At 33.4% G+C, this 144,179-nt stretch overlaps 1 protein-coding gene across 1 annotated transcript; it reads right to left on the minus strand.

Annotated features, from left to right (window-relative positions):
- Window positions 1-12,841: 12,841 nt before the first annotated feature.
- On the minus strand, window positions 12,842-112,568 carry SI (sucrase-isomaltase). Its single transcript, XM_067737224.1, has 47 exons — window positions 112,451-112,568; window positions 111,463-111,599; window positions 109,727-109,844; window positions 109,324-109,433; window positions 102,416-102,567; window positions 101,054-101,225; window positions 99,524-99,623; window positions 98,470-98,582; window positions 95,343-95,468; window positions 94,324-94,455; window positions 94,117-94,236; window positions 87,921-88,034; window positions 83,024-83,108; window positions 81,979-82,096; window positions 74,458-74,629; window positions 71,138-71,254; window positions 69,074-69,228; window positions 68,138-68,222; window positions 67,308-67,364; window positions 66,061-66,185; window positions 64,035-64,123; window positions 61,556-61,605; window positions 60,423-60,593; window positions 58,534-58,689; window positions 53,481-53,687; window positions 51,997-52,151; window positions 50,442-50,610; window positions 48,706-48,802; window positions 48,504-48,616; window positions 48,292-48,417; window positions 46,668-46,796; window positions 45,449-45,559; window positions 43,708-43,767; window positions 40,111-40,227; window positions 38,745-38,832; window positions 37,700-37,838; window positions 30,992-31,125; window positions 29,469-29,503; window positions 29,265-29,381; window positions 26,653-26,801; window positions 24,758-24,842; window positions 24,618-24,674; window positions 23,890-24,014; window positions 21,148-21,236; window positions 17,253-17,302; window positions 16,851-17,015; window positions 12,842-13,463 (listed from the first exon to the last, which is right to left on the minus strand). Exons 1-47 carry the CDS (start codon window positions 112,566-112,568, stop codon window positions 13,395-13,397), a joined length of 5,478 nt encoding a protein of 1,825 aa, XP_067593325.1. The 3' UTR covers window positions 12,842-13,394.
- Between the last annotated feature and the right edge of the window lie 31,611 nt (window positions 112,569-144,179).

Consider the following 144,179-nt stretch of genomic DNA (forward strand, 5'->3'; position numbering starts at 1 on the left):
TGCTAGGAAACCTGTAGCTTTACGTTCAGCAGAGGTCAAAATCAAAGTTATAGGGAAAGTGATTTTGTTTTCTTGTCCTAGAAGTAAGAGAATAAAATCTTATCTTTTCTGACACCTTCCTAATGACAATCTGAGCAGAACATTATAAAATGACAGTTTTGAACAAAACTGTAGTGTAGTAACCCCTATACTTACAAGTCTATATATTTTTCCAAGATAGTACTAGTTATAAAATGCATAAGAACAAAAAGGAGAATACAAAAGCTACTGAAGTTGTTATGCTTTGACACTAACAATGAAAATGAGGTGTTCTATAAGAAACAGTTTTTGGTGTCTCTCTGTACATATAAATATTGAGATCTCTAGAATAGCGGTCATCAAATGTAAATAATGTCATTTCTGGATGGTGTGATTTTGGGTGATTTAAAATGTCTTCTCTTTGTATTTTTCTGCTTTGTTCTATTAAAAAAAAATTCAATACACTATATTTCCTTAAATAATAGACAATTGAAAATAACAAAAATCCTTTCTAATACCTTTAAGTATTATATAAGCATTCTAAATTATTTGCTTTATTGTGTGCTTTTATCATTCACTAAATACAATAGAAAGCCCAGGTTTCAAGTCAATTGAGTTTAATATACAACAGTTTTTGATTGTTGTGGGATTAGCGAGAAAATGCTCTTCATGAATTATCTCTTTTAACATCCCTTTTCGAGATAAAGCTGGACTTACAATGTAATCACAAGTCTTGCTTCACATTTTATATATTTGCATTCAGCTCTCATTTATTGATACACAAAACATGTCTAATAAGAAGATACTTATTTAAATTTATTATTTGTGATAGTAATTATTAATAATAACATTGACTTTAATATATCGATCTCAAATTGTGTCTGCCATGTGTTATCTCATAGATGAATGTGTCTACATTTTATAGCTAAAGAAAGAAGAGCTAGAGAATTAAGCAACTTAGCAAATGAATACAACTAGTAAGTGATGCTATAATTAAGAGTTAAATCCATGACCACCTAAGTTTTACATGTATTATTATTTTAATATTTTCTTCTGAAATTAAAATAATTGTTAAACTATATTACAATCTTTCTGTGTATCAGACTTTCCTTAAATTATTTCCAAGGATCATTTTCTTTAATCCATACAAATATACAAGGTAGATACTATTATTATCCCTTTTCACAGATGAAAATAATTACATAATGTGCCCAAAGTCATACACTTAATAGTCTCAATAATATTTGTTGATATTCAGAACCATACCTATCTTTCTAAACTCTTACCACAAGGGCATTAGGCCTGTAAACATTTCCCAGACTTTCTTGCCAAAGTGGTTCTGTTATTTATTTCCTGTCTTGTGCCCCCTTTCCATCTTCAAAGCCAAAAATGGCCGCTCACACAACCCTAACACTGATTCTTTTCTGCCTCCCTCCTCCACTTATAAGGATCCTTGTGATTACGTTGGGACTACTCAAATAATCCAGGATAGTTTTCCCATCTCAAGGTTAGTTGATTAGAAAACTTAATTTCTTCTACAACATTAATTTTCCTTTGCTGTGTGGTTTAATATATTCATGGGTTCTGAGTATAAGGACATGAACATCTTTGCATTAGGCATTGTTCTGCTTACCACAATTGGGTATAAAAATAGACCAAAGATAAGATTTCAGCTCACTAAACTTTAAGTGGATGACTATCTGGTTACTGTGATCTTGTTTGAGCAAATATACCAAGTTCCCCAGCCCCCACAAAATATATTTGCTATGATAATTGTCGTGACGATAGCTGTGGCAGTGTTTTGTGGGAATTTCATTATTATAAACATAGAATGTAGGATGCACTTTCTAAAGTTTTCATTTCATAGCATTGTTTCTAGCAAGGAAAAATTTGTTTCTTTTAAGGAAAAGTCTATTTTAAAAGTTAACAGTATCTGAAGAGATAAAACACATTTCTGAATCCTATTTTAAACCAATTTACACCTATTAGAATGTGTTGAATTGAAAAAAGAAGCATCCATATTTTCACTGTGTCAAATGCAAATGTTTTCTGTGTTTTGATGTTTCAGGGGTGAGAGTGCTCCTCGGGTCAGCTAAATTTTACCACATACGTGTCTAATTAAATGCAGAAACACATCAGTGCCAAGGTAAATAATACTGATTTCTGTTTCCTTATAAAATACATCATTTAAAATAGAAACAGGGGGGCTTCCCTGGTGGTGCAGTGGTTGAGAGTCTGCCTGCCGATGCAGGGAACACCGGTTCGTGCCCCGCTCCGGGAGGATCCCACATGCCGCAGAGCGGCTGGGACTGTGAGCCATGACTGCTGAGCCTGCGCGTCCAGAGTCTGTGCTCCGCAACAGGAGAGGCCACAGAAGTGAGAGGCCCACGTACCGCAAAAAAAAAAAAAAAAAAAGAAAGAAACAGGGGATGTCCATGTAAAGTAATAACCATTCTATTGGAGGAAACACTTTCTTTTCTGCTACTCTTTATTCATGCAAGTGCATGTGAGTGTGTCAAACTAGAATACCTTGCAGCCGAATAGGTGAGATTCTAACCCCAGCTCTACCAATTTCATGCTGCCTGACCTTAATAGTCAGCTTCCTCATTTTAAAAATAGAGATAATTATATAAATATTGTGTTGTTAGGATAGTTAAGATCAGTTAATTTCTCCAAAAATATTTATAGAGTGTCTATTCATTGGCAGGTGCTTTTCTAGGAGTTAGGCACGAGGCAATGAGCAAATAAGACAAAGTCATGCTCTCAAAGAACTCACATTCTGGGGACGGGAGACAGGGAATACACCAATAAATATTATAGCATGTTTTATGGTAATAAGTGCTAAAGATGAACCATGGAAGGGGGATAAGGAGTGCAGGGGTGTGGTCAGGGAGACCTCATTGAGCAGACAACGATTGTCAAAGACCTAAAGGAAGTGAAGGAGCCAGATGTGCTATTACTTGGAGAACAAGGAGTGTCCAAAGAGAAGAGTATGTTCAATTTCTCAAGTGGGAAGAAGCATAGTGTTTCTAGGAACACAAAGAAGGTAACTATAATTGAAGCAGGGAGAGTGAAGGATAGTGTGACACAAGGTAAGTATGGAGAACTACACCATTATCAGGAAGGCTCATGTGAAGGCTTTATTTCCACCCCAAGAGTAAAGGGAAGCCATTGGTGGGTAAGCATGAGGATAACGTAATTGTATTCTTGTTTTTATTAAATATGTTGACTTCTGTAAAGGGGATAGATAGGGAGAGGGAAAGAATTGAGGAAATTGAGGAAGATAGAGTAATTAATAGGCTATTGTGGTATTCCAGATGAGTCATAACAATGACTTGTACTATGTTGGTAGCTGGAGAGATAAAGAGCAGAAAGAAGAATTTAGGACCTAGAATCGACAGAATTTGGTGACACATTAGTTCTGGGGTGTAAAGGAGAAATCACTGTCAAAAATGATCCCCCCCAAAATTTTGGCATGAACTACTGGGTGAATGGTGGGGTCATATTCTGAGGAGAGAAGGAGTGGATGAAGAGTTAGCTTGGCAATTAAAATGGAGTTGAGAAGGTGGGCAAGATCATGAGTTCAGTTTTGAAAAGTTCACATTTGAGGTGCTTGTAGATGTCCAAGAAACTACTGAAAAGGAGGGAGTTGAATATGCAGATGTGAAACCCATGGTAGAAACCTGGCCTGGAGTTTAAGATTGCTGAAGCTTGAAGTAATAAATAGCTAGAAAAGCAGTGCTATGGGGGAATCAGACAAATTTCAGCTAAGGACAACAAAATGTGCTGAGGGAATATTTGGAGAAGTTGAAGAACTGGGCATTAACTAACTGTGAAGGCGGAATGGTTCAGAGAATGAGAAAGAGGTAGAGAAGTAAAGACCTGTGAAGGGAAAAGGATGTAGTGAGCCTTTGGGCAATGTGGAATACCTCTAAGGTTAATTTACATATTTCTGCTCTGAACCATTGCATGTTGATTTCAGAGACATCTTACTTCCAAATTCTTAAGATTTACATTACCATAACTTCTGTGTATTGATAATAACTTTCACACTTATACTACCACATCAGATGAAGTTTAAGAGTAAATGTATGATAAATGCTATTTAATCTTATTGTACTTCTAGATAATTATTTTTCCCAAATCATGTATTGTGACTTTTTTAAATATTACATCATATTCATATATTTCAAGTATGGATTTCACCTAAGTGAGCTATAATATTTTCCCAAACTTACTGCTGAGAAATGAAATACTAGTTGATAATAAGTTACAAAGTCCAAAGTGATAAAGGGACTGAAAGTAATATGTGTATTTTGTTACCAGTTAACCTATTTTATTGCAATCTCATTTTAAAGTAAAATGATGTGTGGTCACTACATACAGTTAATATTCATGTAAAAAATGAACCAACATTCATATTCATAGTAAACAGAAAGTTATATCAAAGAGTTTTAAAATATTTACTAAAATGACGTTAAGAGACATGAATAACATATATCATAGGAGAAAAAGCTTAGTCAGCTATGGCAGTAACACACATCAGGAACAAAATGTGAAAGACCTGGGTAATTAAGGAAATAATTATTTGATCAAATGGCTGATAATTTCAAGTCCTACATGATATGTCAAATTTAAAAAGGAAAAACTTATATCCAGCTATTCAGAGAATAGCTGAAATACCTAAGAATGTAATAAGGAGCTATAAAAAAAGACAAGAAGCAGAAGAAAAAGAATTATAAAAGAACGCACTTCAAATAATTTCTCCAACTTTAATTGAGCTTGGAATAGAAAATACAACAATTTCATTAAAAGAAAATATAAGGAGAAGAATATTTAAATTTTGAGAAAAGATAAAAAGATATGTTTTGGAAGATATAAAAGTTAAGAACATATTAACAAACAACTGCAAACTATAGTACTCAGTTTATGTATGTATATTATACATGCTCTCAAGAGAGATTATGAGATGATTTGTTTATTGAGTAGTTTGTCATTATGGTCAAACTCTGGAATCTAAGAGTTGTATCTTGAAAAGTAAAACATATGGGTTAATAAAATAATATTTCATTTCCCCTAATATTATGCAAATTGTATTAATTTTGAAACATGCATTCATAAAAAATTGTAATGACAAAAGATAAAAGCACCACAATCTCCTCTGCAGTCTTTCAACTGCTCAAAAGATGTTTCAACATTTTCCACCTAGTTAAACCAGAAGCTCTCCCAGGGAGAGAGTCCTCTGTGTGCAGTGTGCAGCTGCTCTCACACCTTTGATGTAAGTAAAAATATTAACTTCAGATAGACTAAGTTAAATATATTTTGTTCTTTGCAGAGAGCTTGGTACCAGTTAGCTTGTCCCTCCCTTATTCTTGGATTTCTCCTCACCTAGAATGACTTTCTCAATCCATACAAAGAAAAAAAAAGCCATTTTTTTTAACTTATTAAAAATCCTATGTACTTTTTTCTAATTTATCACCCACCAACCACTATTTCTATTTATGTCAAATACAGACTTGCCATTTGAATGATCTAATATGCAGAGGAAACTACATTAGATATGATTTAATTTCATGTTGCATATGGGGAACAAATTTAGAGGAAAACAGAAATGTGCATGATATCTACATAGTTCAGACTTAATTTCCACATCATTATCATTTTTACTTTTATTGTTTTATGTTGTTCTAATCTTTTCAATGTCAAATCATTTAAGGGAATTTTTAATATAGAGTACAGATTATTTTTTTAATAATGGAAACTTGTGTAATACATATATAATAAGACAATTTCTTTAAACATAAATCCCAGTGAAATTAACACTGGGAAGTCAATGAAGATTTTCATTACCAGCAATGAGGTAAGCAACTGAAAGGAGAAGCAGGGAGAAAAGAATATAAAACTCACAGATCTGGTAGCTTGTCTAGAAAGATGCTGCCATCAATTTGCCAGGCCACCCTCTCCTCCTCCCCTCCCCCTCCCCCTCCCCCCTCCCTCTCCCTCCTTCTCCTTCTCCTTCTCCTTCTTCTTCTTCCTTATTCAGCACATTTATTAACACCTACTACTGTGTGCAGAGTTAGGTATTGGTCATTGGAAAAAAGCCAGCAATCAATCCCTGTATTTTGTCATCAAAAGGTCATAATCTAGTTGGATGGTATAAATAGCCAATTTCCATTGCAAGGTAATGTAATACAGGAGATACTATGGAAACTTGAAGGAAGAGAGAACTAATTTTGCTTTGAGGAGTTAGAAAATCTGCCCATTAATTTGTCAGTGAAGCATAGCTATAATATGATAACAAGAGTTTGTTGAAAGAATAAGAAAGAAACAACATTCTAGGTAATGAGGTGGGGAAGAAACAAAATGAGGGTGGGAGATTAGGTTAAAATTAAACCTCTTTATCAAAAATAAGGTATATCTGTCTAAAATATTTAGTAGGACTTTACAGTTTTTTTTTCCCATTCAGTTATAGCCTTTTATTTGCTAGTAAGAGTTTGGGATTTTATTTGAGGGGAATCATTAAAGAAAATAAAATGATAAGATTTGTATCTTAGATTTTTTTTGTAGTATGTTATAACTGGGAAAGATTGTAGGAGATGAGAGTGGAAGCAATAATAAATATTTAAGAGCGTCTAAAAAGTGTTTCCAGGTTAGAAACAATGGTGACCTGAGCAAAAGTAGAGAGGAGATAATAGACTGAAGAGGGGCTTAAAATATAAAATATATGACTTTTAAAGATATGGGCTATTTTATTTTGTATTACTGCAAATTCTCCTTGATGTAGTCATCACCGAGTTACTCTTCTTAACCCTTAAATCAGATTTGTAACATTGATTTTGTGAATCACTAGGGAAGATCGTGAATACCATGTATTTTCTACATCATATATATAACTTTGTGATCTGAAATGTGGCCACTAATCACTATGTATGGATAATGAGGATAGCTAAAATTATGCAGCACATTCTACATCACACTATTAAATGTTGGAACTAGAATTCAAACTCAAATCTGTTTGATGCCCGACTTTAGCTTATTGGGTAGCCAAGTGCGTAAGTCACATATACCAGAGCTAACATGGGTAATGTGAGAATGGGCTAGGGGACTTGGCCTGCTAAATCTCTCTTTTCGTTTATTTGAAGAAACCTCTACAGAAATGTTAGGGTTCTTTAGGGGACAACACTTCTAAACCTCTAGTCTATACTATTCTCTCTTTTTTTTTTTTTTTTTTTTTTGCGGTACGCGGGCCTCTCACTGTCGTAGTCTCTCCCGCTGCGGAGCACAGGTTCTGGATGTGCAGGCTCAGCGGCCACGGCTCACGGGCCCAGCCGCTCCGCTGCATGTGGGATCTTCCCGGACCGGGGCACGAACCCGCGTCCCCTGCATCGGCAGGCAGACTGTCAACCACTGCGCCACCAAGGAAGCCCCATATTCTCTCTTTAAAAAAAAAAAAAATTATTTATTTATTTTAGAGAAACAGATGTAGAAAACAAATGTATGGACACCAAGGGGGAAAAGTGGCGGGGGTGGTGGTGGTGGTGGGATGAATTGGGAGGTTGGGATTGACATGTATACACTAATATGTATAAAATAGATAACTCATAAGAGCCTGCTGTCTAAAACGATAAATAAAATAAAATTCAAAAATTAAACAAACAAATAAAATAAAAAAAATAAAACAGAAAAAATTTTGTTTTTTAATAGATCTTTATTGGAGTATAATTGCTTCACAATACTGTGTTAGTCCCTGTCGTACAACAAAGTGAATCAGCCACATGCACACATACATCTCTACATCCCCTCCCCGCCGTGAAACTCCCTCCCACCCTCCCCATCCCACCTCTCCAGGTCATCACAAAGCACCGAGCTGATCTCCTGTGCTATGCTGCTGCTTCACGCTAGCTATTTTACATTTGGTAGTGTACAAATGTTGATGCTGCTCTCACTTCGCCCCAGCTTCCCCCTCCCACCCCGTGTACTCAAGTCTACTCTCTATGTCTATATCTTTATTCCTGCCCTGACACTAGGTTCCTCAGTACAATTTTTTTTTTTTAGATTCCATATATATGTGTTAGCATACGGTATTTGTTTCTCTCTTTCTGACTTACTTCACTCTGTATGACAGACTCTAGGTCTATCCACCTCATTACAAATAGCTCAATTTCATTTCTTTTTATGGCTGAGTAATATTTCATTGTATATATGTGCCACATCTTCTTTATCCATTCATCCGATGATGGACACTTAGGTTGTTTCCATCTCCGGGCTATTGTAAATAGAGCTGCAATGAACATTGTGGTACATGACTCTTTTTGAATTATGGTTTTCTCAGAGTATATGCCCAGTAGTGGAATTGCTGGGTCATATGATAGTTCTATTTTTAGTTTTTAAGGAACCTCCATTCTCTAGCATACTGTATCACTGGCAAGAACATAAATCTCATAAAGTTATTTTGGGTAGATAAAGAATCATAATTTAAGCATATTACATATTTAGTGTAATAGTTTTTAATTGCAGAATACTTTTTTTATGAAAGTGTAATTGTTGTGCAAAGTGATATTAGTTTCATTTTTACAACACAGTGATTCAATATTTTTATAGATTGCACTTCTTTTAGAGTTATTTAAATATTGGCTATATTCCCTGTGGTGTACAATATATCTTTGTTATCTTACCTATTTTATACATAGCCGTTTGTACCTCTTAATCCCCTAACCCTATCTTGCCCCTCCCCCTATCCCCACTCCCACTGGTAACCAGTAGTTTGTTCTGTGGTACCTATGAATCTGTTTCTGTTTTGTTATATTTATTTATTTATTTTTATTTTTTAGATTTCACATATAAGTGATAACATCCAGTATTTTTCTTTCTCTGTCTGACTTATTTCACTAAGCATAATACCCTCCAGGTCCATCCCTGTTGTTGCAAATGGCAAAATTTCATTCTTTTTTATGGCTGAGTAATATTTCATTGTAAATATATATACATCTTTTTTATTCAGTCATCTGTTGATAGACATTTGCCTAATACTCATTTTGAACTTTTTTTTTTTTTTTAGTATTGCTAATATAGGTTGGCTTTTTATGGAATGAGGGACTGATTGTCAGTTCATGCTAATCTTTTGTCTTCACCTGAAATTTGGTTCCAAATGCCAATATGATGTCTTATACATCTTTGTGTGTAGTTAATAGTAAATATTGTTAATTGATTATTATAGTGCTTGCCATGGTTTGTCAGGTACAGACATAATTGTCTTTGGTCTAGTGTTTTTAGAATCCTTGGTGGAGCCTTATTTCTGATAGTGAGTTATTTTATCTGTCTGATTGTGTTCTGTTTGGCACATGGGTAAGTTTGGGGATAGAACAGATAGAATTTAAGATGGCTTTCATAATCATCACCTCCTGCTGTTCATGCCTTTGTGTAATTTCTTCCCCTTGAGTGTGAATAGAACCTTTCAATTCCTTTAATAAATAGAATATGACAAGTTTGATGAGATGTAACTCCCATGATTATGTTATGTTATACAATACTCTATCTCGGCAGTCCCCAAATTTTTGGCACCAGGGACTGGTTTCATGGAAGGCAATTTTTCCATGCACGGGGTGGAGGGGGTGGGGTGGGGATGGTTCAGGTGGTAATGAGAGCAATGGGGAGTGGCAGGGGGGAGCAGCAGATGAAGCTTCACTGGCTCTCCCGCCGCTCACCTCCTGCTGTGCGGCCCGATTCCTACCAATCTGTGGCTCGGGTGTTGGGGACCCTTGCTCTATTTTGTTAGCAGACTCACTCCAGAGATTCTTCTTGCTGCCTTGACTAAGTGCCATGTTAAGGAAACATACATGGCAAGGAACTATGGGTGGCCTCTAGGAGGTGAGGGCAATGTCTAGAAGTTGAGTGCAACCTGTAGCTGACAACCACCAAGAAGGAGGTCCTCAGTCCTTCTAATGCAAGGAAATAAAGACTACCAACAATCTAAGAAAGTTTGGAAGTAAATTCTTCCCCAGTGTAGTCTCAAGATGATAACATAACTCAGTCAACTCTTTTTTTTTTTTTTTTTTTTTTTTGTGGTACGCGGGCCTCTCACTGTTGTGGCCTCTCCCATTGTGGAGCACAGGCTCTGGACGCGCAGGCTCAGCGGCCATGGCTCACGGGCACAGCCGCTCTGTGGCATGTGGGATCCTCCCAGACCGGGGCACGAACCCGTGTCCCCTGCATCGGCGGGCGGACTCTCAACCAATGTGCCACCAGGGAAGCCCAACCCAGTCAACTCTTGATTTCAGCCATTGAGACCCTGAGCAGAGCAGCCTGCTAAGCCATGACCCACCTCATAAATCTTGGAAACTGTGAAATAATGAATCTGAGTTGTTTTAAGCTACTAAATTTGTAATAATTTTTTAACACAGCAATAGGATACTATTTTAGGGGAAGTTGTTTTGATACCCTGAAGTTCCCTAAGGTAAGTCAGTTCTTCCTTGCCTGGAAAAGGCAAGGAAAAATTAGTGGGTCTATTAGAGATATTATAAAGAGAAATAGTGGTGGCATAGAACAAAGGCATAGACATCCTCAGGTTGTTTAGGAGACAAAGTATAGAAATGTCATTTTTATATGGATAGCTGCAAGTAACTTATCATTCCCTTTTAAAATGTATACCTAGAAGGCTTCACACTCATATATAAAGTATGACATTGAAAACAAAATAACAATTGCTTTAGTAATAATTACATTGAACCAGTTAGGTGTATATTGAAAGCTGATATGTTTTTAACTAATATTTCATTATGAGGACCAAAATTTCTTTTTGCAAAGTGACTTAGGTCTCATATAGGATATTGTCATTAGGAGAACTACCAGGATAGACACTATCTCCACTTCTTTGATACCATAGTCAAAATTGATGCCTTTGTGTTAATTATTTTTTAAATTAATTTATTTTTCTGGAGGTGGAAGGAATGGAGTAGGACTAAAGCTGCAATTGATTAAAAAAAGCAAGTCACTCATATTAACTTAGAGAAGCAGGTGTTCGTTTGGTATTTTGTGGTTTGGAGAGTCTTTCTATTGTTCTTTGTTCTCAAAATGTTTATGGAGTGGTCTTTTTATTGTCTTGTTCCATTGTGGTTACAGATGAACTTGTCTGATGTAAGTGTTCTGTGAAAAATACTTATTTTCACAGAAAAACACCACAGCATAATCTTTAGGACCAAGTTAACTCTAAACTGACAGCAGTCAATTATTTTTTTTTTCTTTTTCATCAATAAGAAGTGAGTATGCTTGTACATACGTCTTTTTGCACATCTGTGAGAATATCTCAAGGTGGAACCCTGGGTCAAAGGGAAAATACAAACAACTTTATTGAATACAAATGACATTATTGCCCTCCAAAAATGGCTGCACTCATTTATAATCTCATCTGTAATGACTGGATTCCTTCTCAGCATCTGGTTTTTTAATTTATAATTTGCTTGTCAATTCCCCTTAATTGTTATAATATTTCTTGGAAGTAAACTTCATTATTATTACTATTGTCATTATCGTTATTGTTTTTCCTGGTCTTCGTATTCTGAGTTACCATAGCAATATTCTAATTTTATTTATTTATTTATTTTTTAATCTTTTGACTCTCTTTACCCATTTCTCCCATTCCCCAGCCCTGCTTCTGGCAACTACCAATCTGTTCTCTATATCAATGAGTTTTTTGTTTGCTTTTTGTTTGTTTTTGTTTTGGATTCCACATATAAGAGATATCATATGGTATTGTCTTTCTCTTTCTGACTTATTTCCCTTAGCATAATGCTTTCAAACTCCATCCATGTTGTCAAAAATGGCAACATTTCATTATTTTTTATAGCTGAATAATATCCATTGTATATATGTATCACACCTTCTTTATCCATTCACCCATTGATGAACACTTAGGTTGTTTCCATATCTTGCCTATTGTAAATAGTGCTGCAATAAATATTGGTGACACATATATTTTTCTGAGTTAGTGTTTTCATTTTCTTCAGTCAAATCCCCAGAAATGGAATTGCTGGATCATATGGTAGTTTTATTTTTAATTTTTTGAGGAAACTCAAAACTGTTTTCTATAGTGGTGGCATCAATGTACATTGCCACCAACAGTCCTCAAGGGTTCCCTTTTATCCACAACCTCACCAACACTCGTTTCTTGTGTTTTTGATTATAGCCATCATTATCATTTTATTTTTCCCTGGTCCTTGTATTCTGAGTTATGAATTGTCTTAAATATTTCATTATAACAATATTCTAATTAGGAAAGAATTATATCAAGTTACAGATATTAGTTGATTAAGTAAATTCAAAGCAACCTAAGTGTTAAAAAAATATCAACGATTACTATTTTAGGCCATGACCTCATCCTCCAACCTTAATGAATGAGCTAAGATGATTTATTCAACTAACTAAATAGAATAGATAGTAATATTTTTTTCTCCTATCCATAAAGCAAAGTTAGAAGAAGAAATTTGGACTTTGTTATGGACTGAAGTTTGTGTCCCCCTATCCCAAATTCATATGTTGAATATCTAATCACCAGTGTGATGGTATTTGGAGATGTGCCTTTGGTACATACACAGTCATGCATGTGGAGCCCTCATTAATGGAATTAGTGTCAGAAGAAGTGACATCAGAGAGCTTGTATCCTTTCTCTTTGTTTTGTGCCATGTGAGGACACAAGGAGAATTTGGCGGTCCGTAAAGCAGAAAGAGGGACCTCACCAGCCACCAAATCTGCAGGTACCCTGATCTCAAACTTCCCAGGCTCCACAACTGTGAGAAATATATATTTATTGTTTAAGCCATTCATTCTATGGTAAATTGTTATAGCAACCCAAACCAACACAATTTTCTTTTGGAAAATTTTTTAAAATGTACACTGTATGTACTTATATATATTTTATTTCCTCTTTTCTAATTAAATGTACACACTAAGAAATAATTAAATCTGATGACAATTATTGGTACATAACTCAAATCTACTAAACACTGAAGAAAATATATAAAATTACATAAAACTTTTGCTTAATTTAAAAATCACCTATTTTAATTATATCTTAATTACACACACATATATATTTAGTAACTAGTATACAGTTTTAGCTGATACTTAGCAAGAGTAACTAGAAAAATTAAATTCTTCTAAATAGTTAAAACATTGAATCAAAGCCACATTAATATTATAAAATCAGTATTAATATTGTACACTGTGCAATAACTTTAGATAGATGTTATGAAAATCACATTTTACACAATATAAGAAATAAATGAAGAGGGTAAATAATTAGGGTGAATAAGTAAATAAGTATGGTGAAACTTAAATCCAGATGTTAATTTCTCTTTGACAGCTGGGACTGATGGTGATCTTCATGACCAGTTGATTTCTATTGGCTCATCTAGAGTAACATTATTCTGTCTTAGATCAATGTTTAATATCTAAAAAAAAATAAAATGGTAATTAATTGCTTAACCAGAACGTTTTTTTTTAACAAAAACTGATTCCATAAATAAATGCTCTATTAGTAAACAGGTATAGCTTGTTTTTCTTTTCCATTTTGATTAATTTTTTTTCCAGAGAGTTCACAACCATTTCAGTAATAGTCTCACCCAACCCACCCATTATACAGATGATGAAAATAAGTCTCAGAGGGGGAGAATGGTTGTCAAAATACAACTAAAAACTGAGACTATTAACCAATTATCTTATTTCTACTACTTTACTCTTTCTCCATGACTCCTAAATATGCAGTTATTCATAACTGCACTACATAGATCTCTATGCATTCCGCCCTCAAATATTATCCAGTCATCTAGAGACAAAACTTAGACTTTAGAAATATGTTTTCTTTTACATCAATCTTAAAGGGCTTTAACATGCTGAATTTATTGCCAATGATTTCACTGTGCATGTTACTTTCTTTCACTGGAGAGAATCTCTGTCAGACCATATAGGGACTAAGTATGGAGGTGACCAATTAAGCCACTGTACTCAAACAATCATCTGTAATCTTTTTATAATATGTCGATTTCATTAGGTTTTTCCATTGCTCCAATAGACTCACATGACTCTCAGTGCCTTAGCTCAGAAAGTTGAATTCAGTCATCAAATATGCAAGAGAAGAAGAAAACTAACATTTCTTTACTGCTAAACAAATACCAAACACTCACTGGGGAATTTATAAAATTTATTCTTCACTAAAGCACAGCGTCTTAGGATTTATTTCCCATGCTTCATAATAGAAGAGTTTGAAAGGTAAATAATTTTTTTTAGTATCTATTAGGTTTGAAACTGATCCATCTTACACCAAAACCTAACTTAGTTCCTTTATATCAAAAGTGAAAAACAAGCAGTACCTCACATAGATTTTAATACCTGTACAGATGGCAACTAGGCATAATTGCTGCTAGGAAAGTGTTTTAAAAATTGTATTGACACAGACTTACTAGAGAATGGACTTGAGGCTATGGGGAGGGGGAAGGGTAAACGGTGACAAAGCGATAAAGAGGCATGGACACATATACACTACCAAACGTAAGGTAGATAGCTAGTGGGAAGCAGCCGCATAGCACAGGGAGATCAGCTCGGTGCTTTGTGACCGCCTGGAGGGGTGGGATAGGGAGGGTGGGAGGGAGGGAGACGCAATCGGGAAGAGATATGGGAACATATGTGTATGTGTAACTGATTCATTTTGTTGTGAAGCTGAAGCTGGCATACCATTGTGAAGCAATTATACTCCAATAAAGATGTTTAAAAAAAAAATGTTCCCATTTCAGTTTTAGGAGAAAGAGAAAAAAAAAAAATTGTATTGATAGAGCAATTAAATGTCCTTTGCATATAATTTCTACACTCATGGAAAGCGCAACCAAAATAGAGAAAGAATTTGACTACTCCCTCCTTTTCCCATATATCTATAAAAACTCAGAAAACAGTAGATGCTTATAAATATTTGTTTTATTTAAATACACTTAGAAGGGACTACTCCTTTGTTAGTAAAGTTAATATCTTCTTTTGGAATCACTGAGATAATGAACCACGTAAAAATTCATTCTTAATATTTAAAATTCTTTGTGAATGTGTTTGAAAGCAGTGGAATGAACTTTTCTTTATAAGTGGTGTTTTTTATGCCAAGTATTTGGTCGAAATTATCTTGAAATAATACTTGATATGTTAAAATATCTTATTTGACCTTGTTCAGCTAACTGTATTTAGTTTACTTTTATAGTAAAAATTGTGAGCTTTATTTTTCACCATTGTTGTAGTAAATAAGAACAAGAAAAAATGTAAGGAAAACCAGTGTTCTTCAATCTCATTGAACATTGGGCTGTTCAGAAAAACTGATTTCTAATTATGATTGATAATCATTGACTATTTATTCCTGAGGAATTAATTTTCCTTTTTAAAGATTCCGTTTCTTAGTTTGCCATATAAGACCACTGGACTAAATCATTGATTCCCTTACTTTGGAATTTTATAAACAGATGAAATTTAAAAGAAGAAAAATGGGGGTGAGGTGGTGGGTTATCAACTTTTATTTTACCATGGAGGGGCATTAAATATATAAAACTCTAATTTTCCAACCTTGATAGAATTTAAAGAAATAGAAGTATTTTCATGCCAAAGTAGTAATTAAGAAATAGTTGCATATTAAAGGTGAAATTCTGATTGCCTACAGAACAGCAATAACAATAGGATAGATGCTAAATTTCAACTGGAAGAAATGGCTTCTCAGGTGCTGTTCAACTCTTACATCTTGTACAATTTATGAAAACCTAAAATTATGCCCAAGATACAGTTACTATTTTTTTAAGTTGTAGTCAGACAAACAACTAGCTATTTTGTAAGTTAAATTCATCCAAAGTGTTTAGTTGATAAAAAGCTAGTTGTTTTTATTCAACTTTAAACACAAACAGGTATGTGTACACACAGTCAAAGTTTTAGCAGTGCAGATGTAGCCCTAAACTTGGATCAAAGACTTTAAACAGTTAGCTGGCTTCTAGAATATATGTTCTTTGAAATCTACTTTCACAGAATTTAAGACTGGAAGGAGTTTAAGAGGTTGTTTACTTGCATATTCTTACTTAACTGTAAGGAAAAAGAAGTCCTGAAATTATTTATTCAACATAAAAAGCTCGTTACTAGCAGCAAAGGGATTTTAACATAAGAATCCTGACTCCTTTGTGTAAATCATATGCTCACACAGCTCTATGTCAAATTATTCATAGATGCTAATAGACAGTTCTATTAATTTTGCAAGGATTTTCAAGTATATTTTATCTAAGACATATTAAATGTTCAAATGTGAACATTTTGGTTTTGAAAGGTATTAGCTTTTTTTTTTTTTTTTGCAGTACACTGGCCTCTCACTCTTGTGGCCTCTCCCGTTGCGGAGCACAGGCTCCGGACGCGCAGGCTCAGCGGCCATGGCTCAGGGGCCCAGCCGCCCCGCAGCATGTGGGATCCTCCAGGACCGGGGCACGAACCCCTGTCCCCTGCATCAGCAGGCGGACTCTCAACCACCACGCCACCAGGGAAGCCCCAAGTATTAGGTTTTGAGGGATGAAAATGATTTAAAGATTTAATGCAAATTTAACTTTGCTTTGATTATATCAGAACAATTATAAAATAGATGCCCTTAGGTTGATTTATATGTTACCAAGGATGATAATATGGAAATAGATATGGATGTTTAATGAAAATAAATAAACAAGGAAGCAATAGTTGACCCATAATTATGTTTCTTTAGGGCTAAGAAATACAAGACATTCATGTAGACGTTTTGAATAGCTCCATTTAAAAAGGAAACGTCTTCTTACATCACTTACCTCCAGGTCTGGGTTTTCAAAGTTAACAGACTCTTTATTTCCATTATATATGAGATTAACCTCACTAACGGGAGTCTTTTCTTTCCCCCATATATGGATGTATCCAAGCCGCATTTCATTTTTGCTTATGTAACTATTTTTCAGTATAGTGCTTGTTAAGATGGTCTATAAAGACAAAGAAAAAGAAATTAAACCCTTCATCTAGCAAAAGCAATTAAATCTTTAAAAAGCATATATCTGTTAACCAAAATGTATCTCATAGTATAGCAAATTGTTTATTCATATATTTGAAAAGAGGTATGTTATATAATATATATAAAATATGTAAATATAAAATACAGCATAAAACTTCAAATATTATTTAACACAATTGCAAATAAATGATCTGTAGTGACTACATACCTTGTTTAAATTAAATTGTACAAAGAAATATAGGTCTCTTTCATAGGTGTCTATAAAGAAAAAAAAAAGAGTAATGTATTTATATTTCCAAAGAAGAGCAATAGTAAATACTAGTACTGTATATTTTGCTTTTCTTTCACAGTAAAAGGGTACCAAATACCATCAATGTATATTTAATCTTCTCTAAGTTTATATATCTTATTTGAACACAGTCCAAGGAGCACTGAAATATGAAGGATGAGTCACCAGAGAGGGTACTAGATGGATGGGTAAGTTGGTGTGTGCCTGTTTGTATGTAGGAGAGTAACACTAACGCAGTGGCACATGTAAAATCACCTTCACACAGCTCTGGGAGGGTGGAAGAAGTGTAAGAATAAAGAGAATTGGGTGTGAGAGTCGTGGACACCTACTGGCCACCTCAGTGACTGACAATAAAATAATATTATAAAGAAAAGAGAACATGATGGTAACTTATCCTAGTGTCATTTGAGAAAAATATTCAATTGTGAGAGATTATTTCAGGTCAACTGAAATCAAACTGATAAAACACAGGCTTTATACCCAGCTCTTTAAATAAGATGTAATCTTGCCAAATTTAAAATCAGTTTAAAAAATAATCTTAGAACTAAAATTTATTATTTAGTATTTGTTATTCTAAGTACTTTATCACAATGCTGTAAGAGATATGTATTATTATTACTCTCACTGTATAAAAGAGGAAAAGAAAAAAATACATGGCCAAAAGTGAAACAACTAATTATTATCAAGTCTAGACTTATGTCCAGTTTTCTCTGACTTATATGATTGTGTCATATGTAAAACCAAACAAACGTGTAAGACAAAAAGGCAAAGGTAGAGTCAAATGCATGACTAAAACAAGTATTAGGATAACACTGAAAAAGCAACAAATTTTAATTCTCTTTTCCACTTATGCATGCCAGGATTATATTCATTAATTCTCGGGAAAAAATTGCTTAATTTGAGACTAATTGTGCCTATATTAAAATTAAATGATATTCTGCCCCAAACTTTCTCTGTATATATTAATGTATACATCGCTTATTTAATATACATTTTGAGGCAAAATTTTTAGTCTTAATTTTAAATATATAATTATAGCTTAAGTTTTTAAGAGCAATTTTAAAAGTACAAATCAATGAGATAAAAGAAAACAAAAGTGAAGCTATTAAGAGGATATGAACGGTTTAGCTGTTTTGCTGTTTTCAATGAATAAGAGAAAGATACCACATATGAACTTAGTCCAGAGTAGACATATGTCTATTTCACTAAAATGAGTAGGACAAATTAATATTTTACTAAGCTACAATTTCATTAGGTAGAACAGTCAAAATTTACTTAATGTATACACATTTCAAAATAAGTTTATTTTGCTTTATTTTTTTTTGAGAAAAAAATATGTCTACAAATAATAGTGATTGGGACAGAGTAAAGGGAGCAAGTAGGTGATTAAATAGTTAATTCCAGTAGGTGATTGTAAGTAAAGGAAAAAAACCTGTAAGTTAGTGATCACTCAAGAGAGTAGGTTTGCTTAACCACAAAATCAAGCAGGCTTGCTTAGCAACAAAACCATACAGCATAAGCATGAGACATGCCCCAAAACAATAAAACAATGGTGGAATGAGACCCACATCCTGCCCAGTGAGGTCAGTAAGTTAATGATTCCTAGGACATGCTTTTCTGACCACACTAAAACAAAATTATAAAGAAAAGGTGACATTATACTGAAACCTGAGATGATTTACCATATTTTAGTATATGTTACCGCCTTTTTGCTCATTTCCATTGTGCCATGACAGTCCCGGTTTGACCATGTAGGGACCAGAAAACTTCCCAGCCCCATGAAGGAAGCTTGACATCTATTCAAGAATGAGGAAGAAGGTGGTCTTCTCCCCCTCCCCATTTTTCCTTTGATTATAAAACTGTAGCCCACTAAGTTCTCTGTGTGGCACCCTCTTGCCTGCCTGCTTGTAAACCTCACAAGCATCCTATTCTAATGAATCATTTCTTATCTATCACTTTGCCTCTCGTTTAATACTTTCTGTGCTGAGACATAAAGAACTGGAGCTCCTTGGAGCCCACCAAGACGTATTTCTAAGATTTCAATAGTATTCCGTAAATTTTAAATGTACTTAAAAGAGGAAATCATTTAGATATCATCTAGTTTATCGAGTAGATTGGCAAGCTTGCTGTGAGAGAAGACTTCTTTGGAGATTCTGATCTAATAAATCCAGAGACTCCAAGCATTTGTTATGTATTGTTTTTGCTGTTCACTCAAGGAATTTCAGGGGATTAGTTGAGATCTTTATACTTAATTATAACAAATATACTGAGATTGTGAAATAGAACCAAAAAAGTAGATGTAATGGGCCAGAACAATTTTGTATGCTTTCATGAAGAGAACAGAGAGAAATATATGAATTATGTTCAGTTACTTTCCAGTGATAAAACAAAAAATCTGCCATGAAACTTCCATAGAGTAAAGGTTATACCAAGTTCTTTCATCTGCTATCTTAGTTTGATAGAAAGAGCTGGAAAAAAAAAATTCTAAGAGAAGCTTTGTCCCCATTACTGTTAAAACGGATTAACTAATTTGTTAGAGAGTAAGATTCAAATATCCCCAGACAAGCATGCAAATTATGTATAACTCAACTTTGCATCCCTGGGAAATTGTAGGCAAATTCAAAGTGCCTTTGCCGGGCCCAGTGAGGCAGAAAGGTTGCAAACTTTTTAGAACCTCCCTTAATGTATTAATGAAGTTCAGGGCTCTGAAAACATATGATTTTAACTAATAGCAGTTGAGTTCTTCACCTTCTAAATCACAAAATACTAGGAAGAGGTAATTTTGTTTTTGAGTCTTGCTTATTATCATATGATTCTTATATAACTTTCTGATATGCTTTACTCACTAATAAATTCCTATTTATTATGTTTGCAGAATATTAACTATGATTTACCTGAAAAGATGAAAGATGTCTTTGCTATTAATGAAAAATCTCTCATCTATGGATAATTTATTTAAATTGCAGTGAACTGCCCTATAGCTCCACACAGATGTTAGTTTTTAAGACAAAGATTTGTGTCAAGAGAATGCTCAGAAGTCCCATCTAGCAGAGCTGGCACTACTAATGGCAGTCAGTAAACCTAATCCTCTAACAGTGTTTATTTAACAGCATAATAATGACCTGGGGGCATTTTACTCAAAGGCAGATTCCTGGGCCTCTCCCCAGATTAATGGAATTTAGATGGGTCCCAGAATATGCATTCTTTACAAACTATCCCAGGTAGCAGAACACGCACTGCTAAAAGTTTAGTAGTTCAGTCTGATTTTGAGGAGTAGCCATGGAGTAAACAAAGATTTAAGTTTAAATCTTTAAGCTTTTCATGTAAAAAACTGCTGAATATTAAAACAAAAACAAAACAAAAGCTATAGCCATAAAGCACAGAGAACAAGTTTGAGTTTTGTTTCTGAACTCTCATGTTTTAGAGGCATCCTTTGTGCATCAATATGTGCGCATGGGAACATGGATTTTCAGCTCAGTTGACCTCACACATACTGAGTGCCTATTATGTGAACAGCACTGGGCTAACTTCTGGGACTACAAAGATGATCAATATATCAGCCCTGCCCACACAAAACTCTTAGCCATCTAGACACTGATCACAGGGATTAAATATATTTAGGATAAGAAGAAAGTCTTTAAATATGTAGAAGTCTATTTTTTAAGTTGATTCAACTATTTATTAAACTCTTAGCTTTGAATAATATTATTGGCTTTTTATTCAGCTTCCAAAGTACAATAATAGGTAACAAAAAAGTAATGTGAGATAATATGTATGTTACCAGTTATATTTATCTCCTAAATGGAATACTCACCTATAGTCTCTCCATCATCCCAAAAGAGAGATCCTTGTGCCATCTGATTATCATCTGCAGCAACAATGAGCTTCATGTAATTTTTTCGACTATAAGAAAGAAATACAATTTTACCAAGGTTTATAGGGTAGCACATTTCTTGTTATGATATGACATCCATGTAAGTGTCCAAAGGAACACAGACTGTTTTAGGCAAAGAAAATAAAAGGATTTTCCTTTTTTAATGAGTTAATGGAAATTATATAAACCATAAAATCCTTCATATTTAATAGAAAATATCATGCATTTCTTTTTTTTTTTTTTGCGGTACGTGGGCCTCCCACTGCTGCGGCTTCTCCTGTCGCAGAGCACAGGCTCCGGACGCGCAGGCCCAGCGGCCATGGCTCATGGGCCCAGCCGCTCCGCGGCATGTGGGATCTTCCCAGACCGGGGCACGAACCCGCGTCCCCTGCATCGGCAGGCGGACCCTCAACCACTGCGCCACCAGGGAAGCCCGTATCATGCATTTCTTTGACATCAAGGATTCACCTACTGTAACAAATCAGAAGTGGCCTCATTTATAATTAAAACCATATTAAGTTTATTGATATATTTATTTATTCTTCTCTCTGATAATACTGTCATTGACCATTAAACATAAAGCTGTTTCAATAGCATGTTTTAATCTCATATGACTTATGCTTTCCTCACATTTACATATATAAATCACTTGATTATCATTGGCAATTGTTAATAAGAATGTGAAGAGTAGCCAGAATTGCAAGTCTTTTCCTTGGATTGGACAGTACTTCCGAAGCTTGTGCCTACCATAGGCCTATCTATGAACTAAATATCTGCTTCCATGCTCAGTATGCAAACTTGGTTTGACAGCCTCATATTGCTATGGAAGGATTTCTCAGACAAATTATGCTTAGCTATCTGCCTTTTCCAATCACAAGTGTTGAAGGTTATACTGCTATGGAAGTCTTCTAAAATATCCAGAATATCTAGAGTTCAAATCTCCACAGCAACTTTATATTTTCCATGTACAGATATTGGCATGTCTTAACATGCATGTATATATGCATTTCAATTCATAGTCACTGAGGTAAAAGATAAGTAGATCTTATTAGAAATATTAAAATCTGGTTTAACGCACAATTTCCTAACGTACTTAAAATAAGATTAAAAGAGTTTCACAAATTTCATTCTACCTTGTATATACAGTTGACCAATGAACAATGTGTATCCAAGTATCCACAGTTCCTCTGCATCCACAGATTCGACCGACCAAGGACTGAGTAGTACTGTACTATTTACTATTGAAAAATATCCATGTAAAAGTGGACCCATGTGATTCAAACTCATGCTGTTCAAAGGTCCACGGTATACCTAAACCCAATATCCTATTTACTTTACCCACCTACACACACACACACACACACACACAGAGAACACCCAGAATGGCCTCTCTACTTGTCTCTCATAACATAAGGATTCCTCAAGGCACAACTTATGAATGGTCTCCTCCATGAAACTCTCATTTCTCAGGTATAATCATTTTTCTCCTCTTCAACTGACATCAGGGTAAAATATTGATAGAAATGGGCCAGCTGGGGCTGTCAGCATGTAGATCACCACAAGAGTGAGTACAGCCTGAGATGAGAAGAGGAACAGAACTGAGTCCTCTAGAATCTGAATGTTTAAGCCAGGAATTTAGTCAGGGGAAATAGACTCTATGACTGGTCTCAGAAATTTGCTCTTACATCAGTCACAGGAGACAGAATGGACCCATGATCCATGGAAATAGGACATGTTGTTGACTGTGAAGGAGAGAATATCACATAAGGGGTCTTAGCAGATGATCAGTTATAGATGATAATGGATAGAAAATCTGAGTTACCTTTCATTGTTAAATGGGACAAGGTTGCTACAAATAGGTCTGGTTCTTCTGCAGACAGCAGAGGACTTAAATAGCGTGAAGGAGTAGTGATCTTGTCAATGGATATCTACATTTCATAGACTAAAGTGGGTCTGGGTATGTGTCACAGGACTGATGGAGGTAGAAAAGGGGGAGCGGAAAAGATGGAAGGAAAGAGAAGCCCTCTGAGCCATGTTTGCTTAAAGCTCACAGAAAAGTTCACTTAAAAAACATATTTTCATAAAGTAAATAATATTTCTTTCCAAATAGACTCAGAAAAAATGATGAGGTCTCACGTGAGACTGGCATTTAAAATACAAGACATCCGTTTATCAATACCTTTGCATGTTTACACAGAGGACATTAAGTTTCCACTGGTATTTTGGTTGGGGAAACATTCTATCATGTTGGAGGACAATTTTCCATGAGTTTCTCAAGTTTCTACATATTTTGCATACAGGAGCAATGACAGTTTTTCTGCCTTCAAAGCAAAGAATGGATGCTTTTGCTTACAGCCTATTATAAAAGATTGAGTTTCCAAAGTGTTGCCTTCCTTAGCTGTGACATAAGCCTCCTGAGTGGGCAGTATCCACCTAGGCCACTTGATGTCACCCATATGAGACTTGGGGGACAGGGGCAACTGGAGCAAACATGAAGCTCATATTTCTTGCTATGCCAAGAGTAAGAAAGACCTTTGTCTCAGACCCAGAATCCATGAAACTGTGGCAGGCTAACCTGTAAGCTTGGAAGTAGGATAAAATCTCAGACCTTTCCCGGTTCTTGACAATTCTAGCATGCTCTCTCTCAAAATCTAATCTGAGTTCTGTGAACACTTCACTTACCTGTAAAATGTGTTTTGAGCAGCCTCTTGACAAGGTAGAATATAACCACCACGGACATGTAGATTTATTTCATATAAAGGAGCTGCAAATGTATGAAATTTTTCTCTGACACCAATATCTTTGCCCTGGAAATGACAGCGTTGGACAAAAGAACAAAACAATAAGAAGCAGAATCACCAGCAATATTGGTACTTGAGGGGGCACATTTATAGAATCAAATAATATACTTTTTAATTTAAAAAATAATAAAACCACAAACATTTATTCAGGAGCTCATGTTGTTAAAGCATGTACTTATTCCTTAGTTTATTGATAGCTTTGAAAGTAATTTACCATCGCTTGTTTTTGTGGTGCTCACATGAAGAAAATATATGGTTCTTGATGGGTCACAAAAGTTATTTTTGATTTGTCATATACATTATTCTTTAAAGGACTGTATTACTTTTAATGATCTTTCTGCATACCTAATAAAGGGCAATGACCTTTTTGTGTATACTGTATAATTTCCACGTTTATTTGGTAAAATAAATCAATGACTACATAAGAAACTATGGCAGAATAAATTAACTCTTTCACTGTTGGTTAATTTGATTCTGATATAATTAGCAAGAAATATCTTGCACTTTTTAAGTGGAAAGGAAAACAAGTACGTTGTTAATAAAAAGGCTATAACTAAGTTGTTACCCATTTCTGTTTAGTCAATCCCCCAGAATTCCTTAACTACTTACTGTATGGTAATCAAACCACCGAGCATTAGGGACATAGCCTTCTACAGTGTCAGCGTACTAGAATTTAAAGATATAGTCATTAAAAACATATAAACCATGGAAAAATTATTTTGTGAACAAAAATATGTTGTAGGACTTACAGCTTCCAATACAGGGGTAACCATAAATGCTGGACCCCACAGGAACTGTTTGAATATATCCCAGGTTGGCTTTTCATTAAAGAACCTGGACAAAATATTTACAAAATTAAATCAAAGAAATTTATCTCTTCTGAATACCATAAAATAATTATTAAAATCACATTTTGCAGTATGGACTTTTGTGGATTGAAATGAAAATCAAAACATAAAAAATCAAAAACAATTTTATCACTTGGAATTCAGTGTGCAGTGTACAATACTTCATAAGTAAATCTAGACCATGACTAAACCTTCCAACAAAGCACAGAGTTGCCATGGATGTGTAAGACCGAGTGAGAAATCTCCTTTGAAGAGAACTCACATAAATTCAAATATTAACTTTGTCTAGTAGAAGATCAACAAACCAGGAAGCAAGAATTATAAACACTCTGGAAGAAAAGTGTGAGACAAATGTGTTTTAAGAATCTTAATTTGGTAACTTTAAAAAGAGTTTGCACATCCTATGTAAATTAAGCTAACTGAATAGTGAATTTATAAATCCTTAAATGTTCTTCCATTTGTTAATATTTTTCTGAGTTTGAGATATAAATGGCTGAAAAAACAAAATCTGCTTTTTATAGTTTGAGAATTGCAACTATTAAATGTCCACATTTTTTCTTTAATTGAAATGGAAGTATACATTTTTAATTTTTGTTCTTTTGTTTGTGTTTTGTTTTACTCTAAACTGAGATTAATGCTAAATTGGACTGCTGGGTTCTTCCTCTATGTACTTCCTATGGGAACAAAAACCCAGAAGTTCTCAGCAGGACAAGAGTCTGCATAGTTAATAATAATGTTTCTGGCTGGGGATTCAGACCAGTGCTGATACTCCAGCTCTTCTGGAAAGTTAATAGGGAGAAGACAAAGAGGAAAATTCTAGAAATAAAAGAGGAAAGAGTTTAATAAAATGTTACCAGAAATAAAGAAGGGATTACGGTAATAAATTACTAGAGGATAATTTGAACCTAGGAAGTATTTTTTTTCCCTTTTTTTTGGAAAGTTGGATATTTTATTATTAGAACAGAAGGCATATTGATCTACTTATTATTTTGGTAATTTTATCTTGGCTACTACTGTTTAATTTGAGTAAATATTCGCTGTTTATTTTTTACTGATTTATCAATGGTGAAATCTAACAAATCACCCCAATCAATTACTCTGGTAATATAGGGCACACAAGAAGCTAAGTATATCATGATTATTTCAAGGGTTTTTTTGTATTTATGGTTGAATGTGTGTGGGGTTTTTTTTGTAACATCCATAAGAAATTGCTTGTATTTGCCTTAAAAATAGAACAGGCTAAAATTTTTGCAACTATACTCCATAGAATAGAATTTCAATATTTGGTCATATATCAGTTTGAGCTTCAAGGAGTAAATCCAAAACAATTGTCACAGAGAATGGTAGAACTGTTCTAGGGTACCCAATTAGAACACCTCTAGGAGGAGTTGGATGGTCTTCTTAGTCAGGCATTTGTATATGGTGGATTTACTTAACTGCTGTAAACTTCAATTAAGTCAAGCATAATTTAGAGATATTACTTATTTCCAAGACCTTTTGTAAACACTCAATGTAATAAGGTATGTAAATTCTCTCAAACAATACCTGGTATACAATAGTTATTCCTAAGAATTATTACTTTTTAAAAACTGATTGTGTTTCATTTTTAATGGCATATATTAGTCTGTTTATTAGTAGATTTATTTATGTAAATGCTTATTAACCCAAAATGTACACTTAAATAACAATGAAAAAGTTTTCAATTTAAAATGTTTTATATGGCAGTATAACTGATTACTAAGTAAATTAAATGAAAGCTATCTCTCTCTGTGATAGGAAAAAAAAATTGTGCTTACTCATGCAAAAGGGGTCTGATAACAGTGCCACCATGAGCATGAATTTCATGCATCTGTGTATAGAAATAGGGCAATAAAGTGTATCTAATATTTAGAATATTCCTTGACATTTCAGAAAAAGTTGCATTCCAGGAAGCAGGATGTTTTCTCTGAAACAAAGCAAAATGAAAGTGTCATAAGCTGTTGTCCTTGTTTAAATCATAATTTTCAAATACATATTTGAAGAATAAAAAATAAGGCATAATTTAATTCACTGTCATGTGCTACATCACAAAAACCTTATGGAATAGTTATTTCTATCTCATACAGTGGAAAGAGAAAGCATAACTAATATTTTAATAAGAAAATGCAAATTAAGTCCATGGCTTGATTTCATTTAGGTGAACATATGTAAAGAGCAGTTCACATTTGAATAGGTGACAAACACATTGTCAACTGTGGTGATGCTCAGTGTAGGGTGAAAAGTCTAGGAGAGAAACAGAATGCTATATATAAGTGCATTGAAATAAACAGACATGCAGAGCCCATCATGGTGACCCTGCACATTGTGTGTTCTCATGAGAAATGAATAAGTTATGGTACTAAAGAATTAATAGTATAGGAGGAAGAGGGGATCTAATTAATGTTGGATAAAAAAGAACATGCCCATGTCTGCTCTGGAATATACTCCCCAGGTAAAAAGACTAAAATTGACACTGGAAAGATAAAAGCTTCTAAAAAATGTTATTGCACTTAGTGGCTAAAAAAATAATAAGTAGAGTGATTAGTATTTTACATTCTAATTTATACCAAGGGAAAAAACAAGGCTGCTACATAACTCCAGGGGGCAACACTTGCAATGTTTTCTTGTTGTTATCAATAGGAGCAGAGCCCCTAAGAGTGGTATCATATCTATGAAGATTCCAACTTTTCTAGATTTAAGTAGTAAGAACGTTTGAATGATGACCCATTGCTATCACTGGTACATGTAGTGTTAGAATAGGCAAAACCTTGAAAGTGCAATGGTCCAAGAAATATTAAGCAATGTATCAATATGATCCTACTGTTACTAGCTTCAAAGTCAAGTTAGAAAAGGCAAAGATCATATCTGTTGCATACTGACTTTGTTGATGTTATTTCAGTTTTAACATGATAAAACACAAGCATTTAATTCTAAACCATGCATTTCTAAATTCAATTATATTACCTCATAATTAAACTTGAGTTCTGTAGATTTTTATTCAGAAGTACTTCGTCAGTCTTTCCCTCTCCCATTTCATCTTCTCAAAAGCTCCAGCCACATTCACATCTTGGAGTCTTTCACCTGTTCCCCAGAACTGGAATTCTCCCCCATATATATAAATTTGTTGCTTTCCTCAACTCAAGTCTCTGCTCTAATGCTAATGTCGCTTCATCCAAGAGGACCACCTTGAGAATCCCTTCTAAACCAGAACACCCACAAATCTCTATCATTTTAGCTTACTCTAGTTTTCCCTCATACGATTTATTTGTACCTGCTGTTTTATATATATATATATATATATATATATACATACATATATATATATAATTGTCTATTATCTGTTATCTCTAACATTCCTGCATTATATAAAGTATTAGGGCAGGGATTTTGTAAATATTAAATAATAGATTTTCAATGAATTCTTGTTGAATGAATCCCTGTTCAGGATTTTATTGATTCATGCCTTACTCTCCCAACAATACAGCTTTCTGAATTTCATTACTGACATAAAGTTTTCCTGCTAAAATATTCCTATGCCATCAAGTTGTCTCTATTGCCCAACTTTCAAATTTTTCCAAAATGTGGTCCCATACTGCCTTCTAACTTTGTATAGATTTTCATTTTTATTTTTCATTTTCTAATATAAATTCTCCCTTCTATTCTGACAAAAAATTTCTCAGGGTGACATGAAGAATTCAAAACTCATGATGAGCTCTACCATTCGGTTACTATGGCTAGAACCCATCCTTAAAAGACCAGCTCTGTCTACAATTCTTCCATGAGGTGCATTTTGATAATTTATCTTTCTTCTATATGTCTTCACTGAAAGTATAACAAAATTTAGCACTTACTTATATATTGCTTGCAATTGTTTATACTTTTTCATAATTTTTATTATTGTCTCCAAAAGTTCTTCCAGTTTAGTAAAGTATAAAGTAAACAGTGTCACCACTCAGAAATTAGTTTCCATGATTCCCTTTTCCTTTTATTTTTTTCTGTTTCTCAACTCATTTTTAAAACATTTGCTTTTTAAATCTGCCCATTTCGGGCATTGATTTTAAATGGCTTTTCTAATTATTTAGTTTGAAACTGATTTTTTTTTTATCGTTCTGTCCAGGTTTGGAATAATTTCCAGAAGGAATTTTTTTTCTGGCTAATTCAAAATTATATAGAACAGCAGTAAGTATGCCAGCTAACCAAGGCCTGAAACCCAAAGTATAAAGAAAACCCAAGTCAGAAACTTCTCAGAGTGATGGGCTCAGATGCCGTCAGTAAATGTAAAGAGATTCAAAACATTCATCTGGAAATCAGCCAGGAAGGGTGAATTCTATTCAAAAACGTTTAAGGTTAGTGGGGCAAAGGAATGAGAGTAAATGCAGTAATTACATACTCCAGTAAATGCAGTGTTGTGATTTCTTGCATTTGGATAAAATGCTCCAAGTTGCATCCAGCGGGCACAGAGCTGATATTCCGAATTGTTGAAGAAACCACAGATATCTGCTCCAGTCTAAAATACAGTTATATTTAATTAATTTTAATAGTTTGTTTCTTAATATTAACAAGTGATGAAGATAAAAGGAATAGAGCTACTTACATATGACATTCCAAACAAACTAAATTCCATCATACCTAAAAAAATTAGGAAAAAAATTATAGAAGGCCACTATTTCATATATTTTGACATTTTTTTTTCTATTTATGAAGATGTTCTATTTCTAATACTGACCTCTAATTCAATGAAACATTTTTCAGGTTATTGATATACTTTTCTTTCATTTCTTCCCATGAAATTTATGTATTTTTTACTTTATAATGTTAATGACATTTATAAAAATAAGACACTCTAATAATGCCTCCTTGACACTTTCAAGATGACACATTTAGATCACAAAACTGTTACGAACACATTATAGTATGAGAAGAAAGCGTTAGTGATTCCTTTCTTAAAAAAATAAATTTATTTATTTATTTATTTTTTATTTATGGCTGCATTGGGTCTTCGTTGCTGCGTGCAGGCTTTCTCTAGCTGCGGCGAGCAGGGGCTACTGTTCCTTGTGGTGTGTGGGCTTCTCATTGCAATGGCTTCTCTTGTTGCGGAGCACGGGTTCTAGGCACTCGGGCTTCAGTAGTTGAGGCTCGTGGGCTCTAGAGTGCAGGCTCAGTAGTTATGGAGCACAGGCTTAGTTGCTCCGTGTCATCTGGGATCTTCCCGGGCCAGGGCTCAAACCCGTGTTCCCTGCATTGGCAGACGGATTCTTAACCACTGCACCACCAGGGAAGTCTTCCTTGGTTTTATTTTTAAAATAAAATGCTGTCTTTGTAATTATTTAACCATAGGTCTCATTATATGAAACAAATTGAATTATCCTTATTAGCTAAAAATCTCCTGAGGAATGATCATTTTAATAAAATAGAAAGCATGTGAATTCCCAGCTCTTTTTTTTTTTTTTTTTTTTTGCGCAGCGCAGGCTCTGGACGCGCAGGTCGGCGGCCATGGCTCACGGGCCCAGCTGCTCCACAGCATGTGGGATCTTCCTGTACTGGGGCACGAACCCGTGCCCCCTGCATCGGCAGGCAGACTCTCAACCACTGTGCCACCAGGGAAGCCCCCTCCCAGCTCTTCTTTTAAAGGAATATTTCTAAACATTGATTGTTTTCCTTGAATCCTAATATAAATAGTAAAGAATTTTTATGTTTAGATATGAAACAGAAAAATATTCTCTTTAAAATAATATTTCATTTACTCTTTATCCAACTATTGTCAGAAAACTTCCAAAATTTGGTTTGAGATGTTTCATACTTTAGCATCTATGAGTGATTCTTATTCCCTAGAATCTAGAATTTCTAAGCATTTCTATTCTTAGCTCTATATGTTATCCTTCCCATATCTTGCCCTTTCATAAAAGGAAACTGAGACCAAAAGGGATGAAATTATTTTCTCAAAATAAACTAGATCCTGCTTTCTGGCCCATTGCCTTTTCATTATGCTGTTTGTCATAAAATATGATGCCAAAAGTACATTTCAGAGAAGGACTTACAAAGTATATGAACTAGCAAAAGTGAATACCTAATAGAAGATTTAAAAGAATAATGATAAAGATGGTGACTCTCACATACCAATGATAGATTTGTCCAAATTGTCCCATTTTGCATAGCTGTCTCCAAGCCAGTGTCCTACCCATCTTCCAGCCGTAGGATATGTAGAACGAGAAATAACAATTCCTCTTTTGCCAGTTGCCTTCTGCAATGCACTAATATAGATGGAGAGGATCTATGAGTTTTTATATGAGGTATTTTCTTTGGATATTTCTACTTAGGACCACTTCATTAAAGAAAAAAACTACCCGATTTATGGTGTCTATGCTGTCTCTTATTACGACTAGCTCTTTATAAGTGAATCTTTGCTCATTATACTATAAAATCCTTACAAGCATAAAGGACATCTTTTTTCCTTCCAACATTTTCCAGAGTGACATGTCTAAGTGGCCCTTTATTTATTGGTTCAGTGAATACAAGTCAACTATTGATATTATCAAATCAACTAATTATATTGAAAGTTTTTGAATGAACACATTTTATTCTACTTAAATGTGTTCTCTTATAAAGATTTAGGCTCCATTAATTGCTCCAACCCTTCTTATTTATAATTTGTCAACATTTAATCTTCATATTACTCTGCAGAGAATATTTGCTATAATACTCCCTGTTTTAGGGAGTATTCATATATATATATTAATTGGAAAGAAAATGTTTATTTTTATATTACTTAAAATAATTTGTATATGAACAAGGACTAGAGAACTATATCAGGAGGAAATATTTCAAATACTTAATTAGGCAGATTTGTAACCCATTACCATGTTATAAACTGTATCTAATCATTTCCTTGTTAAAGATGGACCACAGTAATTGTACTGATTTGTTTATACATAAAGCTTCTTAAATGACACCTTGAGATTCTTGAGGTTAAGGACTGACTTAATCTTCTTTATATTCTTTACACCTAATACATATAATAGTAGCTTAAGAAACTTTTGAATTCATGAATATCTCAAAATTACAGGAAACTGAAAATATTTTAAACAGATATATGATGATATATTGAACCATCTGTTGATAATAGAAACAATATTGTATTTGCTAACTTAAAATTTCCTACTTGTATGTCTCTCTTAAAAAAATCATATAAGAAAACGATCTTCACTGCTTCATTTTTTATAACAAATATAAAGGATCTAGTCAATTGAGAATCAGTAATATATTTAACATTTGTCACACATATTTGGAGACATTTAACAAGAAATGAATGTATATATAGGGAATGGAAGAACTGATGATCAGTTTAGGAATCTTCATGGAAACTTGTATCTTAAGTTTAGTTAATTGGTAAAGAAAATTCATTTTATTTAATTGATATAAAAATTATTTACAAGGATAGAGTTGTCCCAAATCTTTAATGTTTCCACACAGAAGAAATACATATTCTTGAAGGTTCTTTTCTTCTGCCTTATGTCTTACTTTTGCAAAAAGTCTTTACTGAGGCTTTAAGTTAATAACCAAATATATGCCTTTTTAGATTTCTGATTGAGAAGAATTCTGCATAAAATATTTTCATAACAATTTTCTCTTATGGGAAATGTAACCTCTTGCATTAGAAAAATCTCCTTTGTAACCCTTCACAGAATATTTCTTATTTGGTAAATCACTTGCCACCACTAAAACTATAATTTAAAATTACATAGCTATAAATATTTTGTAGACATTTCCATCATGCTCCAACTTTACAGATGGTTAATCACAATGAACTTAATTTAATTTTAAGAAACACTTTTCAACCATAATACAGTTTGTTCTCTGTTACAAGTTGATTTGGAAAATTTAGCTTATAAAAAGAATTTCAATATTGTGTTACAGAAACATTTTTATTACATGTTTATAATTGTCTACATGAGCAGTTTTTTAAAAGTATTAGAAAAGTTATAAAAATATCTTATGTTATTGGGAAAAAAAGTCCTTCTAAAGGAAAACAATGATTTTTAGAAAACTGTACATGTAGATTACAAATGTGGGTTATGTGAAAGGAGAATATTGAACTGAAAAAAAAATTAAATAGTTTAAAGCCCTAACAATAAATAAATATCTTTATTTTTGTCATGGTTTCTAAAGATAATAATTTCAAAATGATTAAGTTGACTACTGTTTTTAATTACTGATGAAATCAATTGGTAAATATACCCCCAATACTGCTGTCTCTGACTGGGTGATATTAAATTATTTTAGAATACTGACCGTAATGCTCAGAAAAGAGAAAGTTATACAGGATTGTTTCTCTCAATGTTTATTTAAAAAATCTCTTTGAAAACTAAAGACTTTTTTTGAATTATATTTTTAGAAAGCAAAAAATTTAGTATTATATATTTACTATCCATTAGAAATAGTAACTTGCCAGTTTCACAACTCAAAGAGACTCACCATTAGATCAGAAAATGTAATTTCAGTTTTAGAGTTGGATAACAAGTTTTTGTAAGCTGAAATATTTCCATTGTTTCTGAGTGTATAAGTAAAACTTAAATTTGAGATTTCTTTAGTGAGAAGAATGTGAAAGTCTAAACCATGGAAATGGTTTTATGGATTCAGATCTCAATCTTTTTTAAACATTGATACCAGCTATATCAATGTTCAACTCAGCCATATTAATCAGACAGTAATATCTAAGAGACACGTATTCCATATTTTTTCAAGTTACTAACAGTTAATTAAGAGGAAGTTACAGCTATAACCAAGAAAACTTCCAAATTATATATGACCTGTATAGTGTTTTTCTTTTTTTAATCTATACCGGTCTTATTTTTTGTTAAAAAAAATTGCAAGAAGAGGTCACTTCCTATAGTACACAATTCTCCCAAAAAAAAAAGCCCCTCTTATTTTTCAGGTTAGATTCACTAAACATCGAAAAGCAACATAATTTTCCAAGTTGCTAAATAACCCAGTCTCTAGGAATATCTGAGAAAAGAACTTATATTTATTAACATTTTTATTTCATTCTAAATTAAGATTACAAAAATCTTGGGCATTTACTTAAAAATTGTGTACTTAACACAACCTGAACTTCCAAAGGGAGTCAAAGATTTTGATTTTTCTATGTTCTTTCTAATGAAAAATATGTAGTACTCTCAAAAGTCATTCAAGGTATTGTTGAAGATGAAAGTACGGAATATATAGCTGTATAATCCTTGGATAATTATCTGAGATTTAAACACACAATTTGAAATTTTAAAAATATATTTCTCCCTATATCTGAAGCATAGGCTTTATTTCAGTACAATATTGAATTTTAAATAAGACAAAGATCAATTGAAGACTGAAAACTTTTTGTATGGGATTTATACATGAAACTTCTTCATTTGCCACTGATCTCCAAGGTTTTTTCTATGAAACTGTTTGCAGTCTTTCAAGCTGATTATTTACCTCCTATTTCTGCATCCACTCATTCTGTTCTTTCCTTGTTTCAGTTGTTTGTTTCATGTTAAGTGAAGAGCACAATAACAAGAACTAGGTGAATGTCAAATGTGTGCGAATTTTGAAAACAGAAAATGAGTCACAGAAAGGAACAATAAAATGGTACAGTCTGAGTAACTTAAGAAATAAATTACACTCTTAATCCTTTCAGTTTTCTCAAATGATAAAAAGTCTTTACTCTCCATTATTTGCTTAAACATAATTTATTTATAGCATCCTTTTACATTTGTCAAGGTCTTAAACGTATAATGACTATATTTAATCTCTAAAATATCTGAAGGAGAGTTCAACAATTTTTTTTCTCATATAACTGAAAAAAATAAATAGTAAGAAAGTATTTAAAAGATATAAAAAGTCTATAGCTATGCATAAATTGGGCTTTTTAACTCAACATTTAAAATTTATTAATCTGTTTAACTTAAACAACAAATGTGGTTAAATTTTACTGAAAAATTTTATGGACAGGAGCAAAATTAACATTATTAAAGGAATGTTCTTTGGAAGATTGTACTGATATCTTCTTCATAATGTTATTTAAGAGTTAAAAATGGGTCTTAAACATCTCTAAACACCTTTGTATATCAACTATTTAGAAATTTACCTACTTTTGCCTTGAATTTATTTATATAATTTTGATAGTTGTGGTGAGATAAAAATTGATTCACTTACATTTACTAAACATCCTACAGTGTGTCAGGAACCATGCTAGATTCTGTAATGTGCTCCAGAAGTTCAATTTACTGCCCTCTATGAAAAAAAATATTTTCTTCCAATTTTCCTTAAAGTACATACTTTCATCTCAAGATGCATAAGTTTTGCCAAAGAGTTCATCACTCACTTCTCAATATTTTTGTTATGTTTAATATCTATAGTTTTATGGTAAAGTGAGGTTAGCTGAGGATAATTGTGTTCCAATATTATGCTCCAGCAGGGTTAACTAAAGAAGCATTTGTCCCAATAAAAAGGTATTATTGAAGACCAGTTTGTTTACTCTTTTTTTTATGTTACAAAATACTTATTACGAATTTTTTCAAGTTGACATTGTTAGTGTTTCTCCAAAGTAGTTTCTCTTTATACACAACTTTGAATTACTGCATAATAGAATTTATAATCTTGAAGAGCCTCTATTTTGATGTTATTGTCAAACAACACAAAATTCTAGCACAAGACAAGGGAATTCATCCTCACCTCAGATCCTTATTTCCCAGGAACCAGCATTGTTTTATTTCCACTTAGCCAAATATATTTTAATTGATTATTATTCTTCTCTCCATGGAGATTTAAAATTCATTGGCATTGTCTAGTAACATACTGACACATTCATTAAATCCTAGAAGTGTGCCAACCATATCCTTGTCACAGATCGACAAAGAGCAAATCCATGATTCTTATCCAGAGATCCCAATTGTAGAAGCTATAATGCACTTATTATGGTTTAGGTGGCCATAGATATCCTAGAAATAGCTTATGACAAATTTCATTTACTTTCTTTGCCTTGGTGAAATGTAGTTTCCTTCCTTTACTCCCTAGCATATTTCTTTTTTTTCTTCAAGATCAGTTCAAATGATAACTTTTCTTTTGATGTCACTTCTATTTTCCTGATAGAGTTAGCTGAGCACTCTCCTTGTTTCTCATAACACTATTGTAGTATCTATCACATTACACAGATTTTGCTTTTTTGTCAGTTTGTTTACTCTTTTTTTTTTTAACATCTTTTTTGGAGTAAAATTGCTTTACAATGTTGTGTTAGTTTCCGCTGTATAACAAAGTGAATCAGCTATATGCATACATATATCCCCATATCCCCTCCCCCTTGTGTCTCCTTCCCACCCTCTGTATCCCACCCCTTTAGGCAGTCACAAAGAACCAAGCTGATCTCCCTGTGCTATGCAGCTGCTTCCAACTAGCTATCTATTGTACATTTGGTAGTGCATATATGTCAATGCTACTCTCTCACTTTGTTCCAGCTTGCCCTTCCCTTTCCCTGTGTCCTCTAGTCCATTCTCTGCATCTTTATTCCTGTCCTGCTGACGTTCCTTAGTCTTTCTGTATGTTCTTAGTGCCCTTACATTGGGATTTGGTCAACAAATCTGTAGTCATTCATTCACGTAATAATATCTTAAATAATTCACATATTCTAGGTTGAAAAAGAATTTGGTGCTAGAAATAAGATAAGCATGCTTCACTAAGTGAGGAAATATTACCCATACCCTTTACTCCAAATGCTTTTCATTCTTTTTCCAACTTCCGTCATATATTAGAACCATGGTTTTCAAACCTGGATACTCATTAGAACCACCTGGGGGATTTTTAAAAATTCAGATGCTTATGCTATAGTTCAGATTAATTAAATCAGCATTTATTAAAAAATCTTCAGTTTGAACTATATTTAAAATAGATAACCAACAAGGACCTGCTGTATAGCACAGGTAACTCTACTCAATATTCTGTAACAAGCTAAATGGAAAAAGAATATATATATGTATACATATAACTGAATCACTTTGCTCTACACCTGAAACTAACACAACATTGTAAATCAAATATACTCCAATATAAAATAAAAATTAAAAAAAATAATCTCCAGTTGATTACAGTGTGTAGTTAAGAACCAGTGATCTAGAGCTGCACTGTGTAATATAGTGACCACTAGCCATGTGGGGCTATTTAATTTACATTTATGAAAATTAAATAAAATTTTAAATTCTATTCCTGAGTCACACTAGCCACATTGCTCAACAACCATATATGGCTAGTGGCTACCATATTGGACAATAGAACTATAGAACATTTCTATCATTGCAGAACATTTTATTGCACAGTGTTAATAAAGACTTGATACTCAAAGAATGGCCTGTATTCCATCATCATTAGCCTCATATAAGATTTTGTTTAATATGGATATTAACGTTTAAGAAGCTTAAGGTCATTGACATTTATTGTTATTTGCTAATAATGGATTTAAATAGTAGATTTAGTCAGATTTCATGTTTTAATTAGTGACATCAAACTATATATTATTTACTCAATTATTCATTAAAAATTATTCTTTGAGCACCGACTATTTGTTAGGCATTTTGCTACTATAAGCTGGGTGCATACTGGGGAACAAAATAAAATGGTTCAGGGTTCTTTTGGGAATTGGATAAAAATTTAAAACAAAGATACAGAGAGAGAGACAATTATTCTAAGTGCCATGAAGGACCAAGTAAGATAAGGTCAGTAGGGAAGGACTCAAAAGAGGTAACATTAAATTTAATATCTAAAAAATAAGAGTCAGAAACGATGATTATGAAGATTGCTTACTCATAAGTAAGTTTCGCTTGTGACCATCCATATAGATTGTGAACATCATAATGCAAAACGGATGATCCATCACTAAGAATCTGCTCAGTTTCCATACACATGGTTCTGAAATGTAATCCATCAGTTCTTTTTGTGAGTTCTGGGGAGAATTAATAAAAAAAAATTAATATGTTATAAAGTAACTTATATTGAAATATGTAAATTGTAACTATAAATTATTTTGGCAAAACATTAATCATTGTTTGAAAATATTACTGATTTTTCAACCATTTGTGCACTTTGTTTATGCTAATTATAAATGAAAAAATGGTCTGCAATGTGATTGCAATTACAGTTGTGACTGGAAAATATGTGCACAATTTTACTATATTCAATAATAAAAATGTTACTAATTAACATGAACTCATAAAAACCTGAAAAGTAAGTGTACTCCGAAAAGTCTACTATATTTTATGCATTTAGATGAGAAATACTGATTAAATAGATTTAAAAAAAAAATCCATTTGCTAACATAAAGCCCTGGCATATTTTCTCAGTTTCAGATGCAAATTTTCAGAGCTTTGCCATCACTTTAGATGTAACTGTTTATGCAGTTTACTGCCTACATAAGAGCATGAGGATGAATGTTGAAAGACCGTACTTTTCCCTCCTAGGTCAGGGACAACCAAAGAAGTGTTGTTAGCATTGTTTCACTTTTTTCCTAATAAAGAAAAACTTTAAAAAATCTTTATAAAAGATTTTAATTTTTTATCTTAAAGAATATTTAGAATTCTCACATCTGGGAAGATTCTTAAGAAAATCAAAGTAACAACTTCAAATTTAGAAATCTATTCATATAGATAAAACATGTTTCTTGAGTTTTCTTCTCGAAGTAATGTTAGATGATTTAGATGATATTGGTAACGGGTTGAGATGTGGTCCAGTGTGTAGATGGGTAGTGAGTATTGGAAATGTGCATCCTGTTCTCTATGTCATAAGGTATATAAACCTGATTAATAAATAATAATATCATGATAACAGCCAAGGCACAGCAGCAATATTGTACCTGGGAAATAAGGTGGATAATTTAGCTCTGTATTTCTGCATTGATTAGTAGTTGTTCCATTTACAAAGCTTGATGGTTCATTCATATCCTTAAAAAGAGAAAGAAAAGTAAACAAAAAACAAATTTAGGGCATATCTTCTTAAAAGAACTAATTCAGAGACCCAGTAAATTAAAGTAGGATATTTGAATAATAGTACTTTACTATTCTAAAAAGCAAAAGTATAAGGCATCTCAACAATACTAAAGCATTTAGTTTAGCTCAGTCTTTCTTAACATTTTACAATTCACATCTCCTTTTGAAAACCATAAAATGTCCTATTTTTCTCTGTAGATAAAATCTATATAAAAGTGAATTGTTTTCTATGTTTCTAGACATTAAATTATAATAGTGTATATTCCCCCATGTCTTTCCCTCCATTTCTGCCCTGGAGCCTTGTATCAATTTTTTTAAAACAATGGTTTGTGGTTTTTAAAACCACAAGATAATAGTTTCCAAATACAGAAAATTTCAAAGAGTATCTCTATTGAGTACACATTTCAGAATTTTAGTACCATATATAAACGGACCATCATATAAATATATAAATTAGTTGTCATTTAAAGGTGATTCCTCCATCATAAAAAGGTTATCTTTTCTGGATCAAGATATAATTATTGGGGATATATTTAATGGAATCCCTTATAGTACATAACTTTATATAATTAAAAAAAACTATCTTTATACAACTTTACATCCTCAAGGCTTGTACATAACAGCACCCCTATAAGTTTCTTTAATTAAAAAAGTAAGTAAATTAATGCATACGTATTGAAAAATCAGCAGAGTAGAAATGTCACCTCCAAAAATCTAGATAATTATTATGTAAATAACTCCTGTATTAAATATTTACTTGTGATAAAGTAAATTCTTTTTATGTTATCTCAAAATTATATTAAAAATCTTATTGCCAGAATTTTAAAGTTAAAATTAGGATATTATTTAGAAGATGATTTTGCTACATCTGTAAGAGTTTATGACTTCTTATACCAAAGACTGACAGCCGAGTGTGAGACATATCTATATTGAATGAAAATAAAATAAATATTTATAAGCATTTATATATCATTATATAAAGAGACTATTTTGGTCTCTTGGTCAAGTTGAATATATTCAACTTTAATATTCAGGAAAAAGCAACTAAATACTTAAACTGAATTGTTAAAACTGAATTTTAACAGTCTTTTGCATAAGAAAGTTCTATGGAAAAAATGAGTGAGCTAATTTCATAAAGAATACTTTGTTAACATTATTAAAATCTAGTAAGAATTTTGCATAATCAATACACAATAAATAACTTAAAATATAAATTTCTTGAAGTTTACTTACAATCCACAAGCCATCAAACTTCATCTGGTTATTGTAGAAATCTATAATTTCCCTTGTCCACCACTCTGCTGTGGAGTTCCTGAAGAAATCTGGAAAAGCTACATGAGCTCTGGAACCCTGTAAAAACAAAATTTAGACCCACATATAGAAAGTCATAAGAGAGACCAGTCAGTCACACATTTATCTGTCAGATTCACAAGTGATAGTGAAGGCAGCTTGATCTCAACTTTAATGAATGTGTATGATTTTCCTCCAGCCACTCAAGCCTATGTGTGTCCTTAAATCTAAACTGAGTTTCTTATAGACAGCATACACAAAATTTACAAACTGTTAGCTAGACTAAGAAAAAAAGAGATGAGAATTACAGCTGATGTCACAGAAATAGAAAGGATCATAAGAGGCCATGATAAATAAATATACAACAGACTGGATAACCTAGAAGAAATGGACGCATTTCTAGTTTCAGACAACCTAACAATATCTGATGAGTAGAAATGCAAACATCCTCAACCAAAATATTAGCAATCACATTCAACAGCACATTAAAAGGCTCATACACCATGAATAAGTGGGATTTTTCCCTGTGAGGCAAGGATTATTTAACATACAAAAATCAATCATTGTGATTCAGCACATCAACAGAATGAATGATAAAAATCACATGGTCAGGGCTTCCCTGGTGGCGCAGCGGTTGAGAGTCCGCCTGCCGATGCAGGGGACACGGGTTCGTGCCCCGGTCTGGGAAGATCCCACATGGCGCAGAGCGGCTAGGCCCGTCAGCCATGGCCGCTGAGCCTGCGCATCCGGAGCCTGTGCTCCGCAACGGGAGAGGCCACAACAGTGAGAGGCCCGTGTACCGCAAAAAAAAAAAAAAAAAAAAAAAAAAAAAAAATCACACGGTCATACCAATAAGCAATGCAGAAACTCTATTTGATAAAATTCAACACTCTTTCATGATAAAAACTCTCAACAAACTAGGAATAGAAAGAAATTACCTCAACATGATAAAGGCTCTATAATAAATGCCCACAGCTAATATACTCATTTAGAAAAAAACTTTCAGAGTTTTAGTTCATATCAGAAACAAGGCAAGGATGCTCACTCTTGCCACTTCTATTTAACATAGTCCTGGCAATCCTAGCCCAAATAACTAGATATGAATAAGGGGGGAAAAAAAAGCAACCTAATCAGAAAGGAAGAAGTGAAAGTGTCCCTGTTTATAGATGATGTAATCTTATATGTAGAAATCTCTAAAGAATACACACACACACACACACACACACACACACACACACACACACACACACAACTATTAGAACTAACAAATACATTCAGGAAAGTTGCAGGATACAAAATCAACATGCAAAAATCAGTTACATCTCTATAGACTAAAATAAACTGTTTGAAAGGAAATAATCTCATTTACAGTAGCAACAAACAACGATAAAATACTTAGGAATAAACTTGACTAAGGAGTTGAAATATTTGTACACTGAAAACTACAAAACATTACTGAAAGATATTGAAGAAGAAACAGAAAAATAGATAATCCATGCTCATGAACTGAAATAATTAATATTGTTAAAATGTCCATAGTATTGAAAGCAATCTGTAGATTCAATGCAACCCCTGTCAAAATCCCAATGGCATCTTTTACAGAAATATAAAAAACAATCCTACAATGTATTTGGAACCATAAAGTCCTTGAATAGGCAAAATAATCTTGAGTAAGTAGAACAAAGCTGAAGGCATCACATTTCCTGATTTCAAAATATATTCCAAAGCTACAGTAATTAAAAGTATGGTCTTGGCATAAAAATAAACACATAGGCCAATGGCACAGAATAAAGAGCCCAGAAATCAATCCACACGTGTATAGTCAACTGACCTTTGACAAGGGTGCCAAAAATATACAATGAGGAAAGTATAGTCTATTTAACGAATGGTGCTGGAAAAACTGGATATTCACATGTGGAAGAATGAAATCAGATCCTTATCTTATACCGTAGACAAAAATCAAACCACAATGGACTAAAGACCTAAACGTAACACCTGAAACTGCGAAACTTCTAGGAAAAAACATAAGGGAAAAGCTTCATGACAATGGTCTTGGCAAAGATTTTATGGATATGACACCAAAAGCACAGGCAAAAAAACAAAAATAGACCAGTGAGACTACATCAAACTAAAAAGTTTTTGCACAGAATAAGAAACAATCAACAAAGTGAAAAGGTAACCTACAACCCAATAGAGAAAACACTATAACCCACTTAGAAAATGGGCAAAGATTTGAATAGACATTTCTCTAAAGTACACGTACAAATGGCCAACAGATAGATGAAAAGATGTTCAACATCACTAGTCATCAGGGAAATGCAAATCAAAACCACAGTGAGATGTCACGTCACACCTGTTGGGATGTCTATTATCCAAAAAACAGGGAAAACAAGTGTTGGTGAAGATGTGGAGAAACTGGATGCCTGTACACTGTTTGTGGGAATGAAAAATGGTGCAGCCACTGAGAAAAACAGTATTAAAATTCTTCCAAAAATTAAAAATAGAACTACCATATGATCCAGCACTCCCATTTGGGGACATTTATCCAAAAAGACCTAAAATCAGGATCTCGAAGAGGTATCTGAACTCCTATATTTATTGCTGCATTATTTACAAGAGTGAAGATATTGAAATAAATTAAATGTCCGTTGATGGATGAATTGATAAAGAAAATGTGGTATATACAATGGAATTCTATTCAGTCTTCAAAAAGAAGGAGATTCTCCAATACAGGGCAACATGAATAAACCTTAAGGACACTATGCTGAGTAAAATCATCCATTTATAGAAAGACAAATACTGCACAATTCCACTTATATGAGGTATCTAAAATAGTCAAACTCATAGAATCTGAGAGTTGAATGGTAGTTGCCAGGGTCTGGGGTTCCAGGGGTAATTGGGAGTTGCTATTCAATAGTCATAAAGTGTCAATTACACGAGCTGAATAAGTTCTAGTGATCTGCTGTACAACACTGTCCTTAGGGTGAAGGATGCTATATCTTAAACTTAAAATTTTAAGAGTAAGTATCATGTTAAGCATTCTTACTACAAAAAAAAAATTAAATAAAAAAAAAAGAATTGTTCCTTGGATTAAATACAATAAAATGTAAAATTGCTTCATAGAGTGACTGAAACACGTTGGTATTTAAAAAAATAAATAAATCTGATTTAATATGGTCTGATATAGAGAATTAGAAAATAAGCCATCACATTTTTTTTTTTTTTTTTTTTTTTTTGCAGTACGTGGGCCTCTCACTGTTGTGACCTCTCCCACTGCAGAGCACAGGCTCCAGACGTGCACGCTCAGCGGCCATGGCTCACGGGCCCAGCCGCTCTGCGGCATGTGGGATCCTCCCGGACCAGGGCACGAACCCGTGTCCCCTGCATCGGCAGGCGGACTCTCAACCACTGCGCCACCAGGGAAGCCCCAGCCATCACTTTTTTAAGGAAAGTATTAAAATTGAATTATTGGTCAAAGTCGTCATTAAATCCCAGTGCTGAATTTCTTTCAGTTAAATACTTAATCAATATGAAACTTACATTAACAGCTTCATCTATTAGACTTTCATCTTTTGTTACATTTGGCAAATCTGGCCAAACCTACAAAGAGAGAAGAAATGGGAAACCGGTTCAAAATAAATTCAGTGTGGTATGACTGTTGTAAACAAAGTGTAATAGAGTTTTAGAAGCATATTACAGACTCAAGATCCCCAGATCAGTAATTCCTTCAATTATTTTTTTCAGTTTGTGTTCTGGTATATGTATCATTTGCAAACTATTCCCATTTTCCATATTAATCTCCTCTTTAGTAGGGCAAATAAGGAAAAGAATACCATCCTTTGTGGTCAGTAGTGATTTTGCAAGCAATGCATGTAACCAAAAGGTCTGGTCAAGAATTAATATGAAAAGCATATTCTAAATTTAATTTAATGTGGTATATTAAAACTCTTTCTATAATTACTCCAGGATTAAAATCTAAAAACAAAAAGTATATTTTTATATGAAAGGAATTGAAGATCTGAGTTGGATGATGCCATGCTGAGGCAAATATCTTCTTGGTTTTTGCAGTTAGTACTAAATCCTCCTCTTTCCCACACACCTACTCCAGCCCCTGCCCGCGCCTACCAACATTTTCTTCTACCACAACCACAAACACAGAACAGAGCCCAAATTCAATCAGGCCAAAAGCTCTGGGATTTAAATCTATGTTGTAGAAATTAGAAAGTCCCATATAAAAATGTAAATAATCCACAGAGTTGTAATTACATACAAGGAATTAATTGCTGATAGAGAATAGTGCTTGAAAGGTAGAAATCTGAGAAAATGTATAGAATGAGAAAATATAAAATGAGGAAAAAGTAAGAAGAAAAAAAATCCCTTTCTGTAGTCAGTACTGTATACCTGTAATGTTTCTTAAAACATGATTTTTCACTGTTTATCACATAAGTTTTTCTATTTTACTTTTACCTTTTTATTCTGAAATATTTTCAGACTTATATAAACATCACAAACATTATACCTAGTGTTTTTCTATACACTTCACTGTTCTTCCCCTAATATTAACATATTTATAACCACTGTACAATTATCAAAACCAAGAAATTAACATTAGTAGAATATTATTAACTAATCTACAGTCCATGTTCGAATTTCACCACTTTTATCACTAACATTCTATTTTTGGTCCAAGATCCAAAAAGGCTCCCATATTTCATTTAATTACATCTCCCATTATGGGATTTTTTTCATTCTAGTTATGACTAGTGGATTTTTTCTTTACTCTTTATATATAAGCCAAATCAGGATGCTTTCTATAATGTGCTAATATACACAGGTTGGGATATTATTGCTTAAATGAAATACAATGAATTATATTCCCTGTTCAAGTCAGGAATACTATAAGTATAGCTTTTACAAACATTGTTTCTTTTATCAATGAGATGTTTTTAAGAGAAGTACAAACATTTAAATGACCCATGTAGTATAGAATAGTGAATAACCATATTATTAATGTCAGTTTTATAATAAAACACAAGAGGTACCAAGAAATACAATAAAAGGCAATTTAAAGATGAAACAAATAGTATTTGGACATAGGACATATAAACTATTTCTTTGTTTCTAATAATTTGGATTGAACTCAAAGAGTATTATTTTATTTATTACCTATTAAGTCATTACATCTCTCCGTCTGAATATGTTTTTAACTGTGGCTTAATTAAATAGAAACTTTCCAATAGTATTTTTACACTTATTTTCTTTCAAGATATCAATTCAGTACCTTTGCCCAACAAATATCATTGGTGTTAGGCCATTTGACAAAGACATCTTTCTCTTGTCCTCTTTCAAAGGCAGGGTAAGGCTTCGTTTCATTTCCTGAAATTGCTGGATCCTAAAATTAAAATGAAATACAATCCAGGTAACTATGGTATAAAAGTATAGCCACTTGAGTAGCTGTAATAAAATGTTACAATTTTCCATTATTAGATTATCATTATATTGTATTCTTACATAGACTGACAAAGGGACTGATGGCATAAACTTTTTTGTTCTAGTTAGATTGTCTTCTAAATTCCCTAGAAGGAAAATTTAAGAACTTTTGAAAATGTATTAGCTATGATTTCAAGCAAGATTACAGGTGTTTTTTGCTTTGGTTTTATATATCCATGGGATTTCTGGCTACCTATCTTGCTTTCTGTAACATATTGATGAAATATTCTTCCCACTGAATCACTAACTTTTAAAAATAGATTTATTTATTTATTTATTTATGGCTGTGTTGGGTCTTCGTTGCTGCACACAGGCTTTCCCTACTTGTGGCAAGCGGGGGCTACTCTTTGTTGCGGTGCATGGGCTTCTCAGTGTGATGGCTTCTATTGTTGCGGAGCACAGGCTCTAGGCACGCGGGCTTCAGTAGTTGTGGCACATACGCTCAGTGTAGTTGTGGCTTGTGGGCTCTAGAGCACAGGCTCAGTAGTTGTGGCGCACAGGCTTAGTTGCTCCGTGGCATGCGGGGTCTTCCCGGATCAGGGCTCAAATCCGTGTCCCCTGCATTAGCAGGATTCTTAACCACTGTGCCACCAGGGAAGCCGCTGAATCACTAATTTGAAGGAAAACTTTTAAACATGACAAGCATAAGAAGCAGTCCCAGAGAATAAGTTAAGAATTGTATAGGAATAGAAAATCCATCATCACTTTGTGATAGTGTCTGTAAATTGAGACCAGTCTGCAGCTTGGGTGATTACTAGAAAACAAACTGCCTTTGATTCCCAGCTTTATTTAGTCTTAAATCTCTAAGGATACACCTAAGAATGAAGGTAGCCTGTGGCAGCCATGTAAATGAAATGAAGTGTTAAAGGAAGAAAGATTTAGATTTGGGAGTACAATCCAAAATTATATACTTCATATTTTGAAACACCTTTTCCTTCCTCGTTCAGGAGAGAAATCTTAACAAACTAAGATAATAAGGCTCAGATAGAATATAAAATATAAACACTGACCAGGACAATAATGTATCTCATCCCCTCACTTCTTATTTTGTCAACAAACTGAGGAAGGTCACGGAATTCTTCATCAATCGTAAAGTCTAGTTGCCTTTCCATGTAATCAATGTCTGTGTATTGAACATCCTGAAAGGTATAAGAATTTTAGTGGCGTAAGATTCAATAGAGGGAGTTTGTCACATTCTGTTATACTTATGAAAATAATAGCAATATGAAAGTTTCAATTCCTAAGAGAATGAATCAAGTAATGTAATGTTCAAGAAATAAAAGTAGCATGTATAGATGCAAAATATTCTAAGAGCAAGTTCGTGTTAGTGCTCTGTTTTGTTAACAGTTCATTAAATAGTAATTTTGATTTAGAAGTACAAATTCTTTCAAATCAGTATCTTTTGTTATATAATTTCCAAAGGAAATAGGAAGACACAGGAGTAAAGGACTTATGAGGTTATGAAATTATATTAAATGGCAATTTGGAATTTTGTACAATATATAGAAATAGGTATTGCTCTATTTCTGGAAACACAAAGCAAATATGGGATAATTTCAAATAATTCTAATATTGCCAAAGGGGAAGAAAGAATTATTAGTAAATCCATCAATAATTATAAAATTATTCTTTTATTATCCACCAAAGTCACTTTTGAAATAACAGCCCAAGCTTAAATAAGCAAAATATTGTTTACAAGTAGGTATTTACAAATATATTTAAAGAAACAAATGCTTTATGAAATCTTTAATTTAGGTCTAAATAACATTTTAAAACATTATTTTCTGTTAATAGACAATTTCTTCTTCTAGGTGTTATAAAAATATGGCTAGCATAGTAGATCTAATAATGAAAAAATCTCCTTTTTTAAAAGATTTTTTTCACTTGCGTATTGCTACATCATCAACCTAAACAATTAGTTTCCCTATAATAATGTATTCAGGAACCATATATTGGATTCTACTATAGGTACTGATGACTTATAAATAAGGTCCTTCTTACTCTTCTTAGAATGAGTTCTTATAGACAAAGCATTCTAGATTTCAATGTTTAGATGTTACCAGGAGGATCCCTGAGATTCCTTACTCTTCCTAAAAAGTAAAAATCACAGGAAGTGATTATTTCTGGATACTTAAGAATATTTAGTTTCCCAAACACTGAGGGAAGAAGATATTCTGCAAGCCCACTAATTCTGTATTCTAATATGACAACTATTGTCTATTCCATGGCAAAAATAATTGTTTCACCTCGAATTCTTTTTCTGTAATTTGTCACATTAGTTGATGAAATAGGTTCCTATGGACTCTTACTCTCATTTAATGAGAAGAGAAGAAATGTGTTTGACTACGTACGAGACCCAAAGCTTCTGAGAGAAAAGCAAGTGCACAGTGACTTGTTCAGTACAACACACAGTCATGGAACAGGTGAGAAAGAAGGAAAAGGAATGGTATTATCCCTTTATGTTATCCATCTGATAAAGACTACTAATAAAATCTCATATCCAATTCATTTGGTGCTACTAACAAGCACTGATTTTTGCCAAATGCTTAAAATAATTTTAAAGTATATGTGCTTATTTCATTCTGATTTTATAGATGACATATTTAACACCGTTTTAAAAATTGATATACATACATAGGGGATCTGAGCAGCCACCATGTCATTATATACTTCTTCAACTTGTGAAGTATTTCTGTACCCATAAAGACATAACTGGAATCCCAAAGCCCAATAAGGTGGCATGACTGGTTGGCCGATTACCTTTGAAAAAAAAATTATTTGTGAACAAAGAGAATGACTTTATATTATTAAAAAACTTTATATTTTTTTAAAATGTGCAATCATACTCTATGGTATTGCTTTGTTGCGACTTCTGGAGATGGGCCCAAAAACATATAAAAGTCCAAGATTCCTCCAGTTATGCGATATGTTAGAGCAGGAGTTGGTTGAAATGTAACATCTGGAAGTCCAAAATATGATTACATTTTAATCTGTTATTATTTTATTAAAGTCACATAAAATATGTTAAACTAAAAAAAATTGTTTTACCCATTGCATTGCTGTTAAGTAAGAGAACTCCATGAGCATGGCTCTCATCTTCCAGAGCCATGTAATAGGGATGAAATCCATAGGAATTAAGTTTATACTAAAATTAAAAAAAACACATAATATATATTTAAATAATAATAGAATGTGAATTTTGTAAATGTAATATTTAAATTCACTCTATGATTGAAACTAGGAATTTAAATGTTCCTTCATTGCACACACAAACTATGATTGAATTAAACACATTTTTTTAGAAAATAATTTATTATTTGAAGCATTACTGCATTAGAGAATGTGAATGAATATACAAATGTGTAACACTCACAAATACTGCCACATTAACTTATGTAAAAAACCATTGGTTTTAGAATAGTTGGGTTTCTTTTCACAGGTTATGTGTCTTAATTTATTTATAAATTTGTACTTCTTTTTTAATAATAGAATGTTCTATAAATGATTAAACTGATCAAAGTACTCAAACTCCTTAAGTACTTAATGTGATAATATTTAAGTTTATATAATATTTTGATAAAATTTTAAACAATAATATGTTATTTATATACAAAGCATTTAATTTCATTTTCAGCTAGATCTTTTCATTTTTCAGAATAGAAAATCTATACTCAGGGTCATGAAATATCTTGTCAAGGTTACAAAGCTTACAAGTTGATGATCCCTAATCAAATTGATATCATTGACACACACTGAATCTCAGTAACTGATTAGTATGTGAAAGAAAATTTATATATTGAGAATCAAGGTTATATTAACCTAATAATGCCAATACTAATGTTGAAGGGTTTTTTTTTGGTTTTTTTTTTTTTTTGGCCCCACCACAGGGCATGTGGGATCTTACTTCCCAGACCAGGGACTGAACCCATGTCCTTTAGTAGGAGCGTGGAGTCTTAACCACTAGGCTGCCAGGGAAGTCCCTGAAGGATTTTAAAGAGGTAAATTTTGGAAGAACATATTCTTTCAAGTGGAATAAATGAAAAACAGCCTTTATAAGTCTGAACTATTGTGATACAAATAAAAGTTGTATGAGCACCTAACAATAAAAAGCAGTTATGACATTATACACATTTATAATCTCATACTGAATATATCCTTTAAGTTCACATCACATGTGAAAATGGAAATGAGCTAGTATTTTTATTAAAATGTATTTTCCATTATATGTTTAGAATAATTATAGTCTATATCAATTGTGCAATGTATTAAATAGTCATGAAATGTACACCATTAATAAGACAAAACATTGGAAAAGTGATATGAACATATAAAAACATTTTCTAAAACTGTAACTTGCAATATAACCTCATAAAAATGCACAACTGCAGCTTAGGGTAACAAAGGAAAAAGGATCAAATCTTTATCTAAGGAGTAGAAAAAAATTTCAAGGAGAAGCCAGTTATTTTCTAAAAGTTGAAAGTAAACATGTATTTGACAGGGAATTCTGAATCTGAATGTTCTTTCTATGCAGTTGAGAGGGTAAGGAATTGGGTCACAACCTCACTTCTCACTGTAGTCAATGATGTTATCCATTCGATCCTCTACTTTCACCTGTAATTTATGGTGACTTTTCATTTGTTTTTCAGAAAATCACTCTAGCAGCTCTTGGGATCTCTAGCCCCCTTTCATTGCTTCAGTATTTAAGTACAGGCCTACAAAGAAGTGGCTGGGATCTGAATCATGGTCTTAGTTGCCACTTGGGGTGGTCAAATATTGGTACCTACACCAGGTGGTTGGTCTCTTGTGAACATTCCCCAAGTATGCCAGTTCAGATCTCGCTTAAATGCTGTGTGCTCCGTTTCCCCAAAACCATATATATATTCTGATGGTAGGCGTGTAGATATTTGAATGAACTGGTTGTTAAAAGCAAATCCAGGAAGGCGAGAATCCCAACTGAAAACAAAAGAAAACAATTTTATTCCTGTATACACATACAAATAGTATCTCAAATAATAATGGTAATTCTTTCTTAGGTGTTATAAAAATCAATTGTATTTTTCTCTATAGGCCTATCATACCCAGATACAAATGGAAATAGATAATTTTTCCAATACATTTTTTTGGCTAAGTTAAGGAATATCTAAAATATGTTTCATATATTCATAATCATATTATGGCTACATGTTTGTCTTTAGACATATATTGCTTTTTAAAATAAAATTAATATAAAGTTATCAGTAATATATGACCTAGAAATAATATATGTCCTAGGAATTGAGAGTCCTTTATTGTCCCGTTCCCTTGAGATAATCAGTAAATTTTTACTACGTATAGAATAAAAAGAAATCAATATCAAAATAAACTATAAGGTATAATGGATATTTTAATTCTAAACTCTATTATTATTTCCAATCATTTTCTTCTTCTTTTGTTTTGTATTTATAAAACCATGTGTTTATGAAGAAATCCAGAAGAAATGTGTTACAGAGAATGTCATTTGCAAGAAGAAGATAAAAGAAGAAGAAGAGAAAGTTGGCAGAGAAAGGAAACATAAGTATTAAAAAGAATTTGAGACATATTCAAATTTTTATATTAATGATTTTGGAAAAGTATTTACTAAAGAATAATGCTTCCTGAAAAACAATAAATAATGCCTCTGCATCAGGAATTTTCTACAAAATCATTTTGCTTCTTATCCTTTGGAACAAAACTGTTATCATAACAACAAAATTTTAAAACAATATAAACATAATTTTCTTCATTATTTGTATCCATACTGACAATACCTGAACACATCGTGACAGTATCTTGTAAAGGATAGCAGGGCAAGCTTAAATTACATAGAAGTATCTTTTAATACACTGTAGTTTGTAGAGCTTTTTACCAAAAAAAGGTAATATTTTAAAATTTATATTTATTCATTAGACATAAAAACATATCTATATGTGTATATCTTAATTTACTTTCATCAATTCCTGACAAACATAGTATTAACTTTATCAGATTCCAGGACCAAAAAACTCCAATTTCAATAGTTCTAATAAAATATTTACATAACACATTTCCAACTACTTATTTTGACAACACTCATCGTGCTTTTCAATAGGAGTCTTGGTTCTCAACTTGATTAGAAGAGTGGGTCTGATATTTAATAATGAAATTCATCACATCCAAAGTGTAAATAAAATTTTACACCAACTGTTAATGATTTGCTGACTTTAGTTTTTAAATGTTAATATAAGCCAAATTATTTAATACATACACCTAAAACCACTTTTGGTGTGATGACATGCTAGCACAGTGAAAATACCCTTCATATCAAATAATTGAATCACTTACATAATTCTTCCTGTGCTTCTCCTTCGAATCTGGATGCCAAAAGGATTTTCCTTGATTTCAACATCATAAAGTCTATTTTCATAAGTACTTGTCGGTGTAGCTGGAATGTTTAATGGTACTGGAACTTCATATCTCTTATTTTGGGGGTCATAAATCTATTACAGAGAGATAATGAAAACAGATATGTTTAGTTCTTATTGCCAACATATTAGGTACATATAATTAACTAATTTAAATAATGGTTCAAACAAGAATATTTAGAATTCTTATCATAATTCCTAATTTTGTATCCATGGCCCATATATCTATATAGAATTCCATACACATATATAGATATGTAATGGACTCAAATTATGTACTGTATTTTACCTGTTTTAATGTTTTATAATTCATTTTTCCATACAATGAGAAATCTTCAGAAAGAGAACTTTAAAGCTAAATATTCATTTATATGCATACACAAAATTATTTATCACTTCATGGTTAGACAAAGTTGTTTCAATATTTTTGCCTTATATATGATCTTACAATGAATATTAATGCTAATTTATCTTCATTCATGTCTTTATTTCCTCAGTACATTACTTATAAGTGATAATATTAGGTCAGAGTATTCTAACATTTGTAGGATCCTTGATAAACTATTGGTAAACTGTTTTCCAGAATTAGTGTACTAATTAATATTCTCACTAAGAGGTGTACTCTAATACTGTTATATGTTAAACTAAAAAGCATTTATTTCTCAAACAGTCATTTATTTCCTTGCTGATGAGGATAAACCATTTTCTACACAATTATTCAAATTTAGCTTTCCGATTCTTTGTATTTGCCTTTAGTTCCTTTTATTTTTAATGAGTATAATTACTTTAATATTTTAGTCCAAATTTTATTTCTTCTTCTGTTAAATGTCTGCTTGTGAGGTCTTAATATTTTTCTTGATTGTATGAGTTGAAATTGCTTTCCATTTGTCATATATGAGTCCATACTATTTCTAATAGTTTTCTTAATGGATTCCCTTGGAGCTCTTAAGTAAAAAATAATTGCTAAGTGTAACTATTGAAAGAAATTATCTCTTTTGTATTTCTTATTGCATTGGCCAGAAAATTCAGATCACTGTTTAAAAAGAAATAATGGAAACAGTAAGCATCTTATTGTGTTTATTTTTTTCTGTTTTGTTTATTTTAATGGGACAACCAACATAGTCCAATTCTAAGTGATTTATCAATTTATCAAGAATTTAAATAACTAAAAAATCACGACCATATGTTTAATTATTCACAAAGCTAGCAAAAACAAAAAATTTTATTTACTGTTCATCTAGCTATGAGCTCTGTAGGAAAAAAAAAGTTTTACTTTATAGAATTAAAATGTCATCAACCCAGTTAATAATCCTTAGTATTACATGAAAAATCCAAGCACCAAATCTATTTAAAATCTGTCTTGAGAGATGAATCATGCATTGAGATAGTTTATATTAAACATACCTTAAACTGCAGCATATCATCTTTATGATATTTCACCTCCACATGAAGAGTTGGGATGGGATCAGAAGGTAGCTTTATTCGAGCTTTTACAGTATTCAGCTGGAGGTCAGCTGTTATACCCACTGATGAGTAATGAGTTGACTGGACTAAGTAAGAGTTGTCTTCTTTAGGAAAGTAACACTCAGGTGCTTTGGATCCTAAAGGAGCCTAAAAACAAGACAAGTTCATTGTCAGAAATTGTAAGCATTGTAATATTAAAAAAAAATAATAAGGTAGACATGTTAATCACATGTTGTATGATTTACAAATGTTATTGTTTAATACTAGAATGAAATTGCAGTCATAGCACAAAATATCTATTAGGCAACATGACACACCATGTACTAAAATGTTTAGAATATTTATATTTTGACTCTAAAGATAGACAGGTAGAGCAGAACAATCAAATGTCATAGTTTTTCAATTCAGAATATAGATGATTGTATTGTCTCTGAACATAATTAAGTATATTACTCATAACTTTTGATCCCAAGCTTGTTTTTACACTTCTTATTGATTACTGCCTTTTTTTGTGTGTAAAATGACTCTACAATAATCCTCAGAGTGGCATGAATATAAAGTTCTTTTCTTTTACTTATAATCAAAGTATATTATTCTTTATTTCATGACTGGTCTTTCTATTGGTTAATTACATCCTTACCAGTATTATAATAGGAACTGCAGCCAAAGATCAGGGCTAATTGGTCTTTCTTATTAAATTAATATATTGTTGGAAGAAGCAATGTGCCCATCTATATTTCCCAGTCTCTTTTGAGGAAGTTGTATGTGACACCCCCCTGCCAAATCTCCTTAAAAGAAAAGGATATAAGCTGATTAAATTAGGATAGCCTTTGTTCTTCCACTTTCCAGGCCTGGAATGCTGCATATGTAATTGTATAATAAAACTTTGTGGATGAAAGACAAATGATAAATAGGGAACATTGACAACATTTAGATACCAGAATATTAGGCCTGGGATTTTTTCTGTAATAGAAAAATAAATCCTGTCTTGTTTAACCAAATCAGATTTTAGGTCTCTGATACTTTCAGCTTCAGGCAATCCTTAACTGATAGGAATACTTCAGTATTCATTCCAAAGGCATGGAATCGAGTGCCAATGGAACCAGGAAAATGATCAACTTTAGAAAGTCTGTATATGTCTGCTTCGTAGCTATCTTTCTGCCCAGTATCACTTTCCCTTTATCATTTTATGTTTTCTCATTTATCTTTCTTGGTAGTTTATCAGCATTGTTATTTTTTGTAGTTAGGATGAAAATAATCTTGTGATTTAATTTATGGAAACTGTATAAATCCCATCTAAACCACCCCTTTTCATATAATCTCAATCCCTATGTCCCTCACTTGCTTTCTTACACTCAGTTGCAAAACAACAATGCTGGGAAAAAAACCTATCCTCTACATTCTCAGTGCCTACAACTGTGTGGCTGAATGGCTTGAAAAATGCACACAATCATGTAGACTGCTCTCCCTTTATATAATCATAAAAGTTAGAGTGGGTCCGAAAGATCAATCATACTATATTTGCCTAGTTCACTATCACACTGCCCTGAAAAACATTTTCCTTTTTTCTCCCATCACAAAAACCCTCCCTATTCTCATCATCTCCTAATGATTTTCGTTAGTATTTTAGTATGGAAAGGAAAGCAATTGGGAGAAAAATCAGAACAAAACACCACAACTACCCACCCACCTCTTTACCTCCTGTTACAAAATATGTATGGTCTACACCTCTATCTAAGGTGAACCATTTCATTCGTGTACCCAATCCCACGCCTCCTTGCCAATGAAGACATTTCTCCTGCAATTCTCAATTCTCTGTCCTGCATCACTAATATTCTACTTATTATTGGTTATTCTCAATGGCATAAACCAATTTGATTTCTCCCATCTTAAAAGAAACTGTCACCTCACTCATTTCTCTAATTACTGCTCTATTTTTTTATGCTTTCCTTAGAGCAAAATATAAAAGGTTCGCCATATTCACTATCTCTAATTTGTCTCTTCATTCTTACTGGAATCTCATTCTCACTCTGACCAGGCTTTAACTCCCAGCACTCCATCAGTATTTCTCTTGTAATAGTTACCAAAGACTTCCATGCTGCCAAATCCATACTTCAGTTTCTAGTTCTTATTTTACTGATTTATAAGTATAATTTGCACAGTTGATAATCTTCTCTGTCTTGAAATGCCTTGTTCACTTGGCTGACAGGAAGCAACATTTTCTTTGTTTTCAACCTACTTCTTTTACAATTTGTTCTCAGTCTCTTTTCTGGTTCCTTATCACTTCCCTGAGTCTAAATGTTGGATGATTCAGGGTTTAGTTTTTGACTTTTCCCTTTTCTATTCAAGCTCATTCCTTTGATGATGTCCTCTCATCACATGATTTTAAACACTGTATATATGCTGACTCTAAATTTTAGATCTTACCAATGATATAAAATTTTCAGTTTCATTAGTTTACATCTCACAGTTGGAAAACTACACTTGGATTTGTACTGAGTACCTCAACCTTAATTTGTCTAAATCTTAACTCTTTCCCTCCATGTTCGTTTCCGCACAGTTTTGTCAATCTTTGTTACTATCAACTTTCTTTTTTCCAGCTGTTTAAACCAAAAACTTGAAGTCATTTTTACTCTTCTCTCATATTCTATATCCAATCAAGGAACAACACATTTTGGCTTTATCTTAAAAATATGCAGAAAAGTCAAACACTTATTACTAATTCTACCATTACCACTGTGGCTCAATCTACCAATATTTTATTTTGATTACTGTAACAGCCTCTTTCCTGGTCTCCCTGCCTTATTCTTCTAACAGTCTGTTCTCAACACAGAAGCCATTATGGTCCTATTAAGATGGAAATTTAATTTTCTCATTCATCTTTTCAAAACTCTCCAGAAGTATTCTATCTCAGAGTAAAAATCTTAATCCTAAAAATGGTCTAAGTAATTGATCCTCATTATTTGTTCCCATATGTCTATAATTTCATCTTCTGCTGTTCTTCCATTCACTCATTCTGTTTCAGACACGATGGCCTCCTTGCTGTTTGTGGACTATACCAGGTACATTCTTACTTCAGATGTACTTCAGGTTGATGTATTTTCTTTATGGAATATTATTCCTTCCTTTCTTTCTTTCAACTCTTTTAACAAATGCCACCTTCTCAAAGAAACCTTCTGTGTACAATCATTAAAGTAACACCACTGTCATTCTCCGCCCCCCTTCTCCTTTTCTGCTTTATTGTTCTCCATAATACTTATCTAACATAAAACATAATTTTTTAGGTTATCTATTTGTTTTCCCACACTAGAATATAAACTCTATCAGGGAAGAGGGTTTTGTTTATTTTCTTCGTCTAGAACAGTGCCTAGAACAAAGTAGTTCTCAAGAATTTGTTAAATGGATCAATGAATAAACAGGATGGTCTAAAGAAACATAAATTTTCTAAATCATCATATTTAATGGACTTCTAATGTTAAAGCTTCACTTGTTTGACTTAAAAATCTATAAGGTGTTGAATAGTAATAGTAATGGGAAAAATAAAGTTTTCACATTTTCTTATTAGAAGTTATTGGAGCTTTAGTACCCATCATTTATATTCATTTTTTTAACTTTTATATTGGAGTATAGTTGATTAACAAGGTTGTGTTAGTTTCAGTTGATAATGAGAGTAAGTGACCACGCACTGAATGCAATGGAGAATGGGTATGGATTTGAATGAAGAGTTGGAATTTAAGAAGAAGATTTTGGAGGCATATTGGAAAGATACTTCACTATTTGGCTTTTATTGATTTCATTATCATTTCTCCTCCTCACTTCTTTTCTTCAATTCTTCCATAAACTTTCCTAATGGTAAAGATTATGCTACTTCATCAAGCAATGGAGAGGAATGAGGGCCATTTCTCTGGTGGCAGAGATTCTATATATTCCCTCATATAAGTGTAGACATTTCTGGGAAGTTGCTGGCAGATGTGTCTAGACTCTTCTCAGTGTTATAACACATGCATTTAATTTATTGATTATATGAAATAATTTCTTTTTTTGCTGACAAAACCCAATGATGTAACCAAAAGTTCAGAATTTAAAAAATAAAATGAGTGTAGCAAGAGGGGACTTTTCCCATATCCCTTTCTGTAAAAATGTCTACTATCAATGACCATCATTGTTGTTGAAAATGTTTTTCTTTTAATTAATTTATTTTATTTATTTATTTTTGGCTGCATTGGATCTTTGTTGCTGTGTGTGGGCTTTCTCTAGTTGCGGTGAGCGGGGGCTACTCTTCCTTGTGGTGCACAGGCTTCTAATTGTGGTGGCCTCTCGTTGAGAGAACAGGATCTAGGTGTGCAGGCCCCAGTAGTTGTGGCATGCAGGCTCAGTAGTTGTGGCTCACAGACTCTAGAGCGCAGGATCAGCAGTTGTGGCACACGGGCCTAGCTACTCCATGGCACGTGGGATCTTCCGGGGCCAGAGCTTGAACCCGTGTGCCCTGCATTGGCAGGCGGATTCCTAACCACTGCACCACCAGGGAAGCCCTGTTCTTGAAAGTTTGACCAAAATTACTGGCAGAAATTGTCACCTCTTAGTGGAACAGATACAGCCCATCAATCAATTTCAGAAATTTTAATAACTTGAGACAATGCTTTTGAAACACTACTCCCTACTGGCATAATACCTTGCTCAATTAAGCTAGTCAGCCACAACTAACATCTAACAAAGTGCAACAAATAGAGTTCTAGTTTATTAAATAAAGTAATACTATCCAAAATGCCTGGAAAGCAACTTACACATCCATTTAGTCTGGCTTTTACTAAATTATGTCTTTGGAGAATTAAGATAAAGATAAATTATCTATTAGAAGTCCTAATTTCAAATTCCAAATGCTTCTCTAGATGAATTTAGCTTATATGCTGTAGAATTAAAATTATAATATATACAGTTTACTTTGAAACGTTTATGTGAAAGCCTTATCTTGAATAATTAAAATTCTTATTACCGTTTCCCATAAGCAGCCACGTTCTTCACAGCGTTGTTTAGTTGCAATGTCTGCATCTGGATAACAAGTAAACTTTTCAGCTTCCAAGAAAGTTTGATCCCATTGAACAGTAAAGTTTCTTCCAAGGTTAAACATGAGATTGTAAATTAGTAGATTCTTTGAAGAGAAAGAAAACATTAAAATATTTCTGACCACTGGACAATTTAAAAATACTTAACATTTTTAAAATGCAGCAACCCCACGCAATTCTTCAAATCAAATCATTAATAATTTTAATATAATACTAAAAGAAAGAATAGAAAAGAAAAAACATGGCATGCCACTGAAATAGCTAGAATCTCAAGAGTTCTCAAAACTATGAGAAATTATAGAATACTAATAAAAAACATTATCTTTAAATCCAGATGTGTTCAATTCTCAGTTCTGATACTTAATGCTCATGAATCTGGGGAAATTATCTACTCTGTTTTATCTTCAATTTCCTCCTCCTGTAAAATGGAGATAATGAATAAATGATCTGTGAAATTTAAAACACCTGGCATTATGCTTGGGGCATACCAGGTATGAAATAAATAGTAGTCCCCTCAATGAAGAAAAAGGGAAGAAAATGTTGACCACTTTGATTGATTTGGAGGCTCCCAGAGTCAGAGGAGGGGAATATTATTTATTTATTTTCCTAATTTTATCCACTGCTTATAATATTTGAGGGACAAGTTAGAGAGGAGATAACATGGTATTATGCAAAAAGAAAAAAAAAGTGAAAGGATAGTGTCCAAGAACAGGAGAATTAGAAAGATGTATCTATAAGTGTCTTTGTAAATCTTTACATTAGCATAAAAATAGAAACAGATATAAACTGGGATTGTAAAAACATATAATAAAACAATTTTGTATTATGCCCACTTGATAATCTTTGTTAGAGTCATAAAGTTCTCAATAAGCCTGTATTATTTATTGATTAGTTCTTATAGTCCTAGGAATATATACATTATAGTATACTTATTAATAAAAAATAATTAACCAATACATATCTTTATGGAAATTCCTAAGTGAAAAACTGGGCCAGAGGACTTAGAAGCTAGACAAAAATACTCTAAGAAAATGTCCTACATCTCAATTTAGAATTTATGCTAACATTACTAATATTTAGGAATATAGGAATGGTAGAAAAGTAAATGCCAATAAATATCACTTCCATGTTTTAAATTATTTTTGTCTAACATTTTAAATAATTAATTTTTTACCTGAAGCAACATTATGATTAAATATGACATTTTACATATGAGGAAGCTGAGATAATGAGAGATTAATTTACTGTGTTTAAATGCACAGACTGCAGGGCTGCAATTTGAGCCCAATTCTATTACTCCTTTTCCCCCTCTAGTACACTTGTTAAACAAGGCAAGAACGAGGATAAGAAAGGGACTACTAGAAGGGGAGACTGTAAACAAAAATTTGAAAGAGAAGTACAAGATATATTGAGGACAAAGGGAGTTCATGAAAGGAGAAGTAGAGAGAATTGAAGAAATGGATTCAATCATTACCTTAAGAAGTCTTAAATGAGAAGGTAAAACTTTTAGATTCTTTATCGTATGCAGTAGGTAAGAGTTCAGGATAGGAGAATGGTATCAAAAAATATATTAGAAAGGCATACATAAGTGATACACAAGATAAAATTAAATAGAGAGGGAGAAGTAGTATCAGTTCACCTTAAGGTTGATATCTCAACATAAATTGAGATAACCTAAAATGGAATATTGCCAGCAAAAGGAAAAGAAAAGAAAGATATGTAATGAAGAACAAAAAAAATCACAAAAAGAGCCTGAATGGTTATATAATGTTAAATATGAGAGTATGTGATAACTAAAATATTTTAAGATTGTATTTACCTGGTTGGAAGTATCATAAGTGAAATTGTAGTGAGCTCTCATTGGTTGATTATCTTCCATCACTGAAACTTCTGTAACAGTGTCTATCAACCCAAGGATTTTTATAGTCTCAAATGCTAAAGTGGTTCCTTCCTGGTATGACGAATGTGTGCATATAACATCTAATTTGTTCTGAAAAATGTATATAATATTATATATCAAGTAGAAGGTCATTGGATACAAATTAGAAATGAAAAGTGTATTTATACTGATTAAATCTTACAGTTCTAAAAATGTATAAACTATAGTTTTTACTAAATAAAAATAATTAACCAATACATACTTTAATGAAAATTGCTAAGTGAAAAACTCTAGACAAGAGAGCTTAGGAATTAGCCAAAATTCTAAGAAAATGTTCTACATCTCACATAATTTAGAATTTATTTATGCTGATAATACTAATAAATTAGTATTATTTAGTATTAAATTATAGCATTATTTGGTATTTAATAATATAGTATAATAAGAAAAGAACCAATCATCTATCCCTCCATTCCCAACAGCTCCTCACATCAAAGTACCCTATATAAATACACTTATTAGTAACTCTTTAAAATTGTCTTTTATACATGCTCTAAAATTATTTTCAGAGATAAATTATGCATGACGCAAATCGTGTATATTCCTTCTCATTCTCTTCATTGGTGAAGAATAAATTATCTTTGGCAAAAAAGAATATATGAAGAAATCTAACTTCTACAAAAAGCATTGCTACTAATTATTCAAAATTTAATCTTGTGCATAGCTTTTTCATTTTCACCCCAAATCCATGACAGTCACTGCTGTGATTGGTATATTAAAACATTTTCAAATATGTTGAGATTATTTTCCCAGGACATAGTGCTTAAACCAGACATAGTGCTACAAGAAGTCTGAAGATTTCTGTGCATCAATTTCATCAACAGAAACTCATCTATTACATTGAAATATAAAAATTTAAGGTAATTCATATATAATTTAATAATTTAAATTGAACAATTTATTTTGTTTCTTTCCACTGATTTCTGGAGAGAAATGTAACATCATTCCAAAAGGCACAATCTAGACATTAACAAGGTATTATATTTAGCTATGTGTTCAAGGAGAATGCTTACATTAGAAACTGAAAATGTATATAAAATGTAGTTGCCATTTTGGATGGTATCTGAAATGGTGAAAAAAAAAAGTTATCAGATCAAAATGTAATGTTAAATTATGTTTTATTTTTACAGTTAGACAACACAGGGAATTTTTTTAAATAGATATTATTTATTAATGAAGCAAATTAAACAGATTATTCTTTTAAATTAAGGTTCTTAATTATCTTTAAATGAAACTATTTTGGTAGTTTATTTTCCCAGGAAGTAAAGGTAGTGAATGCATCTTTGCCCAGTTTGATTTTTCAAGGACTGCTAAAATAGTTCTGGAAATTCAGAGAGCACAAAACTTGTAGTAAAATATATATAATTATAACTATTTTTTGAATGATATTTTATCTCTTTTTAGTAAACTGTGGAACATTCAGTTTATTTTGGGAAGCCATGGTACACCACAATTTTGGTTTGCATCTTCCAGTGTGTTTTTTCATTATTTGAAGAATGAGTGAATGTGGAGACATTAAAGTTTCAAATAAACTTTAATGAGAAAAATTGAAGAAAGCAATTATTTTCTGCATGATATATGTAACAATGTAACATAACTTTTTATCAACATGTTTCTTTAACAGGGAACTAAAGATTATAACTAAAATAATTAGGAAGAAAGAGTGGAAAAAATAAAGGGAATACTAGGATTTATATACAATACTTTGAATAACATTAATTTACTTAAAATTTTAATCCTAGGAAATAAAAATAGAGTCAGAACCCAAACTGAAGGTCATTTTATTGTCTTGTGTTTGATTGATTATTCAGAAAATTTTGATTTTAACTTTTTAACACACTTCAGTATATAGATATCATATTAAATGTCTGATTAAATCATAACTCCATATTTTTAACCATTTTATATGAAGTAAATTATCAATATAATTTTTTGCAAGTAGAAAACAGGAATGAATTTGGAAATATTTATATAATCTGAGAAATGAGAATGACCTTAAAATCAGGTTCCACATGCTACCAATAGAGGTATTATCTCAACAACATTCTTTACCTGATGATTACGAAACAATTTACTTCTGCTGCAATCCTCTCTTACAGAATTTCTATGTAGTAAATGCTTTGAATCTATTCTCAGGGCAGAGCTCACCCTAGCGTGTTTGACTCTAAGGTATTTGAGAAAGAGGGAGAAGGCTGGTGTGCTGGCGTAGAATGAGAAATGGAGAATGGTAGGGCACAGTGTGTGTGCATGAGTGTGTGTGCGTGTGTGTGTAAAATGTGCAGGACATAGTGAATGCCCTAGGTCTTGGTAAAGACTGTGGCTCTTAATTGAGTAAAATGGAGAATTGATACAGGGTTTTGAGCAGAAGTGTAATGATTTGAATCATCTTTTAAAGGGATCACTCTATCTGCTGGTTGGTAAATAGAATGTAAAAAAGGGGGATTGACAAGAGCTATTGACCTAGAGACCAGTTAGGGAGCTATTGCCGTAATTAAAATGAAAAGTAGTGATGATAATGGTGGAGTTTATGAGAGAACCAAGATCAAGGTGGAACCAAGAGAAATTCCTAGGTTGTGACAGACAAGAGTGAACTCTAAAGTTTTTGGCATCTTGCAGAGATGAAATTACCATCAACTGACAAGGGGAAGACAATATATCTGGCGGAGCAGATATATTGTGGTAATCTACATATTCATAGGAGATAAGACTTAAAAAAGAACAGAATTTTTTTCATAGATTCCATATTTTCAAAATTGTAAGAGAGCACACCAATACATAGGCTATTTCTTGGAGTTAATTTAGAGATATTTGGATGTTTCATATACTATAGACAAAGGCATATAGGGCATTCTTTAATATATCTGAAAAGTAGTGAGCTATAATAGAAGGTAAACTATAATTTTTTATACGTACATATATAAAACACATACCTAAAAAATATATATATATACTTTTTCAGATTCTTGTCCATTATAGTTCATTAAAAGATATTGAATATAGTTCCCTGTGCTATATATTAGGTCCTTGTTGTTTATCTATTTATATATACAGTATTGTGTATTTGTTAACCCCAAACTCCCAATTTATCCCTCCCCAGCTACATTAATTAACTAAAGCCTTAATATTGGTTTTCTTTTACAGTAATAAAACTTTAGTTTTAACCACTATAATCATATAAGATAGTTGAAAATAGGATGCAAGTTATATATCTGTGAATTTATTAACTATTTTAATTTTTATACAGTAATCTAATAAGATATTTATATTTGTCAAAGACTTTTTATGATAAACCAAAAGATAAAAATATTGTAATTAAATATATATAATTTAAATACCAATGTTAAATTTCATAAAGTAACCTAAAATCTTAAGATAGATATAAAACAGCAATTAAAAATTAAAACTTGTGATATTTTTGTTTAATTTTATAATAAAGGCAAAACTTCCCATCATTAAAATGAACATTTAAAAGCATATCACTTTGAAACTTACCTTTAGTTTCTCCATCATCCCAGAAAAAGTCTCCTTTTGCTTTGTTATCTTCATCTAAAGCAACTATAAGTCCTAGAGGGTTATTTCGGCTGTTAAGTAAGTTTGGGTGCATATATGATTAAAAATAAATGTATAGCGAAATATCTTATAAATAAATCCATTTCAACATAAGGGACTTGTAGGAGTTCTGCATTCACATGAGAACACTGATATTAATAAAATTCATGTCTATACTTATTAGTAATTTATCAATGAGAAAAATAATTCATATGCTTAGAAAATAAATGAAAGGAATAAATACAATACGAAGGGCTTCCCTGGTGGTACAGTGGTTAAGAATCTGCTTGCCAATGCAGAGGACACAGTTTCGAGGCCTGGTCTGGGAAGATCCCACATTCCGGGAGGCAACAAAGCCCGTGTACCACAAATACTGAGTCTGCTCTCTAGAGCCTGTGAGCCACAACTACTGAGCCCACATGCCACAACTACTGAAGCATGTGTGCATACAGCCTGTGCTCCAAAACAAGAGAAGCCACTGCAATGAGAAGCCCATGCACCACAATGAAGAGTAGCCCCCACCCACGCTTGCTGCAACTAGAGAAAGCCCACGCACAGCAACTGAAGACCCAACGCAGCCAAAAATAAATTACTTAATTAAATTAATTTAAAAATGTACAATATGGAATTTCTTGGGGGCCAAGACACCATCAAAATTGAAACGGTATAAAAATATTTCAATTCAAACAACAAATATATCTTATAATTGCTCAATTCAACATGTATTTGCCACATACACATTAACCCTAAATTGCAGTGTACCAAGGTTACAAAACAATGAAAAGCACTATAAAATAAAATTTTAAATGCTAAGTGGAATCTCTAATAGTCTTACAAATGAAGCTAATTCTATCATGTGAAATGAAACATGATGAGTATTTTTTTAGTTATATATTGCTATAGGTTTTTAAACTTAAAATGAGGCTATACAGTCCAGGTAACTGCTCTATACATAATACATTCCTTCCAACATGCACTCATCCAAGTGTATGTTTCTCTTGTTCAATACAGCTCTAGAGTATAACCAATTATTTTGAGAACATCGTCACGAAACAGTTACAATATGAAAGTGATCAATTCTAGTAAACAAAAATAATTAAGTTACTAACACACATCCATTCACTTATTAATTTGTTCCTTCAACAAATATTTAGAGAAAATCAGGAGCCTATTCCATAATAGGCTGACACTACTATTGGTTTGGGGACTAAAGCAGTGAAAAGTCAAGTCTCTGCCTTCATGGAGTTTATAGTCTGGGGGAGTAGAAACACTACATACAAGAAAAAGTAAAAATATAATTCCAGATATTCTTAATGTTATGAAGAAAATACAGCAGAGTAAGGAATAGATATCTATTGGGGTGTTGTAGAATATGGGGAAATGCATAGATTCAATATGACACATTCTGTCCATGTACCCAGAATGAATGTTGCAAGATAAAGCACCAGAATTTTCAAGTTTCTGCTTTTTTTCTAAATAGTTCTCAAATTTATTCTTACTGAACAACTTAGTTTCTATCTTGTTCTTTACTTAACAAAAATATCTACCTCATTTATTAACTTAAAACGTTTTAGCTGAAAGAAAAACATTGTGACATTTATGTATCGAAAATCCAAATATGTAACAACTGACACTTTAATCAATTATATAACTTACTTAATACTTCATTTTTTATTAAGAATCAGCAATTAACTTTAATTATACATATTCTTTAGAGAATGTCAGTACATTTTGGCATAGGAAATAAATTTCTAATCTATGCTTATTTTTTAAATCAAGAAGTTTGTAGTAATATACATAATTTGATTCTTCTTTTTATAACCATGATGGTTATATGTAGGAAGTCCTTACGTATATCAAATATCTTCTGGTGAAAAAGCTAAATATCAATATTTGATTCTTAATAAAAATGTGAAACATTAAAACTTGAATTATATTTCAGATTTCAGTTAATGCCTTTTCATTTTACCTTGCTGTTGTAGTTACAGCAGGTTGTTGAATGGGGATAATGTAACCTCCTCTAAGATGTAATCCTATTTTGTCTGCTGGAAGATACATATCAACACGTTGTCCTTTCCATGGTCTTTTTGCACCCTAATATTTGGAAGACAAAAATATTTTTTTCATTATTGTAAAGAATTTAAACCCCATTTTACAAGAATTACACATAGAAATAATTCTTACTATGAGAAATTCGTGTCATCTTAGTGAATATTAACATGTCATTTTCTAACTTTTAAAGAAAACTCTTTTTCAGTTTACTGATGAAAGCTGGGTAAAAATAAGTTTGGTTTCACAAAAAAAAATCAACATAGAGCAATCCATTTCCCTTCTACAATAATTAACAATATTCTTAATTAGCACTAATTTTTATTCTTTGTTTTGGTTTAAAGTTAACCATGCCTCTAGAAAGAATTTTTTAAAAATCATTTCTTATAAAAATAAAGGGTTTGGGCTTCCCTGGTGGTGCAGTGGTTGAGAGTCCGCCTGCCGATGCAGGGGACACAGGTTCGTGCCCTGGTCCGGGAAGATCCCACATGCCGCGGAGCGGCTGGGCCCGTGAGCCATGGCCGCTGAGCCTGCGCATCCGGAGCCTGTGCTCCGCAACGGGAGAGGCCACAACGGTGAGAGGCCCGCGTACCACAAAAAAATAAAAAAATAAAAATAAAGGGTCTGCTTAGCAAATATAAGTGCATTACAAAATACTTTCCTTTAAAATAAATATTCTCAGAAGGTCTTGGTCAATTAAAAAAAATAGGTCGTGTGTATGAATACTGCTACGCTGCCTTTTCAAGATTGAGATGAAAATCTTTCCCAAACATTACAATATACATTATAAAAACAAATGTTTAAGATTAGCTTAATACTCAGTTCTTCTGGCCATAAGATGAATATGTAAAATAGGGAAATTATTAAAATAAGTTACTACTCCTTAAAATTACTCTTGACCTTTTATTTCCACAATTTAAAATGGATAACTCTACACTAAAGAATATAACTTCGTATTAATCACGTGCAACAAAATATATACTTTCTCACATGCAACAAAATGTACACCCGCACAGACTTCCACATTATTAAAATTTGGAATTATTAATTTTTGTAATAATAACAGAACTACTGAAAAAAAGATATGTTGTGTGTTTGGAGTTGTTTCCATGTACAGATGTTGAACAATATGTACTTGTGATCTATTATTATATTAAGGTTACTTACAGTTTCAAAATCATACCAAGTCGCATTAGGGATGTATGCACTCACTGTATCTGCTCCCTAAAATAAACAAGATAATTTATATATAGATATATAGAGATATATATATATTACTTCAATATGTAATGGAAGAGAATCACATCAAATGTTAAGTTGGATTTTCATAGTGAAGCGAAAAGAAACTTCCTTTGTATTGTTATATTCCAATATTTTCTATATATAGTAATCAAAAGGCTATTTTACTAGCTTTAGATATTATAATGTAAAATATTCCTAAAGCAAAGATGAAATGAATTTAAGTGGCAACTAAAATAATGGATACATGCATTTGTATTTGTATTGCTATAATCTACATGGTAATTGTGAGTATGAACACATTCATTTCCGTATATTTCCACTTTTAAATAACAGATAAAAAACATATAACTCATTCAACTATTTTTCAGCATTTTCATATGATCCACTGGTTTTCAAGTTCACCTTTATTTACAATATAGCAAAATTTCAATGTCTATATCTACTTGAATGAGAATTCCTTGTTATACTATAAGATTTGATTTGATGTCATAAATAAATCTTTCCTTTTCAGAAGAATACTAATTTTATACAACTTTTTTCTCCCCAGTACATATTATATATTTGAACAGCATAAATCTACTTAATATATTTATAATTTTTCACAATTTCTTCTGCATTTAGAATTCAATTTAACACTTATCAGGTTGAAGCAGTCTATTGAGTAACATTTATTACCCAGATGTTTTGTAATTTAGTGTGGATTTGATTACACAAAGTTTCCATTAAAATATAAATTTATTAAAATTGTATCCTACCTGTTTCAAGACAGGGGTAATAAGTAATGAGGGGCCCCATAAGAATTGAGTGTCCTCAATCCAGCTATTAGTATCCTCATAAAACCTAAGAACAATGACAATATTTACAATACAAAGATAAAAAATGTTTATTCAAATTCTTCATTTGGTTTATGTTTTAAGTTTCTCCCTGGGAATAATTATTGTCTTTAATTTTACTTATTTGATATGTCATTTTGAATCTATAGTTATTACATCCTTATGGTTCATCTGACACTCAAAAAAAGAAGGTAGAAAGAAAGGGAGAGAGGGGAGAAAAGAGGGAGAGAGGGAGAGAGGAAATTCGTTCATTTGGGACTCAAAAAAATCCATCATATATGATAAGGCTCCTTTTTATCTGTAATAAACAACTATTCTGTTTAATTCATTTTTCTCCTGTAAGATAGGTCCATAAAGTACCAGAAATATTTCATATTCTACTTTCCTCCTTTTACACTTTTTTCTTTATAAACTCCCATTTTGACTTGGATTTGAAAGGATCTTTAGTCATTTCTTGAGGAAAGTCCCTGCCTTGGTCAAGAAGTACAAAGACAAGCACAATTCATTGTTTTGTAGCTATACTATACACTATCTATAATTAGTTGATTTTCACAATATATACATGATTATGTTTTCAGTATTCTATATTTAATATTGCTTATTGATATAATTTCTCAAATTATTCCACATATCTTTTTCCTTTTAAGTTCTATGCAGTTCTCACATTTCTAGATTAATCTTGTCCAATTCACCAAATTAATTATATTTATTACTATCATTCCACAGTTAATCAACTTATTTACATAAGTGTAAGAAAAAGCAGTAGAATCTACTTGACATCTTGATTTACCCCTATTAATTTTTCATATGTCTGAATATAATTTGAAAGACACTGAAATTCTTGAACACAGTACTCACTCATGAAGAACTGGCCTTGCTACTGTTTCTCCAAACATATGGGCTTTATAAAATAGAGTATAGAGGAAAGGTAACAAGGTATAGCGAATATTCAAATAGTGCCTTGATGAATTAACCAAAAGAGAATTCGGTCCAAAAAATGCTGGATCCTGATGCTGTGGCATAAATAGAGGAATTGAAATAAGAAAGTTAAAACATGAATGAAAATTAAAATAGAAGCATTAAATATATTTTTGAAAACCAAAATGTACACATTTTACCTTGTTTGTAAAAAGTTGAGATTACTCCTATTTCATTATCAAAGGATATGAATTTCTAACTTTTATGTTTTCATTTGGATATATATATATATATATAAATTAAACTTTATTTTAAAGTGGACATTTCCCTTTTAAATATACATACTTAGAGAAGATGGAAACTATTTTAACAAAGCATTCTTCTCTTCTATTATTTGTGATAGATTGAATTATTGGTCCCAATTTTCATGCCTCCTTGTACCCTCAACTTTTGCTATGTGACTTTGCACCTACCTCTAGCAGTGGATTGTACTTCCCCACCACTTGGCTTTGTGCTCAGCTATATGACATACTCTGGCCAATGGAGTCTTACTACATGTGACACCTTCAAGTAAGGGCTGGAAATGTGCTTGCCTGAGGACTTGCTGCCTTGTGCCTTGCCATTGCTATTAGGACAATAAGCCCAAATGGTCTGCTAGCCAAGGGATACAGGGAACAGAGCTGCCTGGCCAGCCTATAGGCTTGCAACTTGAAGGACAGCCTCCTTGCTGAGCCCAAGCTAGATTAGCTGACTCTCTCAGCCAAGGTTTAATGATGTGAGCAAACCTGCTTAGATTTCCTGCTATGGGTAACAAAATTAACTGAGCGAACCAGCTACTGCTTCCCTAGATTCATCATCATATTTACCGCAAAGTCACATTTCCCTTTGGCTGCTCCCAGGAAATCAATGAGCAAGGTGGGACTACTATTCAGGCCCATTCCAGGGAGATACAGGGGTCTCCCAGCGGTCAACTTTACCTTGAGGACTCCCTACTGGACTGTAATTTCCTTAGAACTGGGCTGTAGTATATAACTCTCCCTATCAAACCTTCTTTGCCTTCATCTTCACCTGGTTCAGACCCGAATTGTGATCTGAAGGCTCTGTCCACTTTCTCCTGCTTCCTCTCCTTTATCTACCACAAGTGCTTCACCAATAAATCTCTAACATCTCTAATTGTCTCTTGGCATCTGCTTTTTGGAGGACAGAGATAAACACAAATTATAATGTAATTCATATCAGGATCTCCCATGAACGCAAATTTCTTGAAGCATCACTTAGGTAGATTAGGAAGTGACGAATATCCAATTTATATCTTTTACTTCTGTACTATCACACTTCCTTCCAGGCTGAGCTCTGAGTAGTTGACCCTCTTCTCAAAGAGAATTAAGCCCCAGTGTGCGCACCGTGAATAATTTTTAACCAACATGTACTTAATTGACTTAATGCTTTCACCTAATTTCCTCATTCCCTTTGAGAAATATACCTATGAGAGCTCACTGCATACTGAATGCTCAGTTCAGATGCATGTTTTAAAAGCGTTAGTTTTATTTTTTCCCCACCTGTCATTACAGTTTTACCTATTACAGAAAGACTATGGCCTCAAACTGCTTTGCAAGTATCTTTAATTTCTTGTGTATCTTTAATGAAAGAAAAACTGGAAATCCTTAATAGTATATTATATTTTTATGAAAGTTACCTGAACTTATATTGTTAGAATGTAAGAATCCAGACTCAAAAAGCTTTGTCCTTAACTTAAAATATTGTGATTTAACACATGTGTATATGCTTTAGGCTTAAATAAAATATTTATGCTATGACTATGTCTCATGATTTCCTTATTTGATCATATTTATATATACAAAATATTTATAGACCTTGAGAAGAGGACTTCCAACTCTTCTTTATGAATTATACTACAAACTTTCAGACCAGATCTTCTATAGATATAAATTTAAGTTTAAAATTATGTTTTATTTTGAAACATGGAGAACAAGAGGCATTTACCTCATATCCATCAGCATTATGGTTTCTGGAAAATGGATAAAAAGCTCCAAGTTGCATCCACCTTCTGCAAAGCTCTTCTGTGGTCTCAGCCACAAATCCACAGATATCTGCTCCAACCTAAATAACATATATATCTATTATTTACAGTGTAAGGATTCTCAAATTTGCCCAGAGCATCACATTTTATGCCTCAGCTGATTAATTTGCACTAACAATCTTTTTGTTTTACTGTCTTCATATACTCTTCCTTGGCCAAGTTTATTTTCCATTTTTGCCACATTACTTGCCACTAATTGAATGTATAAAGCTAAAATTGTATTATTAAAATGTGTTGCTTCTTTTTTTTTTTTTTTTTTTTTGTGGTACGTGGGCCTCTCACTGTTGCGGCCTCTCCCGTTGCGGAGCACAGGCTCCGAACGCGCAGGCTCAGCGGCCATGGCTCACGGACCCAGCTGCTCCACGGCATGGGGGATCTTCCCGGACAAGGGCACGAACCTGTGTCCCCTGCATCGGCAGGCGGACTCTCAACCACTGCGCCACCAGGGAAGCCCAATGTGTTGCTTCTTAATCGAAAACTCACCACCTATGATTTGACTTTTCCTATTTATAATATATTACTGTAGGAGTAAAATAGTATTAAAAAAATTGCCAGATGTATGCTCATATATAATTGCATTCCTCATCATTCAAGGACCCTCCAGAGGGGGGAAAATAACAAAACAAAACAAAACAAAACAAAAACTATTATCCTTAACTTACTATCAATATTTACTGTTTACAAGCATTTCTTTATTTTTCTAAATAGTATATATGTATCTATAAACAATATATAACATTGTTTTGCATTGCTTATTAACTTTGTATAGATGGCATGTTGTATGCATTACACTGTATTTCACTTTTTTCTGTGTTACTTTTGTGAGATTAAGTTATGTTAATATGGCTGTAGTTCTCTATTGTATGAGATCCCATCACTATAAAACATGCTTCTATGAAGTGTCTATATAGATTTCTTTGTGAATATGTAAAATGTAGTCTTATTCTGTAATATATATATGTATATATATATATATATAGGATTATTTTCCTGATTTATTGGAAATGTACATTGTTTAATCAAAACTGGTTGTTACCACTTATAAGCACAGTCACAGTACATAAAAGCTGCCATTGCTCCATTTTCTTGCCAATTTCTGATATTTTCAGACTTTTAATTTTTATCACCTATATATATTAAATGTATCTTACCAAAGTTTTTACTTGCATTTCTCTGATTACTAGGAAAGTTGAGAATTTTTTTCATATTTTTATTGAATCCATATGGATTTCTCGCTGTATAGAATTGCTTGTATATATCCTTTGCTAATTTTTCTACTGTTTTTACCTTCTACAGATTTATAGTAGGTTCTTCAAATTAAATACTAATCATTTGTTGGTTATACGAATTGAAAATATAATTTTCCAGTAGTAGAAATGTTTTATTTCTAACTTTTTAAAACAGACTTTTGATGAACAGAAGTTTTCATTTTGTTGTAACCAAATTAATGTATCTTTATTATTTGTGCCTTCTGTGTTCTGTTTATGAAATTCTTCTCTTAACATAATGTCATAAAGTTACCCACTTATATTTTCTTCTAAGATGTTTAAAGTTTAATTTTCACACATCGATTGGGTATGAGGTGAGACAGAAAGCCATTTTACTTTATTTTTTAAATGGATAATCAATTGTCCATATGAATGGTTGATACTTTCCTCACTGATCTACAGTGATAGTGCTACCATTAAACAAATTTCCATTAATGTATGGGCCCATGTCCTATTTTGCAATATTAATCTATTTGAATATTCACAGTTAAGTACCATTGTGTTATTATTTTATCTGGTAAGGCAAATACTTGTGCTCTTTTCTACTTCTTTAAATTGTATTGTCTTCCATATGAAGTTTAGAATAATCTTTTATATTCTTCAAATTCCCTGTATAGTTTAAATTGGAATATCACTGAATTTGGATAATAGTTTGGGGAGAATGCATATTTCTAGTATATTGAGACTTCTTTTCCATGAAAACGGTATATCTTTAATTTACTAAGTTATTAAAATTTCTCTTAAAAAGTCCTACACTTAGTTTGAATATTTACTCCTGGTTATTGTGTATTAATTAGTTGCTATACTGTATAGTATAAGATGAAATACATCTTAACATTGCTTATTTTTTTCTTCTTTTTCTGCACAAAACTTGCCATGTATTGGTCTATTTTATTCAAACTTTCAGAGTCACCTTTGTACTTTGTTAACTTTTCTCTAGAAACATTGCTTTCATTGCATCCATTTCTTCTCTTATTTTCATTACCTACATCTTTAGGTTTATTCTGCTTTTCTTTTTCCATTTTCTTAATTCATGCCCTTCATTAATTAATATTCAACTCTTTGTTTATAATCTAAACATTTAAGGTCAAAATTTTTCTTCTAAATACCAATTTAGCTGGTATCCCACAGTTCTGATATGAAGTACAATTGTTAGCTTTCAGTTTTAAGGTTTTCCTCTCATTTCCATTCAGTTTATTTTGGTGAATCATTTGGTAATGTGTTTTTTTTACTTTCCAAATTCAATATGCTATGTGTGTGTGTGTGTGTGTGTGTGTGTGTTAGTTTTTTTGGTGGTTTGCTTTTGGTTTTCATTTGGTTCAATGAATATGAAAGAATAAATGAACAACTATAATTTTCTAAATGTTTTACATTTATTTTGTTATGTAATGACACTCTTTAGTGTTGAATATGAACATTACATAGTTCTTGGTTTTGCTTGATATAGAGGCTTACCAAATTTCTTATGTTTAGAATTGCATATAGAAGTTTTCTCTGCTTTAAAAATTTGAAAATTTTCTGTCATTATTTTTTATCTTTTAAATAGAGGAAAGAGCTTTATTTTTTTAACCTAAACTGACAGTCTAGTATTTTAAATATATCTAGACTTTTGATATTTACTTTTATTACAATCCCAAATTTGGATTTTTCTCTACCATTTTCTCTGGTGCTTTATATTTATTATATAAGCTTTTCTATACTTTGTTTATACTGACATTTGTTTCATGAATTAGTTTGATTTGATTGAATTTTCTTCATTCTGTTTTTCTATTCTAATGGCTTGAGTGTTATAGACATCATCAACAATCTTATTTTCCTCATAAATTCCCTAGGAATAAAGACTTAAATTTTCTGTCACATACCTTCAATCATTTTACTGAAAATCATTGATGATAATACTACAAAATTAATTGTAATTACAGTGTTTATAAATAACATGGTATAACACCACTTACCAAAGGTATTCCAAACAAACCAAACTCCAGCATTCCTGTAATAGACCATTCCATTTGTTCCCAAGAAGCAGTATTGTCTCCTAACCAATGTGCAGCATAGCTTCCAGATCCAGCAAAAGTTGACCGGGAGAGAATAAAGCTTCTTTTATTTGGAAAAACTTTTTGTACAGCTCTAAAACAAAATCAAATTAATAAATAACATTTACTTTAAAATAATATTGTTTTTATAAATTCTAAAATCTTAATTTCAATGCATGGATTACAGCTCCTAGAGCCAAGCCATAATATTTGCAACTATTTTATCAATATTTTATATTAATTTTGTATTTAGCTATAAATATTTACTTAGTTAAATGCATTCTGATCAAACACAGAGAAAACAAATCTTCTAGAAAAGACTTAAACTTTGAATAATATTCTTTACCAAATTAAGCATGTGCTTTTTCGTATCCACTCAATATTTGTTTTTGAAATGTATGATTTAAAACCATTGAAATCTCTTTGCACTACAAAATATTTTTACAACACAAAATACAGTAATCTGAATTTGAACACAATACACATTTTTGTGGTTCAATGATGTTAATTACACCTTAATATCTGCATTTTCAAATATTATCAAGCAATGTTGAAATAAAACTAATATATTTGACAGGCATTTTATTTTGTTCTTAGAAGTTCCTCATCCACCAATATTGGCATTATTGATCTCACCACTATTGGTACCTCAATGTTGTTGACAAATTTTTTCCATAATTGGAAAATAATCAGAAAAAAGATACAAAAGTTTAATTCAGTATCTAAAGTTATCGACTACCATAGTAAAAGTATAATAGTATTCTCATGTGCTTTTTTGATAATATTACTTATATATGAACTATAGTGCTCTTTTTTCTTTCTAGAATTTATTTACTTATACTCCATGACATATAATGCTCTGTTAAGTAAACAAACACTATGAAGATACTGTATAAAATTCTGATATCATGGTATGATCTGGGACCAAATATTGTTTTGAATTAAAATTTGAATACAGTTAATTATGAGAAAATTTTAAATTTATAGACACAGAATCTGGTTTTTATTAACTATAGCATTATAGATCCTTATACTATGCTTGGAAAAGAATAGGCAATCAATATATGATTGTCCCCTTCCTTTGTTTTGTATCATGCTCCTTTTTTATATACAAGCAACACATTCCATTAGAGAATTAATTTGTGAGATAATACATAGAAACCTATACATTAATCGAAACTCTTGTCATTTTTTTTGTTATTTATTTATTTATTTTTAACATTTTTATTGGAGTATAATTGCTTTAAAATGGTTAGTTTCTGCTGTATAACAAAGTGAATCAACTATACGTATACATATATCACCATATCACCTCCCTCTTGCCTCTCACTCATACCCCCCGATCCCACACCTCCAGCTGGTCACAAAGCACCAAGCTGATCTGCCTGTGCTGTGCATCTGCTTCCCACTAGCTATCTATTTTACATTTCATAATGTATATATGTTCATGCCACTCTCTCACTTCATCCCAGCTTACACTTCCCCCTCCCTGTGTCCTTGAGTCCATTCTCTACATCTGTGTCTTTATTCCTGTCCTGCCCTTAGGTTCTTTAGAACGATTTTTTTCTTCTTAGATTCCATATATATGTGTTAGAATATGGTATTTGTTTTTCTCTTTCTGACTTACTTCACTCTGTATGACAGACTCTAGGTCTACCTACCTCACTACAAATAACTCAAGTTCATTTCTTTTTATGGCTGAGTAATATTCCATTGTATATATGTGCCACATCTTATTTAACCATTCATCTGTCGATGGACACTCAGGTTGCTTCCATGTCCTGGCTATTGTACATAGAGCTGCAATGAACATTATGGTACATGACTCTTTTTGAATTCTAATTTTCTCAGGATATATGCAGAGTAGAGGGATTGCTGGGTCGTATGGTAGTTCTATTTCTAGTTTTTTAAGGAACCTCCATGCTGTTCTCCATAGTGGCTGTATAAATTTACATCCCCACCAACAGTGCAAGAGGGTTCCCTTTTCTCCACACCCTCTCCAGCATTTATTGTTTGTAGATTTTTTGATGATGGACATTCTGACTGGTGTAAGGTGATACCTCACTGTAGTTTTGATTTGCATTTCTCTAATGATTAGTGATGTTGAGCATCCTTTATGTGTTTGTTAGCAATCTGTGTATCTTTTTCGGGAGAAATGTCTATTTAGGTCTTCTGCCCATTTTTGGATCAGGTGGTTTGTTTTCTTAATATTGAGTTGCATGAGCTGCTTGTATACTTTGGAGATTAATCCTTTGTCAGTTGCTTCATTTGCAAATATTTTCTCCCATTCTGAGTGTTGTCTTTTGGTCTTGTTTATGGTTTCCTTTGCTGTGCAAAAGTTTTAAGTTTCATTAGGTTCCACTTGTTTACATTTCCATTTCTCCAGGTGGGTCAAAAAGGATCTCGCTATGATTTACGTCACAGAGTCTTCTGCCTATGTTTTCCTCTAAGAGTTTTATAGTGTCTGACCTTACATTTAGGTCTTTAATCTATTTTGAGTTTACTTTTGTATATGGTGTTAGGGAGTGTTCTAATTTCATTCTTTTACCTGTAGGTCTCCAGTTTTCCCAGCACCACTTATTGAAGAGGCTGTCTTTTCTCCAACATATATTCTTGCCTCCTTTATCAAAAATAAGGTAACCAAATGCGCGTGGGTTTATCTCTGGGCTTTCCATCCTGTTCCATTGACCTATATTTCTGTTTTCGTGCCAGTACCATACTCTCTTGATTACTGTACCTTTGTAATATAGTCTGAAGTCCGGGAGCCTGATTCCTCCAGCTTCCTTTTTCTTTCTCAAGATTTCTTTGGCTCTTCAGGGTCTTTTGTTTTTCCATACAAATTGTGAAATTTTTTGTTGTAGTTCTTTGAAAAATGCCATTGGTAGTTTGATAAGAATTGTAGTGAATCCATAGATTGCCTTGGGTAGTATCGTCATTTTCACAATGTTGATTCTTCCAACCCAAGAACATGGTATATCTCTCCATCTGTTTGTATCATCTTTAGTATATTTCATCAGTGTCCTATAGTTTTCTGCATACAGGTCTTTTGTCTCCCTAGGTAGGTTTATTCCTAGATATTTTATTCTTTTTTTTGCAACGGTAAATGGGAGTGTTTTCTTAATTTCTCTTTAAGATTTTTCATCATTAATGTATAGAAATGCAAGAGATTTCTGTGCATTAATTTTGTATCCTGCTACTTTACGGAATTCATTGATTAGCTGTATTAGTTTTCTGGTAGCATCCTTAGCATTCTGTATGTATAATATCATGTCTTCTGCAAAGAGTGACCTTTACTTCTTCTTTTCTGATTTGTATTCCTTTTATTTCTTTTTCTTCTCTGTTTGCTGTAGGTAAAACTTCCAAAACTGTGTTGAATAATAGTGGTGAGAGTGGAAAACCTTGCCTTGTTCCTGATCTTAGAGGCAATGGTTTCAATTTTTCACCACTGAGAATGATGTTGGCTGTGGGTTTGTCATATATGGCCTTTATTATGTTGAGGTAGGTTCCCTCTATGCCTACTTTCTGGAGGGTTTTTATCATAAGTGGGTTTTGAATTTTGTCAAAAGTTTTTCTGCATCTATTGAGATGATCATATGGTTTTTCTCCTTCAATTTATCACATTGATTAATTTGCGTATATTGAAGAATCCTTGCTTTCCTGGGATAATCCCCACTTGATCATGGTGTATGATCCTTTTAATGTGTTCTTGGATTCTGTTTGCCAGTATTTTTTGAGGATTTTTGCATCTATGTTCATCAGTGATGTTGGTCTGTAGTTTTCTTTCTCCGTGACATCTTTGTCTACTTTTGGTTTCAGGGTGATGGTGGCCTAATAGAATGAGTTTGGGAGTGTTCCTCCCTCTGCTATATTTTGGAGGAGTTTGTGAAGGATAGGTGTTAGCACTTCTCTATAGTTTTTATGGAATTCGCCTGTGAAGCCATCTTGTTCTGGGCTTTTGTTTGTTGGAAGATTTTTAATCACAGTCTCAATTTCAGTGCTTGTGATTCATCTCTTTATATTTTTTATTTCTTCCTGGTTCAATCTTGAAGGCTGTGCTTTTCTAATAATTTGTCCATTTCTTCCAGGTTGTCCAGTTTATTGGCATATAGTTTCTTGTAGTAATCTCTCATGATCCTTCATATTTCTGCCGTGTCAGTGTTACTTCTCCTTTTTCATTTCTAATTCTATTGATTTGAGTTTTTTCCTTTTCTTGATGACTCTGGCTAAAGGTTTATCAATTTTGTTTATCTTGTCAAAGAACCACCTTTTAGTTCTATTGATCTTTGCTATCTTTCCTTATTTCTTTTTCATTTATTTCTGATCTAATCTTTATGATTTCTTTCCTTCTTCCAACTTTGTAGGGTTTTTTTTTGTTGTTGTTGTTCTTTCCCTAATTGCTTTAGGTGTAAGGTTAGACTGTTTATTTGAGATATTTCTTCTTTTTTGAGGTAGATTTCTCTTGCTATAAATTTCCCTGTTAGAACTGCTTTTGCTACATCCCATACGTTTTGGGTCATCATGTTTTCATTGTCATGTGTTTCTCGGTATTTTTTGATTTCTTCTTTGATTTCTTCAGTGATCTTTTGGATATTTAGTAGTGTATTGTTTCACTTCCATGTGTTTTTTTTTTGTTTTGTTTTTTTGTTTTTACAGTTTTTGTTGTCTAATTGATATCTAATCTTGTAGCACTGTGGTCAGAAAAGATACTTAATATGATTTCAATTTTCTTAAATTGACCAAGGCTTGATCTCTGATCCAGGATATGATCTATCCTGGAGAATGTTCCATGAGTTCTTGAGAAGAAAGTGTATTCTGTTGTTTTTTGGATGGAATGTCCTATAAATATCGATTAAGTCCATGTTGTTTAATGTATCATTTAAAGCTTGTGTTTCCTTATTTATTTTCATTTTGGATGATCTGTCCATTGATGAAAACGGAGTTTTAAAGTCCCCAATTATGATTGTGTTACTGTCGATTTCCCTTTTCATGGCTGTTAGTATTTGCCTTATGTATAAAGGTGCTCCTATGTTGGGGGCATAAATATTTACAATTGTTATATCTTCTACTTGGATAGATCCCTTGACTATTATGTTGTTACCTTCTCTGCCCCTTGTAATAGTCTTTATTTTTATATCTATTTTGTCTGATATGAGACTTGCTACTCCAGATTTCTTTTGATTTCCTTTTGCATGGTATATCTTTTTCCATCCCCTCACTTTCAGTCTTTATGTGTCTGAACAGTGTCTCTTGTAGAAAGCATATACACGGGTCTTGTTTTTTGTATCCATTCAGCTGGTCTATGTCTTATGGGTGGAACATTTAATCCATTTACTTTTATGGTAGTTATTTATGTATATGTTGCTATTACCATTTTCTCAATTGTTTTGGTTTTGTTATTGTAAGTATTTTCCTTCTCTGTGTTTCCTGTCTAGAGAAGTGTCTTTAGCATTTTTTGTAAAGCTGGTTTAGTGGTACTGAATTCTCTTAAGTTTTGCTTCCCTGTAAATGTTTTAATTTCTCTGTCAAATCTGAATGAGATCCTTGCTGGATAGAGTAACCTTGGTTGTAGGTTTTTCCTTTTCATCACTTTAAATATGTCCTGCCACTCCCTTCTGGCTTTCATAGTTTCTGCTGAAAGATCAGCTGTTAACCTTATGGGGATTCCTTTGCAGGTTATTTGTTGTTTTTCCCTTGCTGCTTTTAGCATTTTTTCTTTTCTATTTAATTTTTGATAGCTTGATTATTATGTGTCTTGATGTATTTCTCCTTGGATATATACTGTATGGGACTCTCTGTGCTTCCTTGCACTTGATTGACTATTTCCTTTCCCATATTAGGGAAGTTTTCAACTATAATCTCTTCATATATTTTCTCAGTCCCGTTCTTTTTATCTTCTTCTTCTGAGGCTCCTATAATTCGAATGTTGGTGTGTTTAATGTTGTCCCAGAGGTCTCTGAGACTGTCTTCAATTATTTTCATTCGTTTTTCTTTATACTGTTCTGAGGTAGTTATTTCTACTATTTTATCTTCCAGGTCACTTATCCGTTCTTCTTCCTCAGTTATTCTGCTCTTCATTCCTTCCAGAGAATTTTTAATTTCATTTATTGTGTTGTTCATCATTGTTTGTTTGCTCTTCTGTTCTTCTAGGTCCTTGTTAAACTTTTTTCTTCTTTCTCCATTCTATTTCCAGGATTTTGGATCATCTTTACTATGATTACTCTTAATTCTTTTTCAGGTAGACTGCCTATTTCCTCTTCATTTGTTTGGTCTGGTGGGTTTTTGCCTTGCTCCTTCATCTGCTGTGTGTTTCTCTGTCTTCTCAATTTGCTTAACTTACTATGCTTGCAGTCTCCTTTTCGCAGGCTGCAGTTTCGTAGTTCCCATTTTTTTTGGTGTCTGCTTCCAGTGGCTAAGTTTGGTTCATTGGGTTGTGTATGCTTCCTGCTGGAGGGCACTAGTGCCTGTGTTCTGCTGCGTTAGGCTGGTACTTGTCTTTCTGGTGGGCAGTACCACGTCCAGTTGTGTGTTTGGGGGTGTCTGTGACCTTATTATGATTTTAGGCAGCCTCTCTGCTAATGGCTGGGGTTGTGTTCCTGTCTTGCTAGTTGTTTGGCATGGGTTGTCTAGCACTGAAACTTGCTGGCCATTGGGTGGAGCTTGGTCTTCGTTTTGAGATGGAGATCTCTGGGAGAGCTCTCACCATTTGATATTATGTGGGGCTGGGAGGTCTCTGGTGGTCCTGTGTCCTGAGCTCAGCTCTCTCACCTCAGAGGCTCAAGCCTGACAGCAGGCTGGAGCACCAAGACCCTGGTCTTCAACTTGCTGAGCCATCCTAGAGATTTTGGACTTGCCAGCCTCCATAACTGTGTGAGCCAAATTCAGACACTGGATCAGCAGGCACCTTGATCTTGGATTTCCTGGTCTCAAGAACTTTTTCTTTTCCTTTGTGCTTAAGCCTAGTTTCACTTGTTCACAGGGGGCTCAATGCTGAGGCCTCACACCTGGCCCTTCAGACCAGAGTTCCTCCTATGAAACAACTGTGTTGACACCTCAGCTTAGGGTCCCATGTGCAGAAGCCTGAAACTCTTGTTTTTTAAAAATAAAGACTTGTTTTAGAAGCATCATTCTCTCAGGCCAATTGTGAATTTCATGCTTAGAGCACATATTCAGAGATACCAAACTGAATCAAAATTTGGAAGGAAAATTTCAATTTATGAATTAAAAAAGAATCAGTTTTATTCATATATCATGTAGTTCTTGATAACTAAGTTTCAAATTTATGAAGATTAGTAAAAGAGACGATGCTTTTAATGTCCTAATTTTTCACCATGAAAATATTTTTTGTTGCTTTCCTACTCTTGTTATTTTCCACTATATGTAAATTACCAAATATGTTTCTAGGCAATAAATATTAAAGGGCTTTCTGAGTGAAATTGCACTTACTTCTCTGTGGCTATAGCCATACTGTATCCATAGAGGCTGTGAACATCATACTGTTTCCCCCAGTGTTGCACAGCATCCATGCAAATTGTTTTGGAATACAGGATTTTGTCAAGAATATCTTAGAAAAAAATATAAGAAATAAATTCTTAAGGAATATTTTGCCATTTTAAACTTTATAATCCTTATGTGATGTGCTATGTAATACCATATTTAGTTAAAAAGTAATGAACAACAACAATTTATGCTAAGTTCCAGTTGGGTCTTCACCCTTTTAACAATTACATTTGCATTTACAATTATGAATACCCTGTTTCCTAACTTCAGTAATAAATAAATCCATGGAGAAAATAGACTTTAATATGCATATATAAATATATATATTTATTATAAATCATATAACTATAGACCCATTTGAAAGCTTTATAATTTATTTAAATATAACCTAATTCCACACATGTAGACCTGTTACACAATAACAAATCATTTAAATCTCTGTTTTTCAGTTTTTATTGTGCTTTAAATTGCAGGCTTATATTGTACTGTGATAATTATTGTTATCTTTATTCAGATGTCCTTATAATAATCTACTCCCCTCAGAGCACTTCTTTTTCTTTGGTGAAATTTTTTTTACCGATTTTAATGATGAAAATGTGCTTTTTGGAACAAGTGAGATGTAACTATTCACATCAGGTACATCTAATAACTGCAGAGACTTAAAGCAAAGTGCTCAAGGAAAAATTTTGATCACTTAAATTATGATTTCAAACAAATTTTGTTTCTTTTCATTAATCATTTAATCATGGGCAGTTCATCAGAGGTAAAGACAAATCAATAATCTACACCAAAATTTAAAAACATGCTTCTTCTCTTAGACATAAATATTTTGGCCGGAAATAAAACAAAAAAGTAAACAAAATACCACAGTTATTTCAGGGTCTCAAAATTATATCAAAGTTTGTGATTTAGAAATATATGCTACAATTTAGCAGTAAATAAAGATAATTGTTCTCAATTAATGATAAGGAGATAGTTAAATGAAATTTACCAGGAGTAAAAGCTGGGTAATTCAGTTTGTTGTCACTGCATCCTTTCTTTGAACCATGAATAAAGCTGGAGACTTCATTCATGTCCTGAATGGATATAAGATAAAGAACAGAAGATTTTAAGTAATTCTAAATCATATAAGCAGAAACTCTCTACTTGTTTGTAAATATTTTATCTTAGAAGACATATATAAGCTACCAACCTACAAACAAACTTGCTTAACTGTTCTCACTACTTGATTCCAAAATACTTCCAGCATGAACAAGTCATTATAGCGAGAAAAGTAATATTATTTGTTTTTTCATAAATGTATATACCAGATAACAAAGGGTATCTTAGGTGGGATTAAAGGATTTTTACAACCAAAATGTATGTGATTTACCTAGTTTTAATTATACATATAAAGCATTAATTATATTACATTACATTAAAAGTATTAAGCAACTGTCTTTTCTAAATAGTTGTATCAGTCTTCTCACTGTGAGCCTATCATTGTACATATTTCCAGCACATTCATTTATTCAACATAGTTTATTAATTTCAGCTGGCATTTATCTATTTTCTATGATGTGCCTTGCTAGCAGCTAGACACAACACTTTTTGCCTAGCACACAGCTCCTACACTTTCATGAGAGAATGAAAGTGAAAAAAGTCAAAGAGCATTTTAGTATTCTAATGAAAATGGTTATGAGCTTATTGAATCCTTGGAAGAGTCTCAGGGAATCCTAGCACTCCTGGGCCACATTATGAGAACCAGTGACGTAAACATCTCTTGGAGTCAGAGTTGTGGGGTATTGTGTTTATGGATTTTCTTGCCTTGTAAACTGAGGCCCCCGTATTGTCTTGCTGTTTACTAGTTCTAGTCCATAACCAGTTAAGTAAAATCTTTGGACTAAAAAAGTTTATTCATATAAAATCATATATTACACTACACATGCTCAAGAAATGTGTATGTCTTTCTCCAACTCTGTTAATGGCACCAAAGAATTTTTGAGCCTTATTTCCCACATCTCTATAATATGTTCTCTCTGCTCTCACAAAGACATCACACTCATTCAAGTCCCTCGTTAATTTTGTTTTCCTCAGAAGTATATTCTCTTTATCACTCTTCCCTTCTCCCATCAAAATGATGCCCAGATGGAATTAATGTGAGAAATGAAGGCTGCTCAAGGGAGAAAAGAATAAATTTCTCATTGTGAAACAGATTTTTGTTTTCTTAATAGCCACAAAGGACAATTATGTAGTTATTCTAAAGTACATATTGGGGTTATTTTACTAAAATGACCTGATATATTATATTCAATTTTGTTGTCCTATGTTCAGTAAAATTAATACAAAGAGATACTATAGTTGTACAGCCAATAATTTTAGATGAACCTAAGTATTTTTTCTTCATGAATCTACCAACTGAATTAAATTCAAAAACAGCTTCAACTACTGAAACTCATAAATGGAACTAAGTTGCATTATTTTAAGTTTTAAGAGTCTTTTTCTAAACCATTTTATTACCTCTTGTATATAATATTCACCAAGGAAGTGCAAGGGCAAAACATTTAACTCTAAAATTAATGTTATTTTATTTGAACTAAGTATTTGCAAACTTGAAATAAAATTCACAAGCTCTTATAGCACTCACTCAAAATAGGCTTTATTTTATGTAATTTAAGAATAAATAAAATAATTTAATAAATGTAATATAATAATAAAATAACTTAAAATAAAATTTAATCACTTTTACATGATTTTAACCATATTTAAAACAAATAAAGCATTTAATATTTGATTATTTTTTATTAAAATGTCTATTTGACAACATTATATTATTAATACGTTAAACTTACTACTCATAATTTAATAGAATTTATTTGTATCTCTTTTAATGTATTTTGTATTTTTGCTTCTTTCAAAATTCTGAAAATATTTTTCTCTAACCTATTCAAGGATTTAAGTGACGTTATGTTTATTTAACGTCATGTGAAAGTGAATTTGATTAGTATTGTCAATATTACAGCCAGTAGATTCAAGCATTGTAAGTCATGAGACAAAAGACTCAGTGGATTGATAGTAATAAGTACTCCTACAGTATCATTAAAATCATCTCAAGTCTAGTAATGACCATTTCTAGGAATTGTCAATACCATTTTTAGGAATATTTCTTTCTATTGAAAACTGTATAAAAATCTGGTGGTATTTCATAACTTCACTTTTAAACTAAATCTAAATAAAAATAACCCTATTTTCAAAGAAATTTTTAAATAACTGATTTTTTTCCTAAGAATCCTATAAAATGTACAGATAATATATCCAATTAAGCCCCCAGTTATTTGGATATATGAATGTGTTTGGATATATCTTCTCAATGAATTTTAAGTTTCCCAAAACTATATGTTAAATTATTCGACTTCTTTATGGAAGAATTCTGCTTGTTAGATTTTAAAGAATAAAATCATAGTAACAACATGATCACAAAAATATGCTTACTTTTTCAGAAAAATGAAAATATTCTTTGAATTTTAAAAATACTAGTGTTCTTATTTTGAAATCACAGCATTAGTCTTAATTATACCAAATACAGTAGGCTCTTATTTTTCAAATATTAGGAGATTATCTTAAGAATGACAGAAAAAAAGAGAATTCAACCATAATGTGTGTTTATAAGCAAAAATCTATTTTTCAATTACAATTAAGCTCATATCATTTCCCAAAATTATTGTAATATTTAAACTTAAAATTTAAAAGCATTAGCATTGAATCTAAATTAAAAATCTAGAAAATTAAAAAACTAAAAATTTGACATGAAAATAAAATTTCATCAGTTAAATAACGCTGCTTTACTATATATTCATTCTGTCAGAAAAAATAATCTGAAGAAAGAAAAAGAATTTGAGAAACAACCTAGCAGTAGGGTTTGACAATTATTCAGGTAAGAGCTAGAAGCAGAATATTCACTGCTTATACATAGCATATATTAATTCAGTGATATTTAGTGAGCTTTGAGATCATACTGGTTATCATAAGCATTAGTCAAAATGCTTCTGTATTAGTATCATAACTACTCTGTTTTTCTCAGATGCTCCTCTTCTTCCCATCCCTCCCTTTCTTTGGAGATGAATCGTGTATTTCAGTCTTCAATGGATGTAGGAAATGAAGTATATTCTCTCTATATAGCACAATCAGATTCTTTTTCACTATCCCTAAATGTCATTTATACTTGTAACTCTGCTCTAATGGATTCAAATTTTTCCTATACAAGAAAAAGAAAGAAAGAAATGAAAGAAAAATAAAAGAAAGAATGTACTTTTAATTTAAATTAAATAATATAATTGAAATTGGAGCTAGAATTAAAAACAAAGCACAAGAGCAGATTGCAATTTTTTTTGTTATTTCTACCAGCAGCTAGGTATCATCACTGCAATCTCACTGATTTTGTGTCAAATAACAAAGCCTCTCCATCTTCATTCTATTACCTTCATAGGAATTCTGACGGCTATGCTAACCTTCTACTCAACTCCACGTTTTCATGATGATGCAAAATAAACACTTGTAATTGATTGAATAAATAAATAAATAATTTAAATAATGACTGAATTAATAATGAGAACTTTAGGAAAGTAGAGATACTGTGATCTAAACAATCAAAAAATTTAACTATTCCCAGATATCCATTATCTCTCCTTCCAAAATTCCATACAGTTGTAATACCTTTGAAAAACATCCCTCATTTTCTCTCTGTGCTCAAGATTATTACATATTTTCTTCTGAAATATAGAATTCTGGGATCACCAAGTAGTTTCATTCCCCAAATATTGTTACAGTTTCCTTAACAAAAGACACTAAATCATTGACTATCATCAGTATTATTCTACATTATAAACCTTATTTTATTATTTATTTATTTATTTTTTTTGCGGTATGGATGCGCAGGCTCAGTGGCCATGGCTCAAGAGCCTAGCCGCTCCGCGGCATGTGGGATCTTCCTGGACCGGAGCACGAACCCGTGTCCCCTGAATCGGCAGGTGGACTCTCAACCACTGCGCCACCAGGGAAGCCCTAAATTATAAACCTATCAGCAGGCATCAATAGCTACAGATATAAAACTTCATCCAAAGAAACTTTTAACAATTAGTGTGTTGGGCTTCCCTGGTGGTGCAGTGGTTCAGAGTCCGCCTGACGATGCAAGGGACACGGGTTCGTGTCCTGGTCCAGGAAGATCCCACATGCCGCGGAGCAGCTGGGCCCATGAGCCATGGCTGCTGAGCCTGTGCGTCTGGAGCCTGTGCTCCAGAACGGGAGAGGCCACAGCAGTGAGAGGCCTGCGTACCGCAAAAAAAAAAAAAAAAAAAAAAAAAAAATAGTGTTTTCCTTTAATAACTTTACCAGTAATCTAGGATATTATTTGTTGTTGTTGTTTACCTTGAGATAAAACACTTAATCTATTGCCAATTTTGATTTGTTCCACTTAATAACTTACTAAAAAGAAAGTTTCTAAAGGCTGAGAGCTTATTTAAGTTCATGTTGCTGCAATTGCTTGACTACTGCAGACTTTAGTAAAAGTTTTTGAAGTTGCACTACTATAGGCTAATCTCCAAATTTTGTTAACTCTTTTCAACATAAATTATTAGTCATAAAGGTACAACACCTTAGTGACAGAAATGAACTTTATCCTATAAAGTATATTACTGGATAAGAAAAATCTCAATTTACAGTTTTTGGTTTGTATTCTTTTTCTGACCCATGAACATGACAGGTATGATATTTATACATTCTAGAAAAATATAAGAACATTATTTTTATGTTCAATATGTTATAAAATATTTTTGTCAACTTAATAATCATTTTTATGGAAAAATAATTCTGTGCTCATTGTCCAAAATCACAAGTCTAAAGTAACCACTTACAATCCAAAGTCCATCATAATTCACTTGTTGATGGAAAATACTGCATTCATTTGCCCACCATTCTATGCAGTTTGGATTAGTGAAATCAGGGTATACTGTTAATCCTGGCCATACCTGGAAGAATAGATCATTCACATATATACATAAATAAAAGGAAACATAAATAAATGAAAATTCAAAAATTAATGAAAAATCAAATTGAGTGAAGAAGAGTAAAAAATTATTGAAGTTATGACATTGTACTTCTTTATGTATATGTGATCCATGCACCATCTATATTTACAATAATCTCAGGTCTACTTTAAAGTTCATTTAAGGGAAAGTATTGATAGTTAAAACAAAGAGAGAGAGAACATAAAGAATTTAAGTTGGGAAAAATATAAGAATATGGGATGCAGCTGCTATTTTGACTTCACTAATTTAGTTTTTAGCATCTAGTGGGTTAAGTTAAAAAACAAATAAACAAAAACTATAATATATTCATTGTCTGATAAAAGAAATTACATTAGTTAATTTCCAAAGACATTTGTTTCCAAGAAATTCAAGCAAAAGTATTCCTTGTGTATTTATTTTTATTTAACAAGTGTGAATATAACTTTTATTGTGTGCTGGGGACTGTTTCAAGTGCTTTTAGTTATTAATTCATTAAATCTTCATTAGAACTTTAGGAGATAGGTACTAATTTTATCATCACTTTACAGCTGAGGTAAGTAGTATAATTAAACCCATTTTACAGATGGGAGAAGTGATGAACAGAGATGTTTTTCAAGGTCACACTGCTATTAAGTGGTGCAGAAGGAATTCAAATCTAGGCAATCTCATATCTGATTCCATGCTATTAAACACTACATGTACTATGTTACCTCTTTATGATTTATGCTTCTTCAAATTATTTTACTTACTATTTAAAATAATGACATTCAACAAGAGGAATTCAATTTCAGATATATTGGGATAAATAATATTGTTTTATATCCAAATTATGCATATTGGTTATCTGATCTGTCCATATTCAATAGAACAGGTCATAACAAAATGTATTCTGTGAGATATTAATGGGCATTATGGGGAGGAATATTGTGTTTTGTTTCCTGATGCAGCTCATAATTATTTGAAGAAAACTTTCAGTAGTAATTTTAACTTTGATGAATGTGATGGTCAGGATATTCTTTATTATTGTAAATAATATAATAATAATATTATTATTATTGTAAATAATAAAATGTTTTTATAAATTGATATTTTCTCCTGTTTTATTTCCTTTGATTAAATAACAGAAGTGGAATTATCAAGTCAATGTATCCAGAATTACGGTTTTTTTTGTTCCTTTGTTTTATTATGCAAGCAGAAAGTCACAAAAATTATAATCATCCTCATCAGTTCACTCAGTCCCATGTAATTAATTTTTTTATCTTGATCTTTTGTTCGCACTTTTATGAATTCATCAGGTTTCCATTAGAGTTCTGAAAATGCTTATTCATTCAGTTCAGCAGTATAGTCAGTTACCAGAAACCTGTACTTGTCAGAGTCTTATCCATGAATTCCTTGAAGATGAAACCCTTTCATAGGAACACTTTTGCAAAAGCAACAGAGTACACCCAGAACTATCTCTAAATGACAAAAGACTTAAAAATGACCACAGTTAAAAATTTGAAGAAAGTTCATAATAATGCAATTGACAAGGAAATTTAGTTATTTCTGACATATACATTTTAAGGTAATAACTAGAATTATGACTTATAACATTATACCAGAACATATAAGATTTTTAGGAATTTCATGTAATATCTGAAACATTTATATTAACATATTTCCATACAAATAAACCAAGGAAAGTTTAGTTCTTTTTTTAATTTAATTTAATTTATTTTTTTATACAGCAGGTTCTTATTAGTCGTCAATTTTATACACATCAGTGTATACATGTCAATCCCAAGCGCTCAATTCAGCACACCACCATCCCCACACTCCTGCAGCTTTTCCCCCTTGGCATCCATACGTTTGTTCTCTACATCTGTGTCTCAACTTCTGCCCTGCAAACCAGTTCATCTGCACCATTTTTCTAGGTTCCACATACATGCGTTAATATACAATATTTGTTTTTCTCTTTCTGACTTACTTCACTCTGTCTGACAGTCTGTAGATCCAACCACGTCTCAACAAATGACTCAATTTCATTCCTTTTTATGGCTGCGTAATATTCCATTGTATATAGGTACCACATCTTCTTTATCCATTCATCTGTTGATGAGCATTGAGGTTGCTTCCATGACCTGGCTATTGTAAATAGTGCTGCAATGAACATTGGGGTGCATGTGTCTTTTTGAATTATGGTTTTCTCTGGGTATATGCCCAGTAGTAGGATTGCTGGGTCATATGGTAATTCTATTTTTAGTTTTTTAAGGAACCTCCATACTGTATCAATTTACATTCCCACCAAGAGTGCAAGAGGGTTCCATTTTCTCCACACCCTCTCCAGCATTTGTTGTTTGTGGATTTTCTGATGATGCCCATTCTAACTGGTGTGAGGTGATACCTCATTGTAGTTTTGATTTGCATTTCTCTAATAATTAGTGATGTTGAGCAGGTTTTCATGTGCTTCTTGGCCATCTGTATGTCTTCTTTGGAGAAAAGTCCATTTAGGTCTTCTGCCCATTTTTGGATTGGGTTGTTTGTTTTTTTAATATTGAGCTGCATGAGCTGTTTATATATTTTGGAGATTAATCCTCTGTCTGTTGATTCATTTGCAAATATTTTCTCCCATTCTGAGGGTTGTCTTTTCATCTTGTTTATGGTTTCCTTTGCTGTGAAAAACTTTTAAGTTTAGTTTCCTTAGGTCCAATTTGTATATTTTTGTTTTTATTTCCATTACTCTAGGAGGTGGGTCAAAAAAGATCTTGCTGTGATTTATGTCAAAGAGTGTTCTTCCTATGTTTTCCTCTAAGAGTTTTATAGTGTCTGGTCTTACATTTAGGTCTCAAATCCATTTTGAGTTTATTTTTGTGTATGGTGTCAGGGACTGTTCTAATTTCATTCTTTTACTGTAGCTGTCTTTTATGTAGCTGTCCAGTTTTCCCAGCACCACTTATTGATATTGAAAAGACTATCTTTTCTCCATTGTATATCCTTGCCTCCTTGTCATAGATTAGTTGACCATAGGTGTGTGGGTTTATCTCTGGGCTTCCTATCTTGTTCCATTGATCTATGTTTCTGTTTTTGTGCCAGTATCATATTGTCTTGATTACTGTAGTTTTGCAGTGTAGTCTGAATTCACGGAGTCTGATTCCTCCAGCTCCGTTTTTTCCCTCAAGACCGCTCTGGCTATTCGGGGTCTTTTGTGTCTCCATACATATTTTAAGATTTTTTGTTCTAGTTCTGTAAAACATGCCATTGGTAATTTGATAGGGATTGCACTGAATCTGTAGATTGTTTTGGGTAGTATAGTTATTTTCAAAATATTGATTCTTCCAATCCAAGAACATGGTATATCTCTCCATCTGTTGGTATCATCTTTAATTTCTTTCATCAGTGTCTTATAGTTTTCTGCATACAGGTCTTTTGTCTCCCTAGGTAGCTTTATTCCTAGGTATTATTTTCCTTTTGTTGCAATGGTAAATGGGAGTGTTTCCTTAATTTCTCTTTCAGATTTTGCATGAATAGTGTAGAGGAATGCAAGAAATTTCTGTGTAATAATTTTGTATCCTGCAACTTTACCAAATTCATTGATCAGCTCTAGTAGTTTTCTGGTGGCAATTTTAGGATTCTTTATGTATAATATCATGTCATCTGCAAACAATGACAGTTTTACTTCTTTACCAATTTTTATTCCTTTTATTTCTTTTTCTTCTCTGTTGCCATGGTAGGACTTCCAAAACCATGTTGAATAATAGTGGTGAGAGTGGGCAACCTTGTCTTGTTCCTGATCTTAGAGGAAATGCTTTCAGTTTTTCACCATTGAGAATAATATTTGCTGTGGGTTTGTCATATATTGCCTTTATTGTGTTGAGGTAGGTTCCCTCTATGACCACTTTCTGGAGAGTTTTTATCATAACTTGGTGTTGAGTTCTGTCAAAAGCTTCTTCTGCATCTATTGAGATGATCATATGGTTTTTATTCTTCAATTTGTTAATGTGGTGTATCACATTGATTGATTTGCGTATATTGAAGAATCCTTGCATCCCTAGGATAAATCCCACTTGATCATGGTGTATGATCCTTTTAATGTGTTGTTGGATTCAGTTTGCTAGTATTCTGTTGAGGATTTTTGTATCTATATTCATCAGTGATATTGGTCTGTAATTTTCTCTTTTTCTAGTATCTTTGTCTGGTTTTGGTATCAGGGTGATGGTAACCACATAGAATGAGTTTGGGAGAGTTCCTTCCTCCATAATTTTTTGGAAGAGTTTGAGAAAGATGGGTGTTAGCTCTTCTCTAAATGTTTGATAGAATTCACCTGTGAAGCCATCTAGTCCTGGACTTTTGTTTGTTGGAAGATTTTTAATCACAGGTTCAATTTCATTACTTGTGATTGGTCTGTTGACATTTTTTATTTCTTCCTGGTTCAGTCTTAGAAGGTTATACCTTTCTAAGAACTTGTCCATTTCTTCCTGGTTGTCCATTTTGTTGGCATAGAGTTGCTTGTAGTGTTCTCTTAGTAAGCTTTGTATTTCTGCGGTGTCTGTTGTTACTTCACCTTTTTCATTTTATTGATTTGAGTCCCCTCCCTCTTTTTCTTGATGATTCTGGCTAATGGTTTATCAATTTTGTTTTTCTTCTCAAAGAACCAGCTTTTCATTTTATTGATCTTTGCTATTGTTTTCTTAGTTTCTCTTTCATTTATTTTTGTTCTGATCTTTATGATTTCTTTCCTTCTGCTAACTTTGGGTTTTGTTCGTTCTTTTTTCTCTAGTTCCTTTTGTGTAAGGTTAGATTGTTTATTTGAGATTTTTCTTGTTTCTTGAGGTAGGCTTGTATAGCTATAAACTTCCCTCTTTGAACTGCTTTTGCTGCATCTCATGGGTTTTGGATCATTGTGTTTTCATTGTCATTTGTCTCTAGGTATTTTTTGATTTCCTCTTTGATTTCTCCAGTAATCTCTTGCTTATTTAGTAACGTATTGTTTAGCCTCCATGTGTTTGTGTTTTTTACATTTTTTTCCCTGTAATTGATTTCAGGGAAATCAGCGTTGTGGTCAGAAAAGATCCTTAGTTTGATTTCAATTTTCTTAAATTTACTTAGGCTTGATTTGTGACCCAAGATGTGATCTATCCTGGAGAATGTTCCATGTGCCCTTGAGGAGAAAGTGTAATCTGCTGCTTTGTGATGGAATGTCCTATAAATATCAATTAAATCTATCTGGTCTATTGTGTCATTTAAAGCTTCTGTTTCCTTGTTTATTTTCATTTTGGATGATCTGTCCATTCGTGTAAGTGAGGTGTTAAAGTCCCCCACTATTATTGTGTTACTGTCGATTTCTTGTTTTATAGCTGTTAGCAGTTGCCTTATTTATTGAGGTGCTCCTATGTTGGGTGCATATATATTTATAATTGTTGTATCTTCTTGGATTGATCCCTTGATCATTATGTAGTGTCCTTCCTTGTCTCTTGTAACATTCTTTATTTTAAAGTCTATTTTATCTGATATGAGTTTTTGATATGTCTTATAAAGTTGTCTCCAAAAGAATATTTGTTCTGGTTAAAAATTATGCCTTTTGGAGCTAGGCTGTTTCCTGACACTGCTCCTTATTAATTCTCTGACATGAGGAAAGTTACCTTACCTCTCTCAAATTCACTTTTCCCACATGTAAAGTAATAATTTTAATCATAGCTATCTTATGATTTCATTGTGAAGATGTACACTATAAATCTTATTACCCAGCATTTAAGTACTCAGTTTATACATACAATTATTTTACATCAAATGATCAGAATTTTACAATAATCCAAATAATTTATCATATTTTTTACCATTAGTTTTGTTTATGTCACTGAAAATTATCTTTCTACAAAAACTGTTTTAGAGATAATTGAAATATTTCCTCTAAAATTTCTCTATGCAGCTAAATATCAAATCCAGATTTGAAAGGAAATAAAATCACACACACACAAACTCACACACACACACACACTCAGAAACACTTTGATGTTGCACAACAGAAAATCTGAGCAACACAAACTTAATGAATATCATGCTTTACCTCTCCAATAATTGCTGTAGTCCCATCTGACTCATTTACCCACACATTTTGTGCAGTTCCCCTTTCATAGGTTTCATATGCTGCTCCATTGGCACGTTTCTCTATGGAAATTGCAGGGTCCTAATAATTGAGAAAAGAAACTATAGAAAACCAATTAATTTACAAAGGTGTAAATAGTAAAAATTAATATATATAATCAGTTATTACCAAGATGATGACATATTTCTGCCCATGGTCATGCAAATCTTGAACAAATTCAGGGAGGCCATTAAATGCAACTTGATCATAAGTAAAGTCTTTCTTGTCTTCCATATAGTCAATATCAGTGATCTGTGTATCCTGAAAATTAGCAGAGTATATTTCAATAAACAGTACTGAAAGAAGCCTCTAATCACCTCAACCTTTAAGTCCAAAGAATTTATATTATAAATATAATGATTAAAAAGTAAATGAACTTAGGGCTTCCCTGGTGGAGCAGTGGTTGAGAGTCCGCCTGCCGATGCAGGGGACACGGGTTCATGCCCCGGTCTGGGAAGACCCCACATGCCGTGAAGCAGCTAGGCCCGTGAGCCATGGCCACTGAGCCTGCACGTCCGGAGCCTATGCTCCACAACGGGAGAGGCCACAACAGTGAGAGGCCCGCGTACCGCAAAAAAAAAAAAAAAAAATGTAAATGAACTTAGATATCTTTTATTTCACTAAAGACACAATGATATTGCTTATAAAACTAGTTTTTCTAATTCTAAAGTACAAAAGCATTAAATGATTATTCACATTTGTTTCAGTTATGATCACTGGGTATGTATTAGGTCAATATATATACATTTATATATATATATATGTACATATATGGGTTCTTTGTATAAAAAACAAAACTGCAAAAAAAAAACTGCACATTACATAAAATACATTAAAATTTTATTACATTAAAAAGTATATAAGCTCTAAAAATAAAGTATATTTAAAAAACTGACTATAATTTTGTTCACACTTCAACATGTGTTCTAGTGTAGTATAACTCATAATCAGTTCTCAAAATTCAGGTAGGCCTATACATTGCATATGGACATAATGTGTACTTTATCATTAAAAAAGCAGCTTAATAATTTATATTTATATCTATATCTATATGGTATATATGATAATCCTGACAATTTCCTACACTTATTATTATATGACAACATTTAACTTGAAATATATTCCCACAAACCCTTCATCCTACTTACAAATGGTATGCCAGCTTCCCGATTTCTTCGTACCACTTCTTTCACTACATCAAGTGACTTATAATTCCAGCGACTAAGTTGGAATCCAAGACTCCAATATGCTGGCATTGTTGGTCGTCCAATGAGCTTGAAGTAAATGGATATTTAATTAGTCTCAATAACAAATATTAGAAACAAATATTAATATGCTTCTTATTGTTACATCTCTAATATTGATTTGAGTTTAACTATATATTTTAAACAAAGATTTTGTGTCTGCATTCTAAATGTGTCCTGGATATTCTCTTAGAATTTTGTTATGAAACACTTAGCAAGTTTATGTTCTGTCACTCATCTTTTGTTAATTTTGTGTTAAAAAATCAGAAAGGTAGCACTTAAAAAAGTAGCATCTACAAAAGTATATTTTGCCCTGCGTGGAAAGTTAAAAAAGAGAATAAAATAATAGCATTAAAGAGATTTGAGAAAAAGAAAATTGTCCCACCACACTCCCACTTCTTGTACCAACAAAATGAATGAATGAATGAATGATCATCACATAAGAAAAAAATGATGTTTAAAAGTATACAATTTCTATTCCCTTGCATTTTGGCACTTATTTCTCTCTGAGTTTGCAAAAATATTAATAAAATATATTTCTACAAGGATCCCAGGCAGTTATTTCATAAGGTACTTATATTCCCATGTAGGACATTGGTTTCTTCCCTCCACCAAGGACCAAATGGGCCCTTCTCCTCCCACTCTCTGGTGGCCCAAGCAGGTTCACTGCAAACTCACAACAGAGCACCAGTGTCTCATCACAACAGAGCACAGGATTTTGCACATGGAAAGATGAGTGCAACTGATATTAAGTTTTTTCACCAAAAACTAAGTATTAGGTTACATTAAGACAAATATCTTATTTGGCATGATGGGTTTTCTTTGGTTTAGGTATTTATATATATATGTTTATATATATGTATCTTTATGTAATATACATTTTTTTGGATCCATGATTTCTTCATCATATATGTCTAAAAAGTGCTATGGGCAAGACGGGAATAAAGACGCAGACCTACTAGGGAATGAACTTGAGGATATGGGGAGGGGGAAGGGTAAGCTGGGACAAAGTGAGAGAGTGGCATGGACATATATACACTACCAAATGTAAAATAGATAGCTAGGGGGAAGCAACCGCATAGCACAGGGAGATCAGCTTGGTGCTTTGTGACCACCTAGAGAGGTGGGATAGTGAGGGTGGGAGGGAGGGAGACGCAAGAGGGAAGAGATATGGGGATATATGTGTATGTATAACTGATTCACTTTGTTATAAAGCAGAAACTAACGCACTATTGTAAAGCAATTATACTCCAATAAAGATGTTAAAAAAAAAGTGCTATGTAAAAATAAAAAAAAATACTCAGGTTATTGTATTCTATTCAATTTAAGCATTAAATTATTTTTTAATAACTTGGTATCAAATAAAAATCCCCCAAAACTCAGTATGTTTAAACTCTATTCATAAACACCTTATGTTCCATTGAACTTCTTTAAAGATTTGGACATGTGATTGAAATTTCTGTGTGTGTGTATGTATTATATGTATCACATAATTTATTTTCATAGAAGTGTATAAAACATATTTTATTATATATTATATTAATTTATGTACTATTCATCTTATACCTTATATGTATATATTATCTTTAAAACTTATGAAACGATCTAGTCATTCAAATGCATTATGTTTTAAATTTTGACATACTGGGACCACTAATGTATTAATTTATACAGAGAGGATAATTTGTTTTTCTTCAAAAAGAAGTAGTCTCTTTTGCTTCTCTCTACATAATTTGAGCCCCATTGAAATGCAGCAGTGATTAATAGTGCTATATTCTATACAAGTCATTTATCTTATTCATTAAATTCAAGCTTCTACAAGTCTGCCCATAAAATGATGTATGCAAGTGGACTGCTATATCACATGAATGCTGCATTCTCATGTCAAACATGACTCAAACTCAACTACTGCTGACCACAGACTTTACCCAGCATGTAATAGACAACTATCCCAACTAATACTTCACAAATAAAATATCAAATTCTTACAAAAATGTGCTGTCCCCTCTTTTGATGGTGTGATAACTGTATATAATAACCATGATTTCATATTATACAGACTGTAAATCTTGTTGCCTTTCTGAAATTCACATTTATGAACAGCAATTTGGGAATTGCTAGACATTGTAAATTATTCAATTGTGTAAAACCCTACCTACACTTATTTCAGGTTTTTAGATTCTAACTAAAGTTTTTGATAGTAATTGCTTCTCTTTTGAGATCATTTTGAAAATGGGACTTATATGTCAAGAGATTTATCAATAAAACAAGATGTTATAAATAGGCACTATTCTTAAATCTTGTATCTATAAAAATGATTTTTCATAACACCAGAAATTATATACACTAACAGTCACAGGAGAACAATTTACATGGGAGAAACATCTAGAATTAGGCTCAAAATAAGCCTTGGATTCCTCAACTTTCTAAGGTCCATCTTGGGCTCAGGTACACTAAGATGCTATTTAACAGGTAAATGAGAGTTGTTTAGACATAACCTCAAGAAGTTAAGACTTCAGACTATGTTTCAATATCTGTCCTTCTAAGCCTGAGTGTCAGAGCCAATTTTCCTGGAATTTACCTATGGTACATTGACAGCAAGTTTCACTAGCCTTCCTCATAACTCACTTGCCTCTAAGATTCTTATCAAAGGGATGTATGACCTATATGTCCATTACGTATCCTCAGACTTGAAGATAAGATACTTCCTTTTGTTTTATCCCACCAAAGAAGGTCATGAATAAGTAAAGATTTAATATGCAACATCTCAAAGGAATCCAGCTACTGAACTCACCTACCTAGAAGCAAGAAACAACTTGATATCTGAAATGTAGACATCTAAATATACCTAGGTGTCTCACTGTATAAGAAAAACAAAAATAAAAACCACTTTCTCATATCTGAAAAATGGTACGGTTTAAAAATATATTTAGCTAAGAGGCCTCAAATATCTTAGCTAAAATCATTTTAATATGTAGACATGTTTGAAAGTATGGTAGAAAAAAATTTATAAAATAAACCTGAAACACACCTCTTGATACTGTTGAACTACTTGTTCTGGAGTATCTCCTAGAAAAATGTAAAAGTCCAGAATGCCACCTGTAACTCTGTAAGTTACTATTGGAGTAGGCTGGATGAAAATCTCTAAAAAACAAAAATTGGAGAAGCATATGTAAATAGTAAACATGTACATGTGATAAAATAATTGCAATGTCTATTTAAAGTACTTTGTATTAATCACATAGTTTTACAGTTTTTTTAAATGATTAAGATAAGGTATTGAAGATAAGAATATAGGAGAAAAGTGGAATGCCACCATACATGAGGTTTAAGATAGGATATTCCAGAGCTGCCTTTTACAGATGTTGGCAAAAGCTCCTCTAGAAACTGCTTAGCAGGGGATAGAGGATCCATCTTTTTACAACAAAAAGATTTCTTTTCAAAATTGCATTTCAATTAGTTATTTTAATTGAAGATTCTGTGAAAGATCATATTATCACATGTTGATTTCTAAGAAAAAAACTACATAGGTTTTTAATTTGTCTATATGCAAGACATAGTAATTGTCTGTATAACCATATGGTATACAGCTCTTGCTTGAGTTTTTGTAGTTTTTACTATCACTGATTCACCTATCCAATTGAGGTATTGCATTATTCACAACATTAAAAAACAAAAGGTTCTACACTACTTGAATTATGATAAACTTAAAAAAAATCATTCTTCCTTCTTTTTATCCCCATATAGACCTGTCTCTTTTTTATCTGGAGTGACATATTAACTTATCTTAACAAATGAGGCTATGTGAATGGGAATATTCATTTGTATGGGTGTGTTCAGTGTTCCTCTGCAGGGAAAATGAAGTGCCCGAATAACACAATACAGCATACTTTCCCCCAGATAGAAGCACAGATATGCAAAAATCCATGTCTCACTAACTACAAAACATGCTTATAATAATTTCACCTTCTAAATCAGTAACAACAAAGTTTACTCTGGTATACAATACCTATGATTGGAATAAAGAAAGCAGTTAAAACATTTCAAGTCTCATTTAAATATATTATCAGATAAATTACTCTTACCCATTGCATTGCTGTTCATTAAGAAAACACCAAATGACTTTCCAGAAGTATCTTCAATGCACATGAAGAATGTTTGATGGCCATATAAATTATTATTATTCTATAAGGCATAAATTTATTTAAAATAAAAAGATTATACACTGACAATGGACTTTATGGATTCCAATTTATTCTTGTAATTTACTCTTCATATTTAACTTACTCCCATACTCCTATAACAATTTTCTCTATATAAGTACCATATGAAATATTGTAGCACAAAAAACATTGAACCTATTTTAATTATTAATACATTAAGATATAAATATATAACTATATATTATACTATTAATAGTTTACTTCCCTTTATGTTTTACTATGATTAAATGAGTTTTAATAAGATATTAATCAACTATACTTCAATTAAAAAAAAAGCTGTCTGTGATAGGGTAATAGCATGCTTATCCATTATGTCTCATGTGTGCCCAAGGTATTGCAGGGAATTCCAAAATGATGTCCACCCTCATAGAACTTTTGCAGTACAGTGGTTGAGAGCTGTTGAGTAGATGAAGTGGTGGAGGAAAATTGGAAATGAACTTAAAAAGTGAAAGAAGAAAGGCTTCTTGACTGATTGGGTATGGAAGTTCAAAGGAAAGATGTATGAAAATAGCTATGAGGTATTTATTAGCCTGGTGTTTATTATAGACAGTGATGCTGTAAACAAAGATTGGCAAAATTTATTAATATTTTTGTACAAAATGAGGGTCTTTAAAACAATAACTCACATTCATTTTGAGGAATGAAAGAGCATCAGCATTTTAAAAATCATTAACATTTGACTCAAAGCAATCATGAATGAATAAAAAAAGAGTTTTTTTAATGGCATGGTCTTTGTCCCAAAGAGTCACATATTCTAGAAGTACAGACAAATGTATATACAAATAATACACTGTGATGGTTATCATATTAAAATATGAATAAAGGGTTAGAAAGTAAAGATTAATTCTGCATGGAGGAGTTTGGGAAAAGTTATTATGAGGTGAAACCAACTGAACTATCAATGAATTGTATAAATGATAAAGAACTTCAAGGTTTAGCACGTACAAAGAGAACCGACCTCTTGTGAAAATATGTGAACTTAAGAAAGATGATCATATGTTATGGTAAAGGAAAAAGTGGGTATAGATGCAGGACATGATGTTCAATAGATAGGCAGACACTATATCATACGAAGCCATGTAGAACAAGGTGTTTGGAATTATTCTTGTGCAATAACTAACCCTGGATAGGTTTAAGTACAAGAGTGGAATGATAAAATATAAAAGTGAAAATCAAAAGAAAACATTCATAAATTGGAAATATCTTTTTAAATATTCATGAAATCAGTTGGTCACTTATTTATTTTAGGACTTTGATATCAATCCTCACCCCTAAAGTAAACAAGCTTCTGGAATGTGTATCACTGACATCAAATAAATGATGGTTTCAAATAGGCTAAAATTATCCTCAAATATACCTATTTTATCTATAACAAGAAAGAGAGTGGCTTACATCACCAGGAAGTTGATCCCGAGTAAAAATTGGCCATGTTTTCCAATATAAATCATGACGAAATCTCTTATGAATATGTTCCCCAATACCATAAATATATTCACTGGAAAGTCTGGCTGAGATCTGTAAATACTGGTCAGAGTATACCAGTGGACCAATGCTGGTGTCAAACCTGTAGTATGAAATAAATAAATAAATGAGCTAGAAACATATAAAATGTTCTACTAAATACAGGTCTATATTATCATCCAGAATATTTCATTTTAAATATGTCAGTCTTTAGCTGTGATCAATTCTTAGTAACACATGAATTTTATACCATAACCAGAACTTGTTAATTCCATCAACACAATTTGTTTCATCATCATCAATATGATTCTTCACATGCATTCTCTCCTTTTATCTTCACCAAAATCCTAAAGCATAACTACCATTATAAATTTCATTTCACAAATGACACAAATTGGACAAATTTATTCATGTTTTCAAGGTTAGGCAGCAGAGCCAAATTTCAGACATAGTTCTGCTTTGCTACAGAGACAGAGTTTTAAAATACAGTACTATACTGGTTTCTGCACCTCTAATATACATATTAAAATTAAGTTCAAAATTATTTTTCCAAAAATAGAAAGGTTACGTTTTATGCATATCAAATATATACTATGAGAAATGTTAAACAGCATTTCTTTTGTGATTTAACATAAACTCAATCACAAGTTACTAAAATATATTTACAGAAAATAATTGCTGAGATTCAGTCTTGACAATTGTTTAGTTAACCTTTCTTGGAGATTCAAGAGCTATAATCTTGAAAGTTATTAAATTCTTTGCAACAAGTATCCCTCAAAATACATTTATAATGAAGGCATTCAGGTAATATTTAAATTAATATATGTATAGTAATTTAAATTTATTATATGTTAATATATACTCAATTTAATTTCATACATATATATGAAAAATCCTCTAATTGTACTATGGAAATTCATCACTCTCTGCTTAGTAACTATTTGACGCTACAAATTGACAACAGAATATGATAAATACTGGGGAAAAGACACAACAGGAGTTTTAAGTATGCAAAAATATAAACAAGGCTTAGATTGTATCAGTGATGCTCTTCACCTTCAACTTTGGTTGGCCCCATTTCTATACTTTCATTCATGTTCTTGTTCCTTTCTTCCATGAGAAATTAAAATCCCTTTAACATTATAATCTTTAAAACATGTACACCCACCCTCTTTTGGAAGGAAATTTAATCTTTCTGAAAATGCCCTAAAATTAAGACTTTCATAATTCTATGATAATATAATAAAAGTGATCAATTATTTAATCTTTTATTAATATAAAATAATTACTTACAAAAGTCTATCATTGCTTTTTCTATAAACTTTAATGCTAAATGGATTGTCTATAACCTTCACATCATACAATGTATCAGAAGCTGCAGTTCCACTAAATTCTTTTACAAACTGATGAGGAACTTCATATCTTCTATTATTTGGATCAGTAATCTGCAAAGATTTCGAAAAATTAGCATTATTTGATTCAAAACTGTTATTTAATTTTTCAATTCTGAACTAAGTATTAAATGCGAGTTCTAAACACGAAATAATAAATTTAATAATTTTATAGATGAGCTATAAATCTAGTCATAAACTTAACTTTAATATTGCTGAATGGATATGTACAGAATAAATTGTAAAAGAATTAATAGAATTACTTGGTCATAATGGTACTAAATCAAATAAAAATTTTTATTGACCAATATAAAAAAATGATAGTATTACTACATATTGATTCTTGAATACTGGGATTTTGTAATTTAGTTATCCTTGTTACATTTCAGTGATCACCTGCTTAAAACTCCTGCAAGAATTTTGAATTTTGTTTAAAATAAAATCTTAATTTTTGTGAAATTGTGGCTAAAAGGTAATGTACAAAGGATATAGTGTTTTCACTGCCAAATCCAAAAGACGATACTAATAAACTACTTGGTAAAATAATAGCAGAAATTAATTTCTTTACAATCATGACTACAGCACTCCCTCTTGTGAGAACACTGGAATCACAACTAATTAATGAATAGTCATCAGCAGGAAGACATTGGAACTCACCAAAAAAATACCTGACATCCAAAGACAAAGGAGAAGCCTCAGTGAGATGGAAAGAGGGGTACAATTACAATAAAAATCATATCCCATAAGCACTGGGTGGGTGACTCACAAACTGGAGAACAATTATACCACAGAAGTCTACCCACTAGAGTGAAGGTTCTGAGCCCCACATCAGGCTCCTGAGCCTAGGGGTCTGGCAATGTGATGAGGAATTCCCAGAGAATCAGACTTTGAAGGCTAGTGGGATTTGATTGCAGAACTTCAACAGGACTGAGGGAAACAGAGACTCTACTCTTGGAGGGCACAAACAAAGTAGTGTGCATATAAGGACCCAGGAGAAAGGAGCAGTGACTCCTTTCAGCAGAGACTGAACCAGACCTACCTGCTGGTTTGGAGGGTCTCCTGCAGAGGCGGGGGGTGGCTGTAGCTCACCATGGGGACAAGGACACTGGCAGCAGAAGTTCTGGGAAGCACTCCTTGGCATGAGCCCTCCCAGAGTCTGCCATTAGCCCCACCAAAGAGCCTGTAGCCTCCAGTGCTCAGTCACCTCAGGCCAAACAACCAACAGGGAGGTAACTCAGCCCCACCTACCAGCAGACAAGTGGATTAAAGTTTTACTGAACTCTGCTGACCAGAGTAAAACCTAGCTCTACCCACCACCAGTCCCTCCCATCAGGAAGCTTGCACAAGCCTCTTAGATGACCTTATCCACCAGAAGGCAGACAGAAGAAACAAAAAGAACTACAATCCTGCCACCTGTGGAAGGAAAACCACATTCACAGAAAGAGAAACAAAATGAAAAGGCAGAGTACTATGTACCAGATGAAGGAACAAGATAAAAACCAGAAAAACGCTAAATAAAGCGGAGATAAGCAACCTTCCAGAAAAAGAATTCAGAATAGTGATAGGGAAGATGATCCAGGACCTTGGAAAAAGAATGGAGGCAAAGATTGAGAAGGTGCAAGAAATGTTTAACAAAGACCTAGAGGAATTAAAGAACAAACAGACATAGATGAACAATACAATAACTGAAATGAAAAATACACTAGAAGGAATCAATAGCAGAATAACTGAGGCAGAAGAACGGATAAGTTACCTGGAAGGCAGAATGGTAGGCTTCACTGCCATGGAACAGAATAGAGATAAAAGAATGAAAAGAAATGAAGAGAGCCTAAGAGACATCTGGGACAATATAAAATGCACCAACACTTGCAATATAGGGGTCCCAGAAGGAGAAGAGAGAAAGGACCCGAGAAAATATTTGAAGAGATTATTGTCAAAAACTTCCCTAACGTGGGAAAGGAAATGGCCACCCAAGTCCAGGAAGTGCAGAGTGTCCCAGGCAGGATAAACCCAAGGAGAAACCAGCCGAGACACACGGCAATCAAATTGACAAAAATTAAAGGAAAAGAAAAACTATTAAAAGCAACAAGGGAAAAATGACAAGATACAAGGGAAATTCCATAAGGTTAACAGCTAATTTCTTAGCAGAAACTCTACAAGCCAGAAGGGAGTGGCATGATATATTTTAATGATGAAAAGAAAGAAAAACTATTTTCTTTCTAAAGGAAAGAACCTGCAACCAAGATTACTCTACCCGGCAAGGATCTCATTCAGATTCGATGGCGATATCAAAGCTTTACAGACAAGCAAAAGCTAAGAGAATTCGGCACCACCAAACCAGCTCTACAACAAATGTTAAAGGAACTTTTCTAACTGCGAAACACAAGAGAAGAAAAGGACCTACAAAACAAACCCAAAACAATTAAGAAAATGGTAACAGGGACATACATATTGATAATTACCTTAAAAGATATGGATTAAATGCTCTAACCAAAAGACACAGATTCACTGAAAGGATACAAAAAGAAGACAAAGAAGATATGCTGTCTACAAGAGACCCACTTCAGACCTAGGGACACATACAGACTGAAAGTGAGGGGTTGGAAAAATATTCCATGCAAATGGAAATCAAAAGGAGTAGAAATATTATATCAGATAAAATAGACTTTAAAATAGAGAATGTTAGACGAGACAAGGAAGGACACTACATAATGATCAAGGGTTCAATCCAAGAAGAAGACGTAACTATTATAAATACATATGCACCCAACATAGCAGCACCTCAATAAATAACAGCTATAAAAGAGGGAATTGGCAGTAACACAAAAATAGTGGGGGACTTTAACACCTCACTTACACCAATGGACAGATCATCCAGACAGAAAATTAATAAGGAAACACAAGCTTTAAATGACACAATAGACCAGATAGATTTAATTGATATTTATAGGACATTCCATCCAAAATCAGAAGATTGCACTTTCTTCTCAAGTGCACATGGAACATTCTCCAGGATAGATCACATCTTGGGTCACAAATCAAGTCTCAGTAAATTTAAGAAAATTGAAATTATATCAAGCATGTTTTCTGACAACAACGCTATGGGATTAGAAATCAATTACAGGGACTAAAACGTAAAAAACACAAACACATGGAGGCGAAACAATATGTGGCTAAATAACCAAGAGATCACTGGAGAAACCAAAGAGGAAATCAAAATATATCTAGAGACAAATGACAATGAAAAAACGATGATCCAAAACCCATGGGATGCAGCAAAAGCAGTTCTAAGAGGGAAGTATATAGCAATACAATCCTACCTCAAAAAACAAGAAAAATCTCAAACAGTCTAACCTAAACCTAAAGGGACTAGAGAAGGAAGACCAAACAATACCCAAAGTTAGTAGAAGGAAAGAAATCATAAATATCAGAGCAGAAATAAATGAAATAGAAACAAAGAAAACAATAGCAAAAATCAATACAACTAAAAGCTGGTTCTTTGAGATGATAAACAAAATTGATAAACCTTTAGCCAGACTCATCAAGAAAAAGAGGGAGAGGACCCAAATCAATAAAATTAGAAATGAAAAGGAAAAGTTACAATGGACACCGCAGAAATACAAACATCATAAGAGACGACTACAAGCAAATTTATGCCAATAAAATGGACAACCTGGAAGAAAAGGACAAATTCTTAGACAGCTATAAGCTTCCAAGACTGAACCAGGAAGAAATGGAAAATATGAGCAGACCAATCACAAGCACTGAAATTTGAACTGTGATTAAAATCTTCCAACAAACAAAAGTCCAGGACCAGATGGTTAAAGTGAATTCTATCAAACATTTAGAGAAGAGCTAACACCCATCGTTCTCAAGCTCTTCCAAAAAATTGCAGAGGAAGGAACACTCCCGAACTCATTCTACGAGGCCACCATCACCCTGATACCAAAACCAGAGAAAGAGACTACACAGAAAGAAAATGACACGCCAATATCACTGATGAATATAAATGCAAAAATACTCAGCAAAATACTAGCAAACAGAATACAACAACTCCTTAAAAGTGTCATACACCACATCAAGTGGGATTTTTCCCAAGGATGAAAGGATTCTTCAATATACACAAATCAATCAATGTGATACACCATATTAACAAACTGAAGAATAAAAAACATATGATCATCCCAGTAGATGCAGAGAAAGCTTTCGACAAAATTCAACACCCATTTATGATAAAAACCCTCCAGAAAGTGGGCATAGAGGGAATCTAACTCAACATAATAAAGGCCATATATGACAAATCCACAGCAAACATCATTCTCAATGGTGAAAAACTGAAAGCATTTCCCCTAAGATCAGGAACAAGACAAGGATGTCCATTTTCACCACTATTATTCAACATAGTTTTGGAAGTCCTAGCCATGGCATTCAGAGAAGAAAAAGAAACAAAAGGAATAAAAATTGGAAAAGAAGTAAAACTGTCACTGTTTGCAGATGACATGATACTATACATAGATAATCCTAAAGATGCCACCAGAAAACTGCTAGAGCTGATCAATGAATTTTATAAAGTTGCAAGATACAAAATTAATTCACAGAAATCTCTTGCATTCCTCTACACTAATGATGCAAAATCTGAAAGAGAAATTAAGGAAACACTTCCATTTATCATTGCAACAAAATGAGTAAAATACCTAGGAATAAACCTACCTAAGGAAGTTAAAGACCTGAACTCAGAAAACTATTAGACACTGATGAAAGAAATCAAAGATGACACAAACAGATGGAGAGATATACCATGTTCTTGGATAGGAAGAATCAATATTGTGAAAATGACTATTCTACCTAAAGCAATCTACAGATTCAGTGCAATCCCTATCAAATTACCAAAAGCATTTTTTACAGATCTAGAAAAAGAAAATTTTAAAATTTGTATGGACACAAAAGACCCTAAATAGTCAAAGCAATCTTGAGGGGAAAAACAGACCTAGAGGAGTCAGACTCGCTGACTTCAGACTATACCACAAATCTATGGTAATCAAGACAATATGGTACTGGCACAAAAACAGATCAATGGAAAAGGATAGAAAGCCCAGAGATAAACCCACGCACCTATTGTCAACTAATCTATGACAACGGAGGCAAGGATATACAATGGCAAAAAGACAGTCTCTTCAATAAGTGGTGCTGAGAAGACTGGACAGCTACATGTAAAATAATGAAATTAGAACACTCCCTAACACCATACACAAAAATAAACTCCTAATGGATTAAAGACCTAAATGTAACACCGGACACTATAAAACTCTTAGAGGAAAACATAGGAAGAACACTCTTTGACATAAATCATAGCAAGATCCTTTTCGATCCAACTCCTAGAGTAGTGGAAATAAAAACCAAAACAAACAAATGGGACCTCATGAAACTTAAAAGCTTTTGCACAGCAAAGGAAACTATAAACAAAATATAATGACAACCCTCAGAATGGGAGATAACTTTTGCAAATGAATCAACAAAAAAGGATTAATCTCCAAAACACATAGACAATTCATTCAGCTCAATAAAAATAAAAAACAATCTAATCAAAAAATGGGCAGAAGATCTAAACAGACTTTCTCCAAAGAAGACATGCAGACGGCCAAGAGGCACATGAAAAGCTGCTCAACATCACCAATTATTAGAGAAATGCAAATCAAAACAACAATGAGGTATCACCTCACACCGCTTAGAATGGGCATCATCAGAAAATCTATAAACAACAAATGCTGGAGAGGGTGTGGAGAAAAGGGAACCCTCTTGCACTCTTGGTGGGAATGTAAATTGATACAGCCACTATGGAGAACAGTATGGAGGTTCCTTAAAAAACTAAAAATAGAACTACCATATGACCCAGCAATCCCACTACTGGGCATATACCCAGAGAAAACCATAATTCAAAAAGACACATGCACCCCAATATTCATTGCAGCACTATTTACAATAGCCAGGTCATGGAAGTAACCTAAATGCCCATCGACAGACAAATGGATAAAGAAGATATGGTACATATATACAATGGGATATTACTCTCATAAAAAGGAATGAAATTGGGTCATTTGTAGAGATGTGGATGGACCTAGAGACTGTCATACAGAGTAAAATAAGTCAGAAAGAGAAAAAGAAATACTGTATATGAACGCATATATGTGTAATCTAGCAAAACAGTACAGATGAACCGGTGTGCAAGTCAGAAATAGAGACACAGATGTAGAGAACAAATGTATGGACACCAAGGGGGGAAAGTGGGGGTGGAGGGTTGTTGTGGTGGGATGAATTGGGAGATTTGGATTGACATATATGCCCTAATATGTATAAAATAGATAACTAATAAGAACCTGATGTATAAAAAAAAATAAAATTCAAAAAGAAATCATGACTAGAAGTGATATCAGTAAAAAGAACTAGAGAGTGTGTCACATTGATATAGAACAATTAACATCTTTCTCAAATTAAATTTTAAACTAATGTTTTATCACAGTCTTTAGTTGAATAACAAAAATTACTAAAGTTTTTTGAGTGTTTATTCTCAGGACACTGTACCAGATATTTTACATTGACTATATTATTAAATTCTCCAAAAACTACTGCCAGAGAAAAATTTCTTATGTTATATTTGAGTAGACAGTCTCAGAGAAGTGGAGTAAAGAGTCTAAACTAGTTCTTTGCTTTGGAATAAATATTTATTAAGAGGGAAATGTCTTGTTGGGGTGGAAAGTCTATTCATAATGTGTTTTATTAATAACTTTTCTTTAGAAATCTCAAAGACCAAACCTTGAACCGGAAACGCTTGGGTGTCTGACTTTGAGTTGTGAGAAGAACAGTGTTAATGTCATTTCCAAATAGTGTTGGTGAAGGTATCCTGTTTAATTTGGCTTCAAGTCCTTAAAGAAAGAAAAAATGTTTGCATGAATTATGACTTTATTTACAAAGATTAATAAGTATTAAATGTTTTCACATTTTCTAATTTTCTTTCCTGTCACATATAATGACTTTGTTTTTTCATTTGGAAGATACAATCATGCAAAAAATGTCCTTAATATACCAAATTGAACATTTTTGTGTACATATTTCCCATTTGATTTTATTTAAGATATCTTTCCAAAGAAAATTTTTAAATGTACTTTTTTCATTCAACTTAAAATATGTTGGATCATCATGATAGAACACTTCTCACCAGTATTTGTTGATGTTGTTCCCTCAGCATTATAGCCATGGTTATCTACGAAGAAGCACCAAGGAATAACAGAATTATTCCATGGCCTCCAGCAGCAACCTCGAGCTGCACAAAGTGTCTGATAAAACATTTATTAAAGGAATCATGGGGTTAGTATTGATATCATATGGGTCAATCTCTACTTTTTAAACATAAACTCATTCCAATAAATGTCTGAGTGAATGTTTAAAAAAATCTTATTTCTTCAAATATATAATGTGCTAAAATATCATTTATCCTTTTGTTCCTTTCACTTGGAAGAAATATAAATATTTGATGAATTGAATTAATTACACCCAATCAGAGACTGATGTTCTGAGTTGTGATTTATCAAATTTACATAGCAATACACATTATTGTAAGCTTATGTTATTTTAAAGGTTCCTGCCCTCTGGATAATTACAGTCTATTCTGTTGTCATGTAGTCAATGCAGAAGAACTAAAATATTTATTGTGTACCAATGATGTATCAAGTTGCAAGTGAGGCTATAAAGATGAAGATATGGCCCTAAACTTAAGTCTACATAAAATGTTTAAGGTAGTTATTTCCAGAAAATTAGTAGTTCAATATGATTTAAACTAGTTTGTGCCAGTTGTTGCAACATCCAATGAATAAAGTAAAATACTAAATTCTCAGTAATTTTATGATCTATGTGGAAAGTTTATATGAAGTGGAAGAAAAATTATATATGTTTATAGTAAAAGTTGAGTCACATGGTGCTGCTGTGTGTTAACATTGGTATAATCAAAAATCTATTTAATATTTAAATTTATTAGTGTGACATGTTTTCATAATTTGAATGCTTGTGAGCTTTTTCTTCTTGGCTATTTGTCTTGAAAAAAATGTTAAAAGCCTCCACTTTCACCAGCTGACGGTATACATGTTAACTTCTCTCCTATTTTTAACATCAAATTAAAATGGCATCAGGTACACATACACACACGCATTCACCCATACACATGCAAATATGTATATTGCAAATGAGAGCAAATAGGAGCTGAGCATTTTGGAGGGTCATTACCTAACAGAATCTAAAGTATGTGTGACTTTTGATATAGACATTGCAAAATGGGAATACACACACACACACACACACACACACACACACACAATTCACTCATTGACATTTTAATCCCATGCAAGTTATGAAGACCAAGGGAGAGTCAAGGTTATGTGAATCCATTCAGTTACACTTAATTTTCTCCATTTGAGCCCCTTCTCCCCAATTACCAAATAATAAAAATAAATAATTTTTAAAAATTAGAAGAATCAACGTTACTTTGTTTTCCACAGGTTATTCTTAATGTTATCATCACAAATACTTTAATAAAATGTAGATATCTTTCTCAAATGTTCTATATTGTCAAAGGTTATACATTTTTTTTAAGAAGTAGATTGGAGAGGATAGAATTTCATGAAGATTTATATTTTAACAATAGCTTGTTAAGCATGGGAAAATATTAACTTGTTAATTTGAATTGAAAGGAAGTACAGAAAAGCAAGCTCAGTAATTTCCATTATCTCTCATCTGTTCATACATAAATACAATAAAAAGAAATGCAGCCTAATTAATGGCTAGAGTTTTAAAAATATGGAATTGATCCAATATTAAATAATTATCTTAATATAATTATCTTACTATAATTATCATACTATATATCTATTCATAAAAATATTAAAGACTTTTGTTGCAGACCTGTGTTGGAAATTGTTCTGGAATGCAGTTTATTCTCTCATTGATGAGATCATTTAGCACACTTGGACATTTTCCTGAACCAGGATACACAGTGGTTGTGTGAATGGTAGCAGGGGTTGAAGTAGAACCACTGACTTCTGGGAAAGAAAAAGGTCAATAAAAGAAAACATCGTTTTAAATTAATTTTTCAAGTAACAAATACATTGAAAGTATTCAAAAATGTATATATAATGAAAATTAACATAAACTTTGCATTTAAATAAACCCCACAAATTCAAGTCCTAGTCACCAAAAGGGAAAGATCCAAATGATATTTAAAACTGTCAAAGCCCTGTTGACTGTTCCTTCAGAGAATCAAAATACATTCACAGGAGGTCCTGAGGTAGATTCAAAAGGAAACAAAATGTATATTCCCACTGTGCTTAAAAATTGTGTTTTAGAGATGAAGAAAGAAGGTGGAGAAACATGGATAGAAATATTCAGGAAAAAAAAAGATAAACGTTTCAAGCCTGTTTCATTCCTACTACCTGTTTTTCTCACACAACGTCTCTCTTCTTAATAAAAAATTAAGCCTATGACAAAGAGATTATCCCCCTAAATTTCTCCCCCACCTCCCTGCAGGTGTCTGAAACCCAGAGCAAAACCCCACTAATGAGATTTCCTACTAGTTAGAAGAACCTCACTGGTAACTATAGATGATTATTCCACTGTTCATTAACATCCTGATCCTTTTGCCTCTTTGCTTTCTTAAGGAACACAATATGGGGAAGGCTATTAATATCAAAGCACATAGATTCCTTAATTAAATGATGCTTCATTGAAAAACCTGCAATATAATGGATAGAAAAAGTTGGAGTAATTGTGTAACGTACCTGAGACCTTTCTTCATGCATTTCATCTCATATAGATTACTTTTCAAAATCCACAATTATTATGTAGTAAACTTTATCTCAACCTCACTATAATAAGTATTTTCAATATTATTTACCTTCAACAGCAGGTGTCTTAGTTGCTAAAACAGCAATTAGGGCAATAGCTATTATTGTAACTATAGCAAAGAGGACAATCAGAGAGATTTCTAATCCAGTAAATTTCTTCCTTGCCATCTAAAGAAAGAAAAGGAATATATGTTTGAAATGTAGAATATACAACTACAATAAGTGACCATTATTAATATAAAATTATACATATTTGGTTTTTTTGTCTACTAAGCATAACACAAGCAGAGCCACAGACAGCTCTATCAGTTTATAATCTAAAATAATACACATTGGCAAAAGTGTAAACAAAACATGCAGTTTTAAGTAAAAAGAATGAATTAGTGATGCACATTATAGTAGTACACTAAAATGAAAATACAAAAGGAAAAAGGTCTCCAAGTAGGTGCATCTTGCTCTCTCATTTTAGAACATTTTTTCAAGTCAAAGAAAGCTTATGCTTGCCTTATGTTCCTTAATTCCACAACAATTGTATGAAGGAGATGCTGTTATTCATATTTTACTCATTAGGAACTTCAGGCTTAGAGAAAATATTATATTTTTCAAAATCAAGAAATCCAGTTCTTCGTACTATAACTATTGCGCTCCAATTCCAACAGTGCTTTCTTATAAGGATATTGTGGAAAAGAATATAAATATAAATATGTGGTAAAGAAAATAAATATAATTATATAAAAGAATACAGTACAAAATGTTGTAAAATATATATACACCACACACACACACACACACACAGATATATATATACACACATACATATGGTATATATTTAGAAGTTGTTTCTTAAAAAAATAAAAAAATTAAACTACATGCTCTCCAAGTTCCACCCTTAAATAGCAAATAAAATATACCAAACTCTCATATCAAAAATATATATTCATTTCAGATAACATTATGCATCTGAGTTAGCATCCAGAGGTGCCTAAATGTAGGTAGGGAAGAGCTATTCTCTAGTAATTATCTTAAAACTTATTTGTTTAACTTAGTTTTGACCATACATCTCTTATCTCTCCTAGTCTTTAAGTTTCCATGGCTTTTCTGTATTTTATGTTTTTATATGTTTTAATTCAATGGCATATACCTAGATAGAAATTCAGAATTTTCACAGTAATTGCTCTTATAGATTGGATTGCTGGTTTTAAAATAAAATTTTTTGCCCTCTCATACCAGTCCCTCCTCCTGTAGCTATCTATGTCAGCTCACATACTCAGTTGTTCCAACCTAAAAACTTCTTTTCCCTCTTTCATATCTTTCTACCTCATTAAATTATTCAACAAGTCCTGTTGATTCTACCTCCAGAATATTTTCAGAATTATACCCTTATCTTATCCCCACCAATGAAATATCTTTTTTTTTGAATAACATGTCTTCTTAGTAAACACTGTTTAATCTTTCTTCAATTCTTCCACATTTGCTCTTCTGGGTTAGTTCCAATTTATGCCCAGTTCAAGTGCCATGTCATCTGTGAATGTTTTCCTACTTTCAGAAGCAGAGTTTATCTATCCTTTTCCCATTTTACAATAGCACATAGTATATCTATTGCAATTATTTAAACATGTGTTAATTTCCTCCACTGGATTGTTATATTCCTAAGAGCAAGAATCATGAAAGTAGTTCAGAGTCTGACATCGAATAAGTACAAGCTCAATTTTTAAAATATACCTTATGATTGAATGTTTAAAGATTAGCATTCAATTTTAGCATATGATTTCCTGTTATAGATATGTAAACTGTTTATTACATCAGGAATCTTCAGAGAACCTGAATGAATGTAAGCTAAATTTAAATAAAGCTACATGATCTAAGCAGCTGTTTAGAAAATGAAACCCAGTTGCTCAATGTTATGTGAGAAAGAACACAGTTGCATTTAATGTTTCACTTTAAATAAGTTTAACTATCACTCAAAGTAATTTCACTTTGAGATCAAAAAGCCAATAAAAAGGATTATGCATTTCTTTTAAGGGAAATCTAAGAAAAAGTGCACATTGTCCTGAAGCTAACCCTCTTTAAGCTAAAATAATCAGAATAAAATTAATGTACCCAAATTAAATTATTCATATGAGTACTTATAAATGATCAGTACTAAAGCTGTTCATATGCTGTAGGTGGTAATTACAGTGATCGTATTTTGGATCACAGTAATTTTAAGCAAAATATTTTTGGGGAAATTATATACTGATGTCCTTTCTCTGTATATTTATTTTCAAAATGAGTAATACTTTATTAGATGCTAACTTGACTGATCTTTAAAAGATCAGATACAAAAGATTAAATGCTTTATAAATGTAGCATTCTATTCTGCATATATATTTTTCTTAAATAAAATATATTTAATCATACATAGAGTATTTCTTTACATTTCAAAATATTTTTGATCTTTATTTTCATCTATATAGAGCAATTCAACTAAACTTGCTATGATTCTACTTGAGTCTGACAAAAATTTTAATGAAGAGCTGGGCAAAGAAAATATTCTCTTTAAAGAAATTTAGAAATGTTTTTTCCTGTTTTAGTACAAGGGGCTATATATTTAAAATGGCAAATGAAAATATGTTATAGTTGCTATTTTAAACAAGTGCAGATAGACAGGAATATTGCTAACATGAATTAAAGGAACACACAATTACTTGGAAACACGAAAGTAACGAAGACATATGATTGGTAAACTTACCTTATTTCCTAGTCTGGTCTTTTTGCTCTGCTGTACCAGAGTTGGGCAAGGCTGCCAAAGTAATGATCAGGGAAAACTGCTCAGCTATAAATTGAGCTACTCATAATGTTTTATTGCACTCTCACCAGCCTATCAGTATTTAATAAACTTCTGCTAACGTGCAATCTAAAAAAACCTTAACCCTGAAAACAGCTTGTGTAAATATCTCTCTCTGGGAATCTAGTTAATTAATAATTGTGCTCTCAGATGCTCTTTGATTTCTGGAAGCTATGAGCTAGCTTAAGAACATAAAAGTACTTATTTATATTGTTTTTTTCTCTTTTCAAAATTGTATTTCTTCTACTATTTGGATGTTGCTTTAATTACTATTTTATCTCATTGTGTGAAATTTAAACTCTCACTGGAAAGTGGAAACATATTTGTAAGCTAGGGTTTGAAAAACATTTGCAGAAACTAACAATTAGCAGATAATATTTCATAAAAGGCAATTATTAAATAAGTTATCTCCTGTGTCTTATTATTAATCTTAAGGCTGAAGAACTGACAAAATCCGTAAGAATGAAAGGTAAAAGTAGAGCTATATAAATAAGTAATACAGAAATAAAATCAACATTTTATTTATCTATTTATTAGTTATAGCACTAATTTTATTATCAAAAATTATAGTGTATACAATTTCATACACAAAAAAATGTGCTATCAATTATACTGCTGGTTTAAGCTAGAATAATGTTTAAGAGCAAAGGGTTTGATGTAAGAGACTTGGGTACAAATACCAGCTGTACCACATATACCTGAGAAACTCTGGGCACATTTGCTAATTTTTTCAAGCCTCAGTCTCTTTATCTACAAATTAGAAATAAAAATACTTATTCATAGGTTCACTGTGAGAATTATATATGCTTACATAGTCTATTACCATTATTACAGCTCTGCTACCACAAAGAGTACAATTTGACTCTGAAACAGTTAGTACTTGAATGCTGCATATAATCTGGGCACTACCTTTTCAAAGGAATATATATTTAAAATAATGTGGTCACATAGAGTAGATTGACTTGTTTTTTGAGGTATCCTGAATATGAGTTTAAAGAGAAACAGGAAAAGAAGCAGATGTATGGAGTACTGTTAAGCGCTGGGGAGATATAAAGGAGAACTTCCAGTATAGAAAGAGCAGTGATATGGAAATAAGATAAGAATCATTCTAGAATAGTCTCAACAGGCAGAACTAAATCCAATGTAATAGAAATTTTAAGTGATTTCCTCTCTATTCACAAAGCACATAATTATACAAGTGGAAAATCTCATTAAATCTATCCAAATCTTCTAGAACAAAGATGTGAATGTAGCCAAGTCACAGCATATAAAGTCAATGTACAAAAGTCAATCATCTTCCTACATAAAAGCAAAGAATGACTGGAAACTGAAACTAAAATATAGATAGACAGATAGGTAGATAGAAAGAATAGATATAGCTATAAATATTGGTTGGCCAAAAAGTGCGTTCGGGTTTTTCATGTTATGGAAAAACCCGAGCAAACTTTTTGGCCAGCCCAATATTTAGAGAGATATAAGTAAATAGATAATTTATGATAGTATGAAAAATAAGTACTTGGGTATAAATCTAACAAAATATATGTAGAATCTCTATTCTGAAAACAGCAAAATGTTGATGAAAGAAGTCGAAGATCTAAATAAATGGAGAGATAAACCATATTTATGGATTAGAAAACTCAATATTGTTAAGTTCTTATTCTTAATAATTAGATCTATATATTCAATATAATTTCAGTAAAAATCCCAGCAAATAGATATAAACAAGTTGACTGTAAATGTTTGGCATCTGTGTTTATAGCAACTTTATAATTTCCCCAAACTGGAAATACCTCAGGTATCTGTCAACACCTGGCATATGTATACAATGACATACTAATCAGCAGTAAAGAGTTATGAATATTGAATCATGCAACAACATGGATCAACCTTAAAATTCAAGGTAGTTGTTTTCCCTGCAATTTCAGTTTTCTGACTGTTTCAAAACAAAGTAATTAATTAGCAGTTTGTCCACCTTTTTTCCCCTTTTTTAGGAGTAAGAGCAAATACTCTTTCCAGTTTCCGACATCTCTGAATTGAAACTAAAACTGTGTCAAGTTTTAATTAGTCATTTTTTAGATTTTCTTTTATGTGTAGACATATTTTAAGTAACAGTTTTTGTGCTATTTAAAAAGCTTCATGTGATTTAAAATTTTTATATCTTCAATTTTGTGTCCAGATTTCCCTCTCTGGTACTATGAGCTGGGCTTTGCTTTGATTAGTTCCTTTTGCTCCCTCTGTTCCATACATCCCCCCACCTTAGATCTGGTTCTATTCATTAACCTCACCAATAGGGAAGCAATGTGTTAATGAATTGCTTAGAAGGAAAATTTAGACAAAACCCCAATATAAGGGTACTCAATTATAGATATAGGGAAATTATATACAGCAATGAAAGAAGGCATTTTAACTTAAAATATATTGTTTTTCTTTAAAAGCAATTATAAGTTTAAAAATTTTACTTTTTAATATACAAATTGTACAAACAGTTAAAACTTAATGAAGTAAAATAACAGAAAAATTGAGTTGGGTAGGCAATAGGCAAAAATAGTTGTAAAAACCAAGAGTGAAATTAAACCATACCTGGTGATTGACACTTTTAGTAATCAGAACATTTAAGTACTCTCTCCATGGACTTTGCTGTATGTATTTCAGTATAACTTATGTATATCAAACATACACTTTAGGTTAAAAGTTATATGATTTAATATGTTAGTTTCATGTATTGCTGGCCAGCAGAATGCAACAGAAGAGAAAAATCTGATTTTCACAGTGATGATGCAGAGGTACTAAAAAAACCTGAATTACCAAAAATGTCCTATTTCTTTCAGAGGCCTATGAAAACTCTAGAAGGAAAATGGCCACATGGGGAGAGGAGAAGGAATGTAAGCAGGTTCTAGGAATTGTTAAATTTGTTTGAGTTGTTACCTCTAGAAGCCGGAAGTAGGTAGAGTAGATACAAATACAAAGAGAGAAGCCAAGGTTCCTGCTTTAAGACACATATGAAACATTGAATGCAAAGGAATTTAGAGGACAATGTAAGGAGCTAGAAGCCAGCACCATTAGAGAGACCATGATCAGTGCTGGTATCCCAGTCTAATCACTCACTGATAAATTGCACAGCTGACTCTCCAGTTTTTTTAGCTCTAGATATGGCTATTCCTCTAATTTTTAGACCCAAGTTTCCAGATAACTCATCTTCAGCAGATCTAAATCAGAACTCATTACTGTTTCCATCAAGAGCATTGTTTATCTCTCTGTCTTAATATCTCCACTTTTCTCCAAGTCATGAAAGCTCAAAATTTCAGCTCCTTTTTGTTTGGCATCATATGTAGACATTTAATTCTGCAAGTGCTTCTCTCTCAACATCTTATATGCAATCCTTTCTTTACTGCTGCTGCTGTAATTTATAACTTCAAACCTACATTACTATAATTCTTTCTTAACTTGTCTTCCAGACTCCAGATATTCTAATTCTCTCTTTTCCCTAAAGTATCCACCTACCTCTTCCCAACAAAATAATGCAACTTGTTTTAATCTCAAGGCAGTATTCCAGTATCACATATTGCCTGGAGATAAAGATCTAAACTTCTTAATCTTATATTTAAAACTCTAAATTTGGTGTCTACCATTTCATTTTACAACCTCAATCAACCCACACTCCTGCCATATCTATCTACTACGCTCTTCTATTTTCTTACTCACATCTGTGCTTATTTGGTCCAGAAGCTAGATTGCCCTTCTTCAATATAAATTTAACCTATCTTTCTAGTGTCAGTTGACATCACTCTTCTTCCAAAGGGACTATTCAAATTTTTCTACTTGCCCTTAAGAGCATTAATTAATATCTCCCCATTCCCCTCCATAACAGTGTATTTTATACTTGTGTTACAGTACTGTCTTAGTTTATCTCATATTACAGGTATCCATGCTTGCTTATATTGCCCACATGAGACTGAGAACATTTAGAGAGCAAGGACAATGTCTTCCTCCCCTTTACTTAATTCACAATAGTACACACAACATTTTATGAAGCAAGATATAGCAGTGACTACCAATTGTATACCTATATCGATTCTCCCTTGTCAAAGCCAACCAGCCAAAGACCACCAGCAACACGACTGAATTCAAACAAGGAAGGGAAAGGTGTCTCAGACAAAGTTGGGAGGGGTTTATTATAGGATTTGGACTTATGCTAAGTGACTACAAAGAGAAATTAGAGAAGGGGGAGGGACTAGGTCTGGATTGGATAATGTCCAGAAGTGAGGGCAATTCAACAATTAAATATCCTAATCCTTGTTCAGGAGGTGGGAAGACAAAATGCAGCTGGGGAACATCACTGGTAATACACTCAAAAGTCAGTTTTTGCAACAACAATATGGTTTACTTAAAAACATTGTTTATCAGTATCACCAGCAACAGAGCAATCTTTCATTTTCTCTGTGTTCTCTCTTTTCTTCTTTTAGTGGCAGAGAATCCCCTAAATTTATTAAGGTAAATGCATATCTACAGACTACATTTTCCAATCTCTCAGATGTTGATTTTGATGATGTAAGTAAATTCTAGTCAGTGAGATGAAACCAGAATTCATGCATGCAACTTCCACCTTACATTTTCAAGAAGAAACTGCTTGCCCTCCACATCCTCTATTTAATTCTTTCTATGAGCATGTGGTTCTGTAAGCCAGCTTTGACCATCTATCCCCAGTGGAGTACAAAGTTAGAAGAGATTTAAATTCCTGGATCATCTTGTGAACCAGAGGAACCTATCCACCCTATCATTAACTTTCCTCTGAAATGTTAAATGAGAGAGAAGTAATCTATCTGCTTTGAACCAGTGAAGGTTTGACCGTCTTTATTAGAGCACTTAATACACATCCAATACAGATGGTAAGAATAGAAATTGGCTATTGAATTATGAATTCTAATGATAAAATGTTAGGAGTGTCCACTATAAATCAATAGGTTGTTAGTTGGACTATATGTATTACCTATTACCTCCTCTGGCTTTCAGTTGTGTAGATTGCCAAGTATTTTTACAAATCAGGAAACGATATGCATACATACTCTGCATAAACATCTAGGACTAATAAAAAATAATAAAATCTTAAAAGGACTAATAGAATCACTATAAATTGATTGCCAAAGGAAATAAAATTCATTGTTACTTTATTATTCATGCTTTGCTATTTCGGGGGGAAAGGTTTTGTTTTTGTCAAATTTGTATTCTTGAAATGTGAACAGTGACTTGGATGGGAAGGGCTGGTTCATTTCAAATATAAGTTCTCAAAGAACTCCTAGTAAGTTAATTTTCAAAATCTGTCATTTAATCATCACTGGAAAAAGTCGACAAGATAGACTGCTATTATTAAATTTCAATCATATGATAGTAAAAAAATATTTTGTCTGTGTAATATCAGTCTATGCAGTTCACATAAAATGGAACAATAAAAATGAATGCCTGAAAATAATCTTTCTGATTATTATTGTTTGTATTGCAAATATCATTGAAATGATATAAATATCAAAATGATATTTAGTTTATGAAAACAGTCCTAAAATTTCCAACTTATTAATAATTTTCTTGACCCTATTTCCATATTTTGATTCTAGGGAATTTATTGTAGGAAAAACCACTTTTTGATGATGGAATATTCATTCACATATTGGAAATAGCTAAGTAATGAATTCAAAGTAAACAGACCATGATTTCTTTTGAATGGCTACTTAATGTATATATTCCTTCAATAGTAGTTCCATGAATAACAATAAAGAAAAATAGAATTAAAGTGACTAGAGGATGCTCTAAAATTAATCTGATTCCCTTAGCACTGTGAGATTTACCTACTTTAAATAAATATTTACTAGAGAATTAAAGCCATTTTTCTTTGGCAAATAATATAAGAACACTGAAGCCAGATTAGAAACTTAACTTTCTAAATCCTTCTGAGGTAATTACTATACTGTTAAGAATAATTAGTAAAAATTGCATAGAACTCTGTGTTCAACAAATTTCCAATTCTAATTCTATAAAGGCTTCAACAATGACAGTAGTTTCTCAGTGAAACATGGACTAAACATTTCAGTTTCTCATTTCTTCACTCATAATGTAATTCACAAAATATTTATTAGTTGGCAATTACTAAAAGTGAATTTTAAATCAATTTAAATACAAATTATTTGAAGGTAATGAAGTACCCCAATGAGTGAGCATCTCCAAGATGTAATCTTTCTAAATTTTCAATTAAAATTATATCAGGTATTTTCCAATATTCATTTTATTATTCACCTCTATCAGAAATAGTTTCATAAAATATAAGTTTTTAGGAGGAAAATATAGACTCAAAGCTCATTTAACTCATAAGTTTTCCAAGCTAAAGAGCAACCATTAAACTAAGAAATTCTGCCCAACTCTAATATTCATATTCATTACATTTTGAGAATTTTATGACGTTCTTTTTTTTAAACATCTTTATTGGAGTATAATTGCTTTACAATGGTGTGTTAGTTTCTGCTTTATAACAAAGTGAATCAGCTATACATATACATATATCCCCATATCTCTTTCCTCTTGTGTCTCCCTCCCTCTCACCCTCCCTATGACCATTCTAACCAATTGATATGTTACTAAATGCCAACTTTGCATTAAGGAGGATAAAGTGATGAATGGTACTCCCATTTCTACAATCACTGCCTCATAAAGTATGTGAGACTTTGCACTGGGTACAAAAGGCTTAAGTTATGAAACTCTTTATGACACAATAGGAAAATTGTCAAATTAAAATGAGAAAACAGACCAAAGAGATAACATTTTATATTATTAGCAAACTTCTCTGATGTTTTCACAATATACAAAACAAAGTTTACAATACTAATATTGTAATTATTTCTTCCAGAATGTCTGAGACTCTATACCTACAATATAAAGTAAAACTAATAGTTGGGGTTAATTTTAGGTTTGGACTACATTATTTGAATTACATTAAAAGAAATTCTAATCCAGGAAAAGTCCATGTGTTGCATGTCACCTATAATACACATATCCAATTAACTGCTCTGCTCTTTCCCAAGTAACAGAGGAAAACAACTCAGAAAACATGTAATGCTTTTGATAGCCACAAGGTTGCTAGCACGAAACTGAAAACTCCTTGCACCAAGACATATTTCATCAGCTTCGTCCATTAACACTGAGTTGCTAAGAATTTCTACTTTATGATAGGTCAATTTTAGCAACACAATTTCTTAAAAAGAGGTTTGTTTTGCTTACACTTCAAAATGTGGAGATTCTTACTTCTGCCTGGAATAAGGAAATCTGGAAAGATCATAATGCTACCACTTTTTAAACAACAAAAAAGTTGACTACTCTGAAAAACCACAACTTTTCTTGAATTCGCTGGACAGTTGTTGGTTACAGGTAAGTTTACTAACTTGAATCTAAGTTAGAGGAATGCAAGGAGACACAGGACCCAACTTTTGCTTACCTAGATTACATGGACACCAATGCCATACAAACCAGTAAGGAGAATTCAGCTAAAATTTGTAATGAATTGTTAGATGCTGCATGTGGCTATCATGAGAATAACCCTGGGAGCCAAAGACACAAGGGAAATTTGTACCTATTCACAGGCTCTTTTCGAACATAGGATTGGGGACTAGATGGAGAGTCTTGGGAAATCCTCCCTGGTGAGGCAGGCATAGTGGAAGGGGATGGCTGCCACAGCAAGAAAGGCATAATATTCCACCTTCTTCCATAACTCCCCTATAGAGCAAAGGCCTTAAGACCCTAGAAAAAGGCAATAAACCCTGACATCTTTGGAGCACAGGTAAAGAAGACCTGTTGAATCTGGGGAAAGAGGCAAGAATATGTCTTGGACCCAGACCATTAGAAATGTCTTCCTAAATCTGAGAATGGGGCAGAATCACTGAGAAAGCCAGGCCTGAGACTCAGGGACACAGTAACTGCCCAAAATAGAGGGTGAACAAGAACAACAGAGAATATTCCCTGCCACCAACCTAGCTAAAGGCCACTGAGATACAGGAAACAGAATTCTGCAGTTAGTTGAAGATATCAAGAGCATGGAGACAGCTTACCTTCTCTCAGGCACAGAGGAAAAGGCAAGACCTAAAGCTGAGGGTGGCGCAAGCACTGAGAACATACACTGTAATCCAATACTTCCCCTCCCTTCTTTTGAAGTAAGGACAATTCAAAAGTAAGGTGACTCTAAAGAAATGTGAAGCTTGTGATACAATTAGGGTGCCCTTAGAACAACAAAATCCAAACTCACTTTAGCTCCTGCCTTGATTGACACAACATTCCACAATAAAAGCCAAGCAAGGGTCAAGATGTACCCATTTTCAGGCTGAAATATTGTTTATCTTGGTCTCTACTATACAACAAATATCCCAGTTTACCTTAGTATTAGATTTACATTTAATTGTCCAAATAATGCTTAATAATATACTTCTGTTAGATCATATATAGTGTATTATCTCTTTTAATTACCTTATTTAATAAATTTATCATTAATAAAATATTTACTAATTAAAATTTTATAGTGAAGAAAAAATTTTAGTGATGCAATTAGCGACATGTACATTCTACTAAGTTTGAATTCCAAGATGTATTTTACAGGAAAAATGTTAACTCATGCCTATATGTATTGAAGGAATTAAAATTTTGCATAAATTATTTTTAATCAAGATAATGAGGAAAAAGTGAACGTTTATCTAAAAGAAAAATTAAAACTGAAGCAATATGATTCATAAGAAGCCTGTTGGAAAAATAAAACCTTTATATAACATGCGCCAATCATAAAGATTGCCTTCAGTGGAGACCTAATATTTGTCTTGACTAATTTCTGACTAAAACATTTTTTTAAAACATTAAGAAAAAGGATAAGTATTCCCACCCAACGATATTAAGAACTTAACCTAAATTATTATCAGGATTCAGGTTATATAAGGCCAAATTGTCTTGAGAAACAACTTTCTTCATTTGATGTAATAGTCTCTAGGTCCACCCATGTTGCAGCAAATGGCATTATTTCATTCTTTTTTATGGCTGAGTATTATTCCATTGTGTTTGTGCATTATTCCATTGTGTTTGTGTATATACATTATTCCATTGTGCTTGTATATATTCCATTGTGTTTGTTTATATACACAAATATATATATATATATTCCACATGTTTTTTATCCATTCATCTGTCAGTAGACATTTACATTGCTTCCATGACTTGGCTATTGTAAATACTGCTGCTATGAACATTGCAGTGCATGTATCTTTTCTAAATAGAGTTTTTGTTCTGGATATATCCAGGATTGGGATTACTGGATCACATGGTAGCTCTATTTTTATTTTTTTAAGGAATTTCCATACAGTTTTCCATAGTGGCTGAACAAATTTACATTCCCACCGACAGAGTAGGAGGGTTCCCTTTTCTCCACACCCTCTCCAGCATTTATTATTTGTAGGTATTTTGATGATGGCCATTCTGACAGGTGTGATGTGATATCTCATTGTTGTTTTGATTTGCATTTCTCTAGTAGTTAGTGATGTTAATCTCTTTTCATGCGTCTGTTAGCTATCTGTATGTCTTCTTTGGAAAAATGTCTATTCATGTCTTCTGACCATTTTATGATTAAGTTACTTGCTTTTTGATATTTAGTTGTATGAGCTGTTATATATTTTGGATATTAACCCCTTGTAAGTCACATCATTTGCAAACATTTTTGTACTTTCTGTAGGTTGTTTTTTCCTTTTGTTGATGATTTCCTTTTCTGTGCAAAAGCTTTTATGTTTAATTAGGTCCCATTTGTTTATTTTTGCTTTTGTTTCTTTTTTCCCCACACACTGGCCTGTATTTAACTTTTAAAATATTTGCTTTTGTTTCTTTTAACTTAGAAGACAGATCCAAAAATTATTGCTACAATTTATATCAAAGAGTGTTCTGCCTATGTTCTCTTCTAGGGTTTTTACTGGGTTCAGGTCTTATATTTGGTCTTTAATCTATTTTGAGTTTATTTTTGTATGGTGTGAGGAAATGTTCTAATCTCATTGTTTAACATGCAGCTGTTCAGTTTTCACAACACCACTTAATGAAGAAACTGTCTATTCTACATTGTACATGCTTACCTACTTTGCCATATGTTAATTGACCATAAGTATGCGGTTTTAATTCTGGGCTCTCTATTCTGTTCCATTGATCTATGTGTCTGTTTTTGTTCCAGTACTATGCTATTTTGATTACTGTAGCTTTGTAGGCTGAAGTCTGGGAGGGTGATACCTGAAGCTTTGTTCATTTTTCTCAAGATTACTTTGTAAATTTGGGGTCTTTTGTAGTTCCATATGAATTTTAGGATTATTTGTTCTAGTTCTTTGAGAAATGTCATGGGTATTTTTATAGAGATTTCATTAAATCTGTAGATTGCTTTGGGTAGTACGGACATTTTAACAATATTAATTCTTCCAATTCAAGAGCATGGGATACCATTCCATTTCTTTGTATCATCTTCAATTTCCTTTATCAATGTTTTATAGTATTCAGAGTACAGGTATTTCACCTCCTTGGTTAATTATATTCCTAAGTACTTAATTATTTTTGATGCAATTTCAAATCAGATTATTTTTTAGTTTCTCTTTCTGATAGTTTACAATTAGTGTACAGAAAAGCAACACATTTTTGTATATTAATCTTGTATCCTGCTACTTTGCTGAATTCATTTATTAGTTCTAATATTTTTGGGGTGGAGATTTTAGAGTTTTCTATATAAAGTATAATGTCATCTGAAAATAGTGACAGTTTTACTTCTTTCCTTCCAATGAACTTTTATTCATTTTCTTATCTGACTGCTGTGGCTAGGACTTCCAATAATATGTTAAGTAGAAGTGGTGAGAGTGGGCATCCTTGCCCTGTTCCTAAATTTAGAGGAAAGGCTTTCAGCTTTTCACCATTGAGTATGATGTTAGCTGTGGGTTTGTCATAAATGGCCTTTCTTATGTTGAGATACGTTCTCTTTATACACACTTTCATAAGGGTTTCTATCATAAGGGTTGAATTTCATCAAACACTTTTTCTGCATCTCTTGAGATGATCATGTGGTTTTTGTCTTTTCTTTTGTTGACATGGTGTATCACATTGATTGATTTGCATATGTTGAACCATCCTTGTGATCCTGGGATGAATCCAACTTGGTTGTGGTGTATGATGTTTTTTATGTGTTGTTGGATTCAGTTTGCTAGTATTTTATTGAGAATTTTTGCATCTATATTCATCAAAGGTTTTGGATTGTAATGTTCTTTTTTGGTAGTTTCTTTGTCTGTTTTTTTGTTTGGTATCAGGGAGATGGTGGCTTCATAAAATGTCTTTGGAAGTGTTCCTTCCTCTTCAATCTTTTGTAAGAATTTGAGAAGGATCGGTATGAGTTCTTCTTTGTATATTTGGTTGAATTCACCTGTGAAGCCATCTGGTCCTGGACTTTTGTTTGTAGGGAATTTTTTTTTTTTTTTTTTTACAGGTTCTATTTCACTTCTAGTGATCAGTCTGTTCAAGTTATCTATTTCTTCTTAATCCAGTTTTGCTGAGCTGTATGTTTCTAGAAACTTGTCCATTTCTTCTAGGTTGTCGAATTGCTGATGTATAATTGTTCATAGTATTCTCTTTCAGTTTTTTGTATTTCTGTAGCATCAGTTGTGATTTCTTCCCTTTCATTTCTTATTTTGTTTACTTGGGTCTTCTCTCTTTTCTCCTTGGTGAGCCTGGCCAGAGATTTGTCAATTTTTTTTACCCTTTCAAAGAACCGGCTCTTGGTTTTATTGATTTTTTTCCATTGTTTTTTTAATCTCTATTTTGTTTATTTCCTCTCTGATCTTTATTATTTCCTTCCTTCTGCTGACTTTAGGTTTTATTTATTCTTCTTTTTCTAATTCTTCTGGTGGTGGGTTAGGTTGCTTATTTGAGATTTTTCTTGTTTCTTGAAGAAGGCCTGTATCACTATGAACTTCCCTCTAAGAACTGCTTTTGCTGCATCTCATAGATTTTGTATGGTGTGTTTTCATTGTCATTTGCTTCAACATATTTTTTAATTTCTTCTTTGATTTCATTGTTTACCCATTGGATTTTTTAGTAGCATGTTGTTTAGTCTCCATGGATTTGTTTTTCTCTCATTTCTTTTTTTTTTTTTTTCTAGTTTCATGCCATTATGGTCAGAAAAGGTGCTTGAAATAATTTCTATTCTCTTACATTTGTTGAGGCTTATTTAATGCCCTAGTATGTGGTCAGTCCTAGAGAGTGTTCCATGTGCACTTGAAAAGATGTGTATTCTGTTTTTTGAATGCAATGTCCTGAAAATATCAATTAAGTCTAATTGTTCTATTGTATCATTTAGGATCTCTGTTGCCTTATTTATTTTCTGTCTTGAAGCAATGCCCATTGATGTGAGTAGGGTGTTAAAGTCTCCTGCTATTATTGTATTCCCATAATTTTCTCCCTTTTTGTCTGTTAATATTTTTTTTTGCATTTGGGTGCTCCCATATTGGGTGCATATATGTTGACAAATGTAATATCCTCTTCTTGTATTGATCCTTTTATCATTATATTGTGTCCTTCTTTATCTTTCTTTCTACCCTTTGTTTTGAAGACTATTTTGTCTGATATGAGTATTTTGACCTCCGCTTTCTTGCTTTTTCTGTTTGCATGAAATATCTTTTTACATCCCCTTACTTTCAGTCTGTGTGTGTCTTTAGCCCTGAAGTGAGTCTCTTATAGGGAGCATATTGTAGGATTTTTTTTTTTTTTCTTAAATCCAATATGCCACACCATGTCTTTTGATTGGAGCATTTAGACCACTGACATTTAAGGTAATTATTGATGGATATGTATTTGTTGCCATTTTAAACCTTTTTTTCCCATTGATTTTATATTTCTTATTTGTCCCTTTCTTTTTCTTTTTCCTTTTGTGGTTCGATCATTTTCTTTTGTATTATTCTTGTGTTCTCTTCTTTTTGGTTTTTGTGAATCTATTGTATGTTTTTGATTTGTGGTTACCCTGTTTTTCAACTATGTTAACCCCTTCCTATATCTATATCTGCTTTAGACTGGTAATCATATAGACTGAAACACATTGTGGGGAAAAAAATCTATATTTTGTTACTCTTATGTCCAATATTTTATGATTTTGATGTCTTCTTTTACATCTTCATGTTCATCCTTTTGCTGTTCATTGTGGTTATCATCACTTTCATAGAAATTTTTTTGATTCTTTTTTAATCTGTGTACTGGTTTATTTAAGTGATTTACTTTCCAATTGTGACTTCCTCTTTCCTATAGATTCCTGCTTCTTTTTTATTTAGAGAAGACCTTTAATATTTCCTTTAGGATAGATTTAGTATTGCTGTAATCTTTTTAGTTTTTGCTTGTCTGAGAAATTCTTTATCTCTCCTTCTATTCTAAATGATAATCTTGTGGGTAGAGTATTCTAGGTTGCAGTATTTTCCCTTTCAGGACTTTAATAAATCTTGCCACTCCCTTCTGGCCTGCTATGTTTCTGCAAAGAAATCGCCTTATGGGGGTTCCCTTTTAATTAACTCTTTGTTTTTCTCCTGCTGCCTTTAGAATCCTCTCTTTATCTTTAACTTTTGCCATTTTGTTTTGGTGTAGGTCTGTTTGGATTCATCTTATTTGGGACCTTCTGTGCTTCCTGTACCTGGATATGTTTCTTTCTTTAGGTTTAGGAAGTTTTCATCCATAATTTCTTCAAATACATTTTCAATCCCCTTTTCTCTTTCTTCTCCTTCTGGGATCCCTATTATGTATAGATTAGCATACTTTATATTACACCATAGGTCTCTTATGTTGCTTTCTTTTTTTTTTTTTTTAATTTGGTTTTCTGTCTGCTGTCCCTATTGGGTGATTTCCATTATTCTGTCTTCCAGATGACTTATTTGTTCTTCTGCATTATTCATTCTGCTATTCATTGCCTTTAGCTCATCTTTCACATTGGCAAATGTGATTTTTAATACTTGTTGGTTCCTCTTTATAGTTTCTAGTTCCTTTTTACAGTAACTTTCATTTCTATCAACAGCCCTTCTTAATTCCTTCAGTATTTTCATTATCTCCTTTTCAAACTCGGTGTCTACTAGACTAAAGAGGTCTGTTTCATTGTTTGTTCTTTCAGGGGAATTCTTTTGATCTTTTAATTGGGAGTGGTCCCTTTGCTTTTTCATTTGATTTATATTTGTCTTACTTCGTGAGTTTAGGATAAACAGTTATTTACTGTGGTCTTGGAGGGCTATTTTTATGTGGGAATGTCCTTGTGTGGCCTGTGTGGGTTTAATATTTTTGGTGCAAGTGCTGTTTTTAGTATGGATGCCTACCATCTCTTTCCTCAGTGTGTGCCAGCTATTATCCCCTTGATAGGGGGTGTGACTGGTGTCGTGGTGACCAGAGCCTGCACTGGCTATTGAGTGGGGTCTCTTCTTTGTTCTGTGGTTGTCACTACCCTGTCAGGGGCAAGGTCTGCTCCCTAGTTGTTAGAGTAGAAGCCCTTAGATCTGTTTCTGGGCTACAGTGTGAGATAGGTGGGACTGGATCGCTCCCACTGGGAGAGGAGCCTCTGAGTATTCCTTTGCCAGAGTTGTCCACTGGGGAGTGTGCTCCATGGTGTTGCCTGTGTGTGCTCACAAAGTACACTACTGTTGGCACTGCCACTGTCTCCGCCTCCACTGTTGGAATGCAGGTAATCTGCCCTGGTTTCCCTCAGGTGCTGTGTTCACAAAGCTTCCAGCAGAGATCCTTAGGCACTGATCCACTGAAGAAGTCAGGTACCAGGAGCAGAGTACCTGGACCTGCTGTGGGAGCTATGGAAGCAGCCTAGACCCTTGCCCTTCCTCTGTGTGTACACTCCCACAAAGCCCACAGATGCTAAGGCTGGACCTCTCCCAGCCATGGGAGTATGTATTTTCCTGCTCCCAGAGCTCACAGAGGCAGCACTGAGAAAGAGGCTGCCATGGCAGGTCCAGCCCTTCCCTCACTTGTGCATTAACAGTGGGATTTCAATGGCCATGCACGTCTTCCATGAGCACTCCGAAAGTGAGGCTGCTATGGTAGGCCCTGACCCTCCCATCTTGTGCTCCTTAGCGATGGTTCACTTCTATGGCAGGGCCAGGCTTCCTCTATGTACACCTCTGGTTGCAGACTGTACCACACTCCAGCCCCATCAGGCTGTCTCTGTGTAGCCAACCCCAGTCTTCTCCTGAGGTCTGTCCTCTAAAGCCCAAGGTTCCACACCCAGCCCCTGCATGTACCAGCAGATGTGTGTCTTGGTCTGGGGATTGCAGCAAGGTAGCAAGGATCCTCTGTGCCAGTCTCTCTCTGTTCTGCCTGACACCAACTGGCCATTGCACTCTCCTCCAAGCCTTTGAAGCTCCCTTTCTGTCCCAGCTGATCTCCCCACTAGTGAACGGGCTTCCTGGGGTGCGGGAACCTTTCCTCTTTTTCAGCCCCCTCCCAGGGGTACAGGTCCTGGCCCAATTCTTGTTTTCTTTTTTTCTTTTGTCCTACCTGGTTACATGGAGATCTTTCTTGCACTTCTGAGTGTCTGATATCTTTTGCCAGCATTCAGTAAGTTCTCCTGTGAGAATTGTTCCACATGTAGATGTATTTTTGATGTATTTGTGGGAAGAGGTGAGTTATACATTCTTCTATTCTGCCATGTTGATTCCTCCCCTAAAGTAATTATTGATAATATGTACTTATTGCAATTTTGTTACTTGTTGTTTTGGTAGTTCTTTTCTGATCATTACTTTTGCTTTTTATTTCTTCCCTTGTGGTTTGATGATTTTCTTTCGTAGCATGCTTGTGTTCCTTTCTTTTTAGTTTTTGTGTAACTATTGTAGGTTTTCACTTGTGGTTACCTTGAGGTTCATACATGTTGACCTACAACTATATATCTACTTATTTTAAATTGGTAGTCATTTAAGGTCACACACTTTCTAAACGTTCTATATTTTTTACTCTGTTCCCCTAGATTTTGTGTTTTTCATGCCATATTTTACAACTTCATGCTTATCCCTTATCCCTTATTTTAGTTATAGTTGCTTTTACAATTTGTGTGTGTGTGTTTTTAATCTTTGTACTGGCTTAAGTGTTTGATCTTCAGTCCTTACTATATATTTGTCTTTCCAAGTGGGACTTTCCCTTTCCTATAGGTTCTTACTTCTTTCCACTTAGGACACTTAACCATTTCTTTTAGAATAGGTTTAGAGTTGATGAATTCTTTTAGTTTTTGCTTGTCAGAGAATGTCTTTATCTCTTTTATTCTAAATGATAATCTTGCTGGATAGGTTATTCTAGGTTACAGGTTTTTCCCTTTCAGCCCTTTGACTATGTCATGCTACTCCCTTCTGGTCTTCACAGTTTCTGCAGAGAAATCAGCTGATAGCCTTATGGGGATTCCCTTGTAATTAATTGTTTTTCTTGTGCTGCCTTTAGAATAATCTCTTTATCTTTAACTTTTGTTGTTCTAATTATATGCCTTGGAGTGAGGGTCTATTTGGGTTCATCCTGTTCATCACAGAACCCTCTGTGCTTCATTTACCTTGATATTTGTTTCTTTCTTCAGGTTTGGGAAATTTTCAGCCATAATTTCCTCGAACCCATTTTTTTTTTTTTTTTTTTTGCGGTACGTGGGCCTCTCACTGTTGTGGCCTCTCCCGTTGTGGAGCACAGGCTCCGGACGCACAGGCTCAGCGGCCATGGCTTATGGGCCTAGCCGCTCCGTGGCATGTGGGATCTTCCCAGACCAGGGCACGAACCCATGTCCCCTGCATCAGCAGGCGGACTCTCAACCACTGTGCCACCAGGGAAGCCCCCTCAAACACATTTTTGATCACCTCTCTCTTCTCCTTCTACAGAAAATATGCAAGTGTTTGTACACTTAATGTTATCACAGAGACCTCTTAAATTGTTTTCATTTTTTAAAATTTGTGTTTCTTTTTGCTGTTCTGATTGGGTCATTTTGATTATTCTATCTTCCAGGCCACTTATGCATTTTTCTGTATCATTTAGTCTGCTATTCATTCCTTCTAGTGTGTTTTTTTATTTCAGCTATTGCATTCCTCATTTCTTATTGGGTCTTTTTATATTCTCTAGTTCCTTGTTAAAGTATTCACTGTGTAAATCAATTTTCCCCCCTTAATTCATTTAACATTTTTATTACCTATGCTTTCAATATTTTATCTGGTAAATTGTTTACTTCTGTTTCATGATTTATTTTTTCAGGGTTTTTCTTCTGTTCCTTCAATTGAGAGTAGTTCCTCTGCTTTTCCATTTTGCTTACCTTTCTCTGCCTCTACGAATTTAGGTGAAACACTTACCTATTGTGGTCTTAAAATGTTGATTTTATGTGGGGACCTCCCTATGCAGACTGAGTGTGCCCAATGCCTTTGCTGGGAGAGCTGGGTATGATTTGGATGCAAGTAAAATCCTTCCTCAGGGTGTGCTGGCAGCTATCAACTTGACAGGAGGTGGAGCAGGAGATGAAAGGGATGGAGCTGGAGCTGGGTATGAGGTGGGACTTCCCCTCTGCTCAGTGGCCATTACCACTGTATCAGGGGTGGGGTCTCATCCCAAGTTGCTGCAGCAGAAGCCCTGAGGATTGGACCCAAGCTGGTTCTGTTCCCTTTAACTATGTGTTTTTTACTCTCCCTGTACCAGAACTTTGCCCCACAGGGGGTGAGTGAAGAAACAAGTGAGACCTGTGTGGGCTCTCAGCTTGTGTAGGCCACAGAGGTCCAATGAGCTGCCTATGCAGCCACCCACTGCTCTGCTCGCAGTCTTGGGTGCAAGTCCCCTTTGTTTCTCACAGTCAATCACTGCCCCCAACCTCTGCTTCCCTCAGCCTGTTGTGGAATTTTTCCACAGGCCAGATGGGGCCCACATGGCCTCTGGCCATGTATCAGGGATAAGCTGTGGTGAAGTGGTCACTGTGAGAGCTCTGGGCTGCTTCTGATACGTTGCTTAAGTAAGTATCAACAATGGCCTCTGCTGCTCCACCCAGTCTTTGTTCCAGGACTGGGTCATCTCTGCGTCCCACTCTTGAGTCTTTTCCCAGTCATGGCCATCCCATATCTAGTGCTATGCTGTGATGTGGAGTGAGCAGGGCCTGAGCATTCGCTTGGCTTTGGCTAAGGTGTGTGATTGGGCAGTCATGGGAAACCAGACAGCTGCTAGAGCAGACCTCTCTCCACCCTGCCTCAGGTGCGAGTGTGCATATGCTCTTCATGAGTGGAGTCCAGGATTCTCACTGGCCTTCTATTAGTCTCAATGGTCCTCCAACCAGAGAAGAGTGCTTGTCTCCTCCACTTAGGACCCCAGGACTGGGGTGCCCAATCTGTGGCTCGAGCTGCTCACTCCCCAAGGTGGGTGTCAACCTGTGTAATCTCCCTTTTCCTCTGAGTCCCCTCCCAGGGGCACAGATCCTGACCCGATCATTTTTCTCCCCTTCTTACCTGATTATGTGTGTATCTTTCTTACAGCTGTGGTTGTACAGGAGTCCTTCTGCCACTTTCCACTTAGTTTTAGGAAGTAAGTGATTAGTAGTGTCCATGAGAATATCTAATAGTTCAACTGAAATAGGGAAGTACAAATCAAACCCCTCAAACTTTCCTAGAAATAGGATCAATCAATTGGAAGAAAGGAAAAAAAAAAAAAAAAAACCAATGAAGAAAGCATAGACAATAATTATTTTCCTTATACTTCCAAACTTTCCGTGAATGTAGATTTTGAAAAACACATTTAAGACAGAAACATTTATAAAAGAGGAAATAACTTTCATCTTTGGCCAAAGATAAAGGACAGGCAATAGAAGAAAGAAGAAAGTATGTAAGTGGCCTTTGATATTTATTCCAGGTTATGTAAGAGTTTTGTCATAGTAGGCACTCAATAAATGTCTCTTGAATGAGAACAAATTATTGGTTAATTAATGGGATATTAAATGCTTTCTTCATGTCATAACATTTCAAGAATAGTGAGGTTCATTTTGTTGTTGTTGTTACTTTTCCAAGTGTTTACTTCTAAAACTGGCATAAAGGTGGGATAATTAATATCACCCTACCTCATACTCATGGCAACTTGCTCTCCTGTACAGCTAACTGAATGTTGGACTGGGAGATATCTCTTGCTGAACTATGGAATACTTAAATTTGAGACTAAGCAAGTCATTTCACATTCCCTTCAATTTTCTCATCTATAAAATAAGTTTCATTTTAATTAAAGATCTATCAGATTTAATTTTTTCATCTCAGACAAACTGTTTTTCAACCCTTCCTGTCCTTGCTTCCAGAATAAAATACCAGGACTAAAATTAGGAAATTCTTATTTGTATGTATTTCTATTTGCATACATTTCTTGAATAGTCATAAAAATAATGTTTTTGCATCTACCTGTCTGAAGTAGATAAAATAATTTCAGATACTTGAACTTCTCTTCCTTCTTTCCTAGATTCTTGTTTCTATATAGCTGTCCTTTATAAGGATGCTAATATCAGTTCTGGCTCACTAACCCCTTTCCTTTCCCTCAATCCTATCACCCCACTGATAGTATGCCCACTGATGTCTACTAACAATTATGTTAAGTTTTGCAGTTATGGTGACTGGGGTGTACAAAAGGGAGCAGACATTGAATAAGATGATTACTATTGTTTGAGCACTTTATAGATTAGAAACACCACAGATATCATCAGTCAGATGTGACTGGGATAATATCAGAAACAAGGGTTGTACATTCAGATTATAATGAGTAGAGACATCAACAGTCAAATCTCTTGATATGGACCAAATAATAAGAGAATTGTAATCATACAGAACTACCTCTTGTCCTTAAAGTATAACTCCAGAAATCAAGAATGGAAACCTATTTCAAAAAATACTATATTCATTTATTAAATCATCATTTTCTTGGTTTCAAGATCATCTGTAGGACACAAATAAATGCAAGAAAAGAAGCAAAACAATAAAGCTGGATGTAGGGAGGTATAAATTTAAATAAACCTCATTCTACATGCATTTTGTTGTGGTACCTAACATCTAAATTTATTTCCTACATTAAGCAAGAAATAAGAGTGTGCAATTAAATCAGATTAAATTCATTTTGAGTATTCTGTTGGTCACTTTGTGCAATAAAGGGGGGGAGTACATGCTATTTCTTTGGAGAAAATCTGTCCTACTATTGCAACAACATCAACACTCAAGTTAATGCCAACAAGACCAAATGAATTGCGTTTAAAATGTCATGAGCCGGAGGAGTTTCAAGATGGCGGAGGAGTAAGACACGGAGATCACCTTCCTCCCCACAAATACATCAGAAATACATCTACGTGTGGAACAATCCCTACAGAACACCTACTGAACACTGGCAGAAGACCTCAGACCTCCTGAAAGTCAAGAAAGTCCCCACGTACCTGGGTAGGGCAGGGGTGCAGAGGGCAAAGCGGAGAGATTCCCACACAGAGGATCGGTGCAGACCGGCACTCACCAGCCCGAGAGGCTTGTCTATTCACCTGCCGGGGCGGGCGCGGCTGGAAGCTGAGGCTCAGGCTTCGGTTGGATCGCAGGGAGAGGACTGGCGGCGTGAAGGGGTTAATGCACCACGGCTAGCCGGGAGGGAATCCGGGAAAAGTCTGGACCTGCCGAAGAGACAAGAGACTTTTTCTTCCCTCTTTGTTTCCTGGTGCGCAAGGAGAGGGGATTAAGAGCGCTGCTTAAAGGAGCTCCAGAGATGGGTGCGAGCCACGGCTAAAAGCGCAGACCCCAGAGACGCGCATGAGATGCTAAGGCTGCTGCTACAGCCACCAAGAGGCCTGTGTGCAAGCACAGGTCACTATCCACCCCCTCCCGGCAGTCTGTGCAGCCCGCCACTGCCAGGGTCACGTGATCCAAGGACAACTTCCCCGGGAGAATGCACAGCGCGCCTCAGACTGGTGCAACGTCATGCTGGCCTCTGCTGTCGCAGGCTCGCTCCGCACTCCGTGCCCCTCCCTCCCCCCCGGCCTGAGTGAGCCAGAGCCCCCGAATCAGCGGCTCCTTTAACCCCGTCCTGTCTGAGCGAAGAACAGACGCCCTCAGGCAACCTACACGCAGAGGCGTGGCCAAATCCAAAGCTGAACCCCGGGAGGTGTGCAATCAAAGAAGAGAAAGGGAAATCTCTCCCAGCAGCCTCAGAAGAAGCGGATTAAAGCTCCACAATCAACTTGATGTACCTGCATCTGTGGAATACCTGAATAGACAACGAATCATCCCAAATTGAGGAGGTGGACTTTGAGAGCAATGATATATATATATATATTTCCCCCTTTTTCTCTTTTTGTGAGTATGTGTATGCTTCTGTGTCTGGATTTGTCTGTATAGTTTTGCTTTTACCATTTGTCCTAGGGTTCCATCTGTCCGTTTTTTTGTTTTTAAGTATAGTTTTTAGGGCTTGTTATCATTGGTGGATTTGTTCTTTTGGTTGGTTGCTCTCTTCTTTTATTTCTTACTTAAAAAAATTTAATAATTTTTTTTTTTAGTTTTTATTTTAATAACTTCATTTTATTTTATTTTATTTATCTTCCTCTTTCTTTTTTTTTCCTCCCTTTTATTCTGAGCCGAGTGGATGACAGGCTCTTGGTGCTCCAGCCAGGCATCAGGGCTGTGCCTCTGATGTGGGAGAGCTAAGTTCAGGACATTGGTCCACAAGAGACCTCCCAGCTCCACATAATATCAAACGGCAAAAGTCTCCCAGAGATCTCCATCTCAATGCCAAGACCCAGCTCCTCAATGACCAGCAAGCAACAGTGCTGGACACCCTATGCCAAACAACTAGCAAGACAGGAACACAACCCCACCCATTAGCAGAGAGGCTGCCTAAAATCATAATAGGGCCACAGACACCCCAAAACACACCACCAGACGTGGACCTGCCCACCAGAAAGACAAGATCCAGCCTCATCCACCAGAACACAGGCACTAGTCCCCTCCATGAGGAAGCCTACACAACCCACTGAAACAACCTGAGCCATTGCAGGCAGACACCAAAAACAATGTGAACTACGAACCAGCAGCCTGCAAAAAGGAGACCCCAAACACAGTAAGTTAAGCAAAATGAGAAGACACAGAAACATACAGCAGGTGAAGGAGCAAGGTAAAAACCCACCAGACCTAGCAAATGAAGAGGAAATAGGCAGTCTACCTGAAAAAGAATTCAGAATAATGATAGTAAAGATGAGCCATAATCTTGGAAATAAAATGGAGAAAATACAAGAAACATTTAACAAGGACCTAGAAGAACTAAAGAACAAACAAATAATGATGAACAACACAATAAATGAAATTAAAAATTCTCTAGAAGGGATCAATAGCAGATTAACTGAGGCAAAGAATGAATAAGTGACCTGGAAGATAAAATAGTGGAAATAACTACTGCACAGCAGAATAAATAAAACAGAATGAAAAGAATTGAGGACAGTCTCAGAGACCTCTGGGACAACATTAAACACACCAACATTCGAATTATAGGGGTCCCAGAAGAAGAGCAAAAGGGACTGAGAAAATATATGAAGAGATTATAGTTGAAAACTTCCCTAATATGGGAAAGGAAATAGTTAATCACGTCCAGGAAGCACAGAGAGTCCCATACAGGATAAATCCAAGGAGAAAACATGCCAAGACACATATTAATCAAACTATCAAAATTAAATACAAAGAAAAAAAATCAGAAGCAGCAAAGGAAAAACAACAAATAGCACACAAGGGAATCCCCATAAGGTTAACAGCTGATCTTTCAGCAGAAACTCTGCAAGCCAGAAGGGAGTGGCAGGACATATTTAAAGTGATGAAAGGGAAAAACCTACAACTAAGATTGCTCTACACAGAAAGGACCTCATTCAGATTCGACAGAGAAAATAAAACCTTTACAGACAAGCAAAAGCTAAGAGAATTCAGCACCACCAAACCAGCTTTACAACAAATGCTAAAGGAACTTCTCTAGACAGGAAAAACAGGAGAAGGAAAAGACCTACAATAAAAAACCCAAAACAATTAAGAAAATGGTAATAGGAAAATACATATTGATAATTATCTTAAATGTAAATTGATTAAATGGTCCAACCAAAAGACATAGACTTGCTGAATGGATACAAAAACAAGACCCGTATATATGTTGTCTACAAGAGACCCACTTCAGACTTAGGGACACATACAGCAGCAATATAGATCAATGGAACAGGATAGAAAGCCCAGAGATAAACCCACGCACATGGTCACCTTATCTTTGATAAAGGAGGCAAGAATATACTGTGAAGAAGAGACAGCCTCTTCAATAAGTGGTGCTGGGAAAACTGGACAGCTACATGTAAAAGAATGAAATTAGAACACTCCCTAACACCATACACAAAATAAACTCAAAATGGACTAAAGACCTAAATGTAAGTCCAGACACTATCAAACTCTTAGAGGAAAATATAGGCAGAACACTCTATGACATAAATCACAACAAGATTCTTTTTGACCCACCTCCTAGAGAAATGGAAATAAAAACAAAAGTAAATAAATGGGACCTAATGAAACTTAAAAGCTTTTGCACAGCAAAGGAAACCATAAACAAGATGAAAAGACAGCCCTCAGAATGGGAGAAAATATTTGCAAATGAAGCAAATGACAAAGGATTGATCTCCAAAATTTACAAGCAGCTCATGCAGCTCAATATCAAAAAAACAAACAACCCAATCCAAAAATGGGCAGAAGACCTAAATAGACATTTCTCCAAAGAAGATATACATATTGCCAACAAACACATGAAAGGATGCTCAACATCACTAATCATTAGAGAAATGCAAATCAAAACTACAGTGAGATATCATCTCACACTGGTCAGCATGGCCATTATCAAATACTCTACAAACAATAAATGCTGGAGAGGGTGTAGAGAAAAGGGATACAGCCAGTATGGAGAACAGTATGGAGGTTCCTTAAAAAACTAAAGATAGAACTACCATACGACCAAACAATCGGACTACTGGGCATATACCCTGAGAAAACCATAATTCAAAAAGAGTCATGTACCACAATGTTCATTGCAGCTCTATTTTCAGTAGCCAAGACATGGAAGCAACCTAAGTGTCCATCAACACATGAATAGATAAAGAAGATGTGGCACATATATACAATGGAATATTACTCAGCCATAAAAGAAACGAAATTGAGTTATTTGTGGTGAGGTGGATGGACCTAGAGTCTGTCATACAGAGTGAAGTAAGTCAGAAAGAGAAAAACAAATACCGTGTGCTAACACACGTATATGGAATCTAAAAAACAAACAAAAAAAATGGTCATGAAGAACCTAGGGGCAAGACAGGAATAAAGACACAGACCTACTAGAGAATGGACTTGAGGATACGGGGAGGGGGAAGGGTAAGCTGGGACAAAGTGAGAGAGTGGCATGGACATATATACAGTACCAAATGTAAAATAGATAGCTAGTGGGAAGCAGCCGTATAGCACAGGGTGATCAGCTGGTGCTTTGTGACCACCTAGAGGTGTGGGATGGGGGGGTGGGAGGGAGGGAGATACAAAAGGGAAGAGATATGGGGATATATGTATATGTATAACTGATTCACTTTGTTATAAAGCAGAAACTAACACGCTATTGTAAAGCAATTATATTCCAATAAAGATGTTAAAAAAAAATGTCATGAGCCTACATTTTCTCTTTCAAGGCCACTAACAGCAAAAGAATTTTAAGAAAAACCATTAAAAGGAGGTAACCCTGCATAGGAAAAGGACTGAAAGTCATGTAACATAGACAAAATACCATTCAAAACATAAAGAAATATCATAAATCATCATTTAATCACTCAAAATGTACAATGTTATGAGATTCTAAGTTGCTTTTTATTAAAAATTAATATATTGTTTGAAATATAATTAATTACTTGAAATATTTTGGATATTTCAGGTCGTGTTATAGTTACCTTGCTCTTAAGGAAAAAGGAATTTGTATTTAAAAACTAGTTTCCACAAAAAATGACTTCAAGTAATAAAAATATTTTAAAATGATAACATATTAGGAGAGTTATTACAGCAAATTGTTGAAGTAAGGTAAAACATCTGTTATTATGAAATAAAAAGTTTCTAGAAGAGGATAGAAAAGAAAGGGAGTTCACATATACTAAGCTTTTGTGTAAAACACTGTGCTATTCCTTTCTCATTATTTTAATTTATCAAAAAAAAAAAAAAACATTAAATGAACAACTGCTCCAGAGTTAAAGGTGGGGAAGGCAGAGTTCAATGTACACAGTCAGTGGAAGAGCATGAAAGCATGAATAACTGGAGTTTAGCCTATCATATATTTTAAGCAGTAAATAACATGTTCATGCACAATATGGGCACGAATAAGCTCCGTAGAACTATCTGAATTACCTGGATGAAGTCTCAGAGTTCATCAGGTCATTTTTATTTATAAGGATATCAGCTTGATAGAGAGAGTGTATATGCAGGAATCACATGTTACAGTAGGGACTAGTTTCCAATGAGGCACTTTGTTAAGGCATGTTTTATTTCTCTCTCAACTGTGGTGCCTGGAGATGTGGCAGGGCAGTACAATTTTCTGAATTAAGTAGATAATTAAAAATGCATGTAAAAGACAAATATTGGGCTTCCCTGGTGGCGCAGTGGTTGAGAGTCCGCCTGCCGATGCAGGGGACACGGGTTCGTGCCCCGGTCCGGGAAGATCCCACATGCCGCGGAGTGTCTGGGCCCGAGAGCCATGGCCGCTGAGCCTGCGCATCCAGAGCCTGTGCTCTGCAACGGGAAAGGCCACAACAGTGAGAGGCCCACGAACCGCAAAAAAAAAAAAAAAAAAAGACAAATATTGTTTCAGATCAGGAGTGTCTGTACAGTTGTAAATATATCTAAGACTCCCCAACCATCTCCAGAAATTCTAAACTAATCCATATTTAGATAAGCCTGTGATAACAAATACCAAATACCAGCTATAATGTTTACTTTAATGATTGATTCTTGCCAGGAAATAAATTACTAAATGTGTACTACTGTGATGTTGGGGAAGCTAGTAAAGTAGTTGTGTTCAGGCTTCAGAGGTGGCACTAGGCCTCTCTCTGACCAGACAATGATGCTAAAGCTGGCTGCATGCCAAACTGCTGAGCTACACCCAGGCCAGCAAAGGTGGCACCAGCACACATTGTAAACCATTAGATAAGACAGGGAGTAAGTCATGGGACTTCTTGCACCTTGAGGGTTTGGCCAGCTCCCTGGGATCAAGAACATGCCACCACTTATGAGTTAAGACCAAGCCATTTATGACAACAACCAGAGCTGCAAACTTGCACGTAGGTTGATTGTCATCAGCCTGTGGCCTGGTGCTAAAAGCTGGGGTCCTTCGAGTGGCAAACTGAAGTCTCACGCGTGGGGTGGATGCACCGCCTGGGACCTTCCCAAATGGGACTCCAGATTGCTGTTCAAGGGACTTCCCAGCGCTGCTTGGATCTGGATGTAGCTGCTTCCCCAATTTGGTGATGTATAAACCTGCCTTTACTATTCTTTCTTAGTTAGTTATACTATCCTTTTCTTAATTAGTATACTGCAAACTTTGTTAGTTCAATAAACTCTCTCTAAATTCTTATTTAACTGAGTGTAGAGTGGTTATTTTGCCAGTGAGTCCTATGAACCTTGAAACCAAAAGTAAGGCTTTTGGCAAAACATGTGACACTCAAGACTGTGACATTCAAGATTTTTCATAGATAGTGCTTCCCTTTGCTGACTACCCTTTCTCTTTACCCTGAATTATTACCTGAAGCAGGTAACTCAAGGGCTTAGAAAGTATTACAATGTCTTCCTGACATGTGCTAAACTTGGTTAACAGAGGGCAGACAGCTCTTTAAATAGTTTATAAAATACTTTAAAAAAAAAAAGCATTTATGAACCTTAAAATTTTTGTTTCAGATCTGTGGGGAAATAAAAGATTATTCCATAAATGGTGTTAGAAAAAGAGGGCAGTAACCTGGAGAAAAACAAAATGTGGGATTTTTACCTCACCTTTACTCTAAAATAAGTCTCAAATAAATTGATTTTTTAACATAAACATAAAATTACTAGAAGAAAATAAGTTTACTTAATCATTCTCCTCTACTTTTTAAAAATAGAAACTGAGTAGAAAATGCATCTAAGTATATTTCAAAACTCAGAAGCTATAAAGAAAACACATTGGTAAATCAACTACATAAAAATATAAACAATCTTCTTTGCTCAAAACACCCTAAACAAAGAAAAGATTAAAAGACAGATTGAGAAAATTTGGGGAATTCATATAAAATGCCAAAGTTTACTTTCTGGAATGAAAAGTTCCTACAAATAAATAAGAAATAGACCAACGGACAAATTGAAAAATGGCAAAAGATATGAATTGACATTACCAAGAAAAAAAAATGGCTCTTAGAAAATAAACATGCTCAAAATCACTCATGATAGGAGGTATAAAAATTAAAGCTGCCAGATCATGTTTCACCCCTGAGCAATAAAATAACTGGAAAACACTGTGATGGAGTATGTGTAGGAAACCGTCATTCTCCTATGTGCAGCTGGGTAGGAAATTGGTGCCAGCTTGGTGAACAGCAATTTTGGGAATATGTATTAAAATTTCAATGTATATGTTTGTTCACCCAGCAATTACACCCATAGGTCTTTTTCTTAATAAATATAAAATTGCATACATTAAAATGATGTATATTCCCTGCAGTTTTGTTTATAATACCAAAAAACTGGAATTTTTAAGTTCATTATTTTATTCCATTCATCAGGAAAACCCAAAGCATGTTTCTTTCCTATAACATTTTGATGATCTAATTCCTCTATCCCTTTTCCTTCCAAGCAATCTTTGTTTTAAAAGAATTGTGCATCTTTTCCAGTCCTTTCTTCTTACTCACATTCTTACCATTTTTCTTTTCCTTAATAGCTTTTTGCCTTAATAATTCATTTTCATTAATGATTTTTGTGTTCTCCCAAGCATAGTTATAGCAGAAGGGCAATTAAAACCTTGGGCATGACTGTCGGCACTTCTTTCCCTTAACTCCAGGTCTGTAGTCTGTTCTAAATTAGAACCAGTCCTGCATTCTGAAATATATTGGCCTAGAACATTTTATCACAGGCATTCTTTTTTTTTTTTTTTTTGATATTGCAGACATTCTTGAATGGGAAAAAATTGTGGGCTAGTTAAATAACTTATGGTACACATATAAAACAGAATATTATACAACCATTTAAAAGAAAGACAGATATACAGTGACTTCTATGTCAGGACTTCCAAGAGAATAAAAGCAAGAAGCAAAATAGTGTATATAATATGCATCGTGAACATATATTAGAATTTGAAAAAAAGCTGGATCTACTGGATGTACATTTATAATATATATATGGTACATATATGTACAATACACACACACACACACACACACGCACACGCACACACACACACACACCAGGCATTGTTTTTAGAGTCTTTTGCTTCTAATTCCCACTGAACTTCATGAGACATTCACTGTGGTACGCAGCTTGGTGCAGAAGAAAGAACTAGAATCAGAATTAGAAGCTCTGTATGCAAGTCTCAGCGTTGACATTTATTGACCATATAATCTTGGATAAGTACTCTAACCTCTCTTTGTCTCAGTTTACCTCACAAAGATAAAACCTTATTTTAATGAAAGACAGTGTGTCCTAGTCAGTCAAGTCATGGGATTTGAGGCTACAAACCTAAGTCTAAGGTTTTGCTCTGTTAGTTCTTGGTTTTGTGTCCTTGACAAGTGACAAGCCATTTACACTTAATTTTCATAATTTATAATATGAGGATAATGTCTATCTCCTAGCAGTGCCAATGAAGACACTGAGGTTCAGAAAGTTTAAATGATTTGT

Source organism: Pseudorca crassidens, chromosome 5 (genome assembly GCF_039906515.1).
Source record: "Pseudorca crassidens isolate mPseCra1 chromosome 5, mPseCra1.hap1, whole genome shotgun sequence".
Lineage (NCBI taxonomy): Eukaryota > Metazoa > Chordata > Mammalia > Artiodactyla > Delphinidae > Pseudorca > Pseudorca crassidens.

Coding starts and splice junctions, on each gene's coding strand:
- SI (XM_067737224.1), bottom strand. CDS start 112,568: ATGGCAAGGAAGAAATTTACTGGATTAGAAATCTCTCTGATTGTCCTC. Junction 94,237..94,323: donor AGAAATATGTCATCATCTTG/GTAATAACTGAT, acceptor CTCAATTATTAG/GACCCTGCAATTTCCATAGA. Junction 71,255..74,457: donor GTTTGTTTGGAATACCTTTG/GTAAGTGGTGTT, acceptor TATGTTATTTAG/GTTGGAGCAGATATCTGTGG.